We start from the raw sequence: 144,179 nt of genomic DNA, 5'->3' as shown, positions 1-144,179 counted from the left end.
ATCCTCCCCTCATGTGATCAACTGAATATTCTCCATGAAATGAACCAAAAACAAGATGGTACTAAAAATAAAAGAATAACAAAATCACAGAGTAAATGCAAAAACGGACTAGTCCTCTGATCCTCTCTAACGCCTTACCAGCTGAAGAATGAACAAACGGAGAAGAGAAAGGCGGGAGAGGAGAGGATGAAAGAGAGGCCGAGCCGGTCTTGAAAATCCTGGGCGGTATTCTGATTTCTGAGTCCGCGTAGGGAGGGAAATGGTTGGAAATTGGAAGGGGAATGAACAAAAGAGACATGAAGAGGGTTTTGGGATGTGGAGTACACTTTTTCAATTTGTTTAATGACCTTGTATTTTACGATGACCAAACAAGTCCGTCCGGCGTGGCGGACATGTCGGATGGAAGGGTTTTGAGTTTGTCTTTAGTTCTTTGGTACTGTCTGAGCTCGAAAGTCGGAATTCGGAATTCGGATGAAGTTGAAGTAACACTGTCCTCTGTCCTCTCTTCGAATCTTTTACCACAGTGCTTGGTTACTTACTGCCACTACTACCGCTCCAACCCCAGTTAAATGGTTTCTTTCTATTTTTTCTAGTATTATTTAGGTTCCAGTAACGCAGGTTTCAATACCATAGCAGTTAAAACCCAAATGATCAACTCAGTTAACTGTAATTTTTTATTGTTCAGTTTTTTATTTTTTTTGGTTAATCACCCATAACTTTTCCCCTTTATCCTTTATTTTTTTCCAAGTGCTGATTGCGGGACTTGATTCCGCGTCAATGCTGGAATAATCCAGTTAACACAGGAAGGAGCCAGTCCTCCATTGGTTTAGTTCAGTTTTTTGATGATCACCCCCAATAGTAAATCCAGAATTCTGGATTATGCATAAATGCCTGTTACTTATAGAACATTCCTCACACCAACCTCATAAAGTCATAAGCCATCACAATCACGTATAGAAGAAGCAGTGTGAGATTGGTGAGAGGTGTGTTGAGGACCAAATCCAAATTATTACTACCATGTGCCATCAAATGGCAAACAACAATTTCACCATAGACATGACAAACAATCCATTTAGTCCATTGCTTTTCTTTCTATATATATATACATATACTAGTAATTATGCATATGCGTTGCACTTATGAATTAGATATCATATTTAGTATATAAATTGAAAATAAAAAAGTAATAATATGATTAAAAATAAATTTAAATATTTATATTGTGTACCTATAGAAATTTTAAATTACAATAATAATAATAATAATAATAATAATAATAATAATTATTATTATTATTATTATTATTATTATTATTATTATTATTATTATTATTATTATTATTACAACAATAACAACTACTACTTCTATTATATTTTGTATTCCATTTTTATCTTAAATAAAAATAATTTTTATTTTAACAATTATTTTTATTTAATATGATGATTATATAACATTATAAATGTTCCAAAATGTCTCTAACAAAAACTCTATACATTTTATCTTTTGTGTTCTATCTTTTTTTAAATTCAATTATGACATGAATTTCTTTTAAAAGTTGGATCATTGACCCACCATTTAAATAAGAAAATAAGTTTACTTTTGGATTAATTTTAAATTATATATTTCATCCACATTATATACATATTTTTTACTTATCACACTTCATTTTTGTTTGACATAATTAATATATAATTTTTTATATATTCTTTTGATTACTTATACTTTTTATTATTTTTTAAATATTTATTATCTAACTATTATATCATCAATTAATCCATTTGACCCAAACCATTAACACATGATCCAAAAAAGAAAAGTATTTTAATTTATAGGTTGACATTAAATTTTGTATTACAGTTCCGTTATTGATAAAATTTTATCTTATGTATAATATTTATTTTTGTTCAATATAATGAATGTATAATATTATATATGTATCCAATATTTTATTATTTATAAATATATAACATTATATCTTATGTATAACATTTATTTTTGTGATTCTTTGTATTTTCTATTTTTAAGAATTTTATTATTTGACTATGACATCATTTCATTTTTAGATTAATTTTAATTTTGGCTTTCCAATTTCATCATTTACAAAAATACTTCTTACATTTCATACATATTTTTGTTCAATATTATGAATATACAATATTAATGACATGCCCTGTTCTTTTTTATTTTTTTGTATTATATATTTATTTTATTTTTTGTTATTTAATTATTTAATTAATTATTAATGGATTTGACCTCAAATGGTTGAATTGCTTACCCACCACCAAGAGGGAAGAAAATGATTTTGTTTTCAATTTATTTTTTAAAATATTTATTTGTATATTATTAAAGCTAATATTGTGGATTTAATTAGTACAATTTAATAATGAGAAAAGTATGTCTTAAATATAGGAATTAATAAGAGAATATACCTTAGATATGAGATTTAATGAGAGATAATAGGAAAATAGTTTTAGTTCCAATTAGTTTTAAACTTTGCATTTCATTTCCATCATTAATAAAAGCATTTTTTATTTATCATTAATGTTTTTCAACTTGTCGTTGATTGAGTCGATTGAATCGTTCGAATCATCACTCGCCCTTGATTCTAGGTTTGGTTCTATTGAAACTCCCCATTTTGGTTAAAACCCATCTATCTTGGATAATTCAACCATTGACCTGTTTGACCCAATAACCAAGTCTCAAGTTATGCACTTAATTATGTGTAAGCTTTTGGAAGCCATAACTTTGTACTCCGATGTCCGATTAGGTTTTTTTTTTAGTACATTTTCAAGATCTATACGTTCCAAGGGCATTATGCGCCTTGCCTTGCTATTTTCATGAAAAAAAAAACATTTTTTTTGCCCCAAATTGCAAAATTTATTTATTTTTTATTAATAAAATTTTAAAATAGATTTAAAACATAAAATAAATGTAACACAATACATATATTATATGTAATATATGTAAAACATAACTATGATATATGTAAACCATAATTGTACTATTTATTAGTAAAATATGTATTTTTACACAAAGTGTTGATGTAGAGTGGTTTAACTTGTCTGACATTGACAGTCAAACTAGTGACCCGTGACCCGAAAGGAAAAGCAAGTTGGTCTCCAGGTCAGTTTATAAAACATTGGTTATCATACTTATTATTGTTTAACATGTCAAATATATGATGTTAAAAACGTTCCCATTTTTTCAATTTATATATTTTTTTGTATTTTATACATTTTTTTATTTTATTATTTGATTGTGGCAACATGGATTGACCCATCTGACCCAAATGGCTTAATTTCTTACCACCACCTATATGAAAACACTATTTTTCTAGGTAGATTTTAAAAGTACAAGTTTTTATTTAATTGAAATTATTAATTTATTATGTATGTATTTAATTATAGAATTTAATGTTGAGAAGAAACAAAAAAGCCTTAAATATATGATTAAATGAAGATGAATGCAAATTAATACCTTCAATGTTGGATTTAATGAGAGATAAATAAATACATTGAATATCTTAAAATTAATTATTTTCAACTCATTTAATATCACTAACTAATTACCCTATTTGCCCTCATTTTCTATCAATAAATTTAAATATAGAGGGGTCAATTTTGTCATCACAAAATTACAAAAATATTATTGAGGCTATTGTACTTTTTAAAGTAGTAACTCTCTCTCTCTCTCTCTCATACATATATTATAGATAAATAGATAGATAGATAGATAGATAAATAGATAGATAGATAGATAGATGGATATAGAACACAGAGTTAGAGAATTATGTGTATATAGATTTTATATACAAGTAGTGGGGACCTATGATGCACGAGCTTTATGAAGCAAATGTGAAACAATAGAAGCACATAAGAGTAGCCATATTTTATGTTTTTCATCGTAATGTGAAGGATTATAATGTTTAAATTTCTCCACAATTTATGATAACATTGAAATTAATTTTCCAAAATCTATGAAATTAGTTTTTATTTTCAAAAGTTATTGAAATTATGAATATATATTTACTAAGTCAAACAATTAATTGGTATTTAATGAAATTAATTTTTAAAGTTACTGAAATTGAAATTAATTTTCAAAAAATTATTGAAATAGAATATATAATTATTGATTTGAACAATTAGTGAGAATATGAATAAGTAATTATTACTAAAAATATAAATTAGTTGATATTTAATGAATTTTCTATAATTAGTAAAAGTGGAATTAATATTTTCAAATATATAAATGAAAAAAATGACACCTTAAAATCTATAAAACAAAGTACTCACTTAAATGAATGGATTTTAGATATTCAAAATGTGTTAATTGAAATGATGCAGGACAGGTCCAGTTGAAAAATTATAGGTTTTTGAGTCGGGTTGGGTTAAAACGTTGGAGGATTGGGTTAGGGTCGAGACAACTCATGTAGAACCCGACCCATTCACATCCCTCTGCCTAGGAGTGAGCATGGATCGGCTCTACTCGACTCCATAAGAGGACCTAGAACCTATCCTATATGGAACGGTTCCAAATTTTTAGAATCGGAACATACCCTGTAAAAATTGGTTCTGGGGTCGTTTCTGATCTTTGTGGTCCCGAAGTAACAGTGATTTATCCCCAGAAGCAAAACAGAAGCCTGAGCGAAAGTACCACTCCAAAGTCGAGATGTAAGAATTCTATATAACGTCAATACCTCTACCACAGAATGAATATTTTGTTAGAATAATAAAAACAAAAATACAAACCAAACATTAAAGTTATGTCCCTGTCTTGCCGAAAACAAATAATGAAAAAGAAATACATTTCACAGGCAGTTTATGTGGCAACCAATGTTGTTCTCGTGGAGATTTAAAAATTCGTTTTTCATTCATCCAATACATCATATTTTAATTTTTATTTATATAAAGAAAAAAAATACATTACATACGATATATCCATCTTTGTCTTCTTAAAAGTTAAAACCCAAAACCCTCTTTCTCATGTTACAGTCGTGAAGATATATAAGCTTAAATATGACCCCAAGTAAGTTATCTCAAAAACCAAAAATAACAAAAACACGAACCCAAGTAAACAAATTGAGGCCTCTCCCATTCCCAGTCTGTTGTGACGAGCCCCGCTATATATTTACATCATAAATCTTAGCCACCCACCCATTGCACAAATCGCCTTAAGAAACGTGTCGCCCATGCCGCATTGTTTCTGGTTACAAAACGTGTCCATCATTGAGTATTGACACATTGAAACGAGATATACGGTCCATTTGGCTCCCGACTTTACCTGCCTTTAATTTGATTAGAAGCGCGTCGACGGGAAGCACTCCGGAAAGATAAACCCTTCCGGCAGGTTTAGTTGTTGCATGGCGGCCAGCTGTTGTAAATCCGGAGATTGCTCGTACAGCCTCCAAACCTTCACCGATTTGTCAAGGCTGCCGCTGTAGAGGATCCACCGTGGATCATCAGGTGTTGATTCAGGATCGTGTTCCACAGCTAGGCACTTAACGGGGCCATTGTGTCCCGTTAGCACCGAAAGGCACGTGTGAAATCCACCCTCCCTCCTCCACACGCATATCGTCTTGTCTGCGGATCCGCTAATGAGGAGGCTCCCGGCCGCCGTTAGACAGAGGACGGCCATCTTATGGCCCTTCAGGACCCCACCGTGAGAGAGATTTTTCTCACGCTCCCAGAAGTTCACAAGTCCATCCGACGAACCACAATAAACGACGGAAGTCACTGTGCTAACGGCTAACGCCGTTACTGCGCATTCTTGTTTCAGCAACGTCTTATCAAGGGCGTGTTTCGTCCCTTTTCCGTGTAACTGCCTCCGCCAAGCTTTGACGGTGCCGTCAGCAGACCCCGTGAAGACTAAACCCTCAAAGCCCGCAACGACCGAGTTAACCGCGTCGTCGTGAGCGTTGATGGACTCCAAGCATTTGGAATCCGATATCCTCCACACTTTGAAGGTTTTATCCCAAGATGCCGAGTACATAAGTCCTTGATCCTCATTCATGCTCAGACAGGAAATCGCGTCGAAATGCTTGATCCAGAGCCCGTTCTTATGACGTTTGACCTCAACATAATTGTTGGGATTCATGGAACTCTTGATGAAGTCCTTGAGAGTCGGCAGAGATCCAACGCGCTTATGAACACTGGGATTCTTGGCGGAGACCTTCCACACTCGAATCTTGCCGTCCTGATGACCGGTGAAAATCTTCTGCCCGGAGATAACAATTGCTTTAACTAATCCACTGTTAGATTTAAACCCAGAGTATTCCTTCTGGTTCTTCCAGACGCGGATGTTCTTGCTATCTGATCCAGTGTACAACAAGTCACCTGTAGCGGCCAGGGAGTAAATGTGGCCTTCTTCGCGGACGAGGGATCCGATCAACCCGTTGGTAGGGAATTTCTCATCGAAGGGAGTAAGAGGAGAGGTTCTTGACCATGGAGACTTGGCATAAGGAGAAGTGCTCTGATTATTCCATGGAGACGTGTTGTAGGGAGAGCCTTCCAAACTCATTTGGTTATCGCAGTAACCGGGGCTTGCTGCAGAGGAGCTGCTGTTGTGTGACGAGAAATCCTCTTCGTTGGATGTGGTGGGCATGCTTGGATTAGTTTGTAAGATATTGCCGAATTTAGATCGTTGCAGACTGTTCGATTCAACGAGCACGGGGCCTCCGTTCTCGTATCTCATTCTGCTTATTCAACCCCACTCATTGGGAAGAGAAATTGATAATCAAGGCCAATTGGAGGGGTGAGACTCAATAAACAATGAAAAGGGAAGAAGAAGAAGAAGAAGAAGAAAATCGACCGTGAAGAAAGCCGAAAGCTTCGAAAAAAAGAGGAGGGAGGTGAGAAATCGAATAGAAGGCGCGAGCGAGAGAGGACCGTGAGGAGAATAGTAGTAGCAGGAGAAAAGTGAATAATAGAAATAGAAGAACTAAAGGCGGGAGGAGGGTGAAGGCGTATATATAAACGTCAGAGACGAAAGAGAAGCAGATAGCTGGAAGGATCTGATTGAGACACGTGTAAGGAAGAAACGTGATCTTTACGATTGGAGAGATCTCCCCGGTCCGGTAAACATCTACGCCGGTGATAGATAGGTAATAGTAAGGATGGTTGTTATTTTTGGATAGGGAGCCGTTAGGATTGTAGGGTGGCTACTTTACGCTTCACACGGCCATTTCTAGAAGCAAACGCGGAACATGGAATGTCTAATACTCACACATGAGATATCCCGATACGGCAATACAGAACCAGCCCTTTGACCTTCCAATTCTATTTTCTTAACGGGTTACAGGTGTGAACTTGACCTTTGACCCAGTCTAATGATTTGTGTGTCCTCTTCAAATTATCATCTAATGGTCGGAGCTAGAGGGTATTTATGTAAAGATTTTAGGTTATGTACTTATGTAGACTCTCCCCGGAAGTTAAAAGGTTCAATTTGTTGGGAAGCTAATGACTGATATGTCCCTCTTCAGAATATATTATATATAATACACCACTGTTCAATGGATTAGTGGATTTAACAATAATTAATGTCTGAGCGACGACTCATTATTATTATTATTATTATTTTTTGTGTGGCCAATAAAAATCTAATAACGAATGACCGTAAATCAATTGTAATGGCCGGCCATTGCCCCAAATCGTTTTCGTTATGTGGACCGTCAAGACCTGGTTGATAAATTGGATTGATTTTAGAACCCTATAATATGTTGCAACCATTGACGCCCTAATCACCACGGCAGTCAAGCTTCAAACTTCACCTCAGAAATTACTTGGTGTCACTGCCCAATGCGTTAATTTCGGAGGTAGTCCGTCTCCCCCCACCCCCACCCCACCCTCCGGCTTCAAAATCTCGACATATATGATTTCTCCACTCCGCTATCGTTGTTTCCCACTTTCTCCTCATGACCCCATCCATGTAATGCATCTTAGATCTCTATGTCTATGTTTGTTTGCGGTGTAATTAAATACTCCGGGCATTTGTCAATCGATGTAAAGTTGTACTCATGATAAAGTTTAACATCGATAATTAATATAACATGATAAAATTGTTATAAATATTTACATTGATAATAACACTTTTTAGTTTATAACATTTCACAATTTTCAACCAATGTTGAATTCCACCAATATATTTTTACATCGATAAATATTTACACTATATTCAAATGTTATAGATTGATAACTCTTAAGAGAGAAGAGAGAGAATTGGCTATCATAGAGTAGCTCGTAGAGCTCATAAAAGGATAGTGTGAGGGAAGAAGGGTTTATGGAAAGATGTTGGTGGTGGGAGGATTTGAGAGAGAATCTTTTAGGGAAGGAGGACCCCCTGTTAATTATCCTCTCTATTGTTTATATCTTCTGTTTGTTAAATTCTAAAATCTTCTATGAAGAGTGTTAGCCATTATACACTCTTACTCGGCTTCGATTTGCATGAGCCAAACCAGGTCAATGGTAGTTAATTTGTAACTCAATCTCCTGGCATCCGTTAAGCGCCGCTTTTCAAAAGAGCTTATCCTAAGGAAGAAAAGGAAGTTTAAGAGGCATACATTATTTAGCAAAATTAAAAGGTATTTAATTTAGGGTATTCCAAGTTGTTCTGCAGCAAAGGCTATTAGCCTATTTCGGTATTACCTAATTTTCAAGACGAATATAAGGACCATGGCTACACCGAAAACGCTGCTTTTAGGTTCACACACAATCACACCCTAACGCGCCCAGTCCAATATGTCAACGGTCCAGTTACTTATAATTTTTAAAAGTTCGGCTGGTAGCAAGCCCACGGCCCACCCCCCACCTACAATGAAGAAATCAGTGGCATAGCGATATTCCGGACGCATCCGGCCAGCCGCCACGTAACAAGACGTTAGTTGGGTGATTTCCTCTTCCGATACGTAGCCACAAGAAGATAGGACCACCACTAAAATGCTGCCATGTGTCAAATTCCTACATGGGCTTACGTTACTGTGACACCTTTGACAGTTTAACGTCATCACCTGAGACTTAAAAGTGAACGTGTTAGCCTGTTAGGTAATTGCTAAACGACGATTTACGTAATAAAAGCGCTTACCTGTGAGTTGAATAATTGAATTAGTGTTAGTTTGGTTTGAAGTGTTTATAGCACAAAAGACACTTGGCAGCTTATGAGGGATATGGAGCACCCCATAACCCTTATCCACCCGAATATTATTTGAAATTACTGTAATTGGATTTCATATTCATTCATGTAAAATATATTGGTTATATTTTTATGTTATTCATTAAACCCGGTAGTAATAGCAATTATTAGTAGTGCTGCTATTTTTATCGATTTATTTAGGATAAATTGTAGACTTTTATCTTGTATTTTGGGTCTACTCTCATTTGGTATTTAAATTTCAAAAAGTATTAATCAATATATCAACTCCTCAAACATCACAATTTAGTTGAGAATCGTTAACCGTCGTTGAGTGGTATGTAAAAGGACAAGATATCTTTTGCATGTCATCTAAATTTTTTTATTAATTGTCTAAATAATCAAATTTCTTTGGATTGCTAGTGGGTTTAGGGTTGTTCATCATTGCTTTGGTTTATGATTTTTAAGGAAGAAGTTTGAAGAATAATTTTGATATTTTCAAAAATTTTAAATCATACATATCATCATATGATATAGATAACCGACAAACTATTGACAGAGATTAAATTGGGATGTTTAGGAAATTTAGGTATTAGATTAACATGTTTTGAAATTCGGATACCAAAATTAAAATATACGCAAATTACAAGATACTAATTTATAATTTACACTTACAAGCTCTTACCTAAGCATTGCATCTTTAGAACATCATGCTTATCCACCTTTTATTCCCGGTTGAAAATGATCACTTAAGCTAATTCTCTTTAAATGCCACCCATTTTTATTTCTTGCTCCAACTTTAAGTGTGTTGGGACGTTTACATTCTTTCTTTTTAGGTTGTGTTTGATTTGACAAATAATAAGAGACAAATTCAAAGTTGAGGGAAGGTTGTTGTCAAACCCAACAAAGCCTCAGGTCTAATCAGCAAGGGTTCTTTAGGCTCCATTTTTTTAACCAGAAATGTGGTCTAAGTTAAAATATTTCAATCATAGGTTCTCACTTCCTCTTTTGCAACAAAAACTAATTTGTTTTCTGTTCCCTTACATGGAAACAAATGCAACTTTAGTAGTCTTAAACTCAAACAGAATTTAACGTATATAGGTTGCAAAAGATGTTATTAACTTATTGGATTAGATGTAAAACCCTTTTGATGTCTGGGTCACGGGTTGAATAGTTCAACCATTTATATTGACCACTAATCAATTCATCCAAACAAAATGGTTGAATAGTTCAACCATATATGATTATAACCAATAATCATATATTGGTTATAAAATTTATTAATTTGGCTAAATTATTTCTAAGAACTGAGCAACAAAAAAAAAAAAAAAACTTTTAGGATGTGTTTGGTTGCAGTTCCAATTTATTTATAATAGTATAAAATGTATAGGAGTGCAAATATAAAAAAAATGCAAATTCTTGTTTAATTTTGTTTTGGATTTTACTGTATTCTAATTCATGTCTTAATTTACTTTGTTTATACTACAATCAAACAAAATAAACTAAAATTTGAAACAAAAATAGGCCAGAACTTATGCTCAAATCATTTGCATTGCCATGATTTTTTATCAATACAAATTTATTTGCATTACAACCAAACACAGCCTTAATGGCAAAAGTTGGTTTGGATGTTGTATGTTTATTGAACAGTCGTAGGTTCAACTCTTATAGAAAATATATTTTTAAGCCATTTCATTCATGATATATAATATAAAGCATTTTTTGGTTTATTTTATTAAATAATATACAATAATATTTTGATGATTTTAGTTTAATGTTAATGATAATTAACATCCAAAATTTAAATTTGATAGATAAAATTCAATTCAAATCCAAGCATTAGTGGATCAAATTAGATTAGTCGTATCTGATTGTGTCTATGTGTCTAACTGTCGAACCTCCCCAGTCCTTTAGCTCTTATCTTGTTGCTTTGATTTCTCATGTATTGTTGACTTCGGAGCACAAGTTGGCTATAAAGGCAGACAATTGGATCTTTGAAGTTGAGGGGGGGGGGGGGGGTGTTACGAGTCTCAGAACGCTGATGCAAAGGAGTCTGGTCGTATTCATAAGCTGAAAAGACCACAAATAAATTCAAGCCCTTGGAAGGTCAGAAAGGAGAGATTACCCCATGGCCCAGGCCTCAAAGTTCTTATCTGATATTTAGTTATAGGAAAAGGAATAATTTTATAAAATATGTGACTAAACAAAATATGTTATAATAACGGGAAATTAAGGGCTAGTATGCTTGTTTACAGAGTCAGTAGAAACAAAATATCCCTTGCCCTACTCTTCTCGTCATGTGTAAATGGTCATCACTAGGGTCCTTAAGGTTGAATATTGTCCGTGACAGTTCAGATAGTAGTTAAAATGGGTTTGCGTCTTTGTCTATGTCGCTTTCTTTTATTTCCACATATTAGTTGTCTATTTGAAAAAGGGAAATAATCAAATAACAGACATTTGATGTCTTTCGAGTTTAAAGTTTCATTTACATTGCTAATAGAATTTTTCAAATCAAACCAGTTACAATTTGATACGATTGCTAATACAGTTTGAGCCATTCTATTTGGCTTAATCTAATTAGAAAGACCAAACAATATATAGACGTGCATAAATATTATTTTACAGTTAGATTTGGCTTCTAAAATGTAGGAAATTGAACCAAACTGCAAGTTTTGGTTTGGTTTGGTTTGATTCAATTTGGTGGTTTGGAGCATATATGAATACCTCTTAATTACTAGCGTAAGGGCATGTTATATGAACATTTGCAAGGAAGACTCAGTTGAATTTGGCTTTGATTAGTGCAAACCCGTGTTCATACTGTTCAAATAACCTTTTGCAACTTTGTATTAGAAATATCTCTCCATGAAATAAAAGACATAATTAGGGAAATATTCTCAATGCAAAGATGTAAAAACTGAGAGAAGTAGAATTTGACTCAATTTGGAAAAAATGCAAATACAAATATGTACTCTCTCCAAACTGAGCCTAAAGATAAAGATATAAAATCAATATTATATAATCAAATTAAAGTATTTAACTTTATAACCTGTATCAAAACTGAATCAATTATCCGTTTTATATAGCATAGATAACTGTGTCTAATTAAGAGCATGGCTGATAAAAATCATCACATTATCAAAATTCACAAATAATTGGGGAAGGCGGAGGAGGGATTGGTTTTGGTCAAAGCTCCTAGTATCGAATCTAGAATTCCTGCTCATAGAATGGGGAAATGTTCCTGATGTACGGCTGCAATATGGTGGAAGGTGGGTGTTCACCCCATTTTGTAAGGGGAAAATTTGAACTCTCTCCATTGTTATACTTTATTGCACCATAGATTTATCATTTTATCATATACCCAAAAAGAGATTTACTATTTTTTTGTTTGATAACATAAGGCTACATAGGAGTTCGAATATGCCCCTCACAAAGTTGCGCCCCAAAAACGTCCTACAGCATCATAAGACGACGCATGTCCTCCCTCGGGAGCCTCTGCCTCCTGCGGAGCTAATGGGACGACCATTAGCTCCCATTTCGCCCCAAAAACCCGTTGGAGCTTGTCGAGTTCTTGTCGAGTTCGAGTTCCATCTTTTGACGTCAACGATCATTCTGACAGATACTCCAGAGGTACGTTTCCTCTTTAGTCTCAGTTCTGATCTGTCTCTCACTGTTCTATCTTGACCTGCGCTTTCTGAAACTCATTGCCCCATCCGCACTTGTATCTACCGGAACGGGGAGTACGCACCTTTTGCGAAGTTAAAAAAAAAAAAAAATTGAGTAAAACGGATCTGAGAATGTTACAACTAAGAGTAAAGAGGAAAACATATCTCCGGTATATCTACTGGAACGATCAACGGCGTCGAAAGAGGCAACTCGAACTCGGCAAACCCTGAGTTTCAAAGAGCACAGGTCGAGAGATCGAGTGAGAGACTGAGATTCGAGAGAGAGGAGTGAGATATGAATACATACTTTTTGGGCAAAATGAGAGCTAACGGACTGAGCTAACGGCTGTCCCATTAGCTCAGCACAAGGCAGAGGCACGCAGTGTGTGGGAGGACACACGACGTCTTGTGTGGGGTGCAACTTTGTGGGGTGGGGGGGCAGATTCAAACTCGCTACGTAGCTGCCAAGGTAGTAACCTGACCTCTAATCTCCGCTAGGAATAGATAGAGAGTCTACCAACTGAGTTACCATTAGCATTAGGGTTGTTTACAAGTCAGGTTTAGGTTTGGACAGGGAGACCGGATCTGCTCTTCACACCTAGCACCTTACACGCGCATCCTAACATGCATTGAGAATATCTTCTGTGCTTATCAATTATTGTTCACGGGAGATGCTCTCAATGCACATAGATATACATGTGAGACGCACAATTGTGAGGAGCATTGTCTCTTTTAGGGTCCAAAACACCTATTTACAGGTGTTTCTGGGAACCCCTCTTTTAATAAAAAAATATATGTAAACCAAATTTTGAAAAGAAACTAAATATAACATAAAAAGTGCATGATTTAACTTAACAATACACTTCTACCAATATGGTGTATCTATACTTTGAACATTGGGGTGTCTAGTCTTGAAGATAGACCTAAAGCTTTATTATTCCTAAATAATAAACAAGATAATAGAGTCTGACCGTAGATCCAATTATACTAACATCTATATTTGTTTACTTAAAACCTGAATTTTGATAATATAGCCAAAATAAAATTCACATCAAAATAATATACAATGTCAAACAAAAAATATAATAAAAATTATTATTATATATACATCTAATAAATTCAATAATCTATACAAACAATAACAAGAACTTACCCAATTATTATTTAAGACAAAATCAATAAACCAAAACCCGCATAATTGGTTTGGTCGGTTCCATTGACAGCCCTAACCACCATCAGTTTGGTGGTTTACCGTTTTTCTTTAACACTTACACTTTATTTCCCTCCTTAGCATGTTACATAATAAATTGGGCATTGAATTCCATCTTATTGTTTCAAGCTTCAAAGAGGGAGGGAACTTTGACAGGTACAATCACCTTTTCATGATGGATTTAAAGCCATCTTATCAAACTTAAAGATTTTGACAAAAAAAAAAAAGAAAGAAAAGCATGGATTCATCATCCATTGTTAAAAGTGATAGTACCTATTTCTCTAAACGGAGAAATACAGATAGGTCCAATGCAGGTTTTTTATTTCTACTGCAGAGTTATAAATATTCAAAATGTCAAAAATTTTCATTTTATACATCAATGTCTGTTCGTGAATTCGCATCAATTCTGAATTTCCACCCACCCCAACTGTATTCTGGGCCTAAAAATTCCGACCTCAGGCTAGTTGACATTCTTCCTTATTTAAAAGGACTGGAAGTTTTTTCTCAAAAAAGCAACATAAGAAAGTGGAGTTCAACTTTGATCAGTGCAACACCAGTTCGAACAGCCTTTACAGCCTTGCATTAAGAATATCTCTATATTTATACGCTTTATTTCATGGAGAAATATTTTCAATACAAGGCTGTAGGAGGATGTTCAGATGGTGTAAACACGAATAGATGAACTTCTATTAACCGAAGCCGATCTCAAGAATTGATACCACTATTGTCTAAAAGAGTAGATGATACATATAAAAAAATGAGAGAGAATGACTGTTCAACTCATTATCATAATTCTTAGCCCCACCATATAGTTGGCGTAAATGTTAGCTCAGAATTAATACCAATACATAATGGTATTGATGTTTAGAATGAAGTATTTAACATTTTGAATCATTGTAGATTTGCAACAAAATTTAGAATTTTGCAATAGATTACAGTATACTTTTCCAAAAAAAATAATATATGGTTTATTTGCATTTGCTAATAAATATTAACAAAACAATATGATCCACGAAACCAACTATCAACTTTTTAATCAAACGAAGCAAACAAGAAGAATAGGACAAGAAATGTACCATGCAACCACTTGGCGTGTTCAGTGAGATTTCCTTCAGTCATTTCAGGGTTCATGTTTCTATTTTCTTTATTTATTGTGCTCCATAAACCATTAATTCGGTCATGGTTCCGGTCCTTCCGGACAGGTGCTTAGGATTTCTTAATCACGTAACTGGCTAAGATATCAATGAAAACGACGTTGCTCTACCATATTACCTGTCACTCTGTCACCTGGAATGAGCTAAACTCGGATTTCATCTTCAAGACCGTGTTCACATCGTTCTCAGTCACTTACAGCTGTTCATCGAGAATATTTGCTCATGAATAAAAATATAGATATTCTTAATATATGGTTGCAAGTGGCTGTGAATTTGGTATGAACGCGATCTAGTAAGTACTGAAACAAATTTTCTGTCTCTAACCAAAACTGCCGAATGTTTGTTTATTCCACTTAATGCAAGTTTTAATTGGCCGTTTCTACTTGTGTTTCCAGTTTTATATAGCAAAGCTAGATTAAATATTAATTTTAAGCATGATTTTCAAAATCGGACAATTAGACCAGAAAACCTGGGTACTGGTCAGATAGCCTCTCAAAAACATTTGATTTAGTTAGTAACTCGTTGACCTAGGTAGTTAAATCGTTGAACTATTGATCACAACAATGAATTTTGTTTTTTGTTTTTTTTTTTAATTTTTAAGTTAGAATAGACTGTTCATTCAAACCAAATGGCCGGACCATTTTGATTTGAGAACCGGTCTCCAAAATGATTCTCTGTCTATAGGGTGGATTCGAGTTGAGCCGAGCCGAGCCGAATAGCATGAGGCTCGAGCTCGGCTTGAGACTGTTCTATAAGGCTTGAGCTCGGTTCAAGCCAAAACCTTGAGTTCGAGCTCAGCTCGAGTTAAAAATTCATAAGCTCGAGCTCGATTTTGAGAAAATATTTTATAAAAATAAAAAATTATATATAAAAAGATGTTTTATTTGATATTTAAAAAAATAAGAATTAAAATATTTTTATTATATATATTATTTTCTATAATTTTATTATATATATTAAATATCAAATATATATATATATATATATATATATATATATATATATATATATATTCGAGTCGGCTTGGCTTGTGAGACTTAAACCCGAGCTTGATTCATTTCATAATCGAACTAGTAAATTGAGCTTAAACTCGGTTGAAATCACGTTAAATCAAACTCGAATAACTCATAAAAAACTCAACTCGTTGCCACTCCTACTTGTCTAGTCCAATTTTAAAAGCCTTGATTTTAAGAAAGCTGGATTCATTAAAGATAATTGATTTTTTCTTGCAATAAAAATAGTAGTATTTACATATTTTTATATTGGTCTTTTATTAAAGAAAAAATCCTCCCCCCGTGGCTAAAGAATCAAAGCCCTTATGTATTGCTGTTGTCCCACCTTAGGATCGGATGAAGCGACGTTGTGACAGACACATCGAAGGCCGTGATTTCATAATCACAGGCGTAACGGATTTTTCCTCTTCGTTCTGCGTCTATACGACTATATCGGTTGTTTTCCCAAATTCCCAATATTTGGAATCTGTAGTTGATCCGGATGGTTGATTTGACCGGTTTATCCGTCGGCTTAGACAATGACAACATTGACAAGTTCGTTTTTTAGATATCCATGAATTAGTCGTGAATCAAAAAGATTAATGTTTGAATTTAAGGCGTACGTCCATATTTTGGTATTTTTGACTAACCCGTGTATATCCAATTGGTATTGAATTTTAAGGCTGTGTTTTTTTATAGTGTAATTTTATTTGTAGAATGCATGGAAATGCAAATGAAATGAATATAAATTTTGATATAATTTTGTTTTGAATTTTATTTTAATTCATTTGCACTTAGACAAACAAAATAAAGTAAGATTTTTTGGTGAAAATAGAAATAGCTATACAAGACCGGCTCCACAAATCAGTCAAGGAAATAGAACTTAAACACCTGGGAATTAATATTAACATTACAAAGAGAGATAATAAAAAGATTTTCCTTAGGGGGCGTTCTGTTTTTGGATTTGGAGAAGGGGAAAAGTTGGTCAATGGGATTTTGGTTTCCATTGACCAAGAATGTCATGTTTTTTTTTTTCAGTTTTGTGGGAATCATGAAAATTTTATTTTTTTAGGTATCACTTACCAGGAAATTGATATCCATCTCCTAGGTGGGTAAATTACTTTTCCACATAGGAGTAAAGTTGTCAATAATTGAATGGGAGAAAAATGTCTTTTTCAATAATGGATTTTTATGGTTAAAATGATCATTGCCTTATTTATCTGAAAAACAAAAGAACATGGGTAAATGTACTTATATAAACAAGTATTTCCCATAAAAAATTTACCTAAATAATTGTATTTACCTGAATAAATAACTTATCAAAAAACAAACGGAGCCTTAATCGTTGTCCGGTCTGTCACTTGATTGGCCTCCCTAAAAATGTGATAGCACTCAACTCCACACCTTAGGTGCTCGCTAGTCTTCTAAGTTGTCCTCATCTTCCACGGGCAGTCCAAATTCTTCTTGAGAAATGATAGGTGTTAATCTTATAGGTATTAATACCTATAAGATTTGGAGAGAGGAGATGGATTTGTAACAAAAGTTTGCACCAAAACTTATGGGTATTAATTTTTTTCAAGGATAGGCCGAAGGTATTTTAAGAGACAAGTGTTAAAAAAATTTCTAAATGATCATTTAGCATGTTTACAACATTATGTCTAATCCAAACCTAAAAATCACATGCAATATCATAAATTTGCATCAGTGCTGTGCTGTGCACATCAATCAAACACAGCATAATGTATTTCTCACGTTATCAATTCAAACCACGATAAATTCTTCATGCGGTGGGTGAATGGGCCCCATCCGCATCTTGTCATTAACCCAATTAACACATTAAACAAGTCAAATGTAGAGTACCTAACCCTAAGGCCAAAGTCGCAACACCACCGAAAGCTGTTAGGTGGAGTTATATATATGGATATTGAAATGAAAGTTGATCTACTGGTGCTTTCTGCTTCTCTTTCCTTAATATTTTAAGCATGCGTCTCTTCACGAGCTGAAGCATCAAGCCTCCGTCCACGTCCATGAAACATTCATGTGTTGCTCCATCAGATCCGATCACTTGTCTGCAAACAACGTCAACATGAGACTTGAGTTAAGAGTTATTGTATTGATCGGCATCTTTCTTCTATGCCTAACTCTGATTTATTTATTTAAATCTGCTTCTTTTGAGGAAAGTGCACCCTCTGTTCGTTTTTTAAACTTTTCAAGTTCCAAGAGGTTCTTCTTACGCCCATCTGTGAACTGAAATGAACAATTATTACTTAGTTAATAGTGTCTAATCATGCATATCTCATTAATGATCTATATATGAGGCGACAGAGTTCTTTCTTTTTCTCGATATAATCATGCAAGATTATCTGTATGATCATATACCTTCCTTTGATCCTTTTCTAATTAATTAATGGAAGATACAAACACAGCTGTTTAATAATCTTAACATGGACTTACGCAAATATTAATGAAAAGCCACGTAGTTTGCGCTCTAATTTCGTCATAGGTAAGTAGACATGTTCATGGGTCGGGTGGGCTGATGGACCGGCCCGGTCTCTCGACGGGCTTAAACATGTTTATAGGTTTGTAGGCTTAAATTCGGGCCAAAAAGCCTGGCCCGCAATAAATTCGAGTCGGAGTCGGGTTTTATCAAAATAGCCTGGCCTGAGCCCAGTCCAGCCCAACCTAAAGTTAGACTTAAAACGGGTTATGTGATTATGTCCATTTGAATAATATTTTTTATTTAAGAATGTAAAATTGTGTTTTAAAACATAAAAGAAAGGGAAAAAAACCATCTTGTAGACCCATTGTTCATTTAAATAGGAAAAAAAAAACATCTGAATTTTTAATTCTAATTTGAATAGGAAAATTTGTAATCTTTTTTATTAGGTCGGGCTTCGGGCTTTTTGTCAGGGCCGGGCTCGGGCCCAAGTTATAGGCCCGTTGGTCGGGCCGGGCTCGGGCTCGAGCCTAACGTATTTCCATTAATGATGAGTAAAAGTCCGGCCCGAGCCCGGCCCGGCCCGGCCCATGAACAAGTCTATAGGTAAGTAGGAGGCAAAGTGTGTAATCTGTATCTTCTGTGAACAATTGATGCAATCCTCTTTGTGTCGCTTTTTAGGTTTTTCAGCATTACTAATAATCAAGCACATGTGTTGTGTGTGAGAAAATTTTTTATATTAATTATTTAAATTTTATATATATCATATTTAACACAAAAAATAAAAATGAACAAAAGTAACAATATGATTAAAAATAAACTTATATACTTGTAATAAATGTGCATGTGCATTGTATGTACAAATTTTAAATTATAATAACAATTATTATTATTATTATTATTATTATTATTATTATTGTTGTTGTATTTTGTGTTTTATTTCTATCATAAATATAAATAATTAATATTTTAACAATTATTTTCATTTAATATGATGAGTATATATTTATATAACATTAGAAATGTTCCTAAATGTTTTCAACACAATTCTCTACTTTTTCATTTTCTGTTCTATTTTTTAAAAATATTTATTATTCAACTATGGCATCATGAGTTTCTTTGAAAAATTGGATCACTTACCCACCATCTAGATAAGAAAAGGCTTTGCTTTTGAATCAATTTTAAGTTATATATTTAATCTACATTATATAAATAATTTGTATTTATCACACTTAATTCTTGTTTGACATAATATATTCGATTACTTGTATTTTTTATTACCTTTTAAAGGTTTATTATTTAACTATCATATTATCAATTATTCCATTTGACCCAAACCACTAACACACCACCCAAAAAGAAAAATAGTTTGATTTCTAAGTTGACATTAAATTTTGTATTTCATTTTCATCAATGATGAAAGTATTTCTTATCTAAAATACTTATTTTTGTTTAATAAAATGAACAAATAATGTTAGAGATGTATCCAACATTTTATTTTTATAAATATATAACATTAGATATGTACCCAAAATTTTCTCTATTTTTTTTACACTTTGTGATTTTTTGTATTTTCTATTTTTAAAATTTTTATTATTTGACTATGATATCATTTCATTTTTATGTTGATTTTAAATTTAGCATTCCATTTTCATCATTAATAAAAATACTTATTATATTCCATACTTATTTTTGTTTTATATAATGAATATATAGTATTAGAGATATGCCCAGTTCTTTTATTTTGTATTATATATTTTATTTATTTTTAAATTTTAATTATTTAATCATGAAATTATTTATTAACCCATTTGACCCCAAATGGTTGAATTGATTACCCATCACCGGAAGGGAAGAAAATGGTTTTGTTTCCAAATTACTTTTCAAAATATTTATTTTTATACTATTAAAATTAATTTTATGGATTTAATTAATAAAATTTAATGATAAGATAAATATATCTTAAAAATATGATTTAATGAGATAATATACTCTAGATATGAGATTTAATGAGATATAATAGAAAAACAATTTTATTTCCAATTGGTTTTAAATTTTACGTTCCATCTCCATTATTAATAAAAACATTTCTTATTTTTCATACTTATTGTTTGATATGTTGAATATATGATGCTAAAAATGTTTTCATTCTTTTTAATTTTTATATATTTTTTACATTTTATATATTTTTGAATTTTATTATTTAATTGTGGCAACATGAATTGCCCTATTTGACCAAAAATGGTTTAATTTCTTACCACCACCTAGATGAAAACACTATTTTTAGGTAGACTTTAAAAGTATAATTTTTATGTTATTTTAATTATTAATTTATTATGTGTGATTTAATTAATATAATTTAATAATATAAATAAACAAAATTTCCTAAAATATATGATTAAATGAAGGTGAATGCAAATTAATATCTTAAATTTCGGATTTAATGAGAGGGAATTGAATGCACTGAACATCTTAAAATGACTTCTTTCAACTCATTTAATATCAATAATCAATTACCCTAGTTGCCCTCATTTTTTATCAATAAATTTAAATAAAAATAGATAAAATTTGTCCTCAAAAAATTACAAAAATATTCTTCATGCTATTCGTACTTTTTGCCAATGATACTCTAAATTAATTCCCCAAGTCCAAACCTATAGCCATCCAATAACATTGAGGTGATAGAATATTAATCCTTTCGCCCAAGCATTAGACATTGAGTCTGGCTTCTATTAGATTAAGTTGTGCAATGTTAGATTAAGTTGGTAGAGGGTTGGGAAGTGTTTTGTTGACAGAAGATCTCAACTCCTTCTATCAGGGCAGGGTGCATACGTGCACTATTCGCACAGCATGATGATGTGCCACGCATCTTGTGCCTCGTGCATGTGTGAGTGGAGTAAATGTCGTTAGGAGTCTTGTTTTCGCCGGACTCCTCTCACTCTCACTCTTTTACAAAACCCTGTTCATGCTCACTCTCTCCCTCTCCAACCGGCGGCGATCAACAGCCATCATCACCTGCGAATGTTAACACCAGGGGCCGGATACTCTTTTCATTTTTTTTTCCTTCCCTAAACATACACTGTTCTGCATCTTGAACACCTCTTTGGTGCTTACCAACTGCTCTGCCTATCTCTTCAGTACTACAGCCTACTTTCTACGTCTCTTAGTTTGTGTAGTATCTAGGATTGTTCTTCTGCTAGGGATTTTTGTTCTTCAAGGAGTGTGATGTGCTCCTTTGTGTTAACTATCACCTTCTATGTTGTGCTTACAACCAGAAACTCAACTTCAGTGATGTGCTCCATTAATTGTCGCCGATCGTTGGTATCCGGTGAAACAATATCAGATGATGCAGTGAATATGAATGTATCCAAACTGGTTAGGGTCAGGTCTTTTATGGCAAAGATGCAATATTTGGGGAAGAAAAAAGTGAAAAGAAAGGAACACCTGGGGTTTTTCTCCGGTCGTTGATGATGGCTGTTAGTTGCTACCGGTTGGAGAGGGAGAGAGTGAGCGTGAACAGGGTTTGGATTGGTTTGGCGAGAGAGTGAGAGTGAGCGTGAACAGGGTTTGGATTGGTTTGGCGAGAGAGTGAGAGAGAGAAGAATCTGGCGAGAATAAGGCTCTTAACGACGTCTACTCCACTCTCACGTTTGAAGCACACGCACGAGGCACAGGATGCGTGGCGCGTCCTCATGCTGCGCCAACGGTACGCATATGCACCCAGCCGTGAAAGAGGCCGGACCCCTAGACATGTAGGCTGCCTGAACTCAGTAAGACACGTAGCAAGCCAGAAATCCCTAAAGAATTGGACTGCCTACCTGTTCCATCCACAAGCTACCTATATATGTTTGATAACCACCTAATTAGCAGAGATCTCCATCTCGCCTTATTATTATTATCTTTATTTAAGTCATTAATAATTTCATCCTTCTTCTTTTATAACCGGACAAATGCAATAATTAGTCATGCATCAGCGCCATGAATATTTCAAGGGCGGCAATATTTTTCATTTTTTTTTCAAACAAAAAAGTGGTCATTTAGCTACGTTTCTTTTGAAAAGGGCCGGCCAAGTAATGAATCTGTTTAAAGCAATACTGCAAATAGAAGAAAATAAGTCTCTGTTTGGGAGGGTTTTCACACAGCGGTTCGCGGTTCGTGCGAAGAGAAGTACCCATTAATGCCGACTCTTGAAGTGAATTGGCCTCAGTCTCCAAGGGAGTTTCGGTCTTCAAGCTTAAATAATGTGATTTAACAAGTAGAGAACCATATTAATTGCATTACCAAGAAAACAGGAATAATATATAAAGGTTGTTACAACGATGTTCATCATGAATAATGATGATACTAGCTACTATTGAAAAATTTGGAGAAAATTTTTCTTCTGATCAGAAGCAGATTTACCCTATTTTAATCTTATAACAAACAAACAACCCCCACCCCCCCAGGCCCAAACCATCCACCCACATAATGGTCTTTTTCTTTTCCAGTGATCAATTTTAGTAAAGCTGTGTTTCTTGCAGTGTAAATAAATTTGCACTATGATAGTGCAAATGATTTGGGTGCAAATTTTAGTTTATTTTTATTTCAAAACTTACCCTATTTTATTTGATTGTAGTACAAATGAAGTAAAATAAGACCTAAAACAGAATGAAGTAAAACCCAAAACAGAGTTAAACCAGAATTTGCATTCTTTTCAATTACACTCCCATGCATTTGTACTACTGCAATTAAAATTGCACTGCAACCAAGCACAGCCCAAGGGAAAATCTATAATACCAGAAGGGCTTATGAACTCTTTGAAAACTCAAATGTGTAATTTACTGGCCTCGTCTTGTACAAGAGGAAAATCTTGAAATTGGAAAGATATGGGATTGAAAGAACTTTGTCCAATCATAGCACCCTGTGAAGTGTGATGAACACCATATGATTGATCACCTCTTTTGTGATACCGGTTGACTGGATACAAATTTTTCTGGTATCATGTCTTTTCGATATCATAGTCAAATCCTTCTACAGAACAATGTAATGAAATTCAAGATATATTGTATAAAATATGCATTTTATAATGAAATTATATGAAATAAATTAAATTAAATAAAAACAATGCAAGTAAAGGGAGATTGACAAATTCGCTAGGTTCCTAAAACTTTTGAAGCTCTTTTGGAGATTCGAGCAATAGACTTGTATAGAAAATTTTCTTTTCCTCTTGTTTTAGTTTGACAAGAAGACTTACCTCTAAATGATCTGATACTTGGATCTATTCTTCAACAATCATGAATATTTAAAATATTTCTCGAGTTCCATAAGACATAATATCCGAATAACTTATGACCATCCCGCCCAGATGCCCAGTTAATCTCCATAGTAAAGAGTAAAGACCGTGCTTTACAAAGAATGGTGTATCCTTTATCATCCTAGTTTAAGACAGATGGTAAATTATGTCCACTGACACATGCCCAGGTTATACGGTTTGGATAGGCTTGCTCTCAAGCTGGAGCAGGCCTTGGATTGGGTCGTTCGGGCAAATTCTTAAATTTGGGGCCAGAATAGTTACTTGGCCACTGAGCTACACCAATTACACCCCCTTCCCTTCAAACTTTTCATTAAAGATGTAAAATTATTTACAAGAATTATCGGGATGTCGGTGTTAATGGACCTGTTTTGAGTTGGATCATGTCCAAATCAAAATTAATTTAAACGGATTGGATGGATCAATAATACATATTGAATTGGAGTAGTCCAGATTTAATGGTCCAAAGTATTTATTGGATTGAATTGAACCTGGTCTATTCATAATGAATTTATATTGAAATAGGTTGGGTTGAGCCAATATCTGGTTGATTCATATAAGATAAGAATATAGGTATCAATGGATGAGATTTGGGTTGAAAACAATTTAAATTAAAACAAATTTGAACAGATTGGATGGTCCAAACATTCAATTGGACTGGCCCAAAATATTCACTGGATTGGATTCGACCTGGTCCATTTGCAATGGACTCACATTGGATTGGATTGGATTAAACCAAATCCAGTTAATTTGCCTATCCCATGGTCTTCTCTTATATTTACAAGCAGAACATAACATTTACTATCTCATGATTTTCAAAACCCGACCGGACCGAACGGTCGGACTGGAAAAACTGGGAGGTGACCGGTCCCATTTTACCCCAAAATTGTTAATTTGCCCAAAAACGTTGATTTGGTCAGTAAACTGCTGACGTGGGCAATCGAATTGTTCAAGCCGTTCAACAATTTTGACCGTTTTTTTATTTTTTATCAGAATGGGCCATCCATTCGGTTCAAATGGTCGAACCGTTTAACATGGGAACCGGACCCTGACAAGTTCATTGTTCGGTTTGATTTTAAAAACCTTGGCCTATCCTATTGACATGTAAGATTTTGTATACATCAAGAAAAAAAAAATCATATTCTTCACAAAATTTTCAGTATATTTTCAGCCCAATGGCATTATAATTGCGTAGAGAATCTATCAATTCCCTTTTGTATTCTCTCTATTTTCGGCTGCCCATTCACAAGCCAAACTGTCCTACGGTATGGTTTTGATTTGGGGACTCTTTTTTTTAAATAGAACACACAGGAAGACAAAACAACATAACAAGAACAGCACAGAAAAAAAGAACAGGAAACTTCCATTAACCAATGGAAACTATTTCTCAAAAGAACAGGAAACTTCCATTAACCAATGGAAACCCTAGATTGACAACACCTGTCCTCATTCCATATCATCTCTGGCTCTCATATAGATTATTGAAACTTTCTTAGGTGATAATAGCCGTTTGAATCAACAAAAAAGGGCACCAAGAAAGAGTTCGCTTTGGCTACAACCATGCTGCACCCTACACTATGATGGGCCAATAAAAGAATCATAAACTTCATATTATAAAAACACGGGAACATGAACGAAGTAGTTAGTAACTTGCTATATAATTTGATTGGATAAAGTGGACTCTTAAAGGAAGAACTTACTTGACCAAATTTGTACAAAGTTTGCACTGAAACTTGCCCATTAACTATAAGAGCCGGTGAGAAAATAATGCAGAGTCCTTTTGGGCCCCAACTATGCTGGATAATTGTTTTAAGACCATAAAGGAAGGAGGTAAGGCAGGTATCTCATCAAAGTCAAGAAGAAGAAGAATAAGTTGCAAAGCTATAAGTATTGGGCCATCGTGCAAGGCCTCGAAGAATCATGGGCACGGGGATTCAAGAGTCTTCATTGAATCCGATTCCCTCTCAATTCTTAAGTGCTGAAGAAAGACAAAGGGGAAAAACACCCATATTGGTGAATAAAGCATTCTTTCAAAAGAATTTGTGGGGATTCATGCAATGAACGGGATTTGTTAAGTACAAGTTAAATAATAGAAACATATAAAAATATACAATTGTTTTATCTTTTTAACTTTTTTAAATAATTAATAATTATTTATATTTTGGGTTCAATTGTGATGTGGAAAAGATATGATATCTCAAAATTTTTTGACCAATCAACTAGTATTATAAACGTGATAGCCAATCAGGTGTTATTTATCAAAATTCATGAGTGGATTTTGATTGGTCAAAACTCTCCCGGTATCATATCTTTCCTGCATCGTAGATTTTCCCTTATATTTCATATACTATTTTTAATATTTTTTACAATAAAAAATAACAATAATTAATCAATTAGAGTGGTTCATCAAATTGATGAAATCAACCAACTCGACCCGAGTTGGTTTGTTTTCTAGTACTTCTGGTCGACTTTGGTTCAACAATTCCCCAACATGACCAGGTTGGATCAGTTCATTTTGGCCATTTGTAAATCGACCAAAACCGAACGACCCGACAATAGATATATATTAATATTCTATATTTTTAATACAATTTTTTTAGTATGGGAAGTCGGAAAGTTCACACATTTCTTAGTCAAAAATATTTTATATCATAAATTTATTTTTTAAGCTTAATTTTTTTTTTAATTTAAATTTAATTTTTAAGTTTAAATCTTTTGAACCGACCAGCCAAACCGAAAATCAACCCAAATTTATACAACCCGAATTGGCCGGTTTTCACTAATGGCCAGTCATTTTCGGGTGACCAACTCCCCAACCAGCTAACCAAGTCAATTTCATTGGCCAAACAACCTACAACCGAACCGAACTACCCGTGAGCACTCTAATTTTAACTAAACAAATAGTCTAATCTCTAATAAAAAACAATAGTTTAATCTCCAATAATTATTGAAAATTTATAGTGAAGATACATAATTATTGAAAATATATTGATAACGAAAAATAATAAATAGCAATAAAAATACAATAATTACGAAAATACAAATAAATACTAAAAAGTATATTAAATTAGCCAATAAATAGTGTAATTTCAATTAATAGTTCAATCTCTAAGAAATATTAACTAATAAATTACAACAAAGAAACAATAACTACAATAAATTAAACTTAAAAAGTTAAATACAGTATTTTAATATCCAATAATTATTGATTTTTTTTGTTAAATAACGAAACAAAAATAGATTTATACATAATTATTGAAAATATATTTATCACAAAAAAAAAATAATTACTTAAAATAAAATAAATATTAATTTTAGCATATATAAATATAGACTAATATTTTAAAATTATTATCACCATGTCACTAACTTAAAATACAATAAATATTAAATTTTTGGGAAATTGTGTAAAACTCACCATGAGTTTTCAACATTTCTCTTAAATTTACCATAATTTTTCAAAATGTCTAAAACTCACCATGTCACTAACTTGACGTTAAACAGACTAATGAGAGTTAATATATTAACGTTTTACCATTCATAGAAAAATTTAATATATATACCTATACATTTCAATATTTTAACTACAAAAACACGAAAAAGGAAAATGTTCAAAAAAAAATCAAATATAAAATACACAAAAACACATAAATTACAAAAATATAAAAAACTATAAAAATTGAAAAAAAAAACTCAGAAAATAAAAATTGTATAAAAAACACCTAAAATTATAGGAAAACATAGAAATTGCAAATAAATAACAAAAATACAGAAAAATGTATAGATTGTAGAAAATAGAAAATGTAAAAAAAAAAACAAATTATAAAAAGCATTAGAAATTATAACAAAACACTAAAATGAAAAAAAAAGAAAAGAAAAAAGAAAATTGAAATTTGAATAAGACAAAAAAAATTGAAAAATATAAAGATTGGATAAAAACAAAAATTGCAAATATACATAAAATGATAAAATTCAAAAATTATATATTATAGAAAAAAGTAAAAATTTGTAAAAAACACAAGAAAGTGATAAAATTTACAAAAAGATAATAAAAAGCTATGCAAAAGTACATAAAATGATAAAAAATTAAAAATATCAACTAAAAAGGCAAAATTTTAAAAAATGATATTTTTTAAATTATATATTTTAGAAAAATATCAAGAATTACAAACAAACTAATAAAATGATAAAAATTTTCAAAATGTAAACAAAAATTAGACATTGAATCCGAAGATTATTGCAACAAAATTTCAAAAAATATTTAAGACAATCAGATAAAAAATTACAAAAATATTTTTTTGCATAAATTCGTAGAACCCTCAATGGAGATTTACATTTCAGATTCAAAAGAATACATTGCAAATGTTTCAAAACATCAAAAATCTTTGAAGTTTTTTATCCCTCTTCTTTAAAATCTATTATCCAGTAGATCTTCAAACAATGGATTTGTGTGGTTGTGACCTTCAAATGAGAGAGAGAGAGAGACTGGTGAAGTGGTTATCTTCAAGATCTGAGCAAGAAAGAAGGTGCTTTGGCGATTGACAAGATGCAAAGAGGGTGGTGCGGCATTGGCAAGATTTGAGCAAGAGAGAGAGGTGGTGCAATGGCTACCTTCAAGATCTAAGCGAGAGAGAAGGTGATGTAGCGACAATATTTGAAGAGGATGGTGCAACGGGAAGATCTGAACAAGAGAAAGGGTGGTGCGACTACCTTTAAGAACGAGAGAGAAGGTACTATGGCAGCAGTAAGATCTAAACAAGAGAGAGGGTGATGCAGCAACTATCTTCAAGATACGAGCAAGAGAAGGTGGTGCGGTGGCCAAATTTGAGCGAGAGAGAGAGAGAGAGAAAGAGAGTTTCGATATAACCCTAACCTAAATGACCCTTTTACCCTAACTCAACATTCAAGGGTAATTTGGTCATGAAAATTGTTATTTATGCTAACATGGTCATTTATGTTAAGAAACATTAAAGGTGCACTAATGGAAGGTGAGTTTTGGAAAATAAAACTCATTGACATGGGGTTCCCTAATCGTTTTGAAAGGTTGTGGTGAGTTTAAGAGAAATGTTGAAAACTCATGGTGAGTTTTAGACAATTTCCCTAAATTTTTTAAAGTTATTTTCTAGAATTATTAATTTGTGTAAGTAAATTAGTTGTTTAAATAATATCATTATTTAAATTTAAAATATTAATTATTTATTAAATTTAATAATCCATAAAATTAGAATTTAAACTATTATTATGTAATTTCATTATTAATTTTGTAAAATATTAAATTATTATTAATTAAATATTATGTTATAATTATTTTTTAGTTTTAATAATTTTTTTTAATTTATTTCATAATTTCATTATTTTAACTATTTAAAATCTAGTTAGGTAAAATATTTCGTTTATTTAAAATATTTAAATAATATATAAAATTTTAAAATTTTATTTATTTCAAAGTTATTACATAATATTAAATATTCTGTTGGATAATTATTTAGCTATTAAATATTTAAATAATATTTTATTTTTTAATGTTAAACTTTTATAATTAGAATGACATTTAAATTGAATAATCCGAACAACCATAATTTATATTGTTAGTACATAATTTTGTGATGAATTTTGTTTAAAATTATTAATTATATGAATATTATTAAATCTATTATAATTATTTTTTATATTTTTAATCAATATTTTAAAGCTATTATATAATTTCATTAGAACATTTAAATAATTTTTTAATTTTTTAATTCAAAATTTTTAGATAGATATCGGTAAAAAGTGGGAGAGAGGATAAATAAGAATTAAAGATAATTTAGGAGAAAGTGGGGGATAGTTGGGGAGGTAGTTTAGGAGAAATTTTAGGAAATGATATTATTTAGGTTATTGGGAATGTGTGTGGGATATATATATATATATATATATATATATATATATATATATATATATATATATATATATATATAATACCCTTTTTACTACTAACTTTATTATTATATAATATATATTTTACTTATTATTAATGTATATTATATTTTTTACTATATATAATATTATTTGGTTGAGCTTAGGATGGGCTTATTTGGGAAAGCTCAAGCTTGGCGCAGAAAATAGCCAAGCATGATGTTTAAAGCCCAAGCCTAAGCCCGTGGGCTTAAAATGTTGTCCAAGCCGGATTTTGAATGGGTCGATCCAAGCCACCCCATTGGGCTACCCGGCCCATGAACATCTAGTTTTGGGTGACCAACTCCCTGGTCCAACCAAGTTGGTTTAGTTCGCCAAACAACCTTCAACCAAACCAAAATGACCCATGAAAACTCCTAATTTTAGCTAAATTAATAGTATAGTCTCTAATAATTGGCAATAGCCTTATCTCCAATAATTGGTGAGCATTTATAGCGAACATACACAATTATTGAAAATAAATTTATAATGAAAATACAACAAATAACTTATAAATATACAATAATTATGAAAATACAATAAATACTATAAATATATTAAATTAGTCAATGAATAGTGTAATATACAATAATATATTAATCTCTAACAAATATTAATTAATAAATTATAAAAAAATACAATAAATCCAATAAGTACAAAATATAAATTTAAAAGATAAATAATAATAATTTATTCTCCAGTAATTATTGAAATGTTTATGTTAAATGACAAAACAAAAATAGATTTATACATAATTGTTAAAAATATATTTATGACAAATACAATAAATAATTACTGAGATACACTAAATATTAATTTTAGTATACACAAATATATAATACATATGGATAAATATTTGCAAAATATTATTACATAATTTCGTTATTTAACATATTTTTTAATTAATATTCAAAATATGATTTAATTATTATTTTTTTAATATTTAGCATATTTAAAAAATAGTTATTTACAATATTGTTTAGTTATGCAAATATTGTCATTATTTTTATATTTAAAATATTAATTATTTATTGAATTTAATAATTTGTAAAATTATAATTTATATTATTATTATTATTATTATATAATTTTGTTATATTATTAATTCGAATATTATGAAATCTATTATAATTACTTTTCTCCTTGTTGGAATTTTTTTTAAACTTGTTACATAATTTCGTTATTTTAACTATTGAAATTTTAGTTATATTAAGTATTTCGTTATTTAAATATTTAAGTAATATGTAAAATTTTTAAAATTTTTAAATAATATTTTTTAGTTTTAATTTTTTTATTATGTGAATAATTTTCAAATAATTTTGTCATTCAAATTTTTAAAATACCATTTAGTTATTAAATTTGATAATCCATCAAAATATTATTCTTGTCTTTATAATAAATGTTAAAATAGTTAGTTTTTTAAATATTTAAATAATATTTAAAAAATTTAGTATTTGTTATTTAAGATTTATTAATTTTATGTTATATAATTATTTATCTATTTTTTATTTAAAATATTTATTTATTGGTATATTTAAATAATATTTTTTAGTTTTAAATTTTTATTATGTGAATAACATTTATAATTTCGTCATTTAAAATTTTAAAATATTTTTTGGTTATTAAATTAAATAATTCATAATTTTTTTGTTTTTATAATAATTATTTTAAAGTAATTACATAATTTTAAATTTTAAATAATTTTGAAATTTTTAATTAAAATTTTGTTTATATAGATATAAATCAAAAGTGGGTGTGGATAAATAGGAAATATAGATAATTTAGGGAAAGGTGTGGGATAGTGCTGCCACTTGGCTAGATATTATAAAACCAAGTTTCTCTTTCTTTACTTGATAAATAACTCCCTTGCCATGTGGCTTAATGAGTGGGTTGGGTAGGGAAGAAGAGGAAAGAGAGAGTGAACGAGAGAGCTAGAAAGGGGTAAGGGAGAAAGAGTAGAGGTTTAAAGAGAGAAATAGAGAAGGGGGAATGAGAGAAGGAGAGGGCTACTGGCGTGGAACCTAATCACTTTATAATATAGTATATATATTGATATAGATTATCTATCTATTTCTCAAACTTTGAGTTGTTAAATTTCAACACCACTATAGGGATTAGCGAATATGTATATGGACAAATTAGTTGATTTAACTATTTATTTAAGTATTAGATGGCATTTTTAGATGATCCTTGGAGTCATGTGTATAGAAGACCACCACCATCACCTATAAGAAGTTATTTGCTACAAGATGAAGGATTAGAATGGCAAGAAAGGGATATGAGTAGAAATAATAAGAACGCAAGGTTTTAAAATCCGGACTAGACACAAAACCATTTTGGGGACTGGTTCTTGGGTCAAACGGTCTTGACAATCCAGTTCGAATGGATGGCTCATTCTCATTTAAAAAATAAAAAATGAAAAAAAGGACCAAAAACCATTGTTTGGGTTTATGGGTCAACAATTTGACTACCTGGGTCAGCGGGTTGCTAACCAAATCAACAGTTTTTTGCCCAAGAGCGATTTTAGGGTAAAACAAAATCGATTGCATGACAAGTTTCCATGTCAATTGGTCCAATTGTCTAGTCCGGTCTGATTTTCAAAACCATGGATTTAAGCACCAAATAATATAACAATGAAATATAGTCAATCCTATATAGTTGAGATAAGGTTTGGATGATAATGATGATAGTAATGAGATGGGTCCAGGTAGGGTATGTAGCTTGTAGTGTTTATATCTTTTTTCCCTCTATATAAAAACATTGAGGTATTAATGGTTGTTTATTATTGAAGGGTCATCAAATCAGTTATTCAATCAAGTAGATCAATTGGTGAATCAAGTTAAATTGGTTGTACATTGGAACCAGTGATATTATAGGTTGTGTTTGGAATCAGTGTAAAACATTATACTATCGGTGTAAAAATACATTGATGACGTTTTACACTGAACCATGAAAGTGACCGTTGCTTTTTGAAATTTGTGATGGGTGGAAGAGTGTAAAGCTTTATATCGATAAAATTGATGTAGTTTTTATATCGATTATCGATGTAAAACTTTAGAGCTTATGAAGTTTTACATCAATTATCGACGTAAAACTCCACTCCATCCAAAAGCATGCAAAACTGAACCGGAGTGGAGTTTTACATCGATAATAATTACACCCTCTTTCCAAATGCCTACAAAACCAAACCCATGTAAAATTTACAATGGTTCTTGATTTACATTGCATCCAAATGCAGCCATAACAATTTAATAGACTTAATTGGAAGGGTATATAATGCCTATCATATACATTATGGGCTGTATGGGCATTCACCAGTCTTTTGGGTAAGAAATATAAGTGCCCGTTTGGGAGGGCTTTCATGCAGTTGTAAGGGATGCCCTACATAATTTGTCTAATTTGTTACAAAGGCTTAGTTTGGAAGGAGTACAAATACAAATATGTAGAGTGTAAAACCTTGTAATGTGTATTGTTTTGTATGTATTTGCATTGTACATATTTGTATTTGTATTTGATGTAGCGTGATCTGACTACTCCTAGCTAGAGGATGATCTGGCTTCCAATCGAGCAGAGAGCTGGATGAATCTACAAGATAATGGATCAGAGAACCTGAGGTGGCTAACCCGGTGAGGTCGCTCTGATGCTTAAGTTAGTGTACCGTGGTGCAAGGTAAAAGCTTTGAGAGCTTGAGAGCTAGAGAGTAGAAGAATCACGCGTACCTTGTTTCATTGGGGTTGGTGCCTTTATATAGTTGAGCTCTCGCGGGTTTTGCGGATCGGTTCCAGGATCTTCATCCTGAGGGGATCAGTTTCCGCTTTAATTGGGGAGTAACGTATCAATTAATAAAGTTTATCAATTCCGCCCGATTCGGGCGAGGAGAAGATTAGGCCTGCCATCTTGCGACGTGATCCCGTGAGGTTCAGAGTTTACTGGAGAAACTTTTGGAGTCGTTACGTGGCGGTTCGAGTTGATAGCCCTGAGCTAACACTTCAGTTCTTTAGTTCCGAACTGTATTGATTGCCGAGGTGACCCTATGCCGAGGTGACTCTACGCCGAGGTGACTGAACACCCGAGCTCAAACATTGTGAACTAATCTTGCTAGGCAGAGTTGTCATCCCTTAGTCAAGTCGTGTCCACGTGTCTCCTTCTTGCTTGGTCGTGCCAAATCACCCTTCATCAATTGCCCCCCACTCCTCGTGCCGGGGGTCCCAACCCGGTGTGAGGAGTTCATGGACGATCTAGGTGGACTTGGTGCGGGGTCTGACAATCTGAAGAGTGAACCATTGGTCGGGCCTATTCAACTGTCTGGCTCAACCATGAAATGACCCAAATCGCATCCCGGGTATGCGCAGACGTCATGCTGTTTATAGACTCAGCGGACGTCAAAGAGTGCGCTCAATCGATTTCGTCATCGGGTGTCATGCAACCGGTTTTCATGAGAGTCGTTGGATCGAGCAGGTCTCAGCCATTGATTGCCATGTGGTGAGCTATAAATAGGGGGCTGAGGGCCCCCTCTTCTTCTCCAAAAATCTTGTGATTGAGCTCTCCCGAGGTCGCCTCGGAGTCTTTCAACTCGCCAATTCTTCCCTTGTGTTCTGAGGTCGTTTTCATCTTCTTGGTGAGTTCGTCTTTTCTTCGTTAGTTTGTTCTCCTTTCCTGTTCCAGTTTCAATATGTCTAGTGCTAGTATATATAGACTTCTTAGTGACTCTAGTGGGTTTGAGGGTGCCAAGGTGCAGTCCTCGGCTCCCGTTGGCGAGGTCAACTCCTCGCTAGGTAGTTCCACCCCCCCCCCCCGCCCCTTAGGAGAAACCTCTTTACCCGAAGTCGGGCCATCTTGGCCTGAGGAGTCTGTAGCTCAGGAGGAGGGGCCGACATCCAGAGAGGGGGTCTTGTCTTCTTCTCGAGATCAGGATCCAAATGACTTTGGTCCTTCCACTATGACCTCAGACAGGCTACAGTCCTTGGTAGCTCTTTATCGTCTTCCCGATAACCTTGTATTCTGTATTCCTTTGGGTCGGGTTCCCTTGGGTTCATGGTCACCATGAGCTCATGGTTTTCGAAGAGCAACTTGTAGTTGGGCTGCGCTTCCCGCTCCACCCATTCATTGTAGAAATAATTAAGTTCTTTGATATCACCATCAACCAATTACACCCGAACTCCATCCGAACTATAGTAGGTACAATTTCCCTATTCCACGAGTATAACTGACCTCTGTCCTTAGAAATTTGTAGCTCGATCTATTCAATAAAAAAAAACTCCGCTTGCCTGTGCGGGGACATCCGATAGAGTTACTACATCTCTCCTCGCCCTGGGTTCAAAATCCTATTTGCCAGCTTGAACAAAATACCTACCTGGAAGAGGAGATACTTTTCTGTCCAGAACCCTGAGGGGTGGCCCTTCCTGACTCACTAGCGGGTGGCCATTAAAGACACTGGGGTGAGGTTACATGAGGAGACCAGAGCGGTCATTAACTCATGGAGGGATCTCGGCTTGGAGATGAGAGATTTCTTGATCGAGGAGAAGCTTGTGCGAGTTGGGCTGAGCCCTCCTGGTAGGCTTCCACCTCGGTTCTCATATTCTTTTTTATTTTGATTTTTCTTCAGTTTGCGACTAACCTTTTCTTTTTTCTCTCGCAATAGCCATGGCAGAGGTCGATGTAGAGAACCTTCTGAGGAGCTTCCAAAGAGGAAAAAAGAGGAAGGCCTCAAAGAATTCTCGTCGGGAGGCCGGTCCTTCTGCCCCCGTTCCACCTGAGGTCGTTGCATCGGAGCCGATCTCTGCCAAGCTTCCGGAGGAGGAGGTCCATCCCCAACCTCCTATCGTGGACTTGCACGAAGACTAGGATGAAGGGTCTCCGCCTCGCGAACTTGAGAGCACTTCCATGCCCGAGCCTCAGCTCTCGAAGGAGAGCATAATGACCCCTTGACTCGGGCTCCTCAAAAGTAAGGATGTTGTATTTCCCGCCGAAGTCGCGGAGTGGGCTGACATGCCAGTTACTGTATGGTGGTGAATACTTTACCTTTATACTTCATTTCCTTATTCATTTTTTAAAGGTACTTACATCTGCTTTCTTTTTGCCATGTGAACTCCGCCATTCACTCGTTAGTCTACCAGTCCGAGGTCCGCTTGAAGTGAGCTCGGGAAGCCGAAGAGAATGCTTAGAAACTTTATTGTGAGCTGGACTTAGCTCGGGGTGAGGTTCTTAGGGCTAAGAAAGGAGCTTAGAGTCAACAGGAGCTGATCATGGCGTTGATTGAGGAGAAGGAGAAGCTCTAGTGCGAGAACGAGAACCTTGATGCGATGATCAAAGAGAGCACTAAGATATTCGAGACTGCCATCCAAGAGGCACAAGCTGAGGAGAGAGAGAGCACCATCGAAGGCTTCAAAGAGTGTCCGGAGTTCCACAATCTCAAGGTCGAGTACGGATCAAGCTCTTATTGGTTTGGCTTCAAGTTGTGCAAATGGTTGTTGTGGCAGAAGTTTCCCGAACTGGACCTCGGAGTTGTTTCCATGTCTGATCTCACTCTAGAGATGGCGAAGGATGCCAATGAAGAACCCGGCTCCTCCGAAGAGGAAAGCGACAATGAAGTCCCTGAGGTGGGCCCGTCAGGTTGAGAGGATGCGGAGGAGGATCACATGGAGACTAACCTGCCCGACAGTTTGGACGCATGATTCTTGCCTCTTTTCTTGGACCTTTATGATGTACACCCCGAGCCTCCGAGCTCGGTTCATAGTGAAAGTTTCTTTTGGCAATCTCTGTATACAAATTTTCTAAGTGTAAATAACTCATGAACTGGCGAACTAAACCGAAAATAGGAGTAGATTTTTTCTAAGTGTTGGTTACCCCAAACTGTCGAGCTAACGAGCTGGACTACGACTAGGGATAACTTCGCATCGTTGTACGCTGAGGTGGGCGGACACTGTAGGGTATATACCCGACCTGTCTGCACACGGGCTACTCGCTTAGGTGTCGGTTATCCCTTAGTGCTGAGCCATTGGGTTTGGCTTCAAATGGGATCAACTTGTTGTTATATGTCGAGGTGGGCTAGACATAGTAGGGTTTGTACCCGAACTGTCTATGCCTCAGGTGTGAGAACTGGTTTGCCTATGCCGAAGAGGTGAGTGGGACTTGTCTGTCTATGCCGAAGAGGCGAATAGGACTTTGTCCACCCATGTCAAAGAGGTGAGTATGACTTATCTTCCTATGCCGAGGAGGCGACTAAGACTTATCGTAGTGCCGAGGTCTTGTGCCAGCTCAGTATCATGGCCCTTGGGCTTCTGGGAGTGACTCGCAGTCCTCTCTTCAGTTCAGTGATCCTTCTTGACCAATTCAGTGATCACGAGTAGTACCTTCTTAGGTTGCCAATATTCCATGCTCGAGGTACTTGCTTCCTTTCCAAAGTCTCGAGCTCGTACGTAATTTCCCCAAACACCCGTCTTATTCGGAAATAGGTCATCGACGCGGAAGTGTTGCTTTATGACTCGGGCGTTATAGTACCGAGCTACTCTCTCTTGGTAGGTTACAGTCCGGATGTACGCTAGGTCTCGTACCTCTTCTACCAGGTCTAGGTTGGTACGGATCTTGTCATCATTCGTCTCTTCGTCATAGGCCTCCAAGCGTAGTGTGGGCACCTCGATTTTTGCTGGGATTACCGCTTTTGTGCCGTAAGTGAGGTTGAAAGGAGTCTCACCTGTGACAATCTACCCACAACCCCTTGGCTCGAGCTAAGTGAGCTTTCAGTCCGCAAAGTATGGCTCTGTTGGTGACATCCACTTGCTCGTTCGCATGGGGGTGTGCCACTGAGGTGAAATTTTGCTGAATTCCCATTTTGACACACAAATTCTGAAACTTAATACCCTCGAATTACTTCCCATTATCGAAGATGAGTACCCGAGGTAGCCCGAAGCGACATACTATGTTCTTCCAAAAGAAATTTTGTATGTTGCAGGTTGTGATTGTTGCCAAAGGTTCAGCTTCCATCCACTTCATGAAGTAGTCTACTGGTACGACTAGAAACCTCCTCTGTCCTGCCGCTGGCGGGAATGGACCAAGGATGTCGATTCCCCACTGTGCGAAGGTCCATGGGTTAGTGAGGTATTTCAGATCAGCAGTAGGTTGGTGGTGGATGTTGGTGTGCCTCTGACACTTGTCGTACTTTTTGATGAGCTCGAGTGCATCTGCCTTCATCGTGGGCTAGTAGTAGCCTTGCCGCAACGCCTTCTATACGAGAGCCCTGCCCCCCAAGTGTCCGCCGCACAAGCCTTCATGGGTGTCACGGAGTACGAACTCAGCCTCTAAGGGTCGCAAGCACTGCAAGTAGGGGAACGTGAAGGACATTTTGCACAATTGTCCATTTATAAGGACGTACTTAGCCGACTAGCGCTCTACCCTTCGGGCCGCGTTGTATTCTGCAAGGAGGGTCCCGCGAAGAAGGTAACTCATGAGTGGGTCGATCCAGCTCGGTTTTGCTTGTACCACGGGAGCGACCTCTCCTGCCCCCCGAGAATTACGTGTACCTTGTGTCATTGGGGTTGGTGCTTTTATATAGTTGAGCTCTCACGGGTTTCGTGGATCGGTTCCGAGATCTTCGTCCTGAGGGGATCCATTTCCACTTTAATTGGGGAGTAACGTATCAATTAATAAAGTTTATCAATTCTGCCCGATCCAGGCGGGGAGAAGATTAGGCCTGTCGTTACATGGTGTGATCCTGTGAGGTTCGGAGTCTATGGGATAAACTTCCAAAGTCGTTACGTGGCGGTTCGGGTTGATAGCCCTGAGCTGACACTTCGGTTCTTTAGTTCTGAACTGTATTGAATGCCAAGGTGTCCTGATGTCGAGGTGACCCTGTGTCGAGGTGACTCTGCGCCGAGGTGACTCTGTGCCAAGGTGACTGAACACCCAAGCTCAAACGTTGCGAACTAGTTTTGCTAGGCTGAGCTGTCATCCCTTAGTCAGGTCATGTCCACGTGTCCTCTTCTCGCTAGGTCGCGCCAAATCACCCTTCATCTGTATTCTTTCCAAATTGAGCAAAAATGTAGAACTTCAAGGGAAAATTGCTTTATTGGAATTCATGTTTGCATCTATTACAAATGAAAGTGTATTTGGTATGAAGATAAATTTGTGAATGCAAAACTAACCCAATTTTACAATTTATATGAACCATTATATACTCTACATATTTGCATTCACACTTATTTACATCATTTCCAAATACAGCCTATTTCGAAGAAATGACACAGGCGAAAATAAATAAAAAATAAGAGTTCGATCCTATTTAGTGGGGGCATTCTCAACGTTGGAAGGCAGACATAATTTCTCAAGCAGAAAGAATATCAAAGGTTAAAGTTGTGTCTCAAGCTTTGCGGGTGTATGCCATGTCCTTGCCTTGCTTCCCACGGGTTTCATTTCAGAAATGGAAGGTTTGCATGGAAATTTCTCATGAAAGGGAAATAACAGTAAGAAGGCTGGAATAAATTACCTATACTCAAAAAAGAAGGGGTCTAGGCCTAGGGAAGTTATTATGGGAAATGAATCAAGGCTCATGGGAAATCTGGAGACTTCAAGTGAACTTGAGAGACTATGGGCACAAGTGATAAAATCTAAATACTTAAAAATAGAGCCAGTTTTTACTCAAAAGCCTCAAAAGTGTTATTTACTTTGGTGGAAACAAACATTGTTGGTAGAAAAAAATGTAAGACAAATATGACAGCTCATTACTTAGCTAAATTCGGTTTGAATACCTGATGATCTAATTTTGATCGATGACTGCTTGAAGATGAAAATGATTGTTCCACCATTGTTTTGAAGATGGAAACTCAAACTTATATTTAGAAAGAGAACGGGGCGGAGCCCTGTCATTTAAAAAATACAACAAAAAAAGGTATTAAAATAAAAGACCTAATGAACTTGTTGTAGACGTGTTAGTAGGAACTTGACGCTGAAGTTGATGGTGGTTGCTCCCCTGTGTTGAAGATAAGAAATCTAAAGGGGTGAAAACCCCTGCTTTGAGTTTGGATCCAAGGAAGAATATACAAAAAACTAAGGTCCTGTTTGGTTCATAGGAATAGGGGTCTGGAATCGGAATTAGAATGGGCTATTCCGATTTCGACTGTTTGGTTGGATAGAATCGGAATCCCATTTCCATTCCTGCTGGAATGACATTCCTCCATTTGAGGGAATGGTCATTCCCTGCCCCTCATTTGGGAATGAAACCCTGCTCTTGTTGATTTTAATTTTCATTCCCATTATTGTCTGAACCAAACAGACTATGAGAATAGCATTTCGATTCCAATTCCAATGAACTTTGGGGTCTGTTTGGTTTATAGTTGGAATCAAAATCATAATCCTCCAAAAATGGAATCAGAATGGTCCATTCCCATAATCTGTTTGGTTTAAACATGAATGAGAGTGGGAATTAAAATCAGTAGGAATGAGATTTCATTCCCAAGGGAGGAGGGGCAGGGAATGGCCATTCCCTCAAATGGGGGAATGTTATTACAACAAGAATGGGAATGAGATTCCGATTTTGCCCAACCAAATAGTTGGAATCGGAATAGCCCATACCGATTCCGATTCAAACCCCTATTCCTGTGAACCAAACATGGCTTTGCTTACGATTGTGAACCAAACGGACCCTAAGTTATTAACATACCTGATGAACCGACTATATACATGTTAGCACGAACTTGACGATGATTTCATCGATTTGTTTTGAAGTTGAAAAATTGAACTTGAAAACTCGAAGAAACAGATGTTTGGGAGGGAAAGAAAGTTTTTATGATGATTGGTTAAAAAGAAGATCTACTATTATGTCATGAATACAAAGCCTGGTTTGGAGTGTGGAGTGTTCTATGAAGAGTAATCCCAATTGGATTGAAGGGGTGAGAAAGAGGAATTCACATCTCTGCCCCACAACAAATCTCTGCTGTATATTAAAAACATCTCTGGATGATAATACCACTCCCGATCATCATCGATCATCTGGAGGTGTTCCCAATACATGGCAGGGATGTACTGGGGCGGAGATGTGATCTCGAGAAAGAGAGCGGGGGAGACTGTTGAGATGGTAAATTAAGATAGGTTGAAAAGGAAGAGGGGAGCGCATAAATGAATCCGGATTTCATACCTACAACAATTCTGTCCACAATTACCCAGTTACACATTGGCAATATTTCATGGAGGTAATATCTTGTGGGCAGGCGTGGAGGGAATTATCGAGGGTAGGAATATCATGGGGAGATGTTTTCAATACACGGCGGGAATGTGCTGTGAAAAAAAAAAGTAATAACAAGCTCTCGGTTGAAGGAAGAGAGAAAGCCATCTGACGTGGCCAACTGACATTGGCATATAGATTTGGATCTATTAATATCCGATTTGATCGGATCAGTTTGCAGGTATACTGTGGTAGGATGGAAGCCTAGAAAGCTTTGCTACCTTCTTCAGTCTCTTTACCCTTTACGCCTTGCCGCCATTTATCCTCGTGTACAATCTTTTCTCTGCTCAACGATAAATTAGGGCAAGTACTCAGGAATTGCAACAAAATTGGAGCCCCTGCTTTATCTGCAAGACAGTTTCAATTCTTTAATGGCGAAGGGGCGATTACACAGACTATTTATTTCATGAGCTTTGGAATTCTCTACACCAAAAATGTTCTTCTGTAATCTCATTAGGTCGAAGTTAGTCTCCATTTTACAGCCATGGCTGCAAGAAGAACCACAATTGGAGCTGGAGTTAGGGTTGCTTCGTTCACAAGGAAGTGTAACAAATATCCGTTTCGACACTTCCGCTCTCAATCAGTTGCTCGGTAACTCAGCAGGCTTATCTTTCATGGACGTTAAAATTGAAAGGATGAACGTTCGATTTTCTAATTGGTCAGTTCCTGCCTTTACTATTGAGGTGCATGGCGTCGATGTGATACTAACTGTAAGGTATGGATGTTGCTCTTTGTATCCTGCAATTTGAATCGAGTTTTCGAATTCCTTTCCGCTCATGATGAGTTTGTTTATTTTTATTGGGTTTGATGGTTTTTTGGTGCCATATGAAGGAGACTGGTGGAGGAGGGACGTTTGAAACGGATGCAGAATTTGAATAATTCGTCTTCGTATGAGAAGGAGATTCTTTCTGTCATTGATCCAGAGGTTTTTGAGTTTGATTAACTTTCCTTTTGTTAATGACTCTGGATAGTATTCCTTCTCAATGCCTTATTTGTTTAATCAGCAACTGTTAAAATACATTTTTCCTTGACGGGTCTGGGACATATGGGATAAGATGGTTAATTGGTCAGTGCCCAAAAATGGTTAGATATATACTTATAAAGGGATGTAGCTCCCTTGAAAAAGTAGGTGTTGCCATGACGCTGGCATTTCAGATTTGTACTCGCAAAAAACAATTGAATGCTGATACAATTAATCCGGCTAAAAGTTTTACAGGAACCCATGGCATGGAAGAGACTGGTTTTGATTCGTTTGTTCTTCTAACGACTAGTCGAACACCAAGTCTGACCGAATGGTTTACCATCTACTTGGATGAGTTCAATGCAAGATGTGGTTCATCAATGGGATGGTCCAAACTGTAGTACCCAATTCAGAACTTGATTCCATTTACACATGTCTTCACTGGTTTTTTAGTTGAATCTAAGGGAAGAACTGCTTAATTTTAGTTTGCTTCATGATTAGTTTAGGGAATAAGGAAATATAAACTGGACTAAGGTTGACCTGTACCACAGTCTGGTGAGAGAATCAAACTTAGATTTTATGTAGGAATGGTGGTCTCTCTCCCTCTCTTATGCGTGGTCATACACACACTAACACTCATGAAAAATCACTGAAAACAAATTTATTTCACATGATCTGGATTTTCCATTGTCTCTGACTTGCTACATATATTGTGAATTTCAGGGTACCTCTTTGCATGACATACTTGGAAGGATTTCCAGCATCAGCACAGAAAGAAATCAGCTTATGACCTCTTTGTTGAATACTATGATAAAGCATTGCAAGTTAGAAATGCATGATGTTCGTTTGCAAGTGGAATTGCCTTATACAGTTGATCAACTTGCCCTTCTGTTGAAGACAAAAGTGCTTAGTGTGGAAGCTCAGAACCAGGACAAATCTTGCTTCTTCAGGGGGCTTGCAGGTGCACTTTTTATTTCTCGAAAAGAAAACTCTTTGGTAATGAACATCAGTGGTTTGGAGATTGAGCTGGAGAGAAAACAACATCTCAATCTTGTTTTTCTTTCTAGAGATGTATCCACTTTCATTCACTTGAATGATCTTCAACCTGTGGAATTTGATCTTTGTGTTGCTGAAATAAGTTTTACATTTTCTCCAGTTGATCTTTCTATCCTTATGGAATTTGATATACCATCTTTAAAAGAAGATAAACCTACTAGAAATGGTAGAGAGTTATGGAATATAGCTGCAAGCCGAATTGGTTATTTGACATCAAATCCCAAGTTATCCATGTATAAGTTGGTTGATGTTGTTAAACTATGGTTGCATCATGTCTATGCTTACAAACTTTTGCTGTCATTGGTTGGGTACTCTTCTGAAAAGGCATTCAAAGAATCTTCTACTAGAATGTCTCAGGATAAAAAGTTTTCAAGCTTGGTTAAACGCCAATGGGAGTTGGTTTGCAAGATTGAGAAGGAGCTTCCAATAGAGGCTGTTGCACGGGCACGGCGCATAGCACGTTATAGGGCAGCTTTGCATGTTCAAGATACTGAACATAGCAGCTCTGGGTCACCAGTGCGTATCTTTACCAAACTCTTGAAGAAGATTTTGTCAGTGTTGGCTATTGTTTGGAAAAAATTGTATTGCATATTCTACAAAGTAACATATTTGGTCTTCTTTAGCTATATGCTGGATCCACATGGACACCTGGAAGTTCTTCCTGAAAACCCCTGTTCACAGTGCCATTGCAGTCTCAAGCTTGGAAAAATTTCAATCATTGTTTCCCCTGCAGCAGGTCACCACCATTTTAGTGGACAGGCAGATTCCCATATTGGCTCCTATCTGTTTGATTTACATTCATTTTGTCTTACAATTGATTCATTTCTGTTAATCTTTGCACCGTGCTACACTGGGCAGTTTCTATCTTTTTCTGTTGGAGATTTCAAAGTTGTGACCTTGACTTCATTGGGAACTCCTCTTATGAGGAGCAACTCAAGAAAAGTGATAAATAACTATTTGAAAGGACATAAAGTGGAGAGAAGTAACGAGTCTAAAGCAATTCTATGGGGTGAGCCAGCTATACATTTTCTTTCAGAAAATGTCATAACTGGTTCTGCTGGTTCTACTGGGAATGATTTTGTCATAATTTTGGAAAAATATTTAGAAGAACTGTGGTCAAATTGGAAACAAACTTGCAAGAAATTTGAAGGAACTATGAATGACCATTTGGAGAACCCTTTCCTTCTATGTGAGATCAAAAGCTTTTATATGGATCCTTATCTCCATGGACCAGACTGTAGTGTTTGGAAATGTAGTTCTACTGTGGGAAAGTTGAAGCTTGATTTGGGGTATTCCTCAGTAATATCTATTGCTCTGCTATTAAGGCAGATACAACTTGCTCTTTGTTGGGCTGGTAGCAAGGATAGGTCAAGGGGACTTTTACTTTCTCCTAACATCCTTTATGAGCCAACAGAAGTTAAATGGGGAGATCGTTACAAGTCCTATGCCAATGAACTGAAGATGTTGTTGTTTGGGGGAATCCCAGAGAAAAACATTAATGTTGGGGTAGTTATAGCTGGTCCCAACATCAGACTATCACTGAAAGAAGGCAATAGTGATTTATACCTTGCAGTTGATCTCCCTAACATTGAACTTGCAGCTTGGCCAACTCCAAAAGCTGTTATGGAAGAATTCTCTGGCGAATCAAGACTAGATAGTGCAATACCACAGTACTGCTGGTTGAAAGAACCTCGCGTAGTAGATATGTCAAAAGCAAATTCAAATGAATTCTATGTTTCCCGAGGGAGGATTGCACTTAATTGTAGCCTGAGGATTAATAACTTAAATGTTTATCTAGAGGATTCAGAAGAAAATAAATGGCATCAAATTATTGGATTAACATCAATGACTATCCAGTTCTCATCCTACAGGTATCTGTCATGTGATTTTTTTTCCTTTGCTATTCCTTCATATTAAAAATCTGAACAATTTATAATATCCAATTTTCTTTCTTCCACTTCTATAACTATATTAAAATTCTTGGCACTATGCATTTATTGTCCATGCATGTTTATGTGATTGGAATAAACAAGCCCCCCCCCCTCCAATAATTTGGCTGTCAGTGAACTCTGAAAGTCTGAAATCTGGTCCAATTATTTCGGATTCATATATTTAAATCAGCATTCATTTAATAAGTAGATCTGATGTGCATTTGATGCCATCTGATCTGATTAAAATCTGAGTTTGATTAATATATGTATATATGCATGTAAATATCACATATAGTTATATGAATTTTATGATCAATAAATTCAATATTTTATATTTATATAGATTTATTATATATGTATAAGTTAAAAAGTAACTGTTTTTTTTTTATTTTCAAATTTTCTTTATTTTAAAGACAATAGGGCAGATTAAGTGAGAAAAAGAAAGGCCTTGTTCAGGCTGGAGAGTGGAGAAGGTGTGGACATTACATAAGGAATAAGGTGGCGAGCTGGTGGGGAGGAGTGTAGGGTGGAAGGATGTGCTTGGTTCTGGTTTCTGAATAGGAAACTACAGTCTTGGGGGAGAGAGGAATTTAAAGTCTCTGAAGAAGAAAAAAAAATCCTTTAAGAGTTGGACAAGCTGGGTTTTAAGTCTCAGTTTGGAAAGAGTACAAATACAAATATGTACAGTACAATTATATACAAAATAATACAAAATATAAGGTTTTGCACTCTACATATTTGTATTTGTACTCCTTCCAAACGGAGCCTAAAGAGTAAAATGGTTTGCTGAAAATACAGGGCAGAAGTAGAAGGGTGGAGTTGAGGAAAGATTGGGAGATTGTCGTTAGGAGAGAAGAAATGTCGTTGAAGGAAGAAGATAACAATTCCAGCTTTTTTTCATAGTTATGTTACAGGGAGGCATGGAGAAAATTCTATTTCAAAATTGGAGGTGAGGTAGAGAGAAGTAGAGGACCTTGAAGAGCTATCTCAGGCAATTTTAAACTATTTCAAGGATCTATACTCAAAGGATGGGAATAGAAGGTTCAAGATAAATAACCTGGAGGGTTTGATGTTGTCGGAAGAAAAGGCAACTTGTCTAGAAAGAGAACTTGAGGAGCAAGAAATTAGGGAGGTTGTATTTAATATGGATAAGGATAGACTATAGAGTTCCAAAGCCAGATGAATTCCCTATGTTTCTCTATCAGCTTTGTTGGGACACAATCAAATAAGATCTAATGGAAGTTTTTATGGACTTCTATCAGTCTGCTATTGTGAACAAAGGAAACAATTCAACTTCACCATCATCATCATCATCATCATCCAAGGCTTATCCCAAGTATATGGGGTTGGCTAAAGGAAACAATCCAACTTTTATCTGCTTAATTCTGAAAAAAGAAGTAACTCTGGAGGTGAAAGATTTTAGACCAGTCAGTTTAGTTGGGACTATTTACAAGACTTTGGCAAGAGTTTTGGTGGGGAGATTGAAGCAAGTGTTGGAGGAAATTTTCTCATCCAATTAGTATGCTTTTATAAAAGGGCATCAAATTGTGGACAACATTTTAATAGATAATGAATGTGCAGGCGATAGATGAAAAGGGAACTCTAAAATTAGATATAAAGTGGGAAATGGGAATAGAATCAAATTTTGGACTTACCTTTGGTGGGGTGAATCTTCTTTGCTGATTCCTATCCTAGTATTTTTAGCCATTCCCAAAAAAACGAAGAAGCAACTTTATCCTCTTGCCTTTCTTCCTCTACTGTCATTATCTGGAACCTAAACCTTAAAAGACCTTTAAGAGAGGTGGAGATTGGAGGTATTGCTGATCTTCTCCAGTTCCAAAGGGGCTTTATATCTTCCTCTCCTCGCTTGACCAATGTATCTGGAAACTCCATCCTGCTTGCAAGTTCTCATCCAAATCCTATTTTATGACTTTTGGTGGCAGGTGAGCAGACTTCGTTCTTCCCTTCTAAGAAGATTTCTTGCTCTTGCACTCCTCCTAGAGTTTGTTTCTTTGTGTGAGAAGCTTGCTCAAAGAAAGACCTTGTTCAAAAGAAGAATTGGGGTAAATTATATATTTCCCCACACATTTGTATCCTATGCCTCCTTGATGGGGAATCAGCTGAACATATTTTTTATTCTTTGTCAAGAAACAAGGAAAATCTGGTCCTACTTTTAAATCTTATTGGCTGAAGTTGGTTGGGTTGCTCCTGAACACATTTTGGACTTCCTTTGACAGTGGCATGGCAAAGGCCTTGGCAAGGAGAGGTAAACTTTACTGGATTTTGGTAGTTCCAGCAGTGTTGTGAGGGGTGTGGGAAGAAAGAAACAATTGTATCTTTGGCAATAATGCTGGATCTATCAAAGATCTAATTTCCCATATTATTCATCTGTAATTTGTGGCTGCAAACTCTGAGGCTTTCAAAGGAATTTCAAAGAGTGTTTTGCAAGGACTATGACCAATTATCTATTCACTTTCACTTTGAATTCAACCCTCCCTTTGAGTTTCATTAACTATATTAGAAGGGGGTGATGAAATTAAACTTGATGGAAGCACTTTAGATAACCTGGGGGTTGTTGGAATTGGGGATTCCTGGTGGGTGTCGGATCCAACCAAAGATAAATGTTTTGCTCAAATTAAATATTTGTATATAGTGATGAGCAATGTCGTCTCCATAGGGATTGGGTGGATTTATTTCCAAGTAAACGAAGTAGGGGGCTTGTAAAGAAAAGGAAAATAAGATGAAATAAAAGAAAGCAACAGAAAGCAATGATCAAATCGATGGGAGATAGCTTCTGGTTGAAGGGACAAGTTCAGCTTTGACTTTTATCATTGATCATCGATGCAAGGATAAATTCATATGATTATGAATAAATTGGTTATAGCCATTAACAAGCTCTAACAGTTAGCCTCTACTCGTATTATTCGGCAACCAAAACAAGCTCTTTGATTGCTTCTCTTATTAATAGACAATTCTAAATAAGTTCTTAGAATTTAATCTATTAATAGCATTAAGAGGGGAGAGACCCAATTCTGGTCAGTGATCTCACAAGCTCGGACCGTTTAAACCAGATCATATATCTTCCTAACATAAATCGAAAATTTTTCTATAATCAATTATGTTAGTTGCCACCATGATTAAACCTACCAATCATATACGAAATTGGTGGTTCAATCGGCCATAGATTATTCTTGTTGAATGAGCAAGGGCGCCTTCTTGCTTAATCAATAAAAATAATCTTCACAGGAAATCGCAGAAAACATATGAATACCCATAAACAATGAACTGAAATAAAAATCAATTAGATCTCACAATGTTTATAGAATCAAGGCTTCCCTAACCTTTCAACCAGAAAATAAAACCTTACACACACTTCGTGATGAAATCGTAGCTTCCAGATGAGAGGGGGCGAACTTTGCTTCTTCCTCCTTGGTTGCTGATTGCTCTCTTTGAAGGTTGAAGCTCTCTTGGAGGATTCGATGATGCCTTGGGTGCTAGTCCGCCCCCCTTTATATAGCTTTAGGAGGAGGGGCTGTTTCCAACTCCTTTTTGGAGTTCTTTCTCAAAAATAGAAAGTCCTATTTCCTAATGATTAATTCAGGTCTAATATTATCCTTATCTCTAAACAAAAATCCTTAACCAAGATGGACTCTAACTGTCTCTTTTTCTTTTTAGAAATACAGCAAGAATTTGAATCTAATAAAACTCTTTGATGATTCAGCCGAATTCTTATTCTTGCATGCTAAATTCGTATTGGGCTTTCTCAACGATTTGGGCTGTTGCAAGGCTTCTCTGCGAGTTTGCTTAGACTTCGGGCCCGATTTTGACCTCGATGCAGTCCGAATCTATCAAAACTCAAAACATGAAAGTTGTAGAGTTTTTCCGTATCTTTCCAATGCATCTTGAGTCATCTCAATCTGAGTCCCGATGGGAGAGTTATGCCCAAATTACCATGCGGCACCGAAACTGTGCAAAATTACCCGATTAGCCTTGTTTTTCTCCTAGCGCCTTGTTTCGTGCCCTAAATCAAAACACAAGAATAGTGAGTCCAATTAGGTACTAAAGAAGTATAAAAGACTGAATATTAAGGGGTAAAAATATGATAATTTTCATTCTCATCAATTCCCACTCACAGGATTCAGGCTCTCTCTCCAAGCCTCTGCAAAATCCTCATCCTCCCGGATTCGAACCGATGAAAACTCCAGAAAAACCGTTTGCAAAAAAGATCTCTCTCTGTAGGAACCTTCAAGCTGTGTACACGACAAATTCCTTCGGAAGTTGGTAATGCCTTCAGTGCTTCAAACACCAATGCATACAACACTTGTCTTTGTTAGAAGAAGACAAGCTCTTCCTTGCCTCGTTTAGCTTCTCACTGAAAAATGCAATCAGCTTTCCCTCAGCACCTATCTTCAAACCTGACGCATCCGTCTCCACTTCAAAGAGCTTATGGGAGGGATGACAACATTTCTGTGCTTTTAGTGGCCCAATCAGGATAGTAGATTCTACAGAGGCTGAGATCATGACTGCTCTCATTGGAATCAAAGTAGCTAGAGACTTGGGTTTCTCATCCTTATCCATTGAAGGAAACTCTGCAAACACAATCAAACGGTTAGGAGAAAAGGATAATGGTCCTTGGAGACTGGCTCACTACTTGGTTGAGGCTAGAGATATCCTAGTCAGCATGAACGCCAACCTGTCTTGGGTCCCTAGGGAATTGAATCTGGAGCCCATTTAGATAATTTATATAGTGATCGGACCATGCCTGTTTAATCCTTGAGAATCCTTTCTTTGTTTCTGTTCTGATGTACATCATCTCATGTACTCATTTCTTCAATGCAATAGAAGTTATCTTTTCTCAAAAAAAAAAAAGGATTTCGATTAACCCAAATCTGATCATGTTCTCTCTCTCTCTCTATATATATATATATATATATACATATATCTATTAAGAAGTAACTGAAATTTCATTAAAGAAAGAACAAGTACATGAGGAGATGTACATCAGAAGAAAAAGCACACACAAAAGATTACAATGGTAGATGTCTATCACTTCCCTAATGATCCCTCCAATACCAGCAACCCTCAGGTTCCCTGAGGCACTACCATCAAAATAAGCTTTACAACTCATTCTTTGTAGTGGTGAAGACTTTGGGTAATAGAAGGAAAGATATGGGAAGAAATCAGAAAGTTTATTGGATTCCTTTGCAATTCCTTCTATGAAACTCCTTTAAACTTCAACAGAATTTATTGTCCACCAATTGCAAAGGTATAAGAGGTGAGAGATCAAATCTTCAATGGTCTTGGCCTTGTTTTAAAAAATTCAACTATTTCTCTCTTCCCAAATTTCCCACATGACTGCATGGATTACTGTATTCCAGTAGATTGTGCCTATTGCTAAGACCACTGCCTTTTTTTTTTTGATAAGTGAGTGAAATTTTATTAAACCAGCAAATAAGAGTTACATGCAACCGGTGGAAAGGCATGAGATGTGACATTTCCTTTAAAGCTAATTACAAAATTATAAGTACAAAAGAAATTACACTGAAGCCCAAAATAAAGTATCCCGGGAAGCCCCTTGTTTTGCAAGTGAATTAGCCAATGAGTTTGCTGATCTGCCTACCCACTGAACTCTGATTTCATATTCCTTGTTAACCATTTAACCTTTTTGAGAAGATCTCTAAAACCCCAAATCATAGTGTTTGGATCCTTCAGCCAACCCACTATCACCTGGGAATCCCCTTCAATAATCAGATGCTCTATGCCTAGCTGATTTGCAAGCTGGATTCCTTGTACAACAGCTAGTAATTCAGCCCTTAAAGAGTCTCCCACACCCGCAGGACCTGAGTACAAAGATATCACGTTACTATCTTTGTTTCTCAGCACTCCTCTTATGCCTGAAGGTCCTAGATTTCCTCGGCTACTTCCATCAAAGTTCAGCTTGATAAACTCCTTCCCTGGTGGCATCCATTCAACCCAATGTCTGTCCTTCCTAGTAGAAGTATTATCCACTGCTAACCAACTTCTCCATAGATCATCAAAAGAGTATGCATCAAAGATCTTTAGAGTTTTCAACCACTGAATTTCCCATGTCAAAATACATTCTTTAACTTTCGAGAAGCTCCTTTCTTTTTCACAAAAGATTTTGGTGTTCCTTTCTTCCCAAACTATCCACAACAAATCTGCTCTTATGCAACTTCCACATAATTCTCCCTCTCTTAGTGTGCCATTAAAAAATAGACGGACTAAATAACAAAATAGTATTAGATGGCAGGTTCCACCTACACTCAAACAACGTAAGAATCCAATTCCATAAAGCTATAGCAAAGGAGCAAGAGATCAGTAAGTGGTGACAACCCTCATTCTGAGATTTACAAAGAACACACCAATTAGGGGATAAACACCAATTAGTCTTCTCTTTTGTAGGTTTTCAAAGGTATTAATCTTACCATAATAAACTTCCCAACAAAAAACAACAATCTTTAGGGGAATGGGCCTAGTCCAAAATTCTTTAATTGGGAAATTTTGAGGTGCAGAAGTGAAACAAAGGGACTTGAAGAAAGAAGAGCAAGTGAACAAAACATTTGGGTTAGGGGTCCAAATTCTTGTGTCAGGTTTGAGGGGATATAAACAAATAGACTCAAGTGAAGACAATAAATCTGAAACACAAGCACTTTCATCATCACGTAAACCTCTATGGAAACCAAAATCCCAGTTTAGGGCCAAAGAAGAATCTGAGTAGGAAATAAAACTAGAAACCAACTCTTCCTTATAAAGGGAAAGAGAGTAAAGAGAGGGAAAAATGTCTTTAAGTGGTTGGTTGCGCACCCAAATGTCTTCCCAAAAAAGAACATTGTGTCTAGAATTAACATCATACCTGACCAGATTGAGAAAATGGGGTAGAATTCCATGAATGGCCTTCCAGGGTGTTGCAAGAGTCGCCCGTCGAGATACCCCGACATCCCAACCGTTATGCAAGCAGCCACAAATACTATTCACCACCTTGTGTCACAACCTCTCTCTCTTTAACAGCCATCTCCAAAGCCACTTCCCTAGTAAAGCTTCATTCATAAAAACTAGATTTCCCAATCCTAATCTCCCCTTCTTCCTTACTCTTGCTAACTATCTCCCACCTAATCAAGTGATCATTCTTCTCTTCCCCTATCTCCCACAAGAAATCCCTCATCACCTTTTCTAGCTTCTTGGCTTCCCTTGAGGGTATCTTGAATATAGAAAGAAAATAAACCGGAAGACTAGCGAGTGTCGCCCTAATCAAGGTCAATCTACCCCCTATCGAAATGTAATTATTTTTCCAAGCAGCTAGCCTCTTTTCAAACTTTTCTACAATTGGATACCAGAACCGACTTTCTTTTGGGTTAGCTCCTAACGGAAGGGCCAAATAGGTTAAAGGCTAATCAGACATGGAACACTCTAGAGAACCTGCTATAGCCTTTACCTCCCAATCTTCCAAATTGATTCCCACCACACAAGTTTTGTCAAAGTTAATCGATATGTTAGAAGCAGACTCAAAGAATTTAATAAGATCTTTTAGGTTCCTCACTTTCCCTAAGTCTCCCCCTTTACAAAAGATGATGGTATCATCAGCAAACTGAAGATGAGTCACTGTGACATTATTCCTCCCTATCCTCCAACCTCTTATTAGCCCTTCCCTATTTGCTTTAGAAATCATTCTACTGAGCACATTTGCCACAACTGTGAACAAAAAGGGGGGAAGAGGATCTCCTTGCCTGAGCCCTCTACGTGCGAGGAAGAAGTCCTTGACCCCTCCATTAACTAGAACTGAAAATTGGCAAGATGTTATGCATTCGCTCACCCACCTACACCATCTATCCCCAAATCCACATTTCCTTAGCACTTCAAATAGAAAATCCCAATCCACTGAGTCATAGACCTTCTCCAGCTTGCAAATAAAACCTTGATTGCCAGATCTCCTCATTTCCTCCACACATTAATTTTTTATTAGGATCTGATCTATAATTTGCCTATGTTGGATAAATGCACCTTGGGTTTGAGTAATGAGAGACGGAAGGACCTTTTTAATCCTTAAAGAAAGCACTTTTGCCACAATCTTATAGATGCTGGTCACGAAACTAATTGGCCTGAAATCTTTAGGGTGTTTGGCATTTGATCTCTTTGGGATGAGAGCTAAGAACATGACATTAACTCCACAACTAATCACATGGTTGTTTTCAAACTCCCTAAAACACCTCAAACAAATCTTCTTTAATAATGTCCCAACACTCTTGATAGAAAGCCATGGTAAAACCATCTGGTTCGGGAGCCTTTGACCTGTCCATAGAAAAAACAACTTTTCTTTATCTCTTCCTCTTCAAAGTCTCTTTCCAACCAAGCTGCCTCACCGACTGATAGACCTGGCCATTCTAGATCTTCCACTCTCACCCTTCTCTCCAACGGCCTACTCAAAATGGATTTAAAGTGAGTTACAAAGCAATTGGCTATCTCCTCTTGTGACTCAATTTCTACTCCTTCAACCACAACCTTGGTCACAAAATTTTTTCTCCTTTTCCCATTGGCCATAGTATGAAAGAACTTGGTATTCCCATCCCCTTCTTTGATCCATTGATGCCTAGATTTTTGCCTCCATGATATCTCTTCCCTTAATAGAACCTCTTCCAAATCCTTCTTCAACTTCCATCTCAATTCTCTTTCTTGTGCACTCATGGTCCTTTGATGTTCCTTTAAATCTAAATCCTCGATTTGGGATGTCAATCTGGCTTTTAACTCTTCCAATCTCCCAAATTCTTCTCTGTTCCAATCTCTTATTTTGGATCTCAGACTTTTTAGTTTCTTGTGGAATCTAACCCCTTTCCACTTAACTCCCCTAATCTCTTCTCTCCACCACTCCTTCACTTTATGCACAAAGTCCGGGTGTGTCAACCACATGTTCTTGAACCTAAAGGGTTTAGGTCCAATCCCAAAGGTTTCTTGGCCTAACTCTATAGGGCAATGATCCGAGGTAACTCTAGGCAGAGCTCTAGCCACCAAACCCCTCCAGTGTGCTTCCCAACTTTCATTGAAGAGGAATCTATCCAGTTTTGAACAAGATGGATTCTCCTGGAAGTTGGACCAAGTGAAGCTAGCATGTAGCATAGGGAACTTCAAAGTACAATTGTTGATAAATTCATTGAATCTCCTCATGCTAGTTGTTATAGGTTGTTGGGGATTATTTGATTCATTAAGAAACTTTATTACATTGAAATCTCCACCCAAGCACCAAGGGCCTTCCCAAAGTCCTTGAATTCCATAGAGTTCTTCCCATAGTTCATTCCACTCTCTATAATTATTGGGTCCATACACATTGGTTAATACCCAAATGAAACCATCTTCCATCATCCTGAACTTTAGTGATACAGAAAAATTACCTATCAGCTCCTCTAATGGTTCTACCACATCTTCTCTCCAAAGAGTAATTATTCTCCCAGAGGCTCCCCAAGAGGGAGTTGAGCACCAACTCACACCTCTTGCTTTTCACACACTTCTAACCCATTTTTTGTCTAGATCAGCTAGTTTGGTTTCTTGTATCAATACAATGTCAGGCCTTTCCTTCTTTAACAGATCTTTTATCACCCTCCTTTTTCTTGCACTTCCTAAACCCCTCACATTCTAGCTAATGATCTTCATCAACTCGATTGTAGAAAGATACCCTCCATACCTTTTGATGAAGGAAGATTTGGCCCGACCTCGTAATTACGCAACACGTGGCATAGGCAATAGCTCGGCACAACAGCGCGCCTAAGGCGAGAGCACCAAAGGGAGGAACCAGCGGTTCAAACTCCCTACCAGCAGTCCGAACTCCCTACTAGGAGCCCGAACTCTCCCTAAGGCCCCGAGCCAAACTCAAAGGACAGTAACCCGAACTGGCCTGCCCTATGGCAGTTCGGGACACACCTCTCCGAACTGGCCTGCCCTATGGCAGTTCGGGACACACCTCTCCGAACTGGCCTGCTCTATGGCAGTTCGGGACACACCTTTGAACTCAAGACTTCACCTCGCTCACCACTCCAGCACTTCACCTCCAGGATGCCAAACTGAACAACCATACCATGCCTGACACCGATGAAGTTCGTATCCAGGGGCGGCGCACCTGACTGACTTGCGATCTGACGCTTGACAGCCGCACTTCAAACGGCCACCTGCCACCGCCATCTCCAGTTACAGAGACGGCTCCAACAAGGAGCAGTGGTGGTTCTGTCCCAGCAGAAGGGATGACAACCGAACTGGCAGAAACACAGAAGTAATCATACCCGACTTGACAGAGGCCTCGGAGTGAGTGCGTGAAGTGGTTATAAAAGGCCCCCTACCCCCAACAACAAGGTATGCAAACTTTGCGCCATCTGGTTTTATCTTGCCTTTGAGAGAATATTAACTTGAGCTTCGGAGCAATCTCACCGGGTTCCCCCCGGAGTTCCCTCATCTTCTCCGTTTCAGGCTCCCCGTTGCTCCAGTCAAAGGCAAGGTCGTTGACAGCTAGGACCGTCCGGATTGTGCACAATCACCTTCCATTTACCCCGTTCTTTCTTCTCACCATAGTTACTCTCTAGGGGTTCTAGTTTTTTTGGTGTTGCCTCCAACAACTCCTGTCTGTTTATATTCCTCCAACAAAACACAGATTTGCTCCCAAATGCTCTCCACTTCCTCCACCTGTCTTTTTTCTAACAATGGAACTTCTTCCTCTGTTTCTAACCTCACCCTTTCAACTTCTATTCCTTCACCTCTGGCCGTTATCTTCAGCTGTGATACCTGACCAGAACTCCTTCCCTCTGTTTGATTTGGTTGTTGAGCTAAAACTTGGTTCAATCAAAGCCTTATCAGTCCCTACATCTGGGGGAGACTTTGGTATAGTTTCCTTTCTGGGTGTTTTCTTGTAAACCTTCAAAGAAGAATCCTGCCTCTCCAAGCCGAAACTCTTACCTGCCTGTTTTGTGGAAAGGATTTGTTTGCAAGAATGGGTGTACCCTGATCATCCTTTAAAGTTGCTGCTAAGCTCTCTTCATCCTTGTGTGGCACATCAGTTGTTGAAATCTCTAAGTTGTCAGCCTTGTCTTCCACCTTGTTTCGCTTCTCCTCTTTTCTACCACCTTCCAACACACATATTTCTTCCTCTGGGAATAGAATAACAGTGTTTAAGCTTTCATCTTTTCACAAGTCCTTCGAATCCTTAAAATTTACACTTCCTATACTGATTGTGTTGTCTGTCTCTGAACCAAAGACACTTTCAGCTTCAGAAGACATCTCTGTATCCAGGTTTTCCGGGTCCCGTCTTCGAACTGATCTTGGATTGCGACGATCTTTGGAAGGTCGCAACAGGTTTTTCAAAGGAACCCACTGAAGCGAACTTGTTCTCTGGTTTGACTTCTTTGAAGCCTCAGAGGAGCTCAAAGAGGACGATGCTAGATGAATAAACTTGTCTAGCATCAGTCCATCCTCAGTCACGTGAGGTTTTAAAACCTCATCTGACAACTAAAAACACGGGCCTAATTCTGTTGGTCCTTTGAGAAGGCCCACACAAATTGTTAAGTCCAGCCCCACTTAACTGTTCAGTCATGTGAGGTTTTAAAACCTCATGTGACAACTTAAAACATGGGCCAAATTCTGTTGGTCCATTTCCTGTTTGAGAAGGCCCACACAAATTGTTTAGTCCAGCCTCACTTAACTGCTCAGTCATGTGAGTTTTTAAAGAGCCACCCCTTTCAGCTTGACCCAATGGCTCAACCTTCTTATAAACCAGTTCAAAGTCCTTGGCCCTACTGGTTTCTCCTTTGAAATGACTGTTGTAACTTTGAATTTTTGGCTCTAGAAACTAACACCTGGGCAAAAGATCTTTTTGTTGTCAGTCCCTTGTCTTGTAGCCCACGTATTTGACCTTCCTCACTGCCCCTATCTTTTGAATAGTCACAGTTTTGCTTGCCTATTTTAGGGCCCGTTTGGCAAGTCTTTTTGAGAATATCTTCTCGTAGCTCTGATAGTCAATAGACGCATTGAGCTTTTGACATAAGATCTGGGCAGCCTGAAGACCGTTTGGTTGACGTGCATCTTTCCGTGCGTCGTTTCGGGTCTTTCCGCACGAGATTAAAACGTGGAAGACGCGGGAAGCTTCCCGAAATCAGCCCAAAATGGGCTTCCCGCGTCTTTTCGGTGCCCCATCTTTTGGCAGTGAGATCTTCCGCTTGCCAAACTGGAATAGACCGATTTTCGGTCTTCCTGGCTTGTAAGCAGCTGAAAGACCACGCGAAAAGACACGCCAAACGGGGTCTTAGTGAAACTTTCCATCTTCTTTTGAACCTCTAATCCTAGACAGCTGTGCAGGGCCTGTTCTTCCACCCGTACATCTTCTTCCTGTCTGGCCTCTAACCACAGAGAAGCTTCAATGGAGGAAGCTAACCAAACCTGTAAAGACAGTCCTTCAACCTGAAGAGTAATCTTCCTAGGTATCTCTTCCGGTTTAACTCCATTTAACAGTGGAGCAGCAGATCTTAAGTCTCCCCAGAATTCCCCCACCAAACAAGCTCCACATAACAAAGCAATGGAGACTGCAACATCATGTTTCCACAGGTGGAAAGGCAACCCAATCACCCTGACTGTCACTCCATCTTCAATGGCAAAAGGTTTTGAATTGGATGAAGGGGATCATCTATACAAATTAAAGGACTCCTTGTCCTCTTGAATGCTTAGAGCCTCAAATTCCATCATGTTTTGAAGAGGATCAAGCACTGCCTTCGTACTGTCAAAAGGGGTTAGAATAAATGTCTTTCTCAGTCCCAGCTTACTAATCAACAAATCTGCCATCTTCCTCCAATCCTTAATCTTATTTTTAGCTTCAACCACTAACATATTGTTCAAGTGATCTCTGCTGAAATTTACATTCAGTATTGGATTACTGTTTCTGTTTGCCATGGCTAAGAAGTCCTGGTTAAGAGTCATTTCCTCCACCAATGGTGAGTTTCCGACAGGTACTAGGGGTGGATTCGTGCCGAGCTGAGCCGAGCCGAATAGTACCAGGCTCGAGCTCGGCTTGAGTCAAAAGTTCATAAGCTCGAGCTCGACTCAGCTCGGCTCGTTTTATATTTTATAAAAATAAAAATTATATATAAAAAAAATTATTTTATACTTAAAAATTAAGAATTATAATAATTATTAATTATAATATATTTTTTATATATATATTATTTTCTATAATTTTATTATATATATTCGACTCGGCTCGCGAGCCTCACGAGCCGAGCTCTAGTAGGCTTAAGCTTGGCTCCTTTATTAATCGAGCCACTGAATTGGGCTCGAGCTCGGCTGAAACCGAGCCGAGTCGAGCTTTTCATGAGCCGAGCTCGAGCAGCTCGTGAAAAGCTTGGCTCGTTGCCACCCCTAACAGGTACTCCCTCCACTACTGCAGTTTCCACCATCTTCTTCATTTCTTGGTTGCTTCGAACTAGAAAACTGGTCAAGATCTCAGTCACTCCTCTCCATCCTTGACTATTTTTCCCAACAGGAAAGCAGACCATTTGTTTCCTTCTCTGTCAAAAAATTCTGAGAGAGAAATGAATAAGCCTTTGGCATTCTGTTTACTTTCCACCACGTATTTCCTTCCAGACTTTGTGTCATTTTCCTTCCAGCATGTCTTCTTTCCTTTTGTTGCTGCTTCCTGCAAAAACTCCTTCAGCCATTCAACTATCTCCAAGCCTTCCACTAGAACTGTGGCTTTCTTCAGCTCCCTTATCTTCAAGCTATGACTCCCTTTGATTCTTAATTCTTCAAAGATAAATTCTTTAGCCTCCACTTTCAGGGCTTTCTTCCACCTTGTTGCCTCCACAAAGCCCTGTGAGCTTCCCATATTTCCTCCACCTTCCATCTATTACACCATTCTTTAAAATTAGGTGAACATTCAAGAAGCGAAAAATTTCCACCTCCGCTTTTGGACATTGCCACTGCCTTTTCACTGCCTTTCCTCTGCCAAACAAAATCAAGAATGTTCTCCGGAGCAGCCCAGTTATAACCCAAAAGTTTTAGAAATAGTTCCAATCTTTCCTTGAAGCTTGACAATGTAAAAGGAGGTGATTTGTAGTTTCACCATCACTAAGACATAAGATACAAGCATGGGGGGGATAAAAGATCTTCCAAGATTCTTTTGAATCAAATCACATGTATTTATTCTTCTCAAACAAGCTTCCCAAACAAAGAAACTAATTCTGTGCTCTTCAACTGTCAAAGCCTTAAAAAATGACTTGGAAGAGGATTTTTTGACAGAATAGAGGGTCCAGATACAATGGTCAGTGGTCAAAGGAGAGATGTAAACCTTTTTTTTTGAGTAACGGTAAGGGAGATATGTAAACCTCCATTAAGACATGAAGGAAATCTGCAGCCTAGCCAATTTCTAACTCCTTAAGGTTCTTCTAAGGTTTAAGTTAGAGAGGTTATTAGAAGTTGAAGAAATGCAGGAATAGATAGTTGCACAGAGAGGAAAAGGATAATCAAATGAGGGTAGGAATTTGACAAAGTAGAATCACCCCACCAGAGGTTAATCCAGAACTTAGTTCTGCTCCCATTACCAACTTTGTATCTAATAAACAGAATGGCGAGAGAGAGAGAAGGTGGAGACTATACCTTTCCAAGAGTTGATGGCTTTTACCCAGTTCGATTGGAGCTTGCTATCCCAACCATTTGCTTCTTTCCTATATTTGCTGATGATGACTGCAGTCCAAAGGGCATTTTGTTCAATAGGGAATCTCCACAACCATTTACTGATGAGAGCAATGTTTCTTTCTTTGATGTGGCCAATTCCAAGTCCTCCAATCTCCTTGGGCTTGTTAATGTGCACCCACTTAAGTAGATGGTATCTGAGCTTCATATAGAACTTGTTCACTTGCTAATGATCAAGTTCTATTATTTTGGATGGGATTTGGATTTGAAGTTTCAATTATTGGATTGGATTCAGATGTAGTCAGATCTAGTAGATTGCAAAAGTATGTAGTTGCTTTGGTTTAGCCATTGAACTCTTTCTAAAACCATGGATGTTCACATTGAAGACCAAAAAGGCCTCATTTTTCTTTCAAATATTTAGGCCTTGTTCGTTTACGAAGAGGCCATTTACCCAGGTAAGTGCACTTACCCCATGTTCTTTTTTTGTTAATTTACCTAGGTAAATGAGGCCTCTCAAATTTCCCTTGTTCTTTTGCCTCACCCACTTTCTCGGGTAAGTGGTTAATTTTTCTATGTTTTGTCATTTTTACCCTTGGACCCAAGTCCATGCCTTTTGGATTATATTTTTTTAATAGGTATTTTTGACATATTATAATTTGAGCATTTACTCTCCACCCAGAAAAGTTAACTTTCCCAAGTGGGAGAAGGGTAACACTTCCCCGGGTAAGTGATACCCGGGGAAAACATATTTACCGTGGGTCCCATCTAAATCCTGAAAAAGAACATGGGAGAGTCAGTCAATGGGAATCACAATCCCATTGACCAACTTTTCCCCCCTACTAAAATCCGCAAAATGAACAAGGCCTTATATGCTCTAACAGATTGCAAAAATAACTATAACCTACTAAATGGAGGCATTCCAGCCTAAACATCAGGATGTTTAGCATATGACACATATTCTATTCTTTGATACAATGCAATAAAGGTATTCAGTTATCTATAAAAAAAGTACCCCAAACATCTCCAAGTAATCTAATACATGCTAATAACTATTAACCTATATGGTAATAGGCACTTAGCTCTGGTCATTGTGCTTGTGCATGGATATTGATATCTAATGTGGTTTCTATCATGTTAACTTCTGTTTGTTTATTTTGTCTCTCTTTGAGAAAAATTTTGATGCCAACAAGAATCAGAGCATGCAAAAGATTTTTAAGAACTATTTCCTTTTTTTTTGTGCTTTTGATGTTAAAGGAACTAAAAAAATCTATTACAGGGAGTATTTTCATTCATTTACAGAAGCCGGTACTGCTTTATCAATGGCTTTGTGTGGAGTGGCTACAGGAATCAGTATTTTTTCATATATAGATGAGCTGTCAATTTTCTTCCAGGTGATATGTTTTTTTTTTTTTGTGTTCTAATCATATCTGAAAATTCCATTTTTCTGGATGATCTGCCATTTTTGTCCATTAATATCCATACAAGGTCTGGCATATTGTTATTATTTCTTCTTATGATGTGAGGCTTGGGTGCTTCTTATTCTTAACCATGCATGATCTCCTCACCCAAGCTACAGTATTGTTCAAAATTTCCCTCCATACTTCATAATCACTCAAACAATTGCAACAAATATTAGGCCAACAATGCAACTCTGCTCTTATAACACCACATTCTGCGAGTAAGTAACCATATCTTTTTTGCTTAATGGAAATTTCACTATTGGTCTTTCTTCAGAATCCTTAGGGGGCTTCTTTTCCCAAGATCCTTTTTTACTATAGCCCTTTTTCCAAGATTACTACTAACACAAATTTATCATGCATATCATGTTGTTTGTGTATCTATTGATATTCCTGGGTATGCCATGTATTGGAATTTAACTTCAGAAAAAAAATTGCTGGAGGTTGGTTCTGTTCTTGATTAAGAATATTGGTATATTTTCCCATTTTATATATATACTTGTGGTCCTTGATTGACAGGGTTAAGAATAGTGACTATGTTCTAGAAAGTCATGCACTCTGCACTTCCAATACTTGTATGGTTAATGAAACATACTTCCTCAGGTGGTTGGAAGCATAGTATCTGCAGTATCACATACACTTTTTTCTCTTGGTTCTGTTTGTGGTGCACATTTTCAAGAACTTAACAGGGGAGGCATTGCATCTGCAAATCCAGATACCAATGAAGACACACAAACGTCTGCAGCAATGGTTGCTTCCTTGATTCTTAAGAGTACACAGTTTGCAATTGATGCCACTTGTGAGTTCGAGTCACTTGATATCATTCTGCATCACTCTAGGAAAAATGATATCATGGAGAAATATATGGCATCCTCTGGCATAAAAAATAATAAGAAGCTGAACATACATGATGTGCCAGATTATGGCATTCTGATCTCTGTTGAGCAATCATACATGCGAGTTTCCTGCAGTGAAGACCAAGCAGAGGTGCTTACTGATTTTTCTGGAATGAAGTCTGTTATTTTCAGATGTGAAAGTCAGACAGGACTATGTAATAATCAGTCCAAGCTCGGTGATCTCCTTTTTCAATCTCTTAACAGCTTATATGAATTCTCAATTTCTAGTTGCGTGTTTAATTTGTGGATTGGTTCCAGTGGGAATGCTCCATTTCCTGGGAGGGTCAGTGATACAGTTGACACTTCTAGTAATAAAAGTTCACATGTGACACAAGGTTCTTCTTTGGAAATTGTTAATGAAGGGTCCAGAATCCAATCTTGTGGTCTTAGCCAGAAAAGGAGAGACAGTCAAATGGTTAATTTGAATGTTCAAGCACCGGTTGAAGGTTATCTGTTGTTCTTAAACATTGAACTTGGTGAGGTATTTATGGCAAAATGCTCTGTAAAAAATATTATACTTGGAGTACATCAACCAAGGAAACTTTTCTCTTCACTTGCTATTGGTGGGGAATTTCACACAATTTCATGGAATATCCAGGTGCTACTAGTTTATAAATACATTCTTATTTTGTTTACTGCTGCTGGTTATTATTTACTTATCATGCATTTTGTGCATGTGCATGCATACATTTTGTTTATTGGAAGTATGCTTGCATTCTTTCTTGTGGTCTTTCTTTGCTCCTCTTTCATATTTTCATGTCTTTACTCATGGAAATGAATGCTTCTTTCATTTTGTATGGACCTGATATGGTCATAACATCACCCTTTAGATATATATTTTTAACAGTGTATAGTTGCAGTAGAAAATGACCATGTTTTATTGACATTGCATATCTGATGGAATTTTAAGTCCCTTATGTTTGTTCTTAATGAGACTAAACATGATGCTGCTTCACAGGGTGGTCTTGTTTTCCTTGAAACGACAGCATTGGCTATGTATATTCGTGGCTTTAGTTTGTACCTTATGTGCATTAAAGATCTCTTTTTCATGGATGTTTTGTGGGTGCACATCTCATCTGGGGAACAATTTGAAAGAATTGCACCTCGTGAAAACATGGCTGGAGTGAATTATTGTACAATTAAGGACTCTGCACAAGGCACAGTATCCGCAATGGCACTCCCAGAGATACACAGTGTATCCACTGAAATCAAATGGAAGCTAGTGGAGGCACTTAATATGAGACTTTCTCAGTTTTCTCTTGTTTTTGTTATTGAAGATGAATATGGTAAATACATATCATTTCTGGTCTTGAGTGATTTTTACTACATCAAGTGTCTTAATGTTTTATTTCTCTTTTACAGGTGGTGTTCGAGAACTTATCTTTGAAGCTGACTTCCATTTAAACTTTGAATTTTTCAATTTAAGAAGAAAGTTTTCACTTGATTCTCATTTGACGACCATCTCAGCACATCTTCATGAAAATTGTGCAGAACGAACTGCAAATGAGATACAAGTTCCCCATTTTACTTCTATTAAATCAAGTTCTCCAGTTCTTGATGAATCATCTTCTTCAAATTACACTGTTCCACAGAAAGATTTTCTGATAGAAAGTGATCCATCTCGACTCTCTCCTGCAAATTTTCATAATTATATCTTGAAATGTCTAACTGCTTCCTTTACGGTTGAGAAGGCGGAGGCAAGGGATGGGGATGGTCATTCATGGTTGAAGCATGGTTGGGTTGGAAGTGGTTCTATTTCTGGTTTTGATTTAATAATCTCTCTGTCTGAAATTCAGGTCAGTAACGTTCCTGCGTCCTTGTTCTGTTTTTCATTAAGGTTTTCAAACCTGTTGATGTTAGTAACTGACATGGCAGGTTTCATCACCAGTATCCTTTACAAACCAATTTTCACAATTATATGTGGTGCAGTTTTGTCTTTTATTTGTTTTTCTTGTTTATGTTACCACTTTTACTTTCATGGGTTTCTTGTCTACCTCAGTGTTAACTATTTTCGTTTTTGTCCTTAAGTTTTGGCAATTTCTTTGCTTTTTGATATTTGTTATCTTACAAATTCCTTGTATCTACTTCTTGCATGAGTGTAGAGATAGTTAATAGGTTATTAGTGTGTGTGTGGTTATATATATATATATATATATATATATATATATATATATATATAGTGGGGTGGCTATTTTTTATTCAACCACACCCCTTTCTCTTCTTTCTTCTCTTTGAATCTAGGTTGACTTCTTTTCTTTTTCTTTCTGAATTACATCAGAAAACCCATATTTTTCTGATTCTTTTATTCTAGTTGGTGTCAGAGCAAGGCGAGGAAAGACTAGGGTTCTCATGTGAGCTTGATCTGGTCAGCTACATGAGAATTCTTTAGATCTGGATTTTCTGCAATAGCGCTTGGTTCTTGGAGGTTGCTGGAGTATTGGAGACTGCCAAGGAATTGAAAGGTTCTTGGAGATTACCTGGTGACCAGGAAGAATCAGAGAAATTAGGTGCGACCAAGATTAGGGTTTCAAACTGAGGTAGCAATTAGTGTTTTTTCTGAGAAAGGTACAATCTTTAGTAGGGCCGATCTTGGTTAGAAGTACTTAAGCCTCTCTATAAGCAGCGGCTGATAAATCTGAGTATTCCCTGTTGTTTTCTCCCTTGTTTAAAACCCTATGATCAGTTTTTTTGAGGATTTAAGGACTGATTTTTGACTGATGATGAACTGGGGAGTTGACTTTTGACTGTGGATGCTTTCTTGGAAGGTAACTATCGGCTGAGACTATGTTCTTGATGACTGTTTATTGCTGTGAATAAATTCTAGGTGTTTTTCTCTCAATTTCTTAGATTTTCAGCATAAAAGAAATTCCTTTTTGGTTATTTTCTTGGAGTTTTTGACCTGTTAGTGCTCTACATAGAATGGAGAAGGCTGGAAGTGAGTTAAAAACTCAAGGGGAAGGATTTTTAGGGACTGGTAGCATGACTGGAAATTTGTTTCAGATTACCACTGTTAGGTTTGATGGAACCAATTACTTGGAATGAGCCCAATCAGCAATGATGGCCATTGGAGGTAGTGGTAAATTGGTTATGTGACCGGAGACACAAAGAAACCAGCCAAGGAAGACATATCACATCCCAAATGGGTTCAAGAGAATTATTTAGTGATGACTTGGCTATGCAACTCTATGCAGCCTCACATCAGCTGAAATTACCTTTGGGCAAAAACAGCCAAGGAGATTTCGGACAGCATGAAGGAGACATACTCCCAACCTCTTAATGTTGCTAGAGCTTATGAGCTAAAGTGTGAAGTGAATAGTCTCGAGCAAGGGGAGAAACCAATCTTAGTGTACTTTGCTACTCTGAAATCCCTATGGCATGAAATTGATCACTTGGAAACTATTGATGGGAAAGTCAGAGGGATGCAACGACATATAAAAAACTGATTGAAACAAATAGAGTGTTTGAGTTCATAGCTGGTTTGAACTTAGATTTTGACATTGTAAGACAACAACTTCTCACTAGGGAGAGTGTGACATTATCTCAAGCTTACTCATTGGTTCACAGTGAAGAGAGTAGGAGGAAGGTTATGTTATCTTTTCAGCCTATAGAATCAGCCTTAGTACCAACAAAATCTAAGGTTGGAGGGGAGAAGGAAAGGAAAATGAAGAAGGAAGATAAAAGAGACATTTTTTGTGATCATTGTAAGAAGCCAAAATATACTAGGGACACTTGTTGGAAGTTGCATCTCCACCTAATGCCAGTGAGACTTTGAAACAAGAAGGGGAGTGCTAATGCGGCAATTAATATAGATAGTGCATCCACTTCCAGCACAAGGACCACATCCTTAGATGCCTTAGTTGCTGTTCGGGCCGCCTTAACACAATTAGAGAATGGATCTGGTATTTCCGGGTCATCATCTCAGCCTTTAGCTACTACATCTGCTAATCCTACTTCAGCCTTCGGTCACACAGGTACAAGAGCTACAACATATCATACTTCAGCCCCAGGTAATACTAGATCCTTCTGGGTGATAGATTCAGGTGCTTCTGACCATATGACCAGTTTATCCACCTTGTTTACCACCTATTGTTTATCCTTTGTTAGAGACAAAGTATCTATTGCTGATGGCTCCTTTGTGCCTATTTTTGGCAAGGGAGACATCAGACTGTCTGATGCCATTTCTCTGTCCTTAGTTTTACATGCTCCTAAGCTTAGTGCTAAGCTAACTTGCTTTCAGTTAGTAGTATTACCAAGAATAAAAACAATTCAGTGACGTTTTTTCCTGATTGTTCTGTTTTTCATGATTTGAAAACGAGGAAGGTGATTGGGATTGGCTGTGAGATGAATGGAGTTTACATGCTTGAGCATCCATAGGGGAAGGAGAGTGAAGTTAGGAAATTGTTTGTTTCTCAGTCTTGGAGTCAGATTATGCTTTGGCATAACCGATTAGGTCATTTGTCTTGGGCCTTTGAAGAGTTTGTTTCCTAATTTGTTTGAGTCAATCCAAGTGTCTAGTTTGAGGTGTGAAAGATGTGAACTTGCAAAACATTGTAAATCAACTTATTGTTTGAGCAATAAAAGAAGCAATCTTCCTTTTGAAATTGTGCATATAGATGTTTGGGGCCATATCATACTCTTGCTGGGGGGGGGGGTACAGATACTTCTTGTTATTTGTTGATGATTATACCCGTTTCTCATGGGTTTATCTTATGCACTCTCGAGATGAGGTCCCTGGTGTAGCCGGAAGCGCGTCGTTAAACACTCCGGAACACCAGTTTAAATATTTATAATTTTTACCGTTTCTCAAATGGGTGAGAACGAGTCATATCCATAGGGAAGCAAGTGAAAAATTAATATATACTTAGATCTGGACAAGAGAATGCAATCGATAATGAAAAAAATACGAAAATAAAATCTATTGTTGCTGAAATTAAATGTTTCGAATTTAAACAAGACAATGAATAAAAATCACAATTTAATAAGGTATGGGAATCAACAAAGGAAGTAAAAGAAATAAATAAAAAAAAACGATCTAGAATCCGGATCCGGTGGCGGTAGCTGCAGATCGGCCAGCTAGCTTACAGAAACCCCTCTTGACAAGAACTGGGCATCGGTCCTTTCTACAACCCTCGAACCCCTCGAGACACCTTGGCCTTGAACCGAACAAGTTCAAATATGCAAAACAGAGAAACGAACAAGAATTAAATCTTAAAGATTGCAGAAATAGAAATAACATAAAAGAAAATGAAGAAAAGAAAAGAATGGTTGATCAGATCCAGTGACGGTAGTTGCAGAATGGTTGAACAACTTGTAGGAACCCCTCCTGACAAAATCTGGGCGTCCTCCCCTTCTACGACCCTTGAACTCCTCAAGAAACCTTAGCCTTGTTAGCTGGGTGAATTGACCAACCCCTTCTACAGGGCCCCTGGGGTCCTTTTTATAGAGAAGGGTAGACACAACTGGGAATAGAGAGAAAGAGGGGGGCAGTAGTTGGGTTTTAGCAAAAATATGGGTGCCCTAGGCTTTAGAATGAAGGGTTAGGATGGTTCTAGGGTGATCCTATTGCTGAGAAGAAAAGGAGAGGGCACCCAATATTATGTAAGGCTGAGATTTAATGGCTAAAGGCTGAATGGTGAAAATTAGAAGTTAGGTGGCTCCTAGGGTTAGAATGCTAAAAAGAGATTGCCCTAGAATGGATGGTGGAGATTAGAAGTGATGGAAGGTGAGGATTTAGTAGTTAGGGGCAGCTAGGGTTTGTTAAGAGTGAAAAGAATGGGTTAAAAGGCTTCCTAGGGTTTGCTAAGGCGTGGGGAGCATGCAAATACAGGAGGGGCGCCAAACCAAGTTTAGAAGCTAAGATGCGCCCTCCTGCTTTCTGTTTTTCACAAAAACACCCCCTCTCTCAGTTGGGCTTCACACCAACTTCCCAAAATCTGCATTTCAGCTATGAAAACTTCCCAGTTTTCCCCAGAATTTGCATAGAGATCCTCAGTGGTCACAACAATGAATTTAATTGGGAAAATGACATACTTCGACTATTCTAAGGCCGAAAATACCCCTGAAATGATGCCCTTAAGGCATCAAAATGCAGAGTTATCAGTCCCCTCTTTGACCCAGGCTTTCCATTAGATGGTATTGACCCAATTTGAAGTCAGGATCAAAATTCTTAGATTTGATAATGCCAAGGAGTACTTTGCAAAACCCTTGAACATCATATCTCATAGATCATGGGGTCATTCATCAGAGCACCTGTCCCTGTACATCTCAGTAGAATGGGGTTCTTGAGAGAAAAAATAGAGATATCTTGGAGGTAGCCAGAAGCATCATGCTCAACTCTAATGTTCCCATACGCTTCTGGGGGATGCAACCCGTACAACTTTTTACCTTATTAACATAATTCCTTTACAGGTTCTAGACATGAAAACACCATTCAATCTTTTGTATCCAAACAAGGAACTGTTCACTATTCCCCTTAAAACTTTTGGGTGTACTTGTTTTGTTTAAATCCTTGGACCTCATTGCTCCACATTTGATCCCAAAGGTACTAAATGTATTTTCCTTAGGTATGCACAAAATTAAAAGGGATATTGCTGTTATGAGCCTGTTTCATGGAGGCGTTTTGTGTTCATGGATGTCACTTTTTTTGATGATATGCCCTACTATCATAGGGCTTCTCCTTAGGGGGAGAGTAGTGAGGAAGGGATTTCAGTATCAAAAGTTCCATTACCTATCCCAGTTACTGAGGGGGAGTCGTGAAGAGGGTTGTCAGAAGTGCAGGGAGTTGAAAGTGTATCACAAACAGTGGTGGAGGCGGGTTGATTCCCGTCCTCAGTAGTCCAGGCCGATCCCAACACCTTCTACAGCTCTAGATCCAAGCACTACCATTACTCCCACTGTTGCAGATACTTTGCCTAACACCGTTGAGCCTCAGCCTCCTTCCTCAGATGACCTTGATCTCCCAATTGCAATTCGTAAAGGGAAGCGCCCTTGTACTTCATCAACTGCTCATTGTGTCTCCAAATTCCTTTCTTATGATTGTCTCTCAAAATCCTATAGATCTTACCTGGCATCTATTGCTACTATTCCTATACCCAGAGTAGTGCAAGAAGCTCTATCGATACCTGAGAGGAAGGAAGCGGTGAAAGTAGAGATGGATGCTCTTATTAAGAATAATACACGAGAACTAGTTGACTAGCCTGAGAGGAAGAAACTTGTTGGATGCAAATGGGTGTTTATAGTGAAATATAATGCTGATGGTTCTGTAGAGAGGTATAAGGCCATATTGGTTGCAAAGGGATTCACACAAACTTATGGCATAGACTATATGGAAACCTTTGCACTAGTTGCCAAGATGAATACCACCAAAGTCTTACTATTTATTGCTACAAATTTTTCATGGCCACTATTTCAGATGGATGTCAAGAATGCATTCCTCAATGGAGATTTGCAAGAAGAGGTGTACATGGAGTTAACTCCTAGTTTTTACAGTACAGAAGCAGGAAAGAAAGTTTGCCGATTAAAAAAAGGCTTTATATGGGCTGAAACAATCTCCAAGAGCCTGGTTTGATAGGTTTAGACTGGCTTTGGAAAAATTTGGTTACATATAGGCTCAATCAGATCACACTCTCATCTTTAAGAAGACAAACTCCTCCTTGACCTTACTTGTTGTCTATGTGGATGACATTGTGGTAACAAGAAGTGATATTAGTGAGATTGAATCTCTTAAGCAACATCTTCACAAGGAATTTGAAATAAAGGACTTGGGGGAATTGCGTTATTTCTTGGGAACTGAGGTAGCTCGACTGCTGACACATCCATTGAGTTATTGGAGGAACGTATGTTCTTGACTTATTGGAAGAAACTGGAAGTTAGGAGTAAAGCTTGTTGACACACCCATTGAGTTGAACCATAAAATAAGTGTAGAAAGTGGAGAACTTCTTGAGGACAGGGCTATGTATCAAAGGTTGGTTGGGGAACTTCTTTATCTTTGCCTAACACGACCAAATATTTCATATGCTATTATTGTTGTTAGTTAGGACGTGCATTCTCCTAGGACCACTCGCCTTCTTGTAGTGGCAAGGATACTTACTTGCTTATTTGAAGAGATGCCCAGGGAGAGGCATACTCTTCAGGAATGGTGGTCACATGAAAATAGAAGTATATATAGATGCTGATTGGGCTGGATGTATTGATGACAGAGGGTCTACCTCTGAGTATTGTGCATTTGTGGGGGGAAATCTTGTTTCCTGGAGAAGCAAGAAACAATATGTTGTTGCTCGATCTAGTGCTGAAGCTGAATATAGGTCCATGGCCAATGGTGTTGCAAAAGTGTTATGGTTGAATTCTTTGCTTGATGAGCTGGAAATTGATTATGAGAAACCCCTGATGCTGTATTGCGATAATCAATCTGCAATTAATATAGCCCACAACCCAATACAGCATGACAGGACTAAGCATATCGAGGTGGGCAAACATTTTATCCGAGAGCGAGTTGCATCTCAAGAAGTGTGTCTTCCTTATATTGCTTGAGACATGCAGTTAGCTGATCTCTTTACTAAAATAGTCACAAAAATCAAGTTGGAGGCAGATTTACACAAGTTGGGAATGACAAATATCTACTCCCAACTTGAGGGGGAGTGTAAAGATAGTTAATAGGTTATTAGTGTGTGTGTGGTTCCAGCCCTACACTTTATTTTACTATTTATTTCTTTATGTTACAGTTTTGGTAGTTGGGCCAGTTGGGCCAGTTGGGCCTTATTTATTTTTCTTTTATTTTTTAAGTAGGGGTATTAGAGTAACTCCATCTTTTTGTAAAGAGTCATATATATATAAGATTTAGTGGGGCAGCTATTTTTTATTCAACCGCACCCCTTTCTCTTCTTTCTTCTCTCTTCTTCTTACTTTTTTCATTTTCTTTCTGAATTACATCAGAAAACACATCTTTTTCTGATTTTTTTATTCAAGTATGAGAAAACCAATTTCAAAATTATCTCTATGCTTCACTGTTAATTTATTGTTACCAAGAAAATTCCTTCTTAAATATTTCTATGATTATGCTCTTTGACCAATATCCATCTATAGATGGTAAATATTTGCCTGATTTTTTATTTGGTTAGTTAAGGTGTGACTTACTTAGTGGCGCTCATCTTTTTTCTTCTTGGTTGCCTCAGATGGTCTTGTTCATTGTCACACCCTTCTGTGAAGTTTTCAATGTGAAGACTGATAGCAATCTGAAACAAAGACAATGTTCCAGGAACCAAGCATGGGAGAATGATTCTGGGGATGCAATTCCTGATGGTACCTTGTGTTTATAAATAGATCTGTAACTATGAATTGCATTCACATAGGTATAATTGTAAAATAGGCAGAAACGCTGGGGGTCCATTGCAAAAGACAAAGAGAAGGATGACCAGAACTCTGAATTATAGCCCTCCTGCAGAACATACAGAAAGCAAAAACTTGTGTAATGAAAGATTCCAAAACCATCAACTCCTTGATTCCCCCTCTCCATTTAGATCATTAGCAGTCTAATAGGCTGATCTTGAAACTAGTGAAATGAGTCAAGATGGATGCCAAAGGTTTTGTATTGCTAATCTAACAGGCTAAATAGAGAATGGCGTTTTAGGACCTTGAACAAGAGATGACAACTAAGCTCTAACCAAATTTCCCTTGCCAATAACACCGGAATAAGACAGGATAACTGCCACATTTCTATCCCAACTCCTAAACTTTCTAAACTTCTTAAACAGTATATGTCAAAGTTCAGCTTTATGGGATCCTCTAGCAGAGCCAATCATTGTGGACTCTGGGATGAAAATATTGTTGCCATTGACCAATCTTTACTGATCAAATTTGACACAACTCCTTTGGAAATCCCTAAGAACAGGATCAAGTGGATCACTAAGATGGTAATCACATATGGGTTACCTTCTGCCACTCTTTCCTTATTATGGAATGTTCTCATATTCATTTATTCCCAAATCCCCAAAAAACTACAGACTAACTCTTAGAGAGGTCAAAGAACTTATGTATGAACTAGGAGCGATTGTAAAGTGAACCCAGTAGAAATCTGCTGAATTAAAAAATATAAAGGAAAAGTAGTTTCTTGAAGAGAGAAGGAAGAGAGAAGGAGAAGAGAGAAGAAGAGAAGAAGAGAAGAAGAGAAGAAGAGAAGTTTGAAAGAAAAGAGAGCAATAATTTGGGCTCCCCTTCACTTATTATTTATACTAAAATAATAAAACAGTACAAAGACAACTATGCCCTTATAGGGCAACAAAACATAAAACAGCATATATAACACTCAAAAACATAATAAAATTTGGACTCACATAACTACTGTAGTCCCCACCTCCTATCTAACAACTAACATAAAACATCTACTCAAAAAATCATCATAAAACTAATTAATCTTCAACACTCCCCCTCAAGTTGGGAGTAAATGTCACACATTCCCAACTTGCATAGATCATGCTCAAGCTTGTTCCTTGCCACCCCTTTAGTGAGAACATCAGCTAGTTGCAACTCTGAAAAGATATAAGGCAAACAAACTTCTCCGGTTGTTACCCTTTCTCTTATAAAGTGTTTATCAACTTCAATGTGTTTTGTCCTATCATGCTGAATTGGATTGTGGGCAATATTGATTGCAGCCTGATTGTCATAGTATAACATCATAGGTTCCTCTGCTTTCACCCCAATCTCATTCAAAACAGATCTAACCCACCATCATTTGTGGGCACTGATATTTCTGTGAGGTTGCCCGTAGTGGCTCAGGTAATGAAACTAGAGGTGCAGGTGTTGGTTGAACTGATGTAGATGCTGGCTAAACTGATGGAGGCACCATAGAATCAGGAAGAAGAACAGATTGTGGGTTCTCCTCCCCAAAACTCTCCCCCTGAGGAGAACCACTCGAGAAAAAGAATGTGGATTCAAAGAAGGTAACATCCATAGTGACAAATTTGCTCCTCGACACTGGGTCATAACAGCAATACCCTTTTTGGTTCTGAGCATACCCAAGAAAAACACATTTCATGGCCTTAGGATCCAATTTCTTGCAATGAGGGCTAAGAATGTGAGCAAAAGAAACACAACCCAAAACCCTCAGAGGTATATGAAATATCTCTCCATCTGGAAAAAGAAGGCTAAATCGCACCTTAAACCCCAAATTCCGTGAATGAACATTGTTAATCAAATGCACGGCTGTAAGAATTGCATCTCCCCAGAACTGCACAGGAGCTAAAACACACACCATCCGACTCCTTGCCACCTCCACAGTGTGTCTGTTTTTCCTCTCAGCAACTCCATTCTGTTGCGGTGCATATGCACAACTACTCTAATGAACTACACCATGTTCTAAGAGATACGTGGTCAGGTTCTTCTCGAAGTACTCTCTAGCATTATTTGATCTAAAAGCCTTAGTTCTCATTCCAAATTGTGTAAGAATCATCTGGTGGAACTGTCGTACCAAGTTAGGAACCTCATCATGTGATCTCATCAAATATATCCAAGAATATCGTCTATAATCATCCACAAACAAGAGAAAGTAACAGAATCCTCCCATGGAAGGGATATGATATGGCCCCCATACATCAGTGTGAACAATATTAAAAGCAGAAGTACTCCTTTTATTACTTAGTTTAAAAGACTGTCTACAATGCTTTCATAACTGACAACTCTCACACTCCAAAGTAGATAACTGAACAGACTCAAACAACTTTGGGAAAAGACATTTCAAAGAACTAAAAGAAAGATGTCCCAAACGATTGTGCCAAAGCATAATCTGGTTCACTGACTCTGATCCACCACTACTGTTGCCGCTAACATGATGACTCTGAATCTCATCCATAAGGTAGACTCCATTCACCTCACAACCACTCATAATCATCTTATTTGACTCTAGATCCTGCAAAACACAATTATCAGGAAGAAAGGTCACGGAACAATTCAAAATTTTTGTCAAAGAACTAATAGACAATAGGTTGGTATGAAGTCTAGGGACATGTAAAACAGAAGACAAAGTTATATCATTAATCACTCTAACTATCCCCTTCCCAACAATGGGCATATGTGAACCATCTGCTGTAAAGACTCAGCCTCTACTAGAGCACAACTGATAGGAACTGAAAATGGTAGGGGCACTAGTCATATGCTCAGATGCTCCTGAGTCTATAATCCAAGGAGGTCCCTCCTTACCTAAAGTGGATGCAAGATTTGCAGTTTTATATGAACTACTTGTATGTGCAAAGGAAGTGGTGTAGTTGGCTCCTCAATTTTGCTGTCCATCTGGAAGGCTAGAGTTAGATGAATCTTTCTCACTCATAAGTTGTCCAAAACTCTCCAATTCTGTTCTCACTGCTGCTATTGCAATGGATTCCCAATCAGTTTGGGAGAGGGGCTGAAGAGTCTCCTGTAGTGGCTACATTTGCATTTCCCTTCTTGTTTATTATCCAAATAGGCATAAGATTTGGATGAAGCTTCCAACAAGTGTCCCTGGTATGCTTAGGCTTCTTGTAATAATCACACACCAAGTCCTTCTTATCTTCCCTTCTAGTCTAGTCTCACTACTCCCCCTGTCTCCATTCGGCTTAGGTTTTGTTGTACCAACCATAGCCGACTAGTCAATCCCAGGCTGTTTCAGCATTACATTCCTCCTACTTTCCTCTCCAGAGTCAAAGGCATAGGCCTGAGAGAGTGTCACACCCTCCCTAGAAAGAATATGCTGCCTAACAATGTCAAATTCAGGGTTCAGACCTGCCAGGAACTCAAAAACCCTATTCCTCTCTACCAGTCTGTGATAAGTTGCTGCATCATTTACACTTTCCCATACCATGGTTTCTAAGTGATCTATTTTCTGCCATAGGGTTTTCAGCATGGAGAAATACACAACAAGAGGTTTTTCTTCCTATTTCATACTTATCACCTGATTTCTTAACTGATAGGCTCTGGCTTCATTTTGCTTTTGAGAGTAGGTTTTAGTCACTCCGTCCCAAATCTCCTTAGCGGTATTAGCCCATAGGAAATTTTTTGCAATATGAGGTAACATAGAATTGCACAGCCAGGACATTACCATGTAATTCTCCTGCACCCATTGGGAAGAGTCTGTATCAGGTTTCTTCTCCTCCCCAGTGAGATATCCTAATTTTCCACGGGCACCAATAGCCATCTTAGCTGATTATGCCCACTCTAAATAATTTGTACCATCAAGTTTTACTATAGTAATGATCCCAGACCCAAAAATATCACTACCTCCAACACCCAGTCCCACGGTACCGGTAAATTTCATCTCGGTATTCCAACTCTCCATTTTACTTCAATTAGTTCAACAATAAGAAAAAAATAGATTGGAGACGTTCAAAAAATAATTTAATATCACACACACAGAAATCAACCCTTCCGGAAGAAGAAAACCCTAGTTGGAGGGAAATCTCTCTCATCCCCACACTACACAGCAGAGAGAAAAGTGAATCGATCACTCCAGGATGCCTAGAAAATTATAGAAACCATACTGCCCTCTTCAGAAAATCAAAAGAAAACTAACAATACCTGGTCACCCAAGATCAGATAAAAACAAAGAGTCCCAACTTTTCTGGGACTCTTTCCCGTACTCCAGTTCTTCCTGATTTTGATGCCGAACAGTAGATCACCTTCCTGATGACTAGATCCCACCAAAAACTCCATGAACTGGGCAATCTATAGCAGATTGATCAACCCTTTACTACTTCATGCAGTCTGCTGATCTAGGGCTGCATGAGAATGCTTCAAGAAACCCTAGCCGATGCTCTAATTCCAAGTAGAAATCTGCTGAATTAAAAAATATAAAAGAAAAGTAGTTTCTTGAAGAGAGAAGGAGAAGACGAGAAAAAGAGAAGAAGAGAAGAAGAGAAGTTGGAAAGAAAAGAGAGCAATAATCTGTCCGCCCCCTTTACTTATTATTTATACTAAAATAATAGAACAGTATAGAGACAACTATGCCCTTATAGGGTGGCAAAACATAAAACATTATATATAACACTCAAAAACATAATAAAATTTGGACTCACATAACTACTGTGGTCCCCACCTCCTATCTAACAACTAACATAAAACATCTACTCAGAAAAACATCATAAAACTAATTAATCTTCAACAAACCCCTTGGTCTGCAAATGGTTTAGCAAATGGCTTGGCAAAGTGAGGCTGTCCAACTTTGTAATCTACTATTTTTCTACATTAATAAAATTTTAAAAAGTCATCTATCTCACGAAAAAAAGGCAGCCCCAAAGCTACTTACAAATTACAGTAAACATATGCATGCATCCTTACGGAGGACGCTCTTGTTTGATGATTATGTCATTCTTTTGTTTGTACTATTGGTGTTATTGTTGTACATTCAGGAACCTAAAACTAAATAAAGCTCATCATTTTCTCAGGATCTATTGTTGCAATCCAAGACATTGATCAGCACATGTATTTTGCTGTTGAAGCAACAGAAAACAAATACTGCTTAGTTGGTGTGCTCCACCATTCTCTTGTTGGAGAAAGGGCTCTTTTCAGGGTAGGAGTCTATTGCTTTACATTTCATTTGAATGAATCTCTCTCTCTCTCTCTCTTCATGAAATATGAATTTAACTCTGATGAAATATATCTCTCGGGTAAATCTGGTTTGTTAAATTGAACATAAGGTTTTGGTATTATGTTTCCGTTTCATGGAAAATCTTGATTTCATTCAACAACAATTCTCCAAATCTAGTTATAAAAGTTTCCCTTTATAACTATCAAGACTACCCTTCTTACTGGTGAAGGACAACTCTAAAGGAGCAATAAAAGACAACTACTCCTTACTATGAATTAATCTTGAGGCTACAAGAATTTAGTGCTATCTCTCCTGCAATAATATAATGACGCTGTTAACTATGATGTTCTTTGTTTGTTGCGTTCAGACATGTGCCATCAATTTAGGTGGGTGCTGTTGGCACTTAGCAGTGTATGGACTGAATGTGAGTGGGGTAATTTTTGGAAGATACTGACTGAATTGGAAGTTCGAAGGAAAACAGCCAACTTCTTATACCTTGTGCACCCCTTTTCTTAATAATAAGAAGAAACATGAGATTAAAAAAGAGAAGGTCAAGAGGCTTCACTTTAAGAAGGAAAACAACTAATTTCTTACAAAACATAAATTACAAGGTGATTGTGCACCTTAATAATGTTCTAAGAATCCAGGAATACAAGTGTGTGAATTCTGGATTTCATACTGTAAATCAATACTTGATTTCTTTTTCTTTATGTATTCCATATCTTTGTCAAATTTACAACCCCCCAATCATTTTTTTTGATCAGTAATAAGATCAACAAATTTTATACAATCACAATCAAAATAAGAGAGGTGCAATAATGGAATACAGAAATACCTGGAAATCATAGACTGTCATATTACGGCTTCCCCATGCACCCAGGATGGCCATCTCCCTGATATGATAAACAATCTCTAACCAATATTCCTTGTGACCACTTCTAGCCAAAGAGTCAGCTAGATAATTAGCATATATCCCAAGTCCTAATCCAGTAGAACAAGATACTCTAATATGATGCTGATAAACCTCAGGATGATCAGCTCCTTCTCTTTTCCAACTCACCACCACTTAAAAATCCCAATCTATCTCTACCTTGAGTAGATGGGAAGATGAGGAACCTTTCAGAAGGGGTATAAGCTTCTGCTTAAATGAACTTGCCCCACCTCACTGATCCAGAATATGCCTGAAGAATCTTTACCTCTTGGATGAACACCTCCAATTCATGAAGGGTGTGGATTACCGAAAGAGCACCTGTATTATTGGTCTTGAGAACCATATATTAGCAAGTTCAAGGGAGTTAATTGGTTTGAATTTTTAAGTAATTTTTTTGACTAATATGATCGAACTTACAAATTACATGTGGTATCTGGCTTTTAAAAGGTAACATGTGTTAAAATAATTCTAAAAATACATTTCTAAATAAGATTCATGTTGGGATACATCACAAATATCTTGTATTCCTATTTAAATTTATGTATTTTCATATGTTTTGTGAAGCTTCCTTGACCATGACTTTTTAAAACAAGCTTATGTTCAGGTCAAGTACCACAAACAAAGTATGTGGAGGTTGCCGGTGGCATGGTTTTCCTTGACATCATTGTATGCTAAAAGCGATTCTGGGGAGCCACTGCGTTTGAACTATCGCCCAGGATCAGGTTTTGTTGACATTTCTAGCACTAAAGATAGTGGGTGGGCACTTTGGAGGCTACTCGCTTACAAGCCTGAGAGTTATGACAGTGCTAATGACCTGGAACCTTACAATAACTATACTAAAAACATTTTTTACCTTGTGAATAAGTGTGATTCCGCTGTTGCTTTTATTGATGGGGTTCCAGAATTTGTTAGGAAGCTTGGGAATCCATTCAAAGTGAAAGTGTTCAATGATTTTTTGCCAGTAAACAATGTTTTCAGGTTAGATAAACACTCCACAGAGATTCATGAAACTGATACTCAGCAGGGTTCACTTGTAGACAGAGAGCAAACTTCTGAGCAGGCTATCAATCTCCCACATATAAATGTTACTTTCAACAAGATTACTCTCACCATTGTTCATGAACTTCCAGATGCAAATGATAATTTCCCACTCCTCCAGGCGTGTGTTGATAACATTCAACTTGTTATACAAGTTTTACCTTCTAAAGCCAGACTTATATGTACATGTACTGCAATTATTTATCACTTTGATTCCCAAAGAAACTCATGGTGAGTATTCAAGGAGAACTGAATTGGTCGTAACCTCCTGTTTCTTATAATCTTAGCAGAGGTACAACTGTACAAGAGGAATTCCCTGCTTAAACATTTTCTTTTTGACTTGCAGGAGGGAAGTTGTTCACCCTGTTAATATGTTTCTTTTCTACCGCTCTAGATTTGCATCTCAGGGTTCAGAAAGTGTCTCTCAAGGAGTGCCTGTTCATTTTTATTTTAGAATGAAACAGGTTAGAATCTTGATTTGTGAAATTATTTTTATTTATATATTTGAATAGTGCTTTATACAGTTCTAACAGTTCATCATGTTGCATATTGGCAGATGGACATATCTCTGACTGAGCGTGCACTGGACATATTTCTATTTGTGGTAGGAAAATTGAATTTGGCTGGCCCATATGCAGTGAGAAGCTCAGTTATCTTTGCCAATTTCTGCAAGGTTCTCCTCTAGCTTGCTTTACTTTCTACTTGTTGATACGAAGTGAAAATAGAAAATTTCTCTCAGTCAAGACACAGTACATACATGTTTATTTTGATCAATTAATGGTTCATGAACTAATTTCATGTTTTTTCCTTTTTGTCTCCTTCCTTTGAAGGGATAGAATGGGACTAGGGTTTTAGAAGAGGTCTAAGGGAACATGAACTTCAAGCTGTTGTTGAATCATTGCAAAATTTTGAGAAGGTGGTTTTAGATGCCTCTAAGCATGACAGGAGAATATGGTTTCCTTGTCCAAAGGGTGTTTTCTCTTGCATCTCCTTCTTTTGTGTCCTCAATTCTTCACAAGCTTTTCCCCACCCTATTGGAACAGGGAGTCTCTAACCCTGTTCCTTCCCCCTCTACCCTTAATGATGCTCCCTATGTTCTTGTAGGACCACCTGGAGCCTTGCCTTCCCATAATGCTTATATTCCAAGTGCCAATGAATTAGGGGTTGGGAATCTCCGGGACAGCAGTGTAGAAGAAGAAAGGGGAAGAATTCTGAACCTAATCTAGCAGCCCTAGAGGTAGAGAAAGAGTCATTGGGTTCTGGGTTAGATCACCTTGCTACCCAAGTTTAGGAACCTAAGCTATACCTGGGTGAAATTAAGAAAGGAGAGCTGAATTTAGATCAAGAAAGGAAAGAAAGGGAAGCAGACAAAAAAGTAGAGGAAAGGAAGGTTGGGGCAACAAAAGTTGTACCTGAGGAAAATGGTAAACCGAAGAAAAGAAAAAAGAGTGAGACTGAGAAACTAAAATGGGGAATAAATTATGAGGAGGAAAACAGAAAGAAGGAAAGAAGGAAAGGGAAGTGATTTTGGTGATATCAATTCAGGGACTCTTAAGCTACTGAATGAAAATAATAAGTTGGAAGGCAAGAGGATTAGGAAGTGAAAAAAAGAGAATGACCATGGATGTTTTTAGAAAAAAAAAACTAGACCTGGTAATGATCCATGAGACCAAATTGTTAGTAATTGATAGAAAATGGATTAGGAGTATCTAGGGTGTTAGGGGTCTTAGCTGGTTTTTTAAACCTTCATTGGGGGCCTTAGAAGGATTCTTGTCATCTGGAGGAATGAAGAAATGGATTATCTAGAGGAGTTCATAGGCCAATTTTCAGTCTCCCTAAAAATAAAAAGAGTATCGGATGGAAGAGAATGAGTTTTGACGAATGTTTATGGCCCTAATTTGTATAGAGATAGGGCTTTGTTTTGGGAGGAGTTGTTGTAAGGGATTATGGGAAGATTCTTGGTGTTTAAGGGGTGATTTCAATGTTATCAGCATGGTTTAAAATGTCCCTATTTTTTTTTGATCAGCAAAAGAGAACTTTATTTGATTTAGGGGCAAATGTCCCTAACTTCCCTAATTTTTGCATGACATATTTCCATTTCCATGGGTAGCGACACGAAATTTTACCGGAATCGACATTTTCCCATGTGTTAAGTGGCACCTCTCCCTTCTCTATTGTCTTTCCTTCTCAATCTCTGTTCCCTTTGCCTCCACATGTTTTTGGTTGTGTTTGTTTTGTTCACTGTTTGGGTCCGGAGTTGGATAAGTTGGATGCTCGTGCTCTTAAATGTGTCTTTTTGGGGTACTTTCAAACCAAAAAAGGATATAAGTGCTACGGTCCTTCCCTTTGTAGCTCCTTTGTTATAAAAACAAAACAAATCTCAGATCACCATATCATAATTGGCCAAGGGAAAATCCAATTATTCCTAAAAGGGGGAAAATCCAATCCAATCAAAGAACACTATTTTAAAACTGACTGGAATTTAATCATCATACAAATTGGCACCAAGGATTTAAACATCGACACCTTATGCTCGATACGAGGCGTGTCGTATCGGTATCAGTCATAGGAGATATGGGAAATGCTACAAATAGGTACGTATCCCTTGAATCGTTCGTATCGGAGCGATACACATCCGTATCGGATTGTATTGTATTGTATTGGTTGGTTGATACATGCCGATATGGACCAATACACGGGTGATTCGTGTTTTCACACTTTCGCGCGTCTAATTTAAAATAACTGTGGCTGACGCGGTTTGAACCCAAATCACCCTACGCATTAGACTTGAACACATCCGTATGCCATTAAGACAACCGTTAGCTTTGGTTAGTAAGTGAAATAAAATAATTCTTTATTTAAAGCCTACATGTAGTCCTAACAAATAACATATATTTATGTTCAACAATTCCAAGTAAAGATGAAATAATATTATTCAAATTAATATTTTTTAAACTAATGGAGTAAATAATTTCTCAAATCCACATTCATATCCAAAAGGTTTTTAATCTAAAAAATTTATACAAATAAAAATATTAATAATAGAATAATAATTTTAGTACTTAAAATTTATAAATTTGAATTTGAAATGTATCTTAAAATTTTTATAAATTATTGATTAATATTTTAATTTGCATTAAATAAAAAGAATGATAATTTATTTCATTAAATTAGAAAAATAAAAATATTAATAATAATATAATAATTTTAGTAATTAAAAATTATGAATTTGCATACAATATGTATCTTAGAAATTTTAGTATCTTTGAGATAGTTTAAGTTAAGATTATATATTTTTATAAATTATTAGTTGGTATTTTAATTACACTTTATAGTAACAGTTTTATTGTTTACAAAAATAAAAATATTATCTACCAAACGTTTGAGAATTAATTTTTAGTTGATTATTTTGTTAATGTTAAAATGTAAAAATATAAAAATAAGAAATAATTGATATAATAATTACATATAATAGTTGCATGTGTTTTGTGACATGACATGAACTTCAATTGAAAATATATAATAGCTTTGTACATGTATTAATTTGTGAAAATTTATATAATATGTTTTAGGACTCTAGATTGATACATTATCAATAAAAATGGTATGATTTCTATGCATCCTGCTATATTAATTGTAATATATTCATTCACAAATACCATTCGAATTTTAGAATATACATTTCTTATGCATTTATACATTACTTTTGACTATTTTAACCTTAAATGTAATGTTATTATTATATTTATGGAATTTATATGCATTTCCTAATGTATCCAAGCGTCTCCATGTTTTTTCATCCATATCCATGTGTTTCCAAAGCATATCCGTATCCATATCCGTATCCATATCCAAGTGGTCCGATACGTTACTCGTTACCAATACTTTAATCCTTGATTGGCATTGGTGATAACCCAAGGAGAAAGGATAATTGGGCATTGAAAATCTAATATCAAATTGAATCAGATTGGCACTACAGAATAGATCAAAACTCCTCTTTTACAACACCAGAATACAACTTCAAAACATGCGAGAACTCTTGATAATCAAACTTCTTTACTCATTGTTTTGATACCATGCCAACCTTTATGCAAGAAATAGAAATATGATATAACAAAAAATAATATGTAGAAGAGAGTGAAGAACGCACAAATTTAATGTGGTTTATCTTGGAACCTACATCTACGGGAAGAGAGGAAATATTTATTACCATACTGTTTCTTGTCTTAAAATACTGTACTTAATGTGACTTCAGTGAAATCATTTTTCATTCTCACAAAAAGTTAACAAGTTTGTATTGGAATTTTCAAGTTTTAAGGTAATTATTAAGGCTCAGTTTGGGAATAGTGCAAATACAAATATGTACAGTGCAAAAGCTTGTATATGTTTTATCTAAACCTTGTATTTGTAGTGTACATATTTGTATTTTCACTTTACCCAAACTGAGCCTATCAAAATTTGAGATGTATAAGTGGAAAATCTACAATATTTTGTTTAAATCATGTAACTTTTGGTGGTAGATATTTTAGGCCCCTCTTAAATGGGATGTTTTGGCAGCTCTGCAGGAACGCATACCTTGAATTGACACTCCCTTGTCGACCATGACATGATTGGTACCTAGACTCCAGCTCAAGGGGGTTAGGGGCTAGCTCACTTTTTATATTTTGTTTTTCATTTCTTTTTCTTTTTTAATCTTGGGCCTTTTGGTTGGTAATCTACATGTCTTCTTCTTGCTTGTTATTACTTTTATTTTATGCCAGTACTGGTTTGATTCTATAGAAGTTGGCCTTTTTTAATGAATTATGCGGTTATTGATAAAAACAAAAAGAAGTTGGATTTGTGTATTTAGCTAGGGAGTCATTTCTCTCGTTTTTACTGCTCTCTTCCTTCAATCTCAATGCACAAAAATCCAATTTGAACTTGAGCCTGATTTTCTTTGAGACATGATTTATAGTTTCTATGATGGCAGGTGGAAAACCAGTCAAGCCTTAACCTACTTTGTCACTTTTATGATAATCAGTATATTACAGTAGCTGGAAAGCATTCCACTTCAATTTTCTTAAGGTCTCTCTCTCTCCCACTCACTCTCTCTCTCTCTCTCTCAATATGCTTACAATATTTTCCTATACAAATTCTTAGCTTCTCTTTTTGATTAATAAGGAATTATATAATAAGACAAAAGAAGAAAAGAAAGATAACGGCAGAAGGATGCCCTTCATGCTTGGAAAGTAAAAAGACATCTATTGGCAAAGGAAATAACAATAGCAGCAATTATAACAAAAGAGAAAATGGCAAAAAACATCTTGCCTCTACACTGTAACACAGCAGTATTCATAACTCATAAGACCACAAAAACACCAAGCACCCTGACTAAGTTGGCCTAAATTGTGCCCTTTAATAAAAGATTCCTACCTCCCTCTGCCTACCCAGAAAAAAAAGGAAAAGATGACTATAGAACAAGGCAAAGCACAAAGATCTATACCAGCTGCTATACAAGGAGTCCTGCATAAGAAAAGGCACAAACTGTCTCAAAATAGCAACCTTCATACAGAGAAAACCCAGAATTCCAATCTAATCTAGCAATGCAGAAAATAAAACAAACCCTTCATAATTGCCCTCTTCCAAAAATCAAATGACATACAGGCATTTCACATATTCCTCCCAAGTCCCACTCCTCTCTCTTCCACTTGTACCTTGCAAAATTTATCTTTCAAGCTTCCTAATACCCCTGCCTCTCTCTGCCTTGAGTTCAAACATGTTCCAAGCATTCTAACCTACCCTCATCCACTCTAATTTGTTGATCTTCTTCAGCGTCTAACCATATGTAGCATGATTTTTTCCTTCACCCTTTTCTTCTAAAAGTTTCTTCTGTTGGAGTTGTCAAATATTGGCGCTTTCCATTTTCTCCTTGGTATTATATTTTTTTCATCAACTTTTGATAAAAAAAGAATAATGAGAATAGTGGCTTCACAGCCAAGAAAAAAAGGAAAAAAAAAGAAAAAAGAAAAGAAAAGAACAACAGTATCCCAAAGATTCAAGAACTAAGAAACTTTCCAATTGCATAGCTAAATTAGGCATGACTCTCTTGAATTCATAAATAATTGATTAAATATGAACCATGCAAATGAAACCAAATAGTGAATTGAGTAAATATAGACATTACAAAATTTTAATCATTGTCCTGAATGAACACCTTAGAACAGAATGGAATGGCGAAACAGGATTCATGTAGCCAATCCCATATAATTGGGACAAGGCTTAGATGATGATGATGATGATGATGTCCTGAAGGAACACCTTAGGATAGTATTCTAGTATTACATAACCATTTATTGGGTGTGAAATAGTATTGAAAAGAAATTTCTTGACATTGAAGTTCCGAAGTTAATCTGATGAAATAATCTAGCTATTAATATGACATGTATATGACGGTAAATACTGTCTGTTGGTTTGCTTTTTCCAGATTGTGATTGCAATTATCATCAGCTTTGTACTGATTATGCTTTTTATGTGGTTTTCCGAAGATCAGTAAATCCATTAGTTCTTACTTGCACATGTACTGTAAGACATTCTTTTTCACATATTAATAATGTTTCTGGTTACCAATCAGAAAATGGTAATACATATTTTACAAGCTTAAGCTCAATTCCTTGAGCAAAATACATAGTTTGTTTTTTCTGTTGGACAACCACTTGAAGGGAGGCTGTTCACGTCAAAGACTAAGATTGAGAAAAGAATTCAAAGAGGCTATAAAGGGTAGGTTTTTTCAAGTAGATAGATGATAAAGGATGTGAGTGATTAGTGAATGAAAGAGAGTGATGATTGGAATTAGGAATAGGTTTCAAGGTTAAGAGAACAAAACTAAGTAAATGAACTGAGTGAAACAGAAAATAAGCACAAAGAAAGAAAGATAAATGGAAGGATAGTTGAGGGGTCTTATCTTGACTTTTTTAGAAAAGGTAATGCATATTCATTAAAAGTAAAACCTGAGTACAAAAAGATTCCATACAAGGGGAATTACGACTGTATCTATCTATGTATATTTATACATCTGTTCAGCATCCAAAATGGAGTGGCAAGACAGTGTCGATTGGGTGCTAATCCTTCCTGAATTTGCACAAGTTAGCAGAACAGATTTGGGGGATGGATTTTGGGATGTGCTTGAGTTACAAGCTTGTAATTCTGATTACTTGTTTTGAGTTGTTATAGTTTCTTGGTGTTACCTTGATACCTGTTGAGATTGTTTTTTCCTTTTCATTAATAAAAAATTCTATTTACTTGTAAAAAATCCAACATAGAGTTGTGGACCACACCAAAAAATTCTTTGTGGACTAGGCACCATGATATTACCGTTCCAGTTATCCTGGCCAACAACTCCTTATTGCTGTAAGCCACATTCCTGAAAATGTGAGAGTTCCTTTCTTTGTAAATATTCCATAGGATAGATAGATGCAGGAATACAACTCCACACCATTTTCCATTTCCATTTCATTTTCTTTTTATTTTTGATAAACTAATTTTATTCCAGCATAGAAATCGAACTCTCAACCTGTCTGGGATACATACGACTACCTAAACAGCTTTAGAAACCTTAACATGACCATGCCATCTGACAATGAACACAAAAAGTGATCTGCAGTCTCAACTTCCATGCAACAAATTACACAAAGAACTGAGTCAATCTGCATCCCCCTCGTGGTGAGGCTGTCTCAAGTGAGACATTTATTTAAGACTGCAGTCCACACTGAAAGGGCAGCCTTGGAAGGAATGTGAGGCACCCATTATCTTCCTGCTAGGAAAACCAGAATCAGTGTTCTGATAAATCTTCTCAAGGAAAGATCTGATGGAGCACAACCCTGGGCTCTCCCACCTCTAGACTCTAGTATCCAAACAAGCTATGTTGGGGTGTACCTTGTTCAATGCATTTGAGCAACTCCACCCAATTGTTAGTCTCCCAATCATTTAATTCCTTCTCATGGCTGGACACCAAACCACCTGACAATTGGTAATATCCATATAATCTGCCACTAAAGCATCCTTATTGCTAGCAATATTGTACAAGGTTGAGAACTCTTCCAATAAAAGACTCTTTCCACACCAAACATCTGTCCAAAACCTCACCTTTTTCCTACCTCTCACTTTATACTTAATGTCTTTTAAAAACTCAACATAACTTCTCTCAAATCTTTTCCAATTAGAGCAGCCAAGGGGTCCATTAGCTTCCTCAGGGTCCCAGCCTAGATTCCTCAGCCCTTATTTTGCTTCGATAACCGTCCTCCACAAATTTCCACTTTTAAGTGTCGAACCTTCAGAATCATTTGCCAAAAAGGGCCAGGTTCACTAACTTGATCTTTCTGATGCCCAACCCAACCCCCAACACCCTTTGTTTTGCTAAGCATACCTTTTTTCCAATTAATGATTCTTCTCTTCCTCCTCCCACCCCCTCCACAGAAAATAAGTTGGAATTTTTGAATTGATGACGAAACACTTTTCAGCAATGTGATTTTACCTCCCTTTGATAGACTAGTAAATATGCACGTGTTGCATGTGGATTTTCAGATAACAATAATAATCTCAATATCCTTGTCAGAACCCATTAAAAAATAAGTAATCAAAGCTTGGTGTACTAGTGGATTAAAATTTTGCATTTCATTTTCATTGTTAATAAAAATACTTATTATTTATCATTTTTTATTAATATAATAAATATAAATATTAGAGATGTGCACACATTTTATAGACAAATTTATGTTTTTTTTGTATAATTTTTTCTATCTATTTTTTTGAGTTTTCATTATATAATTATCATTTTTTTTTGTGTTTCTATCTATTTTTTATCATTTAATTATGACAGCATTGATTGACCCATCTTACCCAAACGATTACTGTTATAGTGCAAGTCAAATGGGTCGGACTGATCTTAAGCTCAATCCAGGTCCAACTCTATGCATTTGGTCTAAGGCTTGAGACTAAAGTCAAGCTTAATCTGTCCAACCTCGGGCCAACCCGCACTGAAATTTGATGCACTTGGGTGGGCTTGGACTTGGGTTTGTTAATCAGCCCATGGCAAAAATTGACATAAATATATGTGTATAGTTATGTATGCATGCTTGTATGTAAATGTGTCTATGTAATAGTCAGGCCTAACTTGGGCTACCTAAGGGTTAGGCTTAGGCCCAGCTCGAGGGCCTAAAATCCAAGCTAACCTAGCAAAAATTACAAGCTGGGTTGGTTTGGGCTTGAGTTAAGCTGCCCAGTTTATATGCCTATAAAACAGTTTACTTTTCAAGTTAGTTTGTTTTTAATTCTATTCCTATCATTATTAAAAAATAACTCTTATTTATCACACTATTGTTTATGTGATGAATACATATTATTTATCACACTATTCTTTACAAATTTCTATATTTTTAATGATTTTTGTGTCTATATCTTTTTAAAATTTTTATCATTTAATTAATAACATCATGGGTTGACACATTTGACCTAAAAGGTTGAATCATTGACCCACCACTTGAATAGGAAAATGGTTTTGTTTAAATCTTGTATTTCATTTCAATCATTAATAAAAATATCTCTTGCTTATCCTATTTATTGTTGTTTAATACGATAAATATATAATAAAAGAGATGTGCCTAAGATTTTTCACAAAAATTTGTAATTTTTGTAATATTTATATTTATATTTATTTAAATTGTTTACTTGACTATGAGACCATTGGTTGACCCATTTGGCATGGGGAACTACTTATCCACCACCTAGACAATGAGATGAAATGGTAGTTTATTTTTCATGTTGGTTTTGAACACATATTTTATATTATCGAAAATATTGGATATAGATTTAATTTGTAGAATTTATTGGTGAAAAGCAAAAGTACTTCAAATAAAGTATCTGAAGAGAAAGAATGGAAGTGAACACCTCGATAAGAGGGAATTGAATGAAGTGGAAAGTAAGAGTAATTTAAATTACATTTTTTGTCCGTATAGTTAGAGAGGGACCAAATACATAAGTGAGGGCATTTTAGTCAAGAAAAGATTACACAGACCGTACATTTAATGCACCTTAAATATAGGATTTAATGACATGTTATGGGAGTTAATACATTAAATATAGGGCTTTGAGAGAATACAATGAAAAATAGGGATATTTTAGTAAAAAAAAGTATGGAATATAGATCTCATTTACACTTTTAATAGTAGTATAGATATCTAGATCTCCAAGATGCCAACCTTTTGTCAAACTTCTCTAGAATTACCATTCCAAATAGCTTTTGATGTGCATTTCACACCTAAGGGTAATCCATAAGCCAAGATATTTTATTAGCAATGAGCCCACCTTGCAATCCAATGCAGCAGCCAAGCATTCAATCCCTTGAACCTGCCCAATGTTCATAAACTCACTTTTTTTGCAAATTCATCTTCAACCTCAAAACCACTCAAACCATGATAAAATACATATTAAATGCAACATTTGACCCTCTGTTACTTTGCAAAAAAAGATGGTGTAATCTGCATATTTTAACAAAGGTATTCTTCTTGCCTCCTCATTCACTTGGAAACCCTTAAAGAAACCACAGCTTGCAGATCTGTCCATCATTCTGTTGGGAGTTTCTACTACCCAATTAAATAGGCAAGGAGATAGTCAGTCTCATTGTCTAAGACCCTTGGAACTTTGAAAATGCCCTCGAGGACTTCCATTAATGACAACCGAGAAGGATGGAGTTATTGTAGACACCGACATCCAGCTTCTACACTGTTGGGTTACTGCAATATAGGTGTTTCTTTGAGGGAAACACACCCTCCTACAGAAAAGAAGACGGTGGAGAAAGGAAAACATTCTGCATTCATATCTTTTTCCATGCTATCCCCTATATATATTCTTTATTACAAATCATAACTGACTCCAATTTCCTTGATGCAGGCCTTAACCGATTAGTTGATGTGACGAGGCTTCCTTCGAATGTATACTGGAGCATTAACTGGCCAGGCTCATGGACCTAGTCTCTACTGCTCAACAATGATGACTTTCTTCCCATTTGATATTAGGGTCCCTTCTAGTTGGTCTTGGGCTTCTAGGCTGGTAACTGGGGTCCTAACATGGACCTTGTCCTCAAGGCCAAGGTGTGGATACTGCTGGGCTGGAGCTTTCAGGGGTTCCCATGTAGCTTCTTCCAGTAGAAGTCCTGCCCATGATACAAGGGCCTCTTGGATGATTTTCCCTCCGGTCTTGACCCATTTGTAGTTGAGAATACCTAGGGGTTGAGTTACCATGTGGCCAGTGGTCTTCTGTTCAGAACTTTGGAAGTTCGGAGGCAACCACGGAGTTGGGCCACAGGCTCTTCTTGAGGAGTGATACATGAAACACTGGGTGTAGGCTGGACGTGGTTGGTAATTTCAATCTGTAAGCTACTGTCCCCACTCATTCAGTGATTTTGGAAGGCCCATAGAATCTAGGAGACAGCTTGTGTCATGTTCTTTTTTCTAGTGATGCTTGACGATATGGCTGAAGCTTTAGGTAAACCAAGTCCCCCACTTGATATTCTACCATGCAATGCTTTTTGTCATAGGCAGCTTTCATGTGTTGCTGGGCTTTCTCAAGATTGGACTTGATTGACCTGAGCAGGTCATCTTTGGCCATTAGATTCTCATCTACCAAGCAACATCAGATCCCTTCTTGTCGGAGAGGATGGCTGGTGGATCCCTCTTGTAGAGAGCCTTGAATGGGGTCATCCCAGCATCCAACTGAAACAAGGTATTATTATACCAAAATTCGGCCCACAGCAACATTGGGCCCACTGGTGGGGTTTCTCACCGGTGAAACATCTTAGGTTTCTAGGCACCTTTTGAGTACCTTAGTCTTCTCGTCAATCCATTAGGTAAGCAATAATTCTGCTGCTCCACATGTCTCTAATACCATTGCTGACCCATCATGTTATGATACCATTTTGTGTAGAAGTCTTGGTAGTTTTCTTTGGGGAGTATGTCAATTCTAGTAATATTTCACACCAGTAGCAACAAAAATGGAAATATGTCATGGAAATATTAGGAAATATGCCAAACATTTTAAACTTTGATCTGTTAACTTTTAAGTAGGTGGAGGTAGAAGGAAGCTCTTGATTTGCTATATGTTGAATGAATAGTTTAAGTGGGTGGAGGTGGTTCTCATTGGGGAGTATGCCAATTCTAAAATATTAGAAGATATTTCAAACATTTTAGACTTTGATTGGTTTTAAGTAAGTGGAGGTAGAAGGAAGCTCTCAAGTTCCTATAAGTTGGATGAATAATTTTGGTTATGGCCCTTGGAGTCTGCAATACCTCATGGGAAAGGCATATCCTTGGCATCCGGAGTGGATTTTTCATTTAGGCCTTGTTAGTTTTCTATTACCTGGGTAACACGTTTCCCTGGGCAAGTGATTCCTTGGGAAACATTGCCTGGGCACTCACAAATACAGTGTTTGTCTGGGCGAAACGTTACCCAGGTAAGGCGCAAGAATCCATGAGATTTGAGTTTTTGGTGGGTAGGTAAGTAACTTACCCACTCTCTAGGTACTATCTGGAAAAAAGTTTTCTGTGGGCCCCATTGTAGTGGCGGCTGAACACAGGATTTTTTTTTTTTTTTTTTATGAATAAATTTAGTTTTTTTAAAGAACCTTATGTAAAATCTTTACAATCATCCCTTAGAGAGGCATGAGCTGCTACCTCTCATACAAAAGAAAAACACGTTACAACTGTGCCCTGAATAAAATAGACATTTTACCCCTTGTTTAGCCAAAGCGCCCGCCATCCCATTTGCTGATCTTCTCACCCGTTGTATTCTTAAATTCATATTCCTGGTTAGCCAAGCAAATTTTTTCATTTCACTCCTGTAGCACCAAATTATAGACTCAGGATTCCTTCAATTCTACCACCACTTTTGAGTCCCCTTCTATCACCACATTTGTCAAGTTTAGCTCACTAACTATTTGCACCCCTTGAATTGCAGCAAGCAATTCGGCTTTGAGAGAGTCACCCATACTCGTAGGGCCAGAAAAAAAGTGCTATGAGTTTACCTTCTCCATCTCTCATCACCCCTCCAATTCCAGAAGGGCCTGGATTACCTCGGCTGCTCCCATCAAAATTCAGTTTAACAAAACCTTCAATTGATGGTATCCAGACCACCTCTACTCTGTCCTTTCTCTTGGAGCTTTTAGCAACTACTTCCCAATTCCTCCAAATATCACCAAAGGTGAACCGGGAGAGCAACTCCAGAGTTTTGATCAAGTGGATCATCCTAACCATTTTACGTGCCTTGGGAGAACTCACCCCTAAAAGCTAACTGTTAGAGGAGGGAACCCAAGCACATATATACCCCACCACAGCATCCCATTCTACTGAAGTGGGATACCTCACATTAGCATCCCATACTACCAACATGGGACAGATGGATCGTAACATCCCACCACGCTTCCGCAGTCCCGGCGCCCATGCAGGCTGGCTTTGCACTGTGCCTCCCAGTTGCAATCGTGCGGCGCAGGTGGTGACGTCGGTATTGCAGTGTTTGGCAATCGTGCGGCGCAGGTGGTGACGTCGGTATTGCAGTGTTTGGCCGGGACTAGGTGAACTAGTGCAAAGCCAGCCTGCGTGGGCGCCGGGACTGCGGAAGCATGGTGGGATGTTACGGTCCATCTGTCCCATGTTGGTAGTATGGGATGCTAATGTGAGGTATCCCACTTCAGTAGAATGGGATGCTGTGGTGGGGTATATATGTGCTTGGGTTCCCTCCTCTAACAGCTAGCTTTTAGGGGTGAGTTCTCCTAAGGCGCGTAACAAACCATCACACAAATCCTCATTTCTTCCTTGTTTCTCTCCTTCTCTGAGAAGATTCTTGCATTTCTCTCTTCCCAAATGGTCCAAATCAAAGCTGCTCTGGCACATCTCCACGTTATACTGCCTCTCTTCTTTGGCCAAGTTAAACAGGAGGGATCAAATAACGTAGTAACCTCCGTAGCTAACATCTTCCTGCACCCAAACAAAGAAGAAAACCAAAGCCAGAAATCTGCAACAAAGGGGCCGGAAATCAGTAAGTGACAACAACTCTCATTCTGAAGCAAGTCTATAGTAGGCTCTTACCTTGGTTAGAATGGGTCTACAGAAAAAAACTCTTTGAAGGGAAAGGAAGAAACTGAGGAATCACAAAAGGTCTTTAACAAAGAAGCGAACACGGGATTATTTCAACTCCATGGGACCCACCCATTTACATCCCCTCCCCATTTTTACTCGAAAAAGAACGAGGCCTTAGATGGATTCTAAAATCAACCAATTTGTTTAGCTACGGGTGACACAATAGGGACTGTTTTGTATCAAGTTCCAGAAATTCCAGGTTGATGTGCTGGCCTGTTTTATTCCATTGTTCTTTATCTTCACTTTAATGTATTTTATTTTATCATGTTACTTATCAGGAGTAGAAGCTTATGTTTTTAGGACATGTATGTTGTTTTATCCTCGTCATTAGATTCTTGGGTTTGTCCATATTGATACTTAATTATTTACTCAGTCATGTTAATATTATTAAATACTAACATGGTTTATATTCATTTGGTTTGACATCTTACTTAAATGTTTGAATATATGGTTGTAAGGCACATAGCTTTGGCAAATCAGATTCCAGAAAATGCATCCTTTGTGTCAGTCCAGCTTGCTGTGGTTGGAGATTTTTCAACTTCTCCAATTCATGTTTCTTTTTTGAATCCTCGAGTACTTGCTTGGAGAACACGTATAATATCATTACAAGGTATCTTCTATAAAATTTGTTTATAGCTACATAATTACATATATTTTCTTAGTTAAAATATATATTTTTTCAAAAGAATGCATCAACACGTGGTTTTCTAGATACTAATAAAAGGAATTTCAGGATGATTTACCAAATAGTAGTTAAATATTCGTGATGCTTATGCTGTTACATACCATATTGATATCTTGGGGAGGTATCTTTAAGAAAATTAATTTATGAACTTGCCAAATTGCAGTGAAAATTCAAGACATTACCAAATGGCCAATTTTTACCATGAGAAATAAAGGAAAAAAAAAACTCATAACAAGGCCAAAATCTCTCTCTAGTCAAGTTGTTTAGTGAAGAAGTCTAAAATGCTTAGTATCTTCCATGAACTATGGTAGAGGGAAAAAATAGGGCTGCAAATGGTATCTCTTTTCCTGATTATGAATTTGTATCCAGTCCAGTAAGGCTACCTAAATTTGATCCATAAATGATTGGACCAAAATCATCAAATATGAATCATCCTCAATTTGTTTCTATGTGATCTACTCTGATAGCATGTAAATATAAGCTTATGCCTACATAATATTCTTTTTGATGAGTTTATATCTACATAGACTTTTCAATAGGGCAATGAAAACTATTTAATAAGGTGTCCCCTCATCTTATTCTTGTTTTGTTTGTAACTGGCTACACAACAGGGGGTAGTCCTCCCCCCAAAACTTTTATTTGTAACTGACACCTCAAAAACTTTTGTTTTACAAAAGTACCTATTAACTTCAATTATCCATTTCTGATTGTCACCTTCTATATGTTCTTAATGTAGTAGTGTATCAAAACAGGTCCATCTTTCCTTGATTTCCCCCATCATTTACCATGACTCTGACATTTCTCTTTGATGCATCTGATGTGATTTAAATCTCTGTTTTCTTCTTCCATCTTTTGCAAGTATGCAAGTTCCATTTTTTCCCTCTTCATACCTAGCTTATATAAGTTTGCCATGTCTTAAATTAATTTCACTCACTTTCTCTTGATCCTCCTTTTTGTGTTTTTATATTTTTTGCAAGTTTTATATATTTTTAGTTCTTTGCAAATCTTTATACCATGCTTGTTTTGATTTGATTATTTTTTGAACATCTTTATTTCATCACCATGTTTCTTTAGTACCTTGCCATTTCTTTTCAAATTCTTCTAAAACCTCTTTTGGTACTTATCTTTTATGCAGTTAGTCATTTGAGGCTACATATTATTAGTCTCTTCATCTAAATTCCATCTTCTTTTTGCTATTAGGTTGTCTTTATCATGCTAGTTTTTATTATTTTAGATTCACCAACCTATTCTTTACAACTCTAGCTACAAATTCTTTACACCCTGCATGAATGGATTGTTTTACTTCATTGTCCAATGAGAAATAGCGAGAAGTGAGAAACAAGGGGGAGAGTGAGAGAGAGAGAGAGGTTTGGGGCTCCAAAAATCTTGGTCTGGTGGCACCCAAGTCTATATCAGGGGACATTAGAACGCAGATTAAAAAATAAAAAATAAATAAAAGGACCAAAGTGCCCTTGTGGCTCTCAAGCTGGGTTGTAGATATGTATCATACCCAACTTGTCACATAGTTCATTCATCATTGTGCCTTCAACCCTGAAGACCCTTTGTAAGGACATCGGCAAGCTGCTCTTTAGAACTGATATAAGGAGTACATGCTTCACCTCTGTCAAGTGTCTCTCTGATGAAGTGCTTATCTACCTCAATATGGTTAGTTCTATCATGGAGAATAGGATTGGCTGCTATATTAATTGCAGTTTTATTGTCTCAATAGAGTGATGTGGGACTATCAACTATAAATCACAATTCTCCTATTAGGTTCTTAATCCACAACACCTTAGCAATTCCATGGGTCATAGCCCTTTACTCAGCCTCTAAAGGAACAATATCCACTAGTTGACTTTCTATCATCCACTAATTCAGCCCAATCTGCATTTGTAGTCTTCAACCTTCATATGACCATGCTTCTTAAACAATAGGCCAGCCCCTGGGTATTTCTTTAGATACCTAAGTACCCTGTCTGCTGCTTTAAAATGTGGTACCTTGGAGAGTAGGGGATTCTGAAAATGGCCTTCCAAGGTGATGAGTGGGAAGCCCTTGGGTTGAGTCCTACCTCCCATTCATTGGATGCCCTACCATGAATACTTTGCTATCACTCTATGCCACAATCTATCTTGTTCACGAACCCATCTCTATACCCACTTTCCCAGCAATGCCACTTTCCTCTTCTTGATATTACCAATGTCTAAACCTCCTTGTTCCTTGCTTTTGGTCACTACCTCCCACTTTACCAAATGGTCCTTCTTAGTATCACCTAGCTTCCGTAAGAAATCCCACATAATTTTCTCTAACTTCCTAGCCACACCCACTAGAATATTAAAGGTTGAGAGGAAGTACACTGGTAAATTTGCTAAAGTGGGCTTAATTGAAGTGATTCTTCCCCCAAGAGAAATATAATTCCTTTTCCAACCTACTAACTTCTTCTCAAACCTCTCTATAACTGGGTACCAAAAATTCTCCAAACAAGGATTCCCCCAAAGTGGTAAGCCTAAGTTTCATTGGCCAGACACTCACCTTATAGCCCAACACTTTAGCTAAAAGAGTGATTTCCTCCTCTGTCCTATTTATTCTTGTGAAATAACTCTTACCCCAATTCACCTTAAGATTAGACACTTTTAAACCGGTTTACTAAAGCTTTAAGATGCTCCATTTCCTTTGTTACCCCTTCGCAAAAGAGAATCAACTCATCTGTGAACTGGAATTGAGGAAGTTCGGGCACTCAAAGTCTTCCTTAACTTAGAATTTGGAATTAAGAATTTCGGGGAGCTGAGATATTTATTGGGAATTGAAGTTGCCAGGCCTAAAGATGGCATCTTCATCTCGCAACGAAAGTATGTGTTAGATCTTCTTATGGAAACTAGGAAACTTGGTGCCAAACCTGCTTCTACACCTATTGATGCCAACTATAAACTCTTAGCTAACGATGGTGAGCTCTTGGCAGACAAGGGATTTTTCCAGAGACTTTTGGGGAAGTTACTATAACTTTGTATGACACGGCTAGATATCTCATGTCATATGCTGTCAGTGTGATTAGTTAGTTTATGCAGGCCCCTAGAGACAGATATGGTTGCCGCGGAATGGGTTTTGTGTTACTTTAAGGGAACTCTGAGAAAGTGTATTCTCTTCTCTAGGCATAGACACTTATACAAATGCTGACTGGACTGATAGGTATTGATGATAGAAGATCTACATTGGGTTATTGTGCTTTGGTTGCGGAGAACATTGTCTCTTGGAGAAGTAAGAAACAGTCAGTAGTAGCTAGATCTTCAGCTGAGGTAGAGTACATGGCAATGGCACATGGTGTTTCAGAACCGTCATGGCTCATGTCACTTCTAGAGGAGATGGTATTATAAGCCTTTATTGTTGTACTGTGATAACCAGGTTGCAATTAACACAGCTCACAATCCAGTTCAGCATGATAGGACAAAACATATTAAAGTAGACCGGCATTTTATAAGAAAAAGAGTAGCTTCCCGAGAATTTTGTCTTCCTTTCATTGCCTTAGAGTAACGGTTGGCAGATGTATTGACTAAGGGTGTCCCTAAGGCAAATTTACGGCACTATGTAAGCAAGCTGGGCATGATTGATATCTATGCTCAGCTTGAAGGGGAGTATAGAGATGATGAGCCAAATGGGCCATAGGACATTATTGTTTTATTTATTTCTGTCTGGGTTTAATTTCTTAGTTAGTGGACCTTGGTTATGGACCTGTTTTATTTCTTTTATTAGTGTTTTTAGTGTTTGCCGCCCTACTAAGGGTATACTTGTAATTGTTACTCTTTTACAATGAAAGATATAAAAGATAATTGTGGGGTGTGGAGAGAGGTTCGAATTTCTCTCTTCCTTCTTCCCTTTTCTTCTACCTTCTTCCTCCATTGTTTCTCTCTTTCTTCCATCTTTTTTTTCTATTCTCTATTTTATTTCAGACTATTTCAGGTGGGATCTACAGCTGGTTGTAAACTTGTAAGAATGAAACAATTGTGGCTGACTAATCATGTGATTAGAAGCACAAATCAATAATCCAAGGGGATTTAAGAACATGGGAGGGACACATGGAATGCAGAAGCAACGTAACTTGATGTAGATGCAAATGAAGTAGATGGGGTAGGTGTTGTGCTGTCCACCTAGTGAAGAACCCTACCATATGACTAAGTGATCACAAAAGGAGTTAATGTTATCCTTCTTAAAATGTGAAGCACGGGGATGCTCATGTGTACCAGTAACAGAATTAGTCTGGGATTCTTGAGGGGCCATATTTACAAAATTATACTTCTTTTGAGCTTGCTTCTTATTTGGTTCTTGATTCTTATTTGCCCACTAAGGTTTTCCAATCAAGTCCCAACATGTCTCACGTGTATGTCTTGACCTCTAACAGTGAGTATACAACTTATCTTTATCATCACCCTTCTTGAAGTCGCCTTTCTTCACTCCACCACTACTAGCTTTTGTAGCTAATGCATTTTGTTTCTTCCCCTCAGAAGCATGCATCACACTTTCTGCTTTCCTTAGAACTAGAGCATACACTTCTTATACCGAGGAGATCTCACTACTCACCAAAATCTATACTTGTTGAGGTTCAGCCCCAAGGGGAAGGCAAACACTCTTTGCTGAGATACAAGTTTCTTGTAAGTCTTGGCATATCATCGTTCTTTTACTTAACATTTTGGTAGTGATCTAATACTTTCCAAACAAAATTAAGAGAAACATAATAAGTTGACAAACTGTTGTCTCCTTGCTTACAAGAGGACTCAACCTGTAGCTGATAAATTTTGGTATAATGCCTCTGTTCAGAATAAATCGACTTAGCCTGCTCCCAAATTTCACATGCCGTGTCTGGCCACATAAATTTTTTGTCACTTGTGGCTGCATAGACCCAAGAAGCCAGAACATGACCATACTATTTTCCTGGTCCCACCTATCATGTTTTGCAGTCCCAGTCTTAGGTTCTTAACCTTCCTGTTGATATAACCAGCTTTCTCCCTTTCTGTAATATATAATTTGATTTTTCTTAGGCCATGGCAAATAGTTTAAACCATCTAAGGGAGTGATAACCATGGGAAAACTCATGTTGTCCATCCCTACACCCTGAGTCCCTTGAGAAGAAGTGACATTGGAAGAAGCTGAACTTCAGTGGCCATTAGACAAATAAGTTCACTGTTATGTCCAAGAAATGAGGGGATTCCCAATAAGAAGACACTAGAACAAGCTGTAACAGAGGCAAACTGAACCAAAATGTCTATAACAGCATACAATAAAGGAGAGGACAGTAGAATTTCAGTCAAAACAGCACTAAACTGATCCCAAACAAATAAATTCTGAGTACATTCAGCAGCGATGAATGACCGTAAACCCTAGCTGAACTGAAAAACAGCCTTGTACTTCATAAAAGAGACAGTCTCACACAAAACTGCCAACTGTAACATCCAATGCCTATTGCATTCTCTCAGCATGGATAAAACTGTACATAGCTGAGGGTAAAAAGGCTCCCACAATCCACAGTTCCTACATAGCAAATTCTTCACATCATCCAGTTGTCACCATGAGTACCAAAGGTGCTTTTCTTGGTACTATGGCCAAGAGAGTGAAAGAAAAAGGGGGAAGGTCTGCTCAGACCAGGCCAATTGAGGATTCTTCCTTCTCCAATCAAAAAAACTAAATTCCAAGAGAGTAGAGACACGACCTGAGAATTTCTAGAGCCCAGAATAATGCTCTGATACCATATTGTCCAATGAGAAATAGTGAGAAGTGAGAAACGAAGGAGAGGAAGAGAAAAGAGAAAAGAGAGAAGGTTTGAGGCTCCAAAAATCTTGTGCTGATGGCCCAAGTCAATATTAGGGGATGTTACAACTCAGATTTTAAAATAAATAAAAGGACCAAAGTGCCCCTGTGGCACCATAACCCAGAATTACAACATGCTTATTTCTCCTTCTTTATGCAAGATTTCTAGTTCATGTGTATTAATGGTTTTCAGTTCAGACTTCTCTTTATTATTTGATTTTGCCCCTAATATTTGTGTTTCATCCTTGAGCAGATTCAAGAACTTTCCCAGGGCCATTTGTTGTAGTTGACATTTCAAAAGAAACTGAGGTATTTGCTTAATTATCTTGCTCATAATCAATATCCATGGGATGAATATGGTTATTCTGATTTAACTTTTATGGATGAATTGCAGGATGGCTTATCCATCACAGTTTCTCCTTTACTAAGGATACATAATGGAACTGAGTTCCCCATGGAATTGCGTTTTCAGCGTCCTCAACAAAAAGGAGCTGAATCTGCTACTGTTTTGCTGAGGCCAGGGGATACAGTCGATGATTCAATAGCAGTATTTAATGCTATAAAATTATCTGGAGGATTAAAAAAGGCATTGATGTCTTTGGGTCTTGGTAAGTATGAATTATTGCATATAGTACACATACATCCTTTTTTGATAATCATATTACACATATGTCCTTCAAACAACACTTCTGACTCCTTTCTAAATATATTTTTTCTTCATTTTGTCTTAAGATTTTTGCTGCTTTTGTTGAGATAAGCTCGGTGCATCTAGAGATCAGCATATGATCCCCCCCGCCACACCCACCCTGAATTGGGGAGAATGATAACTATGAAGATGCTAATGAAAACATTTCCATTTATACTGTTGTTTGTGGCAAAAGTCCAGTCTTTCTATGTGGCTCAATTAATTAATAAACAAAAATTTGTAACCATTGATTTATTAGATATTGTCCAAATAATTGGGCCTAGATGGTTAGCACTTTCCTTTTGACTCCTTCTCAAGGTAATCAAGGTTTTAGGCCCCACTAAAGCCCTTTGGGCCCCAAGGAGAAAATTTTCCAAAATTTTCTGGTTCTTGGAATTCACTCTCAGTCTCTCTCTCTCTCTCTCTCTCTCTCTCTCTCTCTCTCTCTCCATGCATTCTAGTTTGACTTCAGTCTCTGCGTCAAAATGTCTTCAAAACACAATGTGGCTAACTAACACATACAAAAGTGTACTATCTAAACAAGAATACATAGAATTACCCAGGAAAGATGACACCACCCAACACTCCCCACCCCTCCCCTTGCACTTGCCACTGGATCGAATGATATTGGAAACCATTTGAATGAGATGTTGACTCAATGCTGAAGAACTATCCAAATGATCTGTAAGTTCCTCTCGACCTTGACTCCATCCAAATGCACTGAACACGTCAACTTAAGCCCACAAAGACGAACTATTGCAGCTCTAAGCAAGTCTGCTGGACCTACAGGACATTAGTATACTAATAATTTTGCTCCCCTTGTTTGAAAATTCCCTTCTTCCCCCTGAAAATGGGAAAAAACTTGAAGACTGTGGTGGATGGCTTCCCAAGAGAATACCTATCAAATTGAAGTTGAGAACTCCCTCAGTAAATGGTCCCCCTCCCCCCAGTCCTTTATTAGCGTCATTTGTTGACATGTCTCTGAATTCCTCTCTTGTCTGGGACATAGTGGGCAATTTCCATAAGAATAGCATCTATCAACACCTTATAAGGTTGTTACTTATAAGAGAAAACTCTAGTATTCTCATCCTAACCCATAAAATAGCTGCCCTCATGCATATCCACAATTCCACATAAAATAGCTGCCTTTATGGTGGAGGCCTTGGCTATGTTACATGGTCTCGGGTTAGCTAAAGCGATGGGCATTTCCAAAGGGATGGTAGAAGCTGATTTGAAGATTTTGATTGATGTAGTACAGAATAGATGTCGGACGCCCTGGTCCCTTTGGTATTGGATGGCGAAAATGGACACGTAGCATGACAGAATGGACATACAACTGTACATATATACTGGGAAGCCAACTAGGTAGCAGACTCACTCTCCAAGATTGGAAGTGCAGTACAAAATAGTGTTGTCTACAACACTATTCATGATCTATTGAGACTCTCACAAAGGTTCTTTTCCAATGATGGTTCAGGAATATCTTTTTTACGTTTTTCTTGAGTTTTTTGGGTTTAGAGGCCATTGTGGGTTTCTTTTCTTCTTTTGTATATTTTTATAGTGTTAAAGTGGCCTCGTATTTAGATTTTTCTAGAGTGTTGGCCACCCTTCCTTCCTTCCACCGGGAGTAAATTTTGGGGTTAAAAAAACTTTCTTAATTTTCTTAACCTTCTTAGAAGATCCAACCATGCATCCGAACTTCAGCAAGAAACCATTGCATTGCACTTCCTCCTGTTCTAGAGAAAAACCATAGTAGTAGAATATTTGTTATCTACAAATCCACCCTATTTTTAATCTTTCCCCCAAATATATCTTTCATATTATTTTAATTCTGAGTTTTATGGGTATGCACTGTAGCTATCTTTTCTATTTGCTCTCTTACATAACCTACTTGGCAATCAATGGGTGACAAATTCCTTGGAGTTCGTTCAAAGGCATCTTGATGGGGAATTTTCAATGGAACTTGTTAGAGATCCTGCACTCGTCTTCCAGGCTGCTAAGTATTAATAGAAGCTGTCCTATATCAGAAGCGTTGGAGATGAAACTAAACTTTGATGGTAGTGCCCTGGGTAACCCCAGTACGGCAGTGGTTGGGGGTGTGATCAAGAGAAGGGATGGCAGTATTCGGTGAGATTTTAGTGGTCCAATTGGGACAGATGACTCAACAAAGATTGAAGTTCTAGCTGTTCTCATAGGTCTCTGAATTGCAGAAGACAGGAATGTCTACTCTAACCATTGAGGGTGACTCTACAAACACAATAAAATGGTTAGGGAAGAAGTATGGAGGCCCTTGGAGGTTATCTCACGATCTGACAGAGACCAGAGACATCTTGGGTTATTTATGTGTCAACTTTATTCCTAGGGGACTAAACTCTCTAGCTGATCAATTGACAAAATCTGGTGCAAACAGGGAAGATAAGTATAGTGACAGTTTTGCCTATGTTTCCCTAAGCTGTCAGTGTTCTAGTTGTACATTATTTCATGTACTCCTCTTGCTTTTAATAAATTCAGTTACTCTTTTTGTCAAAAAAAAAAAAAGTAACATAAAGGGAAATAATGTCAAGCAGGTAGTTCGTACCAGAGAGGAGAAGACAGATTTCTGAAGTGAACTGAATAGTTCGGCCCCACCCCAAGAGCCTCAATATAAAGATCAATAAAATAAGAATATTTACAGAAAAGCCATTTCAGGGCTAAAGAGAAAATAACAATAAAATACAAGATACAATACAGTAGACGTTCAAGGCTGCTATCAACCTTGAACCCTAATAGATTTCAAGTTCGAAAATAGAAGAAAGGGTATAGAGAAGAGAGGAGAAAGAGAAGAGAGAGCAGTAGAACACAAGGGTTGAAAGGAGGGACAGAATCTTAATGTTCTGCCGCTGCCATTTTTATTTAGTATTTATAGGTTATGCTCATTACATGGAAAGGACAGATCTGCCCTTAGTATTTACATAACAACAAAATAAAACTGAAATAACCAACTGATCACCAGCTAACCCTAGGATGACTAGAACACGTTCTACCCTACGGACACAGTGGGACCACATCAGTGTTCTCTACACTCCCCCTCAAGTTGGGAATAAATGTTTATCATTCCCAACTTGGAGAGATCCGCCTCTAGCTTCTTCCTTGGTACAGCTTTGGTGAGGATATCTGCTAGCTGCATGTTGGATGTGATGTACGGGAGACACACTTCTTGTGATGAGACCCTCTCTCATACAAAATGTCGATCAACTTCAATATGTTTAGTTCTGTCTTGCTGCACCGGATTGTGTGCTATATTAATAGTTGCTTGATTATCACAATACAATATCAGGGGCTTCTCATACTTAATACCCAACTCCTCAAGTAGTGATTTCAGCCATAGAATTTCAGTCACTCCGTTAGCCATTGACCTGTATTCAGCTCCAACACTAGATTGGGAGACAACACTTTGTTTTTTACTCCTCCAAGAGACAAGGTTACCTCCCACAAGGGCACAATATCCCGAGGTAGACCTTCTGTCATCAACACTCCCAGTCCAATCGGCATCCGTATAGACCTCCACCTTCATGTGGTCATTGTTCTTGAACATTATACCTCTACCCGGGCATCTCTTCAAGTATGCTAATATTCTTTTTGCTGCAAGAAGATGCGTGGTTCTAGGAGAATGCATGTACTGGCTGACAACATTAACTGCATAACTGATATCTGGCCGAGTGAGGCAGAGATATAGGAGCTTTCCCACTAATCGCTGGAACATAACTTTGTCTTCAAGAGGCTCCCCACTCTCTGCACTAATCATGTGGTTCTGTTCAATGGGTGTATCTGTAGGCTTGACACCTAACTTTCCAGTTTCCGCCAACAGATCTAGAACATATTTCTTCTGAGAGACAAAGATCCCCTGTTTAGATCTAGCAACCTCAATACCCAAAAAGTACCGTAGTGCACCAAGATCTTTCACCTCAAACTCTTGATGAAGGAGCTGTTTGAGGGACTCAATCTCATGGTTATCATTTCCTGTCACCACAATATCATCAACATATACTGCAAGTAGTGTCACAGAGGACTCCACCCTCTTGATGAACAGTGTATGATCTGACTGGGCCTATACATAACTGAACTTCCCAAGGGCTAGTCTATCTATCAAACCAAGCTCTAGGTGACTGCTTCAAGCCATACAATGCCTTATTGAGCCGGCAGACCTTCTTACCTGTCTCTGTATCATAGAATCCAGGAGGCAACTGCATGTAAACCTCTTCTTGTAGGTCTCCATTCAGAAAAGCATTTTTAATGTCCATTTGGTACAAAGGCCAAGTGTGGCTTGCTGCAAGAGATAATAGAACTCGAATGGTGGTCATCTTGGCTACCGAAGCAAAGGTCTCCAAGTAATCTATACCATAAGTCTGGGTGAACCCTTTTGCAACTAGCTGAGCTTTGTACCTCTCGATGGAGCCATCCGCATTGTGCTTCACAGTAAATACCCATCTGCATCCAACTGGTTTCTTTCCTTTGGGCAGATCAACGAGCTCTCAGGTATTATTTTTCAACAGGGCATCCATTTCAACTTGCATTGGACCTCTCCACTCTGGGACTGATAGGGCTTCTTGCACTGTTCTTGGAATAGGGACATTAGCAACGGAAGTAAGATAGGACCTGTAGGAGGGAGATAGGCGATCATAGGATAAAAACTGGGAAATGCAGTGGGCTATAGATGTGGTGCAATGCCGCTTCCCTTTACGGACGACAATGGGATGGTCAAGGTCGTCTGTAGGAGGTGAAGTGGCAATAGTGAAAAGAGTCTCTGTGGGCCTTGGAACTATAATACTTGGACTTGGGGCCGCAGAAGAGGTTGGAGCTGGCCTGGACTGCTGATGACCGGGATCAACCTGCCTGCATCGCCTATGATAGACTCTCAACTTCTGATCCCTCTAACCACCCTCACTACTACAACCCTCATCATCCAATGGAATAGGTAAAGGAATAGTATTAACCCTACCCTCACTGCGCTCCCCCTGAAGAAAAGGACCCAAATCCCCACTCTCACTGCTCTCCCCCTGAGGAGAAACCCGAGAATAATAGGGTGTTTCCTCAAAGAAAGTGACATCCATGGAGACAAACTTCTTCCCTGAGACAAGATCATAGCAGCAATAACCCTTTTGAGTTTGTGCATAACCAAGAAAGATGCATTTGGAGGGCTTTGGTTCAAATTTGGAGTGATGGGGTCCGAGAAGCTGAACAAAACAGGTACAACCAAATGTTTTAAGGGGAACAGTAAACAACTCCTCATTTGGGTATAGAAGGGAAAAATGAGGTTTCATATCAAGAACCCGGGATGGAACCTATTAATAAGATATACCGTCGTGAGGATAGCATCACCCTAGAAGTGAATAGGGACATTGGAGGTAAACATAATACTTCTAGCCACCTCCAAGATGTGCCTATTCTTCCTTTTTGCAACCCCATTCTGCTGAGGTATACGAGGGCAAGTGCTTTGGTGGATAACCCCATGATTAAGAAGGTAAGATGCCAATGGCTTAGCAAAGTATTCCTTTGCATTATCAGATCTAAGAACTTTGATCTTGGCATCAAACTGTGTTAGGATAATTTGGTGGAAGTTTTAGGTCAGGGCGGGAACCTCATCTCGTGAACGCATAAGATAAACCCAAGAAAACCGAGTATGGTCATCAACAAATAACAAAAAATATCTGTACCCACCCATAGAAGGGATGTGATATGGCCCCCAAACATCAGAATGCACAATATCAAAAGAACTATTACTCTTTTTATTACTCAATGAATAAGAGTTTCTACAATGTTTAGCAAACTCACAACTTTCACATTTCAACTGGGACAACTCAAGAAACTCAAACAAAGTAGGAAACAAACTCTTTAAGGATCAAAAAGACAAATGACCCAATCGGTTATGCCAAAGCATAACCGGACTCACAATCTGAGAAACAAGTGACTTCTTATCCACTGACCCTTCCCGACGAGAGCTCTCCCCGAGCAGATAGATCCTATTCGTCTCACGGCCAGTCCCAATCACCTTCTTCGTCTCTAGGTCCTGAAAAACACATCGGTCAGGGAAAAAAGTTACTCAGCAGTTCATATGTTTGGTAATACTACTAACTGAAAGAAGGTTAGTATCAAGCTTAGGAACATGCAAGACAGAAGACAAGGAGATAGTATCCGAGAGCTTGATGTCACCATTTCCAGAAATAGGGTAAATGTCAGTTCTGCAGTGTGCAGCCCAAGTGTTTGATGTGATGACTGAGTGATTTCAGTCTTAGTGTGTTGATGGTTAATGGTTCTGCAGTGTGCAGCCCAGGTGTTTGATGTGAAGACTGAGTGATTTCAGCCTCAGTGTGTGGTGTGTAATGTGTATTTAAAGAAGCTGGGGTTGGTGGTGTTGTAAGTGAGATAACCCTTGTGAAAGAGTGTGAGGTTGTGTTGTACATTTGAAGGTGAAATAATTGAGATGGCTTCTTCCGTAGATGGGAATGACAACAAAACCAACATCATGCTTTTTTCAGATTATATAAGTGTTCAAATGACATCCATCAAGTTGAATGGTGAGAATTATGTACCATGGGCAAAATCTGTGGAGGTGTTCTTGAAGGCCAAGAGGAAAGTAAAACATGTGAGGGAGGAGAAACCTTCCTCTAATTCCCCTGAGTTCAGTGATTGGGAACAAGATGATACACAGATAATGACATGGCTTTGGAACAGCATGGAACCAAAGATTAGTGTGAACTTCATGTTCCTAGATACAACCAAAGGGATCTGGGATCATGCTAAAAAGTTGTACTCTGGACAAGACAACACAACTAGGGTATATCAGTTATACCAAGAGACTCCTATGGAACTCAATGCCAAGTTAAGTGTGGATGTAGGTGAAGAGTTTGATGATCCTGGAAGATACAGAAGGTTGGTGGGAAAGTTGAACTATCTGACCATTATCCGACCAGATATATCATTTACTGTGAGTGTGGTGAGTCAATTTATACAACATCCTCGGGTTCCTCACTGGAAAGCTGTTCTAAGAATTGTTAGGTACCTAAAGGGTGCTCTAGGTCGTGGTTTGTTATACCAAAAGGGGGGAATTCTTGAGATAGTAGGGTACACAGATGTTGACTGGGCTGGCTCTATATCAAACAAGAGGTCAACCACAAGGTATTGTACCTTCCTAGGTGGCAATCTTGTAACTTGGAAGAGCAAGAAGCAAACAATGGTGGCAAGAAGTAGTGCAGAAGCAGAGTACAGGGCTATGGCCCATAAGACATGTGAACTAGTATGGCTGAAGAACTTACTACAGGAGATGGGGTTCTCAATTGACAAACCCATGAAACTATACTGTGATAACCAAACTGCTGTTCACATCTCATCCAATCCCGTCTTCCATGAAAGAACTAAACATATTGAGGTGGTTTGTCACTTTGTGAGAGAGAAAGTGATAAGTGGGGTAATAACTACATCTCATGTGAGCTCAGGAATTTAGTGGGCATATCTCTTCACAAAGGGATTGTCTCGGGGAAGAATAGATTACATTTGTAACAAGCTGGGACTATATGATATATACCCTCCAGCTTGAGGGGGAGTGTTAGAATGCTCGAGTCAGGGGTATTTTGGTCATTATGGTTTATCTTTTTGAAAGTGAAAGGTCTATTGTATCTGAGTTTAAGGTATGTGTCCCATCTTATATGAGGGACAAAACTGTCTTTCTTGTAACTCTAAGTTTTATGAATAAAATTCAAGTGGGTCGGCTAGGTGAGTGAGTTTTTACATTCTCTCTTCTAGTCTTGCCGAACACTCTTCTCTTTCTTTCTCTTTTCTTTCTTCTTCCTTCTCTACTTTGACCTAGAATCAACTAGGGTTTATTCACAGTAAACAATGAAGGCAAGCTAGTCATATGGTCGGATGCACCTGAATCTATTACCTAACAGGGTTCTGTAATACCTGGAGCTGAGGCATGGTAGGCTGAGGCTCAAGTACCTGAATGTGCGAAAGTAGATGTGGCAGGGGCTGATGGTGACTGCGGTGGCTGAGCTGAGTTCCCAACTTCCTTTTCCAACTGTATTAGAGCAGCCTGAACTGCAGCTAAGTTCTCTAAGGGTGTGCCTCTTGTGCCAGACGAGGATGCTGAATCAGTAGTCACGGCCACATGTGCATTACCCTTCTTGCTTCTCAACTTTGCCGGGACCAAATGAGGATGCAGCTTCCAACATGTTTCTTTTGTGTGTTTGGGTTTCTTACAATGCTCACATACCACATCCCTTTTATCTTCCTTCTTCCTGTCCCTTTCTGAATCACCCCATGATTTGGGTTTAACAGCTACAAGGGCCGGTGTAAGAGGCTGAGGTTGCATCATGACCTTCCTCCTGGTCTCTTCACTATGCACTAAGGAGTATGCCTGAGTGAGGGTCACACTATCTCTGGTCAAAATCTGTTGCCGCACAATATCATACTCTGAATTCAGGCCTGCCAGAAACTCATACACCCTGTTTGTCTCGATGTGCTTTCTATGGGTCTGTGCATCTTTGGGACTCTCCCACTCAAGTCTCTAAGTGATCAATCTCATGCCACAGGGACTTCAAGGTAGAGAAGTAGACCGAAACCGGTTTCTCTCATTGTTTAAGAGTATTCACTTCACATTTCAATTCATATGCTCTGGCAACATTAAGGGGTTGGGAATAAGTTTCTTTCATAACATCCCATACTCCTTGGCTGTCTTTGCCCACAAGTAATTTCGGCTGATATGGGGCTGCATAGAGTTACACAGCCATGTCATAACCAAGTAGTTTTCTTGGATCCACTTGGTATACATGAGGTCTCCCTTGGAGGGTTCTTTCACATCTCCCAAGAGATACCCTACTTTGCCCCTTCCCCCAATAGCCATCATGGCTGATTGGGCCCATTCCAAATAGTTTGATCCATCAAATCTTACGGTTGTAATCTGAAAACCCGTCTCAAAAACACCACCATAACTGTTGTTCCCAAAACTGCCTTCTGCCTGATTCTTAAACTCCATTTCGGCCAAGAACCAGTTGTCTCAAAAATTAGGGTTACTACAGTCAAAACAGCACTTGGACTATCAATCACAATAAAAAATCAGTATAGAACCAATCTGTATTCATGGTATATGTGCATGAAACAGGTATAAGTCTGATCTGAAACCAATTAGCAAACACAACAGCAGCAGTCCGTACAGTTTTCACCCCTTAAGAGAGTTCAAAACCCAAGAAAAATGTGAAAACAGCTTGGAGAAAAATCTGATATGAAGGAGAATGCTGTTCGCTGCCTTCCAAGGTTACCCGAACCCTAGCCTTCTCTGATTCTTCCTGATCACCAACACTCTGCAACTGTGGCAAGTCTTCAACAGCTGCTAAACCCTCTGGCGATCTCCAAGAACCAGTCAACGAACTCCACTTTCTCAGCTTCCAGCCCTAGATGGTTCTCATGTGGTCGGCTGGACTAGACTCACTTGAGAAACCTGGCTCTGATACCAACTAGACGTTCAAGACTGCTAGCAGCCTTGAAGCCTAATAGATTTCAGGTTCGAAAATAGAAGAAACGGTATAGAGAAGAGAGAGCAGTAGAATACACAGGTTGAAAGGAGGGACAAAATCTTAATGTTCTGCCGCCGCCACTTTTATTTAGTATTTATAGGTTATGCTCATTACATGGAAAGGACAGATCTGCCCTTAGTATTTACATAACAAATAGAATAAGATAAAACTGAAATAATCAACTGATCACCAGCTAACCCTAGGATGAATAGAACACATTCTACCCTACGGACACAGTGGGACCACAGTTATGGGGCCCACATCAGTGTTCTCTACAAATACAAGGATTACACTAATATGGTACAGCAGTGAGACTCTTCACACTCCCCCTCAAACTGATGCAAAGGAATGAGCATCAGCTTGCTTACGAGTAATCAGTGTCTGAATTTCGTCATGGCCTTTGTGAAGATGTCTTCAACTTGCAAATTGGAGGCAAATAGGCAATATGAGGGAGAGAGATAGAGCCCGCAAGAAGTAGATCACGTATAAAGTAGCAGTCCACCTAAATATGCTTCATCCTTTCATGAAAGACAAGATTAGAAACAATCTTAATAGCACTAGTGTTGTTTGCATATAGAGGAATGGGTGTAGGAGAGGGATGACCCAATTCCTGCAATAATGATTGAAGCTAAACAACTTCGCTAAAGATTGTTGTTTCTTGCATTTCCATGAGATTAGAGAGTCACCCATGAAGACACACCACCCAGTAGTGGAACGATATGTGTCGGGGCATCCAACCCAATTTGCATCAGCATAGGCCTGTAGATGTATAGAAGAGGATGAGGAGAAGAAGAGACCTTGTGATAGAGTGCCCCGAACATAAGGGATAATCCAATGTACCGCAGTCAAATGGGGTTGACAAGGGGCAGAGCCAAACTAACTGACAACCTGAACTGTATACGAGATGTTAGGATGAGTCATGATGAGATAGATGAGAGATCCCACAAGTTGCCTATAGATGGAGGCATCAGGAAGCAAGGGACCGTCTAACTTGGACAATTTGACATTCAGCTCAAAGGGAGTGTCTACCTGTTTATCGTCAGTAAGACCGACCACCTGGACAAGATCAGAGGCATACTTGTGTTGGCAAATGAAGTACCCTTGGGAACACCTTTGAACTTCAAGTCCCAAGTAATAGGTAAAGGACCTAAATCCTCTAGTCAACAGCATGTCATCCACATACAGGAGGATAATCGTAATACCTTGGGGTCTCTTCTGCACAAAGAGAGAGTAATAAGAAGCACTCCGGTTATACCCAACTTGCACATCTCTGAATTTTTCAAACCAAGCTCAAGGAGATTGCTTTAGCCCATAGAGAGATATCTTCAACCGGTAGACGAGGGAGGACTAATGCCATATCTATGTAATGAACATGAATCAAATTAGGTTGTGGACTAATGCCTGTTGTTTTATCAGAAAATGGCAAACGAACAATTTGTAAAGCTTCTTGACGACAACAAGCTTAAGGGCTCGAACTATGTCGATTGGTACCTGATGAGACTGAAAAGAACCCTATTTTTGTCCCCTAATTTTCATCTTTTTACATTACTTTAGCACTTAAATGAACTCATTACTCTTGTATTTCGATTCAGGGCAATAAAAAGGCAATTGGAAGAAAATAGGGCAAATCGGGTGATTTTGCACAGTTTCGACGACAGTCAGTAATTTGGGCCTAACTCTGATTTCCGGACTCAGACTTGGACAATTCAAGAAGCATTAGAAAGAAGAAAGGAAGGCCCACAACTTTTATGTTTTGGGTTTTGACAGATTCGGCTCGCATCGAGTACGAAGACGAGCCCAAAGTCGGAGCAAGTTCGCAGCCAGGCCCATTTCACAACTTAAGCCCAATTCGCAGAAGTACCTTGAAGCAGCCCAAGTTTTAAAGCAGTCCAACTCGAATTCAAGAGTCAAGAGTCCAAATCTCGAATGTAATCTCCAAAGAGAGAGTCTTATCAGATCTAAAGTCTTGAATGTAATCCTAGAGAGATAAGAAGATTGAGATTAGATCATTAGATAAGAGATAGGATAGGATTAGTTCAAAGAAGATCACAACTCCCTAAAGATAAGATGATGTCCTAGAAGGAGTTGGAAAACAACCCTCTCCTTTGGTTATATAAAGAGGGGGGCGAACCAGCTCTAGCATCACTCATTCTTAGATCCAAGAGATCATCAAGAAGACCAAGAAGCTCAAGAAGGCAGTTTGGCTATGGAGAAGAAAAGCATGGAGATTGCGCAGATCATGAGTAGCTAAGCTTTTTTTTTTTCTGGTTCAAGGGGGGAGGTTTGATTTTGTCATTGTGAGATTCTGTAGTTAATTTATTTTCTTGCTTTTTAATTCAAGTATTCATTGATTCTTGTGCATATTTTTATTGGATGTTGATGTTAATTAGTTTGACAAACTGAATTAATGTTGATTTTCCTATTGCTATCCATGATTTCGGTGATCCATAATTGTCACGAATAATGGTACAAGTAGCAATTAGGTTGATATCTTTTTGGGTCAATTGTTCGTGGCAGCCTTTGACCAATGTTTTAACATGGTTCAACCTAAAGGAATCGATGGAACAAGATTCAATAATTGCAGCTATCTCAATTATTGTTATTTTGGTTCAACTGTTTTCACAAATCTTAATGCTATCATTGTTTAACATGGAACACTATCGTACCCAGTTGAGTGGTGATAAGTGTTGATCGAATGCTGGGTTTGGTCAACTGAATTAGGAAAACCGTTGAAATTTAAGGTTAAATGCTTGAATTGCAAGAATGTTGAAATGTACTTAGGATCAATGGCCAATCGATTCAACCCGAACCCTTGAACCAGAATTCGATAAGACTGATTTTCTCTTGTTTAAGTTGCTATTTATTTTCTTTTCTTTTAATTTAAGTATTTAAATTCTCTCACTCAATTACATCATCCATTTGGCTAAGAGAGAATTGATTTGCTCCCTGTGAGATTCGACCTAGAACCACTTTTACTGCAAATATTTTATTGTGGGACTAGTATTAATTTTGAGGGCTTCGACAACCCGTCAGTACTGTAACCTCATGTTGGTCCTAACATCTGAAAAATTGGATAAGGTAGTTAGAAATTCTGCCCTGGAGCATCCGAATGACGGGGCTTCTGAGGCCAGAAGGAGGAAATTCCAAGATTGGGAGGATAAAAACTCCCTAGCCCGCTGCTATGTCATTGCCTCTCTAGATAATCCGATACAGAGGCAGTTTGATCAGATCGAACTAGCCAAGGACATATTGGATAGTTTAAAGACCGCTCAAATGCCAGGAGGGAATTCCAAGATTGGGAGGATAAAAACTCCTTAGACAATCGTTCTACTCGGCAGAAGGTCTTGAAACAGTTCATGACCGCTCAAATGTCCAAGGGGCAACAGGTTCACGGCCATTGTCTTCGGATGATGGGTTATATCAATGAGCTTGAAGCCCTTGGATCCGGGCTAGATCTTGGCACGCAAGTGGATGCCATCCTTAACTCTTTGCCTCCTTCCTTCAACCTGTTCATAATGAACTACAATATGAACAAGCTGAATGTTAGCGTCCAGGAACTCAGCCACATATTGCAAAGGGCCGAGGATTTAATTAGGAAGGATGAGCCAGTGGCTATGCTTGCCGAAGCTAGCAAATTGGGCAAGAAAAAGAGGAAGGCAAAGAAGCCTCAGAAGAAAGCTGCCAAACCCAAGAAGTAGAAGAAAGATAGGACATCGGATGCGTGTCACTTCTACAAACAGACCGGCCATTGGAAGAGGAATTGTCCTCAGTACCGGGAATCCAAGAAAGGTAATTTCGAATCTTGTGTCATAGAAACCAATTTATTGGTGGCTTCTGCGTCCTGGTGTATTGACTCTGGGGCTTCAACTCATGCGTGTAACTCACTACAGGGGTTCAAGGTAAGCAGAAGGCTGAATGAAGGCGAAGTGATGCCCTACTTGGGGACTTCTGCAAGTGTTGCAGCTACGGAGATAGGAACTGTAGAGTTATTTTTTAGAGAAGGATCCATTGTACTTAAAGATTGTCTTTTTGTGCAAAATTTAAGAAGAAATTTGATTTCACTCTCAAAACTGTGTGCGGATGGATATTTTGTCTTTTTCATTAATACAATTACTATTAAAAGAAATAACAGATTCATCGCAGGTTCCTATGTAGAAAAGCATTTTTCACATCTAGTTGAAAGATAGTCCAAGAGTGTGTAGCAAAGAGGGCTAAGAGAACACGAACTATAGTGATCTTGGCTACTGGGGAAAATGTATCCTCATAATCGATGCCATATAGCCCTAAGCCATGAGTAGAGCTTTATAGCGGTCTAGAGACCTATTAGATTTCAACTTAATGGAGTAGATCCATTTTCTCCCAATAACTGAGCCATCTGAAGGTGCTGAAACTAGGTCCCAAGTGTCATTCTCATGCAAAGCTTGAATCTCAGCATCCATGGCATCTTTCCACTGAGGACTGCTAATGGCCTATTGGTATGAGTGGGGAATATCTGTGGAAGACAACAGTAGAAAAGGAGTTATTGTTTGAAGGAAAACCATAGCGGTCAAATGGTCTAGATATACGGGTAGAACGGTGTAAAGGAACAAGAAGAGCATCCGAGGGATTTGAAATAGGAGTGTCACTTACAGGGTTATTTGAGACGGGCGAAGGATCCGAACCGGGAGGAGGGGGTTGTAGAGGCAAGTACTGGACCACGAACTTGCTTGTGAGAGAAGACAAGAAGATATTTCCTAGCAGTTGATGACGAAGCATCCTGTGAGTCAAAATCATACAAAACAGAAATGGAGGGTGCAGAGAACTTGGCAACTCTTGAGAAAAAAAGATATGCTCAAGAAAAATCACATTCTGAGAAATATGAATACGATGTATAGAGGGATCATAGCAAAGAAACCCCTTGTGGTTAGAACTATATCCCACAAAAGCGTACATGACAGATTGAGCTGAAAGCTTTGATTGTTCATGAGGGGGAAGATATACAAAGCATAGACACCCAAAAACATGAAGATGGGAAAGATCGGGGGGGGGGATCCAAACATCTTTTGATAAGGAGACATGTTATCAAGGACCGATGAAGGGATATAATTAATCAAATGCACAACCGTACTAGCGACCTCATCAACCCAGAAGGTGGAAGGTGCATGTGACTCTTGTAGGCGAGTCCTCACAACATTGAGAATGTGGCCATTTTTCTGTTTTGGCACACCATTTTGCTGAGTGTCTGGACAGCACTGTTGGACTTGTATGTCATGATTTTTCAAATAAATTAGAAGTTCTCCGTCACTGTATTCTCCCCCTGAGTTGGAGTGTAAGGTCTGCACACTTGCTTGAAACCGAACTTGAACCATGGTATGAAACAACCGAAAGGTTGGGAAAACTTTTGATTTGTGTTTGAGAAAGTAGATCCAAGTGTACCTAGTACAATCATCAATGAAGAGTACAAACTATGTGTATCCCAATCGAGAAACAATAGATGAACCCCAAACATCACTATGTATAATTTTAAAAGGTGAAGTAGCATGTTCAGCTGTGAGTGTGACAAATACGACTCTTACTCAAACAACAAGAAACACAAGATGTATCAAAGGATTTTAGAGAATGAACTTTAGTTCTAATAAAACCAGACTCAAACAAATATTTAAGTTTTTTCAAAGTTTGGGTGACCGAAATGTTTATGCCACAAATCCCAGACATCATTTCTCTGACCCAAAACAAGACTCAATGTAGAAGAGCTCAAATAAGTAGATGATGGTGCTGATTGTGATCTCTCAAACTCCAATGCAAGCAAGCGACCTAGCCTACGCCCCTTCCCTTTCACCTTCCCAGTGCATTGGTCCTGAATCAAACAACCATCAGAAGAATAAGTTAGAATGTGACCTTCATCAACTAGTTGACCAACTGAAATAAGATTAGCAGTAAGTTTAGAGACAATGAAGGTCTTGGAAAGGGGCAAGGAGTTTGAGGGTGAGAGTTTGAGACACAAATCATCACTCCCAATAATGTGAAGTTTGAGACAAATCATGACTCCAGAGATTGAATGTCCATTACAATCTGACTTCCCGGACTCTGAACCTCTTCTTGTTTCTGATACTTGCGGTGAACCTGTTACTGAGCCTCCTAGTGTGGTTTCTGACCTTAACCTTCCTATTGCGGTTCATAAAGCAAAAAGGACATGTGCTAAATATCCTATCTCAAATAGCCGATTGAGCAGAAGAGGCAGATTCACCAACCTGATATGTGCAGATTTCCAGAAACTGCCGCCCAAGGGAGGAGACCGGAACTCCCCCAATACTTGTCCAATCACAATGAGATTTACTGAGTAGGTAAACCAGGTCTGGGAGACACACCAGATAAAGTTTCACTTGGAACAGATGCTTTCTCAAACAGTTCTATAAGTTTTCCCTTGCTGAAATCACAGAACAGAGTAACTGGGATGGGATTAGGGTCGATTGAAACTGACCTAGCTTCAGTTGATGAGTCCAGAAACCAGCAATATTTTGAGATATCAGAAAGAGAGCATAAATCAAGAACTGATTACAGAGCAGCCTGGTCTGATACCATGTTAACCACGCAGTTCGTACCAGAAAGGAGAAGACGGATTTCTGGTGTTAAAGTTCTTCACTCCAAGAGCCTTGATATAAAGATTTATAAAATAAGAACATTTACAGAAAAGCCCTTGCAGGGCTAAAGAGAAAATAACAATTAAATATAAGATACAATACAACAAGGATTACACTAATATGGTACATCAGTGAGACTCTTCACAAATAATACATTTTAATTTGTGGTTGTTTGCTTGCTTAGTAGTCGAATAGGACTGCAATCAGTCCTAGGTTCAAAGTGTAATAAACAAAAAACGATTGAAAGGAGAGAAGAAGACAATGAGAAGAGAAGAGGAGAAGAACTCGAAGAAGAGAATTCAGAAAAGAGAGAGGATTAACGAACTGTCACCTTACTCTTACAATTTATATTAATGCTGAAATAAAAGTAAAAGGGCTGAGTTACCCTTAATGCTTACATGGAAAAATAATAAAAAGAACTAATAACTAAAACTGAAATAAACTACCAACTGAAATAACTAACTGCTAACTATAATCATACGAACACAGTGGGGACCACATCGTGTTCTTTACACTCCCCCTCAAGTTGGGACTAAATGTTCATCATTCCCAACTTGCATAGATTTGCTTCTAACTTCTTCTATGAAACAGCCTTGGTGAGAAGATCCGCAAGCTGCATGTTGGAGGTGATATATGGAAGGCACACTTCTTGAGATGCAACCCTCTCTAATAAAGTGTCGGTCCACTTCAATATGCTTATTTCTGTCATGTTGTACAGGATTATTGGCTATATTAATAGGCCTGATTATCATAGTACAGCATTAGGGGTTTCTCATAAGCAATACCCAACTCCTCAAATAGTGATTTCAACCATAGTATTTCAGCCACACCATTTTCCATAGACCTATATTCAGCTTCAGCACTGGAGCGAGCAACATTTTGTTTCTTACTCCTCCAAGAGACAAGATTACCTCCTACAAAAGCACAATATCTAGAGGTGGACCTCCTATCATCAACACACCTAGTCCAATCAACATTTATGTAAAATTCTATTTTCATGTGACCATAATCCTTGAATAGTACGCCTCTGCCTAGACAACTCTTCAAATATGCCAATATCCTCTCAACTACAAGTAGGTGAGTAGTTCTAGGAAAGTGCATGTACTGACTAACAATACTAACTACATAACTGATGTCTGGTCGTGTGAGACAGATAGAGAAGTTTTCCAAGTAACTGTTGGAACATAGCTTTATCTCCAAGAGGTTCTCCACCTTCTGCACTGATCTTGTGATTTTGTTCAATAGGTGTGTTAGCAGGTTTAACACCCAGTTTCCCTGTTTCTTCCAACAAATCAAGAACATAATTTCTTTGGGAAACAAAAATCCCATGTTTAGACCGAGCTACCTCAATACTCAAGAAATATTGTAGCTCTCCCAAGTCTTTTACCTCAAACTCTTGAGAAGGAGTTGCTTAAGAGACTCAATCTTATAGATATCACTCTCTGTCACTATAATATCATCCACATACACAGCAAGCAGTGTTAAGGAAGAGTCTACTTTCTTAATAAACAGAGTGTGATATGATTGGGCTTGCACATAGCCAAACTTCTCAAGAGCTTGTCTGAATCTATCAAACCAGGCTCTAGGAGATTGTTTTAGTCCATATAGAGCTTTATTCAGTCAACAAACCTTCTTTTTTGTTTCTACATTATAAAATCCAGGAGGCAACTGCATGTCTGCATACAAACTTCTTCTTGCAAGTCTCCATTTAAGGGAGGCATTTTTAACATCTATTTGAAACAAAGGCCATGAGTAACTGACTGCTAGAGATAATAACTCTGATAGTGGTCATCTTTGCTGCTGGTGCAAAAGAGTCCAAGTAGTCTGTGCCATATGTTTGAGTAAATCCCTTTGTAACTAATTTGGCCTTATGCCTTTTAATGGAACCATCAACATTATGCTTCACAGTAAACACCCATCTACATCCAACCGATTTCTTCCCTTTAGGTTGATCAACTAGCTCCCAGGTATTGTTATTCAGAAGGGCATCCATTTTTACCTTTATTGCATCCTTCCACTTAGGTATTGACAAGGCTTCTTGCACTGTTCTGGGAATGGGAATATCAGCAATGGATGCAAGAAAGGACTTGTAAGTATACAGATGATCATAAGATAGGAACTAGGAAATACAGTGGGTTGTGAATGAGGTGCAACGATGTTTGCCTTTACGGATTGCAATGGGGAGGTCAAGGTCATCAAATGGAGGTGAGGGCTCAACAAAAGGTAATGAAGGCTCAACAGTGGAAGGTATCTCATCTGTAATGGAAGATAGAGGAACTGTGATACCTGGATCTGGATCCTTAGAAGGAATTGGGGCTGGCCTGGACTGCTAATGACCGAAATCAACCTGCCTTCACCGTCTATGATAAACTCTCAAATCCCAACACCTTTGGCAACCCTCCCCATTACACCCCTCTTCACTGATTGGGACAAGTAATGGAACTTCTGATGAGTGAACCCCAGCCTCACTACTCTCCCCCTGAGAAGAAACCCTGGGATAATAAGGTACATGTTCAAAGAAAGTGACATCTATAGAGACAAACCTCCTCCTAGAAATAGGTTCATAGCAGCAATATCCCTTTTGAGTTTGTGCATAACCAAACATTTTGAGGCTTTAGGATCAAATTTGGAACTATGAGGGCCAAGAGTCTAAACAAAGAAAGTACAACCAAAAGTTTTAAGGGGAATGGTGAACAACTCTTTATCATGATATAAAAGAGTGAATGGAGCTTTCATGTCAAGAACCCATGAAGGAATTCGGTTGATGAGATATGCAGTTGTATGAGTGGCATCTCCCTAGAAACGTATAGGCACATTGGAGTTAAACATAATGCTTCTAGCCACCTCCAATATGCGAGAATTCTTTCTCTCAGCAACCCCGTTTTGCTGAGGTGTACGAGGACAGGTACTTTGATGGATAATCCCATGGTCAAGGAAATATGAGACTAATGGTTTTGTGAAGTACTCTTTTGCATTATCGGATCTGAAAATTTTGATTTTGACCCCAAACTGGGTTAAAATCATCTGATGAATGATTCGGGTCAAGGTAGGAACCTCATCTCGAGAACACATAAGGTAAACCCAAGAAAAGTGGGACTCAACAAACAAGAAATATCTGTACCCCCCATAATAGTGATGTGATAGGGTCCCCAAACATCAGTATGCACAATGTCAAAAGGAATACTACTACTTTTATTACTCAATGAATAGATCTACAATGCTTTGCAAGCTCACAACTTTCACATTTCAAACTGGACATCTGGACAGACTCAAACAAACTAGGAAACAAACTTTTCAAAGACCTAAAAGATTAATGACCCAATCGGCATTACCTAACTAACAGATTGGGAAAGAAAAGACCTCTTGACTTCACTATCCTCCCAATGTGAGCTCCCTCCAAGCAGATAGATTCCATTTGTCTCACGGCCAATCCCAATCACCTTCCTTGTCTCCAAGTCCTGAAAAACACATCGATCAGGGAAAAATGTTACTGGACAACTATGGGTTTTAGTAATACTACTAACTGAAAGCAAATTAGTACTAAGTTTAGGAACATGAAAAACTGAAGACAAAGAAATGGCATTAAACAACTTGATGTCTCCCTTGCAAGAAATGGGAACAAGAGAGCCATCATCAATAAACACTTTGTCTCTGCTAGAGGATAAGTGATAGGTAGCAAACAGTGAGGACAAGCCAGTCATATGATCAGATGCACCTAAGTCTATCACCCAACATTGTTCAGTGTTACCTGGGGTTGAAGCATGATAAGCTGAGGCCCGTGTACCTGAATGAACAAAAGCTGAAGTGGGAGGAGCTGATGTTGTGACTGACGGCTGAGATGATGGTGCTGAATTACCAACTTCACTCTCCAACTGAGTCAGAGCAGCCCGGACAACAGCTAAGGTGTCTAGGGACATGGCTCTTGTGCCCGATAAGGTTGCACAATCAATAGTAACAGTCACATTGGCATTTCCCCTTTTGTTTCTAAGTTTTGTTGGATTAGATGGGGATGTAACTTCCAATAGGTGTCTTTAGTATGCTTAGGTTTCTTGCAATGTTCACATACTAGGTCACTGAGTCCCTCTTGTCTTCCTTCATATCCCTCTCCTTATCAGCCCCAAACTTAGGTTTAACTACTGCCAAGGCTGATGCTGCAACATAACCTCTCTCCTACTCTCTTCATGGTGCACTAAGGAGTAGGCTTGTGATAGAGTTACACTGTCTCTCGTGAGGAGTTGTTGTCTCACAATATCATATTTAGAATTCAGACTGGCTAGGAACTCAAACACCCTATTAGTTTCAACCTGCTTTCTATAAGTCTATGCATCCTTCTGACTTTCCCACTCAATTGTTTCTAGGTGGTCAATTTCATGCCATAAGGATTTCAAGGTTGAGAAGTAAATCGAGACGGGTTTCTCTCCTTGCTTAAGATTATTAACCTCACATTTCAGCTCATAAGCCCTAGCAACATTAAGGGGTTGGGAGTAGGTCTCTTTCATGATGTACCAAATTTCCTTAGTTGTTTTTGCCCACAAGTAGTTTCGGCTGATATATGGCTGCATGGAGTTGCACAACCATGTCATAACCAAATAGTTCTCTTGAACCCATTAGGCATATGTTTGATCCTCCTTAGTTGGTTCCTTTACATCCCCCAACAAATAATTCAGTTTTCCTCCACCCTCAATGTCCATAATGGCTGTTTGGGCCCATTCTAAGTAATTTGATCCATCAAACTTGACAGTTGTAATCTGAAAGGTATTCTCAGACATGTTTATAGAACCACCAGCCCTCAAAACACCTTCCCCTTGATTTTTAAACTCCCTTCTTGTTAAGATATTAATCAAAAAACACCATTTTTAGCACTGGGATAAGTGAAACTGCACCCAGGAACTGATAACAGCCGACCTAGGAGGGTGAATTAGGTTCAGCAATTACCCAGAAATAATAAACAGCTCCACTAGATCTCCAGAGAACTAAAAAACACTCAGTCTGGAATGAAACAGGTCCAACTACTGTCCTGGAATTAACAACAGTCTTGATTTTTAGGGTTTTCTTTTAAAACCCTAAAAAACTCAGGAGAAGAGAGGAGATTTCCCAACCGCACCTCTCAGAATAAACAAAAGATATCTTTTTTTAGATCGATCTCAAGGAAATCAACTTACTTCAGGAAAAAACTCTTGCCGCCACCTTCTAACTGATGTCTGAACCCTAATCTTGAGGATTCAAACCTTCTTTTGATTCTTCTTGATCGCTGGATCTCTCCAAGGCTCTACAGCCTCTTGAGTAGCAGCCGCACACTGCCAACAATCTCCCAGAATCAGCCGATGACCTTCTTTCTGCTGGAACTTCCAAACCTAGGAATTTCTCATGTAGTCGGCCTGATTAGACTAGCATAAGAACTCCTAGGTTGGCTCTGATGCCAAGTAGTCAAATAGGACTGCAATCAGTCATAGGTTTAAAGTGTAATAAACAAGGAAAGATTGAGATGAGATAAGAAAACGGAGAGAAGAGAAGAGGAGAAGAAGAACTCGAAGAAGAGAATTCAGAAAAGAGAGAGGATTAACCAACTGTCGCCCCACTCTTACAATTTATATTAATGCTGAAATAAGAGTAAAAGGGCTGAGTTACCCTTAATGCTTACATGGCAAAATAATAAAAATAACTAATAACTAAAACTGAAATAAACTACCAACTGAAATAACTAACTGCTAACTACAATCATATGAACACAGGTGTTCTCTACATGCTTCATTCTGATATAATTGGAATTTAATTGTCTGGAAATTTCACTTGCAGGTAACTTTCTCCTTTCCTTTAGACCCGAAGTTACAGAATACATAAAAAATTCAGGACAACCAGTTTTCGTAGAATGGACAGAAGAGTTGAAAGGTGACAAAGCTGTTAGAATCTCTGGAGTATTTGATAAATTAAGTTACAGGCTGAAGAAAGCTTTTGGCATTGGATCAGTAAAATCTTTCCTCAGTACTGCACATTGTTCCCTCAGTGTTCAAGGCACATATTTCACAAATCTACATTTTCTCATTCAGAACATTGTAAGAAAAATACCTGTTATACAACCTGATAATAGTGATCCACCAAAAGCTAATAGTTCACCAGTTGCACTACAAGAACAGAAAGAAATCTTTATTCTTCCTACAGTCCAAGTGTGCAATCTCCTGCAAACAGAGATTTATGTGCTTCTGACTGAAAAACATCCAGGTAATAATACAAAGTATGGAACAAGGTTTCTGGTTTTGATTTTGCTTATGTAGTTGGTTTCTTTGGTGCAGATCTTTGTACCATTGTAGGAAGTGAGAACATTGGAAAGGAAGCAACTATTCCTTGTGGATCTACTTATTATTTCTATGCAAATCCTTCTATAATATATTTCATGGTTACTTTGACTCCCTTCAATACACAGTGCAAACCTGTAAACAGTGGTGATTGGGTTAAGAAGTTGCATAAGCAGAAAGATGATGTTCATTATTTGGATATAAATTTGGATTTCGATGGTGGGAAGTACTTTGCCTTGCTAAGATTATCACGAGGGGAAAGGGGCATACTGGAGGTATCGCAGCTTTTATTCTTAAATGAGTAGGCAATGTTGCATTTGTAGTCATCTTGCCATGTTATTCATGTTTTTCACACTTATACTAGTTGAATATGTAGTTTCATTAATTTTAATGATCTTGATATTCCATTGCAGGCCACTATTTTTACACCATACATCCTACAGAACAACACTGATCTTACCTTGTTTTGCTTTGCATCCAGTCAAAGGCTTCCATCCAGGTAGTCATCAAGATCTTCAATGACTTCTGCTTTCGTCATTGTTGACATTAACAGCCTAGAACTTATGCAGGAATGAGGCTGATAAATTTGCTTCCACCCTCCTTCCTGAGCTTGGGTTGTTGTTGCCCCCACAGTCAACTAGATCATGGTTCTTAAAGTAAGACTTAGCATTGTCTGGTACTGTAATCATATAGAAATCACACCACCTGCTCTCCCTGATTCTACATGTGCATGGTGTGTTCATTCATTTCTGTGTCTGCATGTGTGCATCCAATGTGTGATTCATGTGGCTACAGTTTCAAATTGAAGTTTAAAAAAATTAATCATGATGCTTTGATTATGTTAATACCTTACATGTTTTATGCTACCAGAACTAAGAAGGTACACCTGAAACTGTTGGAAAAGAAAGCATCTGAAGTGCTGCTAGATTTGGATGTTCTATCAGTATTTACAGAAGTGTCCCTAGAAGTTGAGAACAGTGCAGGGGTCAAGCATGTTGCGAAGCTGGGAGTGTCATTAAAGCCATGTCTAGCTAAAGTAGTTGTACCTTCACATTTAGTACTCATAGTTCCAAGATATGTTGTATGCAATGAATCAAAACAGGTTGTTATTGTCCGCCAGTGCTATTTGGAGGTTTGCTTATAACCCTTTTCAATTATTCCTTTGTTGATTTTATGTATATGATGTTCTTTCTTATTTGTACCTTGTTTGGGTTCTATAATGCTATTTGTTTGTATTGTTCATTCCCTTTGGTGGTGGATTGATAGGATGATATAGATGGCACGGTTGTAAACAGCAATGAGAAAGTAGCATTGCAGCTGAGAAAGGGGACAAGAAAGGAGAGGGAAATCAGCTTCTTTGATTCTTTGATCCGGAAGCACAGAAATGTGAATGAGGATTCCCTAATATTTATCCAGTTTTGGCTAAATGAGATCGGATGGAGTTGGTCTGGTCCAATATGTATTGCTTCACTTGGACACTTTTTTCTTAAGTTCAAAATGTCCTTGGATTCTCTTGGAAATCAATCAAGTTCACCAACTGCTAAAGAAGACAAGTTAACAGAATTCGCATCCGTCCATGTGTTAGAAGAAGGTTCTACCCTAGTTTTGCACTTCCATAGACCTCCAGATGTTAACCTACCCTACCGAATTGAAAATTTCTTGGGTGGTGCATCTATTACATATTACCAAAAGGTTCTGTCCTTTAATCTCTCCATTTGCTCTCCTTTTAGAAACTTGATGGATATATATATTGGAATACCCATACTTGTAGTATCATTTTCTAATTGTATGGTTCAATTCTTTTGTTTCCAGGACTCTTCAGAATCAGATATTCTGGCATCTGGAAATTCAGTCAATTATGTCTGGGACGACTTGAATTTGCCACATAAACTGGCTGTTCAAATTAGTGGTATGTTCTGATGGGCCTGCTGCTCCATCTTTAGCTAATGCTGACCTAGCTGCCAAGTATATGAAAGGTTTAATAATGTAAAGTTAGTTAGGGATCTTCGAAACATAGAACTTTCATAGGCAGAAAATTTATGCAACCAATTTGGGTCTTGTCCAGAAGCAGAAGAGAAGAGAGAAGAGAGAAAGAGAGAGGAGAAAAAGAGAGAGAGAGAGAGAGAGAGAGAGAGAGAGAGAGAGAGAGAGAGAGAGAGAGAGAGAGCAAAAACTGTAGCTGGCGGCACCTGCTTTTTGGTATTTATGTTAGGGTGACCATAACATAACATAAAGTGGGGGGAATTACAATAGTACCCCTGCGACACTAATCAGAAATAAAAACAAAGAAAACAACTTATAAACAGTCTTTTAACAGGTTCTGATTTTTCACCAATAGTTTTGCTACTACTGACCATTTTGTGATGTGCCTGGTACAATCAATTGCATTTTAGAGAAAGCACTGTCATGCATATGTTGATCTTAATTTCTGTTGTACCATACGAGCATGGATAATCAAGGTTATGCCTTTAACATGTAAGACTAGTGCAAAGGCATCAGTTATTAGGGGATATAAATCAAATTGAAGATTGGTAGTTAGTATGGCTGGCAGTCTAACACTTGGACATGCTTTTGTCTACTCTAAATTATTTTCTGAGTTATTTGTGTTTCTATCATCCATGTCTATTCAGATGTCAACCCTCAACTTGCTGACTATTTTCCTTCTGTTCATTAGGTGTGCAATTATTACGTGAAATTAACATTGACAAGGTTCGGGTGTGGAGACCCTTTTTTAAACCAAGGCAATATAGAGGGTTGGGACTGCCTTTAGTTTTAGACAGGAAACCAGGGGACAAGAGAGGTAATATTGATGAATCATATAGCCTGGATATGTTGAAGGTGGGGTTTGAAGTATTTGCAGATGGTCCTACACGGGTTTTACGAATTTGTGAGTGTCCTGATAGTTGCAAGGAAGATTCACTATTTCAACCATGTGCAAAGATTAAACTTAAAGTCTCCCTTTTTTCTTTCCACTTATTCGAGAAAGGAAATCAGGTCAGTCTCCAGGTTCATCAAATGTCCTTGTTCCAAAATGCCTTCTTTTCTTTCTTCATCCTTGTATATTTGTACATCTTATATTGCATGGTAAAAGTTTAAACTTTTCATCAATTCTTCTTTACTTTCTTGTCTATCTCCAGTTAAATGACTAGTAATTATTAGTTCTTATAAGGCAGTTTTCTCCACATAACGTTCTTTATCTTGTATTTAATTTACTGAAGGATATGGATACGACTGAGCCACCAACTTACTCTCCAATTATGGTTGCAAGACTTGGAAACATAAGTGTCGATTCACTATTTACAGATCAGCAAAAACATAATCAGATCAGGGTACAGGTATTATTTGTCTTTTGCCATATGCTTTTTAAAAAGCCATTTGCCTCAATGTAGTAGCTAGTAAATAGTACAGTTGTGGATTTAGTTTCTTTCCTCCATTTTCTAATAGCATTCATGCCTTTGAATACTACAGTCATTGAATGTGGATGAAAAGTGGCTTGGAGCTCCCTTTGCAGCAGTAGTACGGAGAAGCCAGTTAGATTACTGTGACACAAATGACAGCCTACTTCATATTGTCTTTATCCTACTTCCAACCAAGTCCAATGTTAAACAAGTTAAATACTCTTCCATTCTTTTGCAGGTAAAATCAAATGATGCATCCAGAGATTAACTCTTGTTTTGTGTTATAACCATTCTACAATAAAAATGTTAGATGTGTAGTTGACTTCAGTGGTGTTGTCATTTACAGCCAATCAATTTGAACCTTGATGAGGAGACTTTAATGAGACTTGTTCCATTTTGGAGATCATCCCTCAGTGACCCAAATGCTCAGAGCCAACGGTTCTACTTTGAACATTTTGAGATCCACCCAATAAAGGTTTGATATTTTTATTCCATTTACTTCTTTGACATATGTTAACTGATCATGTTTGTAGTTGCTGATGTTTTTAATAGCCAGCTAATCCGTGTTCCTCTGTGCCTATAAAGATTGTAGCAAGCTTTGTTCCAGGGAACTCTTATTCAAGTTACAGCTCTGCCCAAGAAACACTAAGATCATTACTTCACAGTGTGATAAAAGTATGTTTCTAACCCATGTTAAACAAGTTTTATCTAAGACTTGATCAGTTTGGAACTTCATGCTCAATCATATCCTTGGCATTGACTCTCCAATGTTTTCATCTTGTCTTATCAGGGTGGATTATAGTGTATATTAATCTATTTCTGGTGTCTCTTTTCTTTATCTGTTTGCATTTTCTTCTAGATCCCCGCTGTAAAAAATAAGACTGTGGAGCTCAATGGCGTATTGGTCACTCATGCTCTTGTTACAGTACGCGAATTGTTCCTTAAATGTGCACAACACTACTCATGGTAAGCCTGTCAGATAAGTTATTCATATGCTTTGCCTTGTTTCATTTTATCTGGTTCAACATTATTGATATGATGATGCCTCATAAATTGAAAATAACTTTCCAGGTATACCATGAGAGCCATCTATATTGCAAAAGGAAGTCCATTGCTTCCACCAGCTTTTGCTTCTATTTTTGATGATTCTGCTTCATCCTCGCTTGATGTATTTTTTGATCCTTCTAGTGGGTTGATCAATCTTCCAGGACTTACCTTAGGTATAGTATTTCTGCTTTTCTTTATTAATTATTTGCTCTAGTGCTTTAATTAATATTACTGTTTGATGCAGTATGCCTAAAATGAATCTAGAAAGTAGTTAGCAATTCTATCTAGTTGGAGTTGCATTTTTCTTTTTCCTTTTTTTTTTTTTTTGAGAAAAGGTAAAGTATAAATGTAATAAGACAAAAGTATAAGGTCTTTTGTACAATGAGAAACTGTACAAGTAACTGCCAAATAGGACCTCACAGAAAGTCCACCCTCAAAAAAGAACAGTCAAGAGAGTTAGCGAGTTACTCTTTCCTTTTTCCCTGATCTACTTTTTTTCATTTTGCATGGGAGGGGGATGTTTAAGTGAGTTAGTGAGCTTGGTATCAACATACAAAAACTTTACCAACATTAGGAACATGAAGCATGATTGAAAACATATGCTATCATTTATTTCTTCGGAGCAGTTTCTTTTCCCGTCCCCCCGCCCCGGCATAGCGCTTCGCTTCCGGTTCTTCGGAAGAATCAACTGACTTCTCCCTTCTTCATTGATCTGGGGGAAAAGGAACCGTCTACCAGTTGGGAAGCTAGACATCAAGTAAGTGGCTTGATGAGGATAACTAAGCTGACACGCCGGAGTTGGCTGCTGGCACAACAGGGTGGTGCCTTACCGCACCGCAGGCGGACGCGCGGTAGCGTTCGTGGTGGTGCTTCAGGATTCCAATGTACTGCGTCCAAGATCAGAACGAGCTTGCCGGCGGACCACTGCCGTCCCATTCTTGAGTGAGCTGGAGCGCAGCCATCTTATCCACTGAACTAGCTAGAAGCTATCGCTTCGGGTCGAAGCACTAAAAGAAAAGGACCGGGAAACGCGGCGGCATAGGAACCACGGGACCCAGGAGGGAGAAAGACGATGTACGGGATACGGGATCCTCGTAGTAGGCTGGACCAACATCCAGCCGAGAGAGGGCAGCCTTTAGAAGCAACATAAACACTCGAATGGTAGGTCTATATAGAATGATTAGTTTATATATGTAGGCCACGCGGAGCTTCTGTTCCTTTGAACCAGGATTTATAGGTCTTCAAATAGGCCATTGTAGACAACGATGAGATTAGGAATGTCAATGGGTTGGGTTAAATGGTAAACCCAGCTTGACCTGACACTATAGGGTCGAGTTAGAGTTTTGGCTGACCTGCCCCATCGGGTCATATTTCCCCTTGCCCCTACACATATATAGGGTATTCTTATAATTTGTTAACTTCAAACTCCATAACCTCAAAGTTTAGGATTTCTTTTCATTTTTGTTTGGTTTTTCTTCTTTCAATGACGGAGAGAGTGACATCTTAGAACCTATAAACCAATTTCCAACTTAAATTAATGGCTTTTAGGTTTTCAAAATGTGTTATAAAAAGTACAATTGAAAGGATATAGGTTGGATTGGGTTTAGAAATTACATATTATCAAGTCATGTCAGGTCAGGTCCGGGTTGGGATGCTGGAAGGTTGGGTTAGGGTTGAGGCAAACCTGTACTGAACCCGACCTGTTGACATCCCTAGATGAGGTGTATTAGTTTCTTGTGATTCATCTATTGCCTTGAGTCAAACATAAAAGGAAAACCATGCTAGTAAACTTTGTAGTTCTGATTACAACAGAAGGTGAACAGAGAGAACATGATGCACACCTTTGATCCAGAAAAGCCTCATTAATCGGTATCCACTTTTATGATTGATAGGCAACCAAAATGGTAAAGTAAAGAAAGAAATTATATAGAAAATGAGTACAAGCCAAGGTCCAAGTGGGATAGATGTTGGGTTTGTTCTTCTTTTGTGGGGAGGAGTTCACAAGGAAGGCCTTTCTGGCTTGGGAGAATAAAAAAGAACGGAAAGTGCTTCTAGTGATAATGAAAGCATTACTGATGAAGCTTTGGAGGTTGTTGAGTAAGATTTTGAGCTTGGAAGTAGATTGTTATGGAGTGGGGGGAGTTTTGGTCCAAAGTGGAAGGGTTTTTATGGTGTTTCTTTCTCTCAGGTGATTCCTTATCACCTTCCTATTGTATTCTCCGTTTATTTTTTATTTTAATAAAGTGTTTATTTTACTATAAAAAAGAAATGAGTACAAGGCGAGCCAGATGACAAAAAAAATATAAACTTAATTGCCCCCCTGATCCCTCTCTTCTCTATGCACATTACCTTCTATTTTTATATGCTTCCAACGGTATATTCTTGAGTCTTTCCTGTTGTACTTTTTAACCAATGCTTTGTTGAGGACAGGCATGTTTAAATTCATTAGCAAGTCCATCGATAAGAGAGGGTTTTCTGGAACAAAACGCTATTTTGGTGATCTGACTAAAACTGTAAGTCTTGTATCACTGAGATACCTACATAAGAAAATACTACTCAACTATATTTGCAGAAATTATCAATTTTGTGCTGTCTTCCAGATGAAAACAGCAGGATCAAACGTACTCTTTGCTGCTGTTACTGAAATGTCAGACTCTATTCTGAAAGGTGCAGAAACAAGTGGTTTTAAAGGAATGGTACTATCTCCCTAGCTTCTTATGGTGAATACTATGTTTACATTAATACTTCAATGCATCGGTATTTTAAAGAAAGAACTGTTCTTGACTTTTTTGAATGGATGTTGTGGTATTTTAAAGGTTAATGGTTTTCACCAAGGAATATTGAAACTAGCTATGGAGCCATCACTTTTAGGCAGTGCATTTATGGAGGGTGGCCCAGATAGGAAAATCAAGCTTGATCGAAGTCCTGGGGTTGATGAGGTACCTTTTTCTAACTTCCTTTCTGAGTTTAATGATATTTCGAGCTAAGTTAACCTTGACAATATTTTTAGGTTTTTCTTAAATTCTAAAAAATGTTGTTCAAGTGGGTATTCCTTTAAACAACTTGGTGAACCTACCAGGAGAAAGAAAAGGAGAAAGAAGTTTATTGAAAAGAAAGCCTGGTTTCTTATATTGTGCTTTGTTTCTGAGATCATTACTGCAAACTTATTTGGAAATTAAATTGCAGTTATATATTGAAGGGTACCTTCAAGCTATGTTGGATATGACATATAAACAAGAATATCTTAGAGTGAGAGTTGTTGATGACCAGGTGATATTTCTTTGGTATCCTCCATTCTTATTTTTCTTGTTTGTTTAGTTTTCTTCGACTACAGAGAAGTTATTGAATGTTGGATACAAATATTTTGATGTATGTGAAACATTTATCAATTTTAGTCATAAAGCCCTTGCTGAAAGTTTGTACATCAATTGTAACTTTTGGAGACTTGATACTGCACATTGTTATCATGGTGACAAGGCAAGGCAAGATTCTGCACGTAGTTATCAAGACAACAAGGTGAGATAAGGCCTGAGGGTTGTTGCCTTGTTGCCTAGGCACACACATGAATGTTTAGTGACACCTATGTGGGAAACCACATAAAAAATGCATGCAAATTTGATCTCGTTTCCATATTTTATGTTTCTAATGTTATATATGCTAGATTGAAAAGGTAAGGACAAACCAGTCATCAACAGAGCAACCAACAAGAAGGGGAAATAACGTAGCAAATTAGCGACATATAAACATAGTGGTTTGACAAATTTCTGAACAGTTGTCAATAAATATACCAAAAAGAATATTCAGCATGGAAGTTAGTAATATGCAATTTACAATTTCAAAAAGGTAGCCTAGCAGTCACTTGATTAAACAAATAGAAGGGGAAAAAAACAAGCAGCAATTGAGATGAAAAGTAACAATTTTTTATTATCATCTTTGAAATTTGTGGCACTAAACAGAATGAAATGGGAAAACAGGATACATGTAGCCATCCCCATATGGTTGCCACAAGGCTCAGTTGTTGTCAATGTTCTCTTGCATACGTGGGTAGAAGGGACTTCTCTTACATGTGTGCATGGATGTGAACATGCACATTCAGGAGTAAGAAAGGGGATACGGGAAAGGGGAGAAGATGGTTCCAGTCAGAGGGTGGCCACTTTGTGAAAAGAAGGTTAAAGGTTAGGTCCTTAACCAATCTACCTCTCCCAAAACCATGGATAGTTGGGATCAGCACTTGGCAACGGCTTTAAGGTGGCACAAGGCATGGCACAACTGGTCAATTGTTTGGTCCCTTGTCACTTTGCCCAGGAAACTGCCTTGATAACTATTATTTTTAATTTTGAGCACAATTGTTTAAATAATAGAACTATGGAAAGGGGCAGAGGCAGCCCCACCATAAAAAAGTATGGCTGTGCACTAAAACCCATATACAGTACATAATCTATGCCACACTGGACCATTATAAAAGTGATTTATCTCAGACCACTAAATTCTTCTAAAATAGAAACACAAAAGAAGATGGATTTCATCCTTTTCTGTGATTGCATTAGCCAAACATTGTTTCTGCTAAAAATCCTCTTATTCCTTTCCTTCTAGGCACACCAACATATAGGAAATGTCTGAGGTTCCATAAAAATATTTCCTTTTTTGCTGGAAGGGAGTAACCAAGAAATGACCAAGTGCCATCCAAAGTTTAAGAAAATGCCACCAAGTGTCCTGGGTGAAGGGGAAATTAATAAGCTGGATTTTTTTTTGACTTAGATACATATTTGAAGCTTGCTTAACCAATGCTATCACTAGTAGATCCCTCCATTTATTTTGATATTTTTTTAATTAGTCCAACATGTCGACAGGTGCTCCTCAAAAACTTACCTCCAAATAGTTCCCTAATGAATGAGATTGTGGACCGTGTGAAGAACTTCCTTGTAAGCAAGGCCCTGTTGAAAGGAGAATCTTCAATGACTTCTCGTCCTCTACATCATCTACGAGGAGAAAGTGTAAGTTATTCCACGTATCTTGTGCCTTCTCATAGGGTTGTATGGGAAATTTCATTTTATTTGCATTCCAAGACTACTGTTCATGGACAGATTTAACTTTATTGTGATCCATTTTGGCCTTCGTTCTTTCCCATAATTTAACTCACTGAAAATAATTCTTTGATTTTTTTTAGCAGGAATGGAAAATTGGGCCAACAGTTCTCACTTTATGTGAACACCTATTTGTGAGTTTTGCGATCCGCATGCTGAGAAAGCAAACAGGTAAATTTATGGACAGAATCAAATGGAAGGAGAAATCAAATGACAAAGAGAAGCAAGAAGTGAAACCTAACCTGAAATGGGGGATAAGCAAGTTCATATTCTCAGGAATGATTGCTTATATTGATGGACGGCTATGTCGTTGCATTCCCAATGCCATAGTTAGGCGAATTGTGAGTGGATTTTTGCTGAGTTTTCTTGATAAAAAGGACAGTGATTGAATCCATATGATGATTTCATCAAAGGAGTCATTCTAAAAAGGGGATGGCTCAGGAATCAGATTTTGCCCTTTGCAGAGCTCTACCACGATCTTCACAGCCACATTGGATATAGTTGCCTTGGTTTAGGGATTACTACTAAAAGTCAGATTGTATAGTCTGGAATCCAAGTTTCTTCAGATGCAGTCTCAATGATGGGAGATGGACTTGTTAGCATCGTTACTTCAAAATATTCAAGCAAATTCCCTCTTACTCAAACTGATTCTAGTCTCTAGAGCTTGGGCTTCATATCCAAATGGAAAATTTCCAGTTCATTCTTTCTTTATGATGTTTGATGAGAAGCGACTTCCATATAACTCAGATATGGGGAGCCTAACGGCAGCTTCAAGGTTTGCATTCCATGGTCTATACTGTTCTATTTGGCATATGTTTAAAGTGTCTACCAATAAGACGAGATTTCTCTTAAAGAATACCACATGCAGCTTATGGAACAAGGTGTAAAGGGTCCGCTAACCTCGTTTTCCCTTCATTGAGAACTCTGCTCTCCGGTATGGGTGCCTTTTCTGGACTTTTTTGGTGCATGTTAGTGGTTTATGCTTTCCATATGGGAGTCATTTTTATGTTAGCTTCTGAAAGCCCCAGCATGTGGGATTCTCTGTGGCTATCTTCCCTTTTGCCATATCCTGGATCGTATGGAAGGAAAGGAATGCTAGCATCTTTGTAAACTGATCCTCTCCATTGGATGCAGTGTGATAAGCTATTGGCATGGTTGTCTATCTCCAAAGGATTCGATGATGTGCCTATAACTCTGTATATTCAGCAGAAAAGGTATATATGTTGGTCTTTTTGTCCCCATTATATAGCTTCTGCTTTGTACATAGGTCTATACTTGTACATACAGTACCATTTTTAGTAACACTTAATCACATTACCGCTAAAAAATTGTTTATATTTTTCCAGTCTGTCATTTAGAGAAGACCCGGTTGTTTTGAGTGTGGCTGCAATTGGTTTGGGCTTAAAGCGTGGCTGAAATTTCAGCTGCAAATTTCTAGCCATGTAATCTTTTAGCAGTCAATCTAATATATATATATATATATATATATATATATATATATATATATATATATATAGGAAGGTCTTCAGGCTATAACCTCCCACCATTCAGACATGTGGCATTTTTTGGGAAGTTAATGTTAAAGCCCACAACCCACTACTACAATTCAGACAAATGGCCTTCTCGTTTTCTAGAAAGCTAGACACATGGCAACTTTTGAAAATTTCCTATTAAAGCTCACAGCCCACTACCACCATTCAGACACGTGGCATCTTATTAATTTAAGAAATATGATTCAAAAAGTAGGTAGTTTTACTCCTAAACATTCTCATCACAATAGACAATTATTTATTAGTTTAACACATGTTTATCTGTAGTCTATTAAATACAAATAGTGGGACCCATTAAAAGATTACCATAAATGATTTTTTTAAAAGGAAAATACTTTATTAATTACAAACTTGATTTAACTTTTAGGAAGCAACCTAATTTAACTTATAAAAATTAATAAATCAAAATAGATTTATTAGATAAATAGTAAATACCAAATAGAGTGGGTTATTGTTTACTAATAAGATATCATTTAATATCTTAAATCAAATTAATAAAAAACATAAATTAATAGTGGGTTTCAAATAAAATAGGTCAAAATAGATTGTCAATTACAAAGATGCAAGACCCATATGATTTTTTTTAATTTAATTTTTGATAACTAAATAATAAACTTCAAACTATATTATAACACACATTTAGTTACCCCGTACTTAGTACGGGGTTATTCTAGTCTATATTATATAACTAAAATAATATTGTCCACGTCACATGGCCAGTTTTTCTCCAAAATCCTCATTCTAATTTTCTCTTTTTTGATTTTTATTTTTAATTCTCTAAGAATGGTATAACATATGCCGCATGTAAACCTACCTTAAATATTCCCAACCCAAACCCCATTACCTAAAAGTACTCCTAAAATATCTCCCTCTTCTAACAATCGGGATTGTTATCTACAAAAACCCTACCCACACATACCCATAGGACATTACAGCTGCACATTGGAAACATCTCCCCATAAAAGACATTTTCGCCATGTGTGGCTGAAATAAAATGAAAAAAAATGATAAATGGTTAAATAATTAAAAGTTGTTTACATAACTGATAAGGATTGATTACATAAATAAACAATGAAAAAATTAATAACTTACAACCTTAAGTTACTTAGTTGGCTTATCTTAAATAATTAACTTAATTAAATAAATCATATTAATTTAACTTTGTTAACAACTTCAATTCAAATAATTGTTATTTCTAGTCAAATTTCTAATTCAAAATCAAATTGTCTTAATTAATTTAGCTTAATAAATGAAATAAAAATTTGTTAAGCAATTAAAAATTGATCATATAATTAAAAAAGATTAATTACATAAAATGTAATTTAGGTTACTTAGCAACACAATAATTAAATTAGCTTGATAAAAGGAATAATTAAATTGGTCAAGCTTAATTAATTATTATTATTATTTATTCTATATACTAAAACATGGTTGTCCATGTCAGCATCTAGGGGTGCAATTTTCCCAATAAAATCAGGGCCTTGACCCAAGCCGCCACCAATGAGGTTGGGTTTCCTCAATCTTAAATGGAGATGGGAAAATTTTTTTGGCCTCAATCGAGGATGGGGTCTACATGGAACTCTCCACCCTTGCCCTGACCTACCCCTATACCGAATGGGGCAAGTTTTCCATATTCTTATATGGAGATGGGAACAAAAACGATGATGGGGATTGCTTCCCCGCAATCAGGGATGGATTTGGACCGGGCAGGGGATTTTGGCTGCAAGGTGGGAATGGAGAGATTCCGGATCACCTCCCACTCTACTCACAACACACTACTCCCGTGAATTAGGAACATCTCCCCCTGCATAGCTGCGATGTTATGTGGGTAGATTTTGTGTGGGCAGGAAATCTGAACTCGGATGGATAATGAGCGCATTACCCCGTATCTGCCTTGCTAGCATCCTTATCTTCATCATTATCCACTCTCCCCTTTTAAGGGGTGATTATTTCTGGTGCAAAAATTCCAAGCTTGGCCCTAAGCTCAATACTTTAGGCCCGACCCATATATATTTATGTATATGACAATCATATATAATTTAGACACATAAATAAATAAAAATTAATTTTATTAACTTAAAAAGTCAATTTAAAAATAATAAAAATTTATCTAACAATAACTAATATGCATAAAATATTAATGAAATGAATAATTAACAAATATTGTTAAAATTTAAAAGTTGATTTAGATTCCATTTAAAATAATTAGTTTATTAATTTTTAAAATAATTTTTATTTTAAAGTCCATCTAAAATAATACACATTTATTGAAAAATACATCACAAAAAATAAAACTTGGGTTGGTCTTTGACCAACTATCCCCAAATGGAAATGTCTCAAGGCTCTTTATACAGTTATACTTTAATTTCATTTAGCAAAGCCCATGGACTTGAAGCATAATTAATAAAAATAAAATTATTAGTAAAATCAATATCTATTTAAATTTAATTCGTGTAATAAGAAATAATAGAATCCAATAATATTTATCTAAAAAATAAAATTAATAAATATTATAAAAACTTATGGGACCATACATATAAACGCAAAAGGAACGCTTCAGGTGGGTTTAGTTTGGCTTGGCAAAATTAGGAATGCTATGCGATTCTTTCTACTTTAATTTCTATTAACAAATCCTATGGCATTTGTTCTGACTTCTGCGTAGTGTTTTTAATCATTTTTATATTAATATTATGGACTCGACTATTATACAGGCAAAATTTTGTAACCAATGAAACGGTATCATAAAAGTGGTAAGTGGTAACTAGTTAGGTGGCATTTATCCGGGGTTTTGATTGGTTAAAGTCCTTTCGGTATCATGTCTTTCTGCATCATGGATTTTACAACCTTGAAAAATTAGATTTTGAATGGCTATTTGTTATACAGAAATAGAATTAATTTGGTTACTTGGCAAAGTTTAAAGTGTAAACAACCTAGAAATTTTACATGCATTTGGGGCCCAAAAATTGTACTGATCCCTTCCTCTGCGAATACCCATCAATTTGTCACAGGGACTTGTCTAGGTGTATAACATAGTATATGTTTGGTTTCGTTTATGTTTATTAAGTAAATGTTTACTGACAGTGCCAAATAGGTGCCCCATCAGCAAATGCCTCATTAAAAGCAAATTTTGGTTTCTGAGTGTCTCCTATTTCAGGAAACTTCAGAGTTTCCTAAAACAGGGAGGTGTTTATTGGCATTTTACGCCTAATAACACCTTAGATGTGTTTCTCAGTTTTAAAATCACACAAATACAAAACATTTATTAAATAAACATAAACGGAATCAAAGACCCTGATAATTATTACCTTACACATTCTATTCACCACCCTGATAATTATTACCTTACACACAGTAATATGGCAAAAGAAAGCCCTTATTTTAAGCATTTACTTAGAAAAAATTACTTAGTTTACCCTCATTCTAGAGGAAGAATTCAAGTATTGTAGGGTAAACTAAGCATACCAAATATGCAGCCAATTCTAAGAGAACCCTGTGTGATGACTGATGAATGGCCTTGCCTCTTGCGTGCGTATTCTTCAAATATTCTCAGGTTAGATACGTACAGTAGGCTCCCCAATCTGATATGGAGGATCTACATTGGTAAAAGCAGCATTGCTCCTCCAGCTCCAAGGGGTGGTGAATAGAATACAGTGTCGGAGCTAGAGAAGAAATTAAAAGTGATATCCGTCCGACTTCTAGGCATTAGTTTTGGACGTACGTCGTTTCTGTGTTGTTGTGATGCCTGGTGTCGTCACTTCGCATATATCGAGAATGGAAACCACCAGCCCAACGAAGTTACAGGGAGCCCACATGTCTGCGACGGTTCTGCGCTGAATAAAACAATAACACGTGGTCGCTTGGTTTCTATCTGTTTTTGTTTTGGATCAACTCCTGTAGCGAGTGAAGGATAGTCCTGTAGTGAGTAAAGGATAGCCAACAGATAAAGTAAGTAAAGTAGTCACTGAATTCAATCAAAACGCCCTCTGTTTGGTACCAAACCAAAACAACCGGAAGTGGCCGCTGTTTTGTTATATGATAAATCCTTCTCCTTGAAGGCTTGAAGCATTTTTTGTGAAAGGTGGTGAGCGCTGTTTGACCCTTCCAAGGCGGCCCAAAAGAAAAAGGACCAGACTCTCAGACTCATTCCTCCATGTTTTTACCTTTTTTTTCTAAAATAAAATAAATATTCTGCTCTAAATCTCATAGGAAATAAGAGAAAACCGTGTTTAACGGTTTAACCCCTTTTTCAATTTTAATTTAATACACCCAAATTAAAGTGAGTTGCTGGGGCCTAAGCCCTAAAGGGTTTTTGTTTTGCTTGTCTTCAGAACACTGTTTTGAGAGAATCTGGTATGCTGGAAGTAGATTATGATGACCATTTGATTATCATCTTTAGCAGTTTTATGATTCTTCACCATTGATTTGATGATTCATGATTAAAGTAAAAATCCATTTGGAAGGTCCCGCCTGAAGATTTTGGTCTGACAATTAATGGATGCTGATATAATGCAAGGGGCCACACTTGTACAAAATTACTTAATAATATTGTCTCCTTTTTAGTTTTGGGATAAGTAGAAGAATAACAGCTTTGATAACCTTGTTTACTGTTTCTTTAATCAACTAAACTAATACTTGATTAATCATTAATTACTTTTACAAAACAAATCCAAACCGCCCATCAAAATTATTCACCGACTACATACTCGACCATCGAGGCCGCAAACCGGCTATAAAAGACCCCACACATCCACCTCTTCAAACCTTCATTTCCTCTTTCTCTAGCTCTCTGTATCTGCCTGTGTCTCTCTTCGTTTGTTTGTTTAGTCTCTTGCCATCTCTGATTTGCTCGTTCTTTCGTCCTCAGGCGAAATGGATTGTATGATTTCTTCCAAAAACCAATCGGCTTTCTCGCAGTCGGAGAAGACCAACTACTCCGGAGATCGACAAGATCCCAAGACCAATGTCCCAGTCACAACCCGCTTGTACCTAAAACCCTCTCGCACCTCCGAAACTCTAGACAAAGATGACGTTCTTCGGCGCATCCGCCACCGCAAGCGCGTAAACAAGGTCCGGAACGCTCTGCAAGCTCTCTTAAACTCGCCCCTTCCGGGAAGGATGGATGATTTCCTCCAGGAGGAGAGGTGGTTAGAGGACGCCTTCTCTGCTCCCTAGTAGTAAGCCCGTGCGCTCTCTCTTGCGGAAAAACGAAAATGGCATCTGTCTTCGCCGAAGCAATTGCTAGTGTTGGAGTTCGACTGAAAGGTCCTTTCCCCTTTGCCAACTCATCGATCTTGTTGTTTCAGATTCCGGTGAATCTGCTCAGTTTCCTATCTATCGCACACATTAAATGATCTCGTCAGGTGTTGTAATTAAATAGGGCATTAAGAGTGCTTCTAGCTTTGTATGTATATGGTACTACTACTAATACCACTGTATAAAGAGAGAGAGAGAGAGAGAGAGAGAGAGAGAGAGAGATCTGGTTGGTTTGTCTCTTTGTATAATTTTTGCATGTCATATTGAGATGTAGGAATTCACCCGAGCTGAAGTGTACTGTATAAACTTCTCTGGGTGTTGATTTGATTCGATGAGCGCGCTAATTAACAATATAATTAAAAAAAAAAAATCAAAGCCAAAAGTAGGGTTCTCAGCACTTGCTAAGCAACAAAGCGTTACTCTCTGCGCATGTGTAACGCGTAAGCCATGCGAGACACAGCAGCCCTGGTGTCTAGGTTGGTGGTGATTTGGTCTGGTCCCGTCCCCACTCCCGGCTACCAAGGCCATGAGAGCGAGGGCTCAGCTCAGGAGTCAGGACCTCAGCCTCTCACCAGAATAATGACAAACAAGTAATTTAAGTTTTTTAATGTAAATCATGAAAGAATTAATGTAACTTCAAAGTAAAGTTATCACAGAGCCCCAATCAATAACCGTCATCGTCATTTACCATCATTGACGGTTTTTGTCATTTTCTTCATTTAAGGCATTTAGCCGGTGCAGGGCGTTTGACACACTCAATAACATCCCTCCTGTCTAAATGTTTTGTTCTCAGTTATGGTAGAATGAATTTTTGTTCTTTGTTAAGGATGAAGCTTCTGATAAAGAAGTAATCATATTTTGGAATTTGGAGACATTTTCTTTCAGTTCAGGATAACGATGATGACCCACAATTTTGTGTGGTATTTAATATTTACTACTCAAGTAGATTAAGAGCTAGTAGTTATAGATTTACAATTTGCCACAACCAAAGCCTTCTTATTAATTATTATTGGGTGCATGTATTTGGAATATTTGTCACATTTTAAATTAATATTTCAACCATGTTAAATATGTTATATGATTTATTTAATTGTTATTATTTCATTACAATACTTTTTTATCATTAAAGACTTTAATAACGTTAAAGATGTTATTAAATGTGTTATTTTTGTTTGGTTTGTTATTTTTTAGTTTTGTTGCAATGATTTCTATAGAATGTATAATAGATTTTGCCATAAAATCTGAATGAGATGAATATATTTGTTGTATATTAAATCAAAATTTCAACTGATCATGTTAAAGATATTATTATTTTTTATTGGTTTATGATTTACAAGATTTATTTATCACTAAAGAATATGCTAGGTAAATAAATACTTACTCCAAAAATACTTATTTTTAAGTATTTATTAGTGTTTGGAGGGCTTTTTCTGGAACCATCTAGACTTAATATAAGTATTTATTTGTATTCAAGTGTCTGGTAAAGTCCTTATAAGTATCTATTTTTGCATAAAATGGCAATTATACCCCTAACCGTAAATACTTGCCACGTGACCTGTTTTCATGTTCATTGTAGCAGTGGTGTGAGGAAATGAGGAAAAGAGGAGGGAAAGGGATAAAGGGAGGAGGAAAGAAAGGAATGAGAGAGAGAGAGAGAACCTGGAAGGGTGCTCGCAAAACATTAGAAACTAATTTGTCAAAAACAAAAGCACTTACTGAATCTGCACTTAAAAAAGCCACCAAATGTTGGTTTATTTTCAAAATAAACAGTTATTTTAGATTTATTTTCGTGTAGTTCCAACACTTAAAATAAATGTTTATTAAAAGATTTCACTGTAACGTATCGATTTTATCTCCTGTTCAAGTTTTTTGCTTTACGTACAGTTCATATACACCATTGATAAGTAATCACCGTATGTGTAAGATTCAGGTGGTCGGTCATTTTTTGTGATTCAAATTAAATAAATTTATGTTTGTTATTTCCTTGAAATAAAAAAGAAAGCGATCCATTGTTGCGAAAGTGTAACTGTGTAATTTAATTGTTTTGAACCACACAATTTGTTGAGAGTACGTTCAATCACGAATTTAGTGGTAATGCTTTGAACCACGCGATGCAAGAGAGTCTTTTGTTGGTAGTTCATTTTTAGAAAAAATATATGTGAGTATTAATTCTGCTAATGGTCACATCATGTTTGAAACATTCAACCCTATTTTCTAGTTTGACAATACAATTAATTGGGTGTTCAAAACAAGGGGAGCCTCTAATGCATACATTGTCTTTTTTGTTTCATAATCGGGCATAACACAAATGCAACCACAAACGGACCGAATATACCCTAGGTTTCAAATTTCACACATGATGCGTTTGATTGTATGCTCGATACAAGATATGGTGGAAAATTAGTGATGTCTTTTTTTTCACTATATCAAATCCGTGTCGAACTGTATCGGTAGTGTATTAGTCAATATATTGCAATGGACAAAAAAGTGGAAAAAAATAAATAAAAGGGGATCTTTTCCCCTAAAATAAACCTTCTTTCACCTTCAAATGACTCTTAAACTTCAAATTTTATTCATAAATTGCTAGATATATAAAAAAAAAAAATGCAAGGAAACAAGTGTGAATCATCAAATGTTTTTGAAATTCTTCAAGTTTGAAAAATATTGCAAAAATAGGTAAGTTTTTTCAAAATTTCATAATATCTTGTGTTTTTTTACTTGAATGCTTGAAAATGTTCAAACCTATGTTGATATAAATTTCTTATATTCAAAATCACTTTTTCTTGTATTATGAATAAATCTATTGAAATTTTATAAAGAAGATTTAGGAAAAAATATAAAATAACAAAATAAATTGAAAATGTATTTTTTATCTACCTATAAAGGCTTAGTTAGTATGTTTTAGATCTATGGATTATCTATCATATTTATAGAGCAATTGAAATTTCTTCTTCAATATTTTTTATATTTTTAGAATTAAAAAATAAATAATAATTAATTATATTTTATGATCTATTCACAAGGATCGAAAAAATTTTGATATTTTTTTTGACAATGTTTTATTATTTTTTGTAATTTTTAAAAATTAAAAATAAATAATAATTATTTAAATAAGAAATAAATATTAGTTATATTTTCACTTAGAAGTTGTGCCAGTGCATATTTCATGGTTGGATAGAATAGTTGAGTTTTCCCATCCTTTAAAACTTAAGGCCTTGTTTGTTTTTCGATAAATTACTTACTCGGTTAAGTATTTCCTAAGAAAGACTTGTCCGATTAAGTGTATTTACCCATGTTCTTTTATTTCCTATGTAAATAAAGTAATGACCATTTTAGCCATAAAAATCCATTATTGAAAGGGACATTTTTATCCCATTCAAGTATTGGCAACTTTCTTCCCAAGTGGGAAAGTTATCTTCCCACCTAGGAGATGGGTATCACTTACTCAGGTAAGTGGTACCTAGGAAAATAAACTTTTTCCTAATCCCCACACAAATTTAAAAAAAAAATAACATAGGTTTCTTGGTTAAAATGGGAATCAAAATCCCATTGACTAACTTTCCCCCTTCTCAAAATCCAATAAAAAAAAGGACGCCCCCTAAGAATTATAATTTATAAAAATTATAGTTAAGCATATGATTTTTTAATGAAATTATAATTGACTACGATATATTTCTTCATAAAATCATTAAAATATATTAATTTAATGTATGAACACCTCATTAAGGCCATATATTTAGTGTTATTGATGTATTTTTATGATTTTTTGAAGTATTTATAGTATTTTCATGTGTATCTTATTTTTTCTACGATATACATGCGTATTCAAGGCATATCCCGATACGTCTCTTAAAATTATCTTATCGATTACACTTGGCATTTTCCGATACTTTGAGCCTTGAATATACCTCAAAAAACCAAAACAAAAAGAAAGGGAAAGAATGACCAAAAAACAATTGTTTTTACTTGAAACATTTTAGATCGATTAATACAAGTTAAATTTAACGTTTCAACTATAAATGTCAATGATTAATACAAAAGAAATATAAATGTTAATGGTCAATCCCATATATGCATTTTTTTTCTAGTTCAAATGAGTCTCAAATATGATATAACAACACATATTTCTCACCCATTTGTATTGAAATAGAAATGGTAGTAAACACAACTCTAGTTAAAGTTTTTCTTTTACTTTTTGAAAAATCACTGGTTACTAAATTAATATGTAAATAAACTATTCGAATGATAAGGTTCTAATCCAAAAGATAGAATAGGAAAATTAAAAATCTATTTTGAGATATCATAAAGTATCAAAACTTTGCTCCATTTTTTTTTTTCAATCAGTAAAGTTGGCCCCATTTATTGAGAGGGCCCTTCTTCGTTCATGCATTTCGGTGCTGAAAGCGTAGTTTAACTACTCCAAGGCCCAAGCCCATGGAAGCAGGTAAGAAGCGGGTACCACTTTATTTAGTGTTAAGTTATGAGAAGTTGATCATAGAGAATTAGAAAATCTTAAAACTTGTAACAGTAGTGTTTGATTAGTGGAATTTAAAGGCGATCCATAAAACAATGCTATCTCAGAGGAATTATGATAAAATAGGATCTCTGATAAGGATCTGCTACTATGAAAGATAAAGAAAAAAGAATTCTAAAGCCCACATTTTCAGATTACCAGCCGGTAATTCTTTAATCCATGAAATTCTAAAATAATGGTCTCGAATAGGTAAAGTTGTAAACTTTGCCAACTTTGTGCTTTTGATGGATCCACTTAGTCCAGTATTTACTACATAATCTCAAAGCTTGCTTGGGCAAGTGGCTTCATGTGAATGTCGCTTCTCTTCAATATATATGACACAACCTTCTCAAGTCTCAAACAATCATGTGCAAAGCATGTGTGCAAGAAAGGTTTAAAGTATCGGCCGGTCATATTATAAGAATCTTTATATGTTCTTAGTTCACTCAGCTATCTATCTCCCCTTAAAGAATAAGTTAAGCTTTTTGAGATGTGACAAAAGTAAAAATCAAAATGACTACCTTGTACCAATGCCATTATTTCCACTTTGGTAAAATCACCAATTCCAATGGGGACTGAATACAATGCTTTGATAGCACCTGTTGCATCTCTAATGACACTCCAATTCCTTCCGGTCCTAGGTGGCCTAGTGACTTGCAATCAAAATTCAGTTTTAGTTATTGGCTTGTCAGTGGTTTCCATTCCTATAATAACCTTATCTTTTAGTGTAGGGGATTTTTCCCCATTCTCTGACTATTTTATCCATAAAAATCTATTATTAAAAGAGACATTTTTGTCCCATTCAAGTAATGGCAACTTTCCCCTAAGTGGGAAAATTATTTACCCACCTAGGAGATGGGTACCACTTACCCTTTGTAAGGGTAAGGGTAAGTGGTACCCAAGAAAATAAACTTTCCCTGATCCCACATAAATTTGAAAAAAGAATATGAGATTCTTAATCAATGGGAATCAAAATCCAATGACCAACTTTCCCCCTTCTCAAAATCCGAAAAAAGAATGCCCCCTAAATGTCTCCATTGTTTTCA

At 37.2% G+C, this 144,179-nt stretch overlaps 2 protein-coding genes, 1 long non-coding RNA gene and 1 pseudogene across 9 annotated transcripts in view; 1 reads left to right on the top strand and 3 right to left on the bottom strand.

Moving 5' to 3' along the window:
• Positions 1 to 324, bottom strand: part of LOC148851044 (extra-large guanine nucleotide-binding protein 1-like) — a 15,366-nt gene extending 15,042 nt beyond the window's left edge. The window contains exon 1 of the mRNA XM_088944829.1: positions 1 to 324. This exon is cut by the window's left edge and continues 1,489 nt beyond it. The gene's annotated coding sequence lies outside the window, so the exon portion shown is untranslated.
• Positions 325 to 4,862: 4,538 nt separating this feature from the next.
• On the bottom strand, positions 4,863 to 7,524 carry LOC148851043 (protein JINGUBANG pseudogene; annotated as a pseudogene). Its single transcript, XR_016098762.1, has one exon. The product of XR_016098762.1 is annotated as a protein JINGUBANG pseudogene (transcript).
• A 33,002-nt stretch (positions 7,525 to 40,526) lies between these two features.
• LOC148851042 (vacuolar protein sorting-associated protein, putative (DUF1162)) lies at positions 40,527 to 133,162 on the top strand. Of its 6 annotated transcripts, XM_088944885.1 has the most exons (37): positions 40,527 to 41,729; positions 41,846 to 41,939; positions 42,699 to 42,936; positions 43,132 to 44,902; positions 60,909 to 61,023; positions 61,693 to 62,583; positions 62,944 to 63,271; positions 63,348 to 63,781; positions 71,156 to 71,282; positions 76,391 to 76,515; positions 78,069 to 78,733; positions 78,849 to 78,966; positions 79,059 to 79,175; positions 83,472 to 83,566; positions 93,123 to 93,274; positions 99,396 to 99,451; positions 99,537 to 99,750; positions 121,792 to 122,214; positions 122,286 to 122,563; positions 122,702 to 122,787; positions 122,858 to 122,944; positions 123,159 to 123,420; positions 123,555 to 123,980; positions 124,101 to 124,197; positions 124,963 to 125,282; positions 125,507 to 125,623; positions 125,757 to 125,924; positions 126,033 to 126,161; positions 126,272 to 126,361; positions 126,546 to 126,652; positions 126,758 to 126,906; positions 129,164 to 129,246; positions 129,334 to 129,429; positions 129,550 to 129,672; positions 129,920 to 130,003; positions 131,584 to 131,727; positions 131,901 to 133,162. In XM_088944885.1, exons 1-37 carry the CDS (start codon positions 41,449 to 41,451, stop codon positions 132,204 to 132,206), a joined length of 9,396 nt encoding a protein of 3,131 aa, XP_088801011.1. In that variant the 5' UTR covers positions 40,527 to 41,448; the 3' UTR covers positions 132,207 to 133,162. The 6 variants fall into 6 exon arrangements, 5 of the variants coding, with proteins under 5 accessions (XP_088801011.1, XP_088801009.1, XP_088801008.1 ...); XR_016099292.1 differs by having other exon boundaries at positions 42,699 to 44,902; positions 129,334 to 129,453; positions 131,904 to 133,162; XM_088944883.1 differs by having other exon boundaries at positions 42,699 to 44,902; positions 131,904 to 133,162.
• On the bottom strand, positions 125,562 to 137,099 carry LOC148851041 (uncharacterized). The gene is made up of 3 exons (XR_016099293.1): positions 136,830 to 137,099; positions 131,603 to 131,712; positions 125,562 to 125,867 (listed from the first exon to the last, which is right to left on the bottom strand). It is a non-coding gene; the product is annotated as an uncharacterized LOC148851041 (long non-coding RNA).
• Between the last annotated feature and the right edge of the window lie 7,080 nt (positions 137,100 to 144,179).

The sequence above is a fragment of the Nelumbo lutea genome, chromosome 5, assembly GCF_056320005.1.
Source record: "Nelumbo lutea isolate HS-2025 chromosome 5, American lotus-T2T, whole genome shotgun sequence".
In the NCBI taxonomy this organism is placed as follows: domain Eukaryota; kingdom Viridiplantae; phylum Streptophyta; class Magnoliopsida; order Proteales; family Nelumbonaceae; genus Nelumbo; species Nelumbo lutea.
Note: the sequence above shows the minus strand (reverse complement) of the source record. Positions and strands in the feature narration are given on the sequence as shown.

Excerpts from the sequence above, each read along its gene's own strand:
- LOC148851042 (XM_088944882.1), top strand. The coding sequence starts at position 41,449 with ATGTTCTTCTGTAATCTCATTAGGTCGAAGTTAGTCTCCATTTTACAG. Across the intron at positions 71,283-76,390 it reads TGGGGATGCAATTCCTGATG|GATCTATTGTTGCAATCCAA; the intron begins GTACCTTGTGTT and ends TCATTTTCTCAG. Across the intron at positions 126,162-126,271 it reads TTGAGATCCACCCAATAAAG|ATTGTAGCAAGCTTTGTTCC; the intron begins GTTTGATATTTT and ends GTGCCTATAAAG.